The sequence below is a fragment of the Podarcis cretensis genome (assembly GCF_951804945.1).
Source record: "Podarcis cretensis genome assembly, chromosome: 6".
NCBI lineage: Eukaryota > Metazoa > Chordata > Lepidosauria > Squamata > Lacertidae > Podarcis > Podarcis cretensis.
In genome coordinates, this window is record NC_137175.1 from 35,000,144 (window position 1) to 35,144,322 (window position 144,179).

General features: G+C 42.4%; 1 protein-coding gene across 6 annotated transcripts; it reads left to right on the top strand.

Moving 5' to 3' along the window:
* Positions 1-46,273: 46,273 nt before the first annotated feature.
* Positions 46,274-107,580, top strand: NGF (nerve growth factor). 6 transcript variants are annotated; one of them, XM_079979965.1, is made up of 3 exons: positions 46,274-46,742; positions 78,585-78,672; positions 106,682-107,580. In XM_079979965.1, exon 3 carries the CDS (start codon positions 106,694-106,696, stop codon positions 107,423-107,425), a length of 732 nt encoding a protein of 243 aa, XP_079836091.1. In that variant the 5' UTR covers positions 46,274-46,742; positions 78,585-78,672; positions 106,682-106,693; the 3' UTR covers positions 107,426-107,580. The 6 variants fall into 6 exon arrangements, with proteins under 6 accessions (XP_079836091.1, XP_079836090.1, XP_079836088.1 ...); XM_079979962.1 differs by lacking the exons at positions 46,274-46,742; positions 78,585-78,672 and adding exons at positions 47,122-47,263; positions 103,875-104,000; XM_079979964.1 differs by lacking the exon at positions 78,585-78,672.
* The last annotated feature ends 36,599 nt before the right edge of the window (positions 107,581-144,179 follow it).

The window sequence follows — 144,179 nt, forward strand, 5'->3', positions numbered from 1 at the left end:
CCGTGATGAGCACTCCAGCATCAAATACCTGACGGAAGGGAATAATGTTTGAACCCACAACTGGATGAAATTTCAAACTGAGATTTTTTCACTCCACAAAAGAATATAACATCTTCAGAGCCCTGAAGCTTAATTCCGGGACAATTTCTAATTACTCTTGAGACATCTTTTGACTTCTCAAAAAGGAAAGTGATGTAAGAAAGTAATCAGGGTTGATGTTTGAAGGCTAGATTTTTCTTTATGACAGCATGCCGTACTTAGACATAAAAAAGAGGACATTTATTAACCAAGGATGAATGGGATTTTCTACATTCATATTTAACACAGGTCAGCATTCTGAGAGATTTCAGTCAGACACAGCTAATTAGCCACGGTACTTTCAAACAAGTATAACAAACAAGAATCCATTGTGGACTTTTATGCTATCATCCTATATACTAATAGTGAACTCATTCTCCATGTGGATCTTTATGTAGTCAAAATGGCATCATCCATTCACAACAGGGGAGTATGAGCAGGCTTAGGAGACCCTCGAGCTTTGCAGAAGTACAAAAACTAATTTGGAGTGGGGACCCTCATGAGGTAACCTCCCTCCAAAGCATCTCAGTGGGCACAGAGTGCTGACTGACTGTTGAATGGAGGAGGGGAATCAAGGCACCAGTTGGTGGGGAGAAAGGTGCAATGTAATGGAGTGTTCTGAAAAAGGGCACAGCTGGTTGGCTGGAATCCTGAAAAGGAGCATATTGTGTTGCACATGCCACTTCTGATGTTCAGGTATAAGTGTCATTGCTTATGAAGCCAAAATCAGCTACACACAGCTAATTCAGGTTGCATCTCTCTCTATTTTTTCCACCCTCCCTCTTTAGGAAAATCTGTAAGGGAGCAACAGGGACCTCAAATACAGTGCAATGAGGACTGAGTGTGCTCATGGAATGCTGACTGGTGTGGGGGGGGGCTGGAAAACAAGAGGAAGATGGGAGATGGAAAGGAATATAATGAGATGGCGTACTGGAATTCACTGTATTCCACACTGCAACATTTTGTTGCAGGCCCCACTTGTTAATATTCTGTGGACATTTATTACAACTTTGAAACTAGTAAGTGCATCTGAAGTTAAATATAAACCATTCCAGATGTAATTTGATTAATTTATTTCTTTGTTCTTCCTATTAGATTTCTCCATAACTCCATGGTTTGGGGGTGGGGAGAGGGAGTGTGGAAATAACTTTAAAAAAATTCTTTCCAATAACAAACTTAGTTGGTCTCTAAGGTGCTACTGGAAGGATTTTTTTTATTTTGTTTCGACTATGGCAGACCAACACGGCTACCTACCTGTAACTGGAAATAACTTGTCACTGAAATCACTGGCAAATTCATCGTTTTGAGCATAAGCCTTATAAAATGCTGGGCTGGTAATGACATAATCAAGACTGACATCTTAACTAGCATCTTATTACAATTGACCATCATTTTGATAAATTGGGTATAAATATTTTTTTGAAAATATGGAGCAAATCTTCTAGATTTGCTCATTGGTTTTCTCCTTAATTGCCCCTTACTATATTTTTTTTGTTGTTGATTCATGTATGAATCATTTTCTATGAAGCAACTCTCAGCAATTCCACAATATAAGAAAAACATATGTAAAATAATTGCACGTGTAAGAAAACTGAAACAATTGCATATAGAAAAACAATATTTATACCAGTTCAATTCATTCTGTTTGATTCACTTAGAACACTTGCTGCCTGAAGCTTTCTATAGATCCTCTTCCAAATGTTAAGATCTGGAGTGTTAACAAACTCTCTTTGAGTAGCTGGGAGTTTTGCAATTGCCTTATTCAGAATAGTGCATGAGACGTACATAATGGCACATTTAGTACAGCCAACATCTTGGAGACATATGATGACCACTGATGTCTCTGCACTAGTAACCTCCAGGCAGGTTAGTGCAATGCATTCTGTGTGGGGCTGCCCTTGAGACTGTCCTGGAAAAGCAGCTATTGCAACTGCTAGGGTTGCCATACAGTCATTCCTCGGGTTACAGACGCTTTGGGCTGCACGATTTCGGGTCGCGCACCGCGCCAAACCCGGAAGTACTGGAATGGGTTACTTCCAGGTTTTGGCGCTTGCGCATGCGCCAAAACGCAACCTGCGCATGCACAGATGCAGCGCTGCAGGTTGCGGCTGCTGCGGGTTGCAAATGTGCTTGTAGAGCTTTTTGCAAAGTTCTGGAGCTTTTCTTTTTTCTTTTCTTTCTTTTCTTTCTTTTCTTTTTTTTTGCAAAATCAGATGTTTTGAGCTATTTTTCAGGAAAAATGGCAAAATTGACACTGCCGACACAGGTTGCCATATGGCCAGATTTTCCCAGACTTTTTCTGCCCTGACACTGCTTCCGACTGCAGTATTCCAGGTATATCCGGGAATACTTGATGTATGGCAACCTGACAACCCTACCCCACTGCTCACTGGGATGGAATACCACCATCACATCAAGCTACTGCTGAAAGAATTGCACTGGCTGCCAATTACCTACCAGGCTCTGCTCAAGGTATAGCTACTGCTGTATAAAAATCTCATCTCACTGCCTCACCCCCTGCATTCTGCATGAGAGGGTATGCTGCAGGAGATTAGTTCTGCCCCATGTTCCTCATTCAAAAAGCCCTCTAAATGGATATCTTTATCCCAGTTGGAATGCATATTGGATTTGAATTGGTTTCATGTCTATGTTGCTGTTACTTGAAGCTGTTTTTATGACCATTTTTTGCCAATAGTTTATATTTATGTAACTATTTTAGATATGTTTTTATTATATTGTAAATCACAGCAGGATGCCTTAGGGGAAGTGATTCATAAATGAAATAAATCATCATCTACTTTGAGTTTTGGCTGTTGGCTTCATATTCTTATGTATATGTACTTGTTGGCTGAAGAGCTTGCTAACAAAACGTCACTTCATTTTTCTTCGTATCCAGCGATATCCAGTGCACAATATCCCCCTCCCCACTTGGAGAGAAGGATGGTATGGCAAACAGACATCTGGTTGTAATCTGGGAGGAAACACACTGTCACAAACCTGTTAGAATACTTGTAAGTCAGCAAATGTGAAACTAGCATTTTTTTAAAGGATATATATGTTCTGGTCAATTTCCCCAGTCCAGCAGTAGTGGAGGCAGCTTTCCACATTCATGGTCAATGCTGATTTAGATGTTGCTCTTGAGGTCCATCTCCATCCACATCAGTGGTCATCCAAGCCCAGGTGGTCCTTTGATGTAGATGGGGCTTTGGATCATACTTTGATGTAGATGGGGCTTTGGATCATTCTCTGAGGCTACTAGGTGCAGGCAACTAGTGGTGGGTTGAGACGACATAAGATTATTGTTGATTGCAACCAGTACTTTGTTTCTTTTTGTGAGAAAAAGCTTGCTCTCATTTTCATGTGCGGGTTTTGGAAAGGGATGCAGTCAAAAGTGCTAATTAGGCTTATAGAGTATATTGGCCTTGATAGCTAAGCAATGATACTGTTGAAAGGCAAACCTGGTGACCCAATACTATGAAGATCCACCACTGGGATTTCTCTAAGAGGAGAGGGGGCACAGGGGAAAGTACTGTTTCATGAGAGGAAAAGATGCTGGGGTTAGGAGACAGCTTCAGCTAAGTCAATTTATAAGTACGGTCTGCCTGGTTTTACAATAATTCTCGAACAAATGGAAGTGGCGAACCTTCTAGGCAAAGTATTGGTGATAAAGAATTTTCCAGATATAGCAACTGCCTTTTTGAATGGAAAATAGTTTAATCTAATCAGCATTTTCCATAGTGAATTTCTGTAATCATCAATGAATGGTCTCTCATCTGCTTTTGGCTGCTTGGTTTCCAGAATTTGTATATGCCAGAATGATTCACTCTAGATCAAAGCTTTTGGTTGATAATTTTCCCTAAAATGCTTCATTTAGACCTGGAAAACTACAATATGACGTAGGGGAGCTGTTTCTGTTTGTGATTCTTCCCTCTTAAGGATCTGTGCATGAGTGGTTCTGGGAAACTTGCGACCTCATTGTATTTTAATTAGAAGATTTAATTTTTCCATGGCAACTTGTTTTCATGTAAAAAAAACAAAACTACAGAAGCTGTTAAATCACATGTCTATGTAGAGAGAACCTGGCTTGACTTAACAGAAAGACAAACATGGCAGAATGGCATTACAAATAAGTTTGGCGTAACTTCAAAGAACTAGCAAGCCAATTGCCTGCTAATCGAATTCACTGTCCATTCACTCAAAGTACAACTTAGTGCCAGATCATATGCTCAATTTAATCCCAACATGATATTCCTTAAGTGTCTCTGAACGTCAGGAATGAGCCAGGGTCTCCATGGACACAGCCAACACTTCACAGAGTTGATTCCCATGAAATAGAGCAGCACATTTTTCAGCCAATGAAGTCACAGAGATTGCACCTGAGTTGTGAGAGATGTATCTGTAGAGATGCTGGTTCATTCACAACATTCTCCTTTCAAATGCCTGCTCAGGGAGTAATGAAAAGCAAGGGGAGAATGGTTATGATAACTGGAGCTTCATTCAAACAATACATTCACCAGAGGGTTTTCTCAAGGGAGAAATCCTGGGATGGTGGATGCCAATTTGTGTGTGTGTATTTAGCTTCTGGGATGCTCATGACAAGTAGTTCACCAGACTTGCATTGCATGGGTACCCACAACTGGGAAATTTAACTCAGGCAAACAAGTCTTATGATCTGTTTGTTGTGAACAGGGAGTTGCCATAGTCTAAAGGGGATAGAGAGAAGTCTGTGATGAGCTGAATGCCAAAACAGCCAAACCAGGGCTGCTGTAAAGCATACCTGACTCTACCCCCAGAAGGTGTGTTTTCCAGCTCAGCATCCCTAAGGCCAGTTTTACTTATCTCTAGTAAGGATAGCACACATACATGAAGTAGATTTGAAACAATGTCAAGAAACACTCCTCTTTTCCTTTTCTACAATGGAAATTGCTGCTGTCTGCATGTTCCTCTGTGGCTGGTAACAGAAATTATTCAAGCAAATAAAACTGGTATTTGTTCACATCCTTGTTGTTGCTTTCAAAGTCTAAAAATGATATGTAATTAATGGCTTGTTTTACAGTGTTTTGATGCTTTCTTTGCTGTTAAATGAATGTAAGTTACATAAATGGTTGCATAAGTTATATAATTTATGTCAAACAGCAGACAGTGAGGACAGTGAAGTAGTTTTTGGTAGAAACGGAACTGCAGCAGAAAGGAAACAGTGCTGATCATGAAATGGATATCACTTCCCTCTTACATTCCTATTGGTGTTTGTGGTGGGGCAGAGCTGACCTCCTGACACTGGCATCAATGCAGCTGAACTGGATAGCCATGGAATGAGGCAGGGCATCATCAAGGTCAGGGCTGGCGGAGCCAATCTGCCACTGCCATTGGTACATCCATGCAGCCCTGACCTCATCACTCCTCTGCCTGCCCTAGCCCTGTACCAGTGGTGGACCTCCATTTTAGGGGCCCTGAAGCTTGAACTGTCATGGGGGTCCCCTCGCAACCAGCAATGAGGTCTGGGCAACCACTGTTACCTTCTTCAATGGCATTCTTCCATGGCAAATTGCCACACCTTTACAAGATCTGTTCTGTGACTCTCAAACTATAGGACTGTTGAAATATACACAACAAAAAATTAATCAATTTGAGTGGTGTAACTCAAATTGGGTCTACTAGACCCCAAAATTTAAAGTAATGTGGACTAAATTTACTTCTGGGGCCCCTCCAGGATTAGGGGCCAAAAAGCTTGAGCTTCATCAGTTTCATAGTAGATCTGCTCCTGCTCTGTCCAAGTAAGTTGTGGTGGAGTCGGTTTCAGGGCAGCTTGGCTGCTGTCCTCTACCACATGGACCACTACATTGTGAAAAGTAACCTTGCTATTATCAGTATGGTTTCAAAAAGACTGGCTTGTTTAGATGAGGAAAGAGTAGCGATTCAATCATTTTCTATAAACAGGCAATAAATAGAGTATTCTATGGTAATTGACTCTTCCCCACATTTTCACAGTCCCACTGCTGAACACATCAAACTGAAAGGGAAATAGATACAATTCCATTGGTGGAGAAAAATATTTTAACTCAACTGAGGATCAAACTGTATTCTCCAATATATTCTATATTTTGCTTATGGTAGGAAACACTTACCTTTTGACTCTATGTACTGTTTACATTTATGTCACAGAAAAAAATTTAGGAGCAATGTAGCATGCATGTCCATAACATAAATCAGCTACGTTTATGCCTATTGTAATTCATTACTTTGCTGGGAACACAACCAATAGTGATTAAAAGAGTGAGTGCAAACTGTTCTGCTCTTATTCGTTCCTGATTTTAGGATTAAAAGTCAGATACTGCCATGAACTGACAGGACAATGGAGAGAAGGAAGAGGATCCTGGCAAGGGATGCAGTTGGGAATGGGACACATCAGGGCAAGCGGGGAATGGGGAAGAAGAGGTTGTTGTAGGAAGTACTCACAGGATGATGGAGGGTGGCAAGGGGATAGGGGGTCAATGCACAGGAACCAGGGCAGCAGGACCCATCACCAGAGCCAGAGGGCCTCTGTATCCACAATCATGGTAGGCTCTGAGGTATAGGGAACAGCAGGAGGTACACTCTAGGAGGCTGAGGCAGGCAAGGGCCCACAGCCCAGCTCAGTAGTTGGCAAGTGAGGTTCACTAGCTTTAGGAAGAGGTGTGTGATTCCTCAGCTGGAGTAGGCTTGGAACAGGTGAAGGTCACCTGCCTCATCAAGCCCAGATGCTGCAATCAGCATGCAAAGTATAAAAGGGCAGCAGAGCCAAGGTGCTGTGTCTACTCAACTGCCCATGTTGATGGACCTCGGCTTGGATGTGCCAGGATCTCTATGCAACTGTGCTTTGGTTTCGACTTTGGACACTTGGATTGACTCCAGACTGGGGACTTGACATACTGACATGCTGCCAGGTAGCCTGGGGGTTCAGAACACACCACCACTCTCTCCCACTATTGTATTTCACATGCCAAATTTTAAAGCTTATTGTGTTCTCTCCTTCTCTCTCTCTCTGGACTGACCACAGTGCACTGATAGAAATAGCTAAGTCTTTCATGGTGTATGTTTTCTATTATTGTTCAGTTTTCAATAAAGGCTGATTCTGCGACTTTAAAACTCTAGGGAAAGAGGGGTCAAGTATCTGGCATCTGTTACTCATGCACTATTATGCAGATTAAAATGTTATTTTGGTGTTTAGATTTATTTGGTATAAACACATTTGGGTGATTGTTCCAGCATGAATTTGTTGAAAGCCCACATCTCTATGTTATCACCTCATTATGTTATCTTTTAGTTCAGGGGATTATTATTTTTGGCACTTTCATTAATGGCCATCCCCACTCTGCTAAAAGGTCAGATCTTTGAAACAATCCTCAGCATGTGCTTAACATTTAGGTTAGGATGTGAGCGGATTAGCTCTGTAGCAAAACACACTGGAGGAAAAACTCTTAGGGTGTTTTGCAAACACCTTTGGTCAGGTAGACCCTACTAATCTCATGCTTCTCCAATTTAAAGTCCAGGATCTGTGCTTCTCAGCATCACCTCACATATTTTATTTTTTTCTTTTACGCAGTTGTGTTGCAGTGATCCTCATGCTACTCACACCAGCCAAAATAGCTGTGGCAGCAAAAAAGCAAAAAGCTCAAGTGGATTTGGCACACTGGCAATGCCCAGATGGTTTACATGTGCAACCTCTGCTGCCTGAGTCAGAGACTCAGTAGAAGCATCCATATTATGCTATCATTCTTACTCTTCCAGGCTATAGCTTGCACTATAATTTTAACAGAATCGTTAACAAGAGCAAGTGACCCATCTCCAGGTGGAGTTCACAGCCCCTGTAGCAGGGCCAGCCCAAGACATTTTGTCACCTGAGGCAAACCACAAAATGGCAACCCCTTCCCACTGGGGAAAAGTGGATGAGTAACTATCTAAATCAGGAACGGGAACGGGAGTGGGGGTGGGATAAAGATCTACATTGAGATCCCTGTGGATCCCTGTAGGATAAAGAACTACATTGCTGCCTGTGTAGATCTTGCCACCTGAGGCAGTTTCTTCACCTTGTCTCATGAGTGGGCTGGCCCTGCACTGTAGAAAGTAGAACAAAACTTGGGGATCTGTGGCCATCCAGATGTTGCTGGACTACAACTCCCATCATTCCTGACCATTGGCTATGCTGGCTGAGGCTGATGGAATTTGGAGTACAACAGCGTTTGGAGGGCCACAAGCTCTGCACCTCTGAAGTAGAAGCATTTGCGACACTTCTTTGGCACATCAAGGGAAATGCACCATCAGGTACCACTTCACACATTATTAAGGCTTCAATTTAATATTCATTTACCTGGGGGCAAGTCCAACAGAACCAAATAGGGCTTGCTTTTGAATAGACATGTATAGGATTGCACTTCACATCTTATAACTGCACAGTTAGCTTGTCTTCTTGATAGATACTAATGGTTGTGAAGTCAATGGATAAGAAACGGTCGGCACAGCTAAGAGTACAAATAGCCCCTTAGGGCCTGACATTGCAGCATTCTAAACTGTTGCAGCATCCTACACTTACAGACCACATTTTGTACCTCCCAGCTTGTAAGATCTAGGTAGCACACAAGTTCCTGGCACTTCTGTAAAACAGAGTAGCCAGATGCAAAAGAGGGCTTCTGTTTTGTTGGTTGTGCCAGCTACACCTGCTGAAATTCCTTCTGCTCAAATTTTACAGATGCAGGAGTCCTGCTACCCTCCTTTTCATCTGGCCACCCTCTTGCAAAATCATTGCTATTTATATAATCTCTTTGCCGTATGAAACCACTAGCTGATTGACTACTAATCTTAACATGCAACAGATGAACATAGCGGGAATTCCAACAAACTCTTGCTAAAGCTGTGCCCTTTCTGACATCTGTGTGTGAGGGGACCATATAATCCACATCTGCCATTGAGCAAAGTCATTTCCATAGTAGCTGTTGCTGCAAAACTGGCTTATGCCAATATATATACTGAAGTGCCATAAAAATAAAATGGCAATGACAGCAGCCCACACCAATCCACCATGATTTCTATTTTATGAAGGGTCTAATTTGTATCTAAATTCTCAACAGTGCCTGTAAATACGTTTAATTCAATACTGAATCCTGTTCCATTAGAAATGCTGAGGAAGAATCAGGAAATTAGAGGCAAGAGTCCTGTGTTTCTTCCTCCCCGATGTATTGTCTTCTGCTGTTTACTTTACTTTTACCTTACAAACTCACTACAAACTGAGTTAATGACAAATCAAACTTTATTCTGAATGAGGCCTGGGAGCCTGCACAGACTATACTCTCCCAACCACCTCTGAGTAAGCCCCCTAGGAACTGGTTTCCTGGGTCCCAGCTGTTACTCTTAAAGAAGCTGTATGTTTAGTTGACAGTCCATCTACTCTGCAATATCTCCTTCAAATTACCCCATATCCTGACTTCATTGTTTGCCGACTTCTTGATTGGCTACCACTGGTAGATTCGGCAGAGGGATCTTCTATCTCCCATCTTAATTCTAAGCGCCACAGTGGTAAGATGGGAAATAAAGCCCTCTGCTTGCTCTGAGAAGGAAAAGATAGCATTTCCAGACACTGGGGTGGGGAGGGCCAGAAATGCTGGCCATTGATTGTGTGTGGAAGTGTATGTATGGGTGTGTGTGTGTGTGAGGGAGAGAGTGCTATGTGCCAGCATATCTTGTATGTGAGTGTGCTGCATGTGCTTTTTTTCTCTGCAAACAACCAGCATGGGTGAACTTGGAGGCGATGAATTTGGGACCTTCTTCTGGATGGTGGGCAACAAGAGGAAGGGCTATTTCCACCTGGAGTTTCAGTGGCTAAGGAGGCATAGTGTTTAATGTCTCCTCTGTTATAATTTGTAACATACATTGCTGCTAAATTAGCTCTGTAGGGTAACAAGGCTTTGAAAATAGTAAGGCAGACATTTTTGTGGAAGAAGTGGACTGTTTGTGGTTGCATTTATTTAGCCATTGAATGCATTTATTTGCTGTTTTTTTATTAAAAAAAAATACTGGTCTTTGTTTGTTTGATGGAGCCATGTGAAAAAGCTGAAGCTCAAACTCTTTGAGCCTGAATTCAACTAGTGCATTCTCCCCCAAATTGTGAGTGCCCCTTGGCGCATAGTGGCATCATTGCCATTTTGGGACCGTTAGCATTGTTGTTTTACAGCACTGTAACATGAAAAGCTATCCAGAGGAACTGCTAAATGCAGGGGTTCCATGGGGGGATGCTTTTATTGGACACAGCCTTTTCTCTGTCAGAGTTAACATTTCTATCAACAAGATGTAAGAGCCAGTGGATTTATGGAGTCCAACATAAACATCTCACAACAGTTCAGGAAAACTACACCATACGTCCAAGCTGAATTAAAAAGTAATGTCAAGCTGAAGAGCAGACAAAGAGACCTTGAGGCACAGAGATTGTTGCTTAGAGAATGTGGAGAAGTTCAACACTGTTATTCAGTCTTCCTGTGAAGTTTCAGGGCAACTGTGCATGCTTAAAGCTTGCTGTAAAACTGAGTATTTCAATAGGACAGTATTTACAATAAAATACACTGTCCTCCAGGGGAATATCATTCTGCAGCTGCTGGGCAGAGGAGATAGAAGCTGTGAATTGTGAGTTGTGTTTTGTTTTGTATTAATCTAGGAACACTAGTAAAAAGCAAAACTGATAGCTAATTGCACCAAAGCCAGAGAACTTTATGAATCCCACAACAAGCTTAACTCCACCTTACTATACATGTTAGGTATCGGCACAATCTTTTATTCAGAAGTTCATGTCTAGAACTGCAATATATAGTCTAGAATTATGCGATGAAGAAATCTTGTGCAATGCATCATGCACATGTAAGGGCAAGACTGGACTCTTGCCTCCAATTTCCTGGTTTTTAAGGGCTCAGTACTGAGATTTTAAAATAACTGCATCCTTCTAAATACTTTCTGGATCTGTCACATACTTACACAATGAAGATGACACAGGCAGAATGTATTTCTTATCATTTGAACATACCATTCCACATGAGCTATCTCTTTCAGGGTGTTTTAAGTTTGATTATGGGTTCCATTTTGAAAAGAACAAAGTTGGGGGGTTGATAACAGTCATATTAACAGAACATGCACAGTGGATCGATCAACCCCAGAGTTTCTTCATGTCTTGGAAACTCGGATTACAAATTAATCAAATCAGCAGATCTGCTGCTGGCTTTGAGACCGCCACCCTTCGCCCTCTCTGCCGCCACTGCCTGCTTCTTCCTTTCTTCTCTTACCTTTTGTAGTCTCATGGGTGACAGCGATCTTTTCCTTTCTAGCTAGGTGGCAAAGGCAAGACTGCTAGCCAACTTCCACGGCAAAATGAAGCGATGCACGGGCCAATTTCTCTGGGGCTCCAGCCGCCCCCTATTTTAATTTAAAACATTTTAGAACAACATAAGACAATCCTGCTGCATCAAGCCAGTGCCCCATCTGGTCCAGCGTCCTGTACTTGCAGTGGCCAGCCAGATGCCCGAGGGTAACAGGACATGCAGGCAACAGCACTCTCTCATCCTGAGGTTTCCATCACTGGTTTTAGAGATCCAGAGCCTCGGACAGTGGATGTAGAACATAACCATCATGGCTAGCAGTCTTGGAGAGCTTTAACCTTCATGAATTTGTCATAGTTCACCTGTTATTTTTCCCTACCTTACTCCTAAATTGATGATCTTGGACTCTTCCCTGTCTTAATGGGGCACAGCAATTGCTGGGGCTACTTATGTCTTCATTCACATAGGGCAAAATACTCTATCATCTAGCCAGGGCTATGCAGACTGGTTCCTTATTGGTGAGTAGGCTAATTCCTACCAGATTTTTAACAGAGATTTTCATATGTGCATCTAATTCTTGGTAGATTATGCAAGGGTTGGATTACCATAACTTCTCCTGATTTCCACACATACACACCCAGCTCAGAAAGATGCAGTAATTGTTTTAGAATCATTAGACAGAAACTCCTACCTCTGGCTTAAAAGGGGGGGGGGGGTAAACAGTTAATCCTGCCTGCAGAACCAGCTCAGATTAAAAACAAAATGAGCATGTGAGGAGAATGTTTACATGGCATTAGAAGCAATTAGAAAGCTAGCTTCTAAAAAAAGTAAAAAACAAAAACCCATAAATGAATAGAAAAGTCTTCTCTGCACTGCTACCACAGCGTTAACACTCGCAGCAGCATTATTATTATTATTATTGTTGTTGCTGTTGTTGTTGTTGTTGTTATTATTATTATTATTATTATTTTATTAATAGTGCATATGCTTTTGACATTTAAACACCAGGTCAAGGCATGGCTTTTTAATGCTGATTTTGCTAAGCTGCTGCTGAGAGGTGATGCTTATACTGAAGTGTTTAAGTGCTTCTGATTATCTTGCACTGATGTATAGGGTAAAACAAAAAAGCAGTCTGCTGGATCAGGCCAATGGCCTATCTAGTCCAGCATCCTGTTCTCACGATGTGCAACCAGATGCTGCTGGGAAGCATGCAGGCAGGACCTGAGGGCAACTGAACTCTGTCCCCTTGTGATTCCCAGCAACTGATATCCAAAGGCATCCAGGATAGCTTTATCCCCCATGAATTTGTCTAAACCTCTTTGAAAGCCATCACTGTTCCTTGTAGGAGTGGATTCCATAGTTTGAACTATGTGCTGTGTGAAGAAGCCCTTCTTTTTGTCTGACCTGAATCTTCTGGCCCCAAGCTGAGTGTGTCAGTGAAGGCCGCCAATCGGATACCACGTGTGGGTTTATGGGGACATCAATAATGCCACGGCTGTGAAGGTTGGACCTCGGCCATTCCCTCACTGCTCTCAATGGCTCTCTTACCTCAAGGGGGGGGGGGCACATTGGCTAAGCTCATTGCTATTCTTGCCCTGGGATCAAAAATGTTTAAATAAAAATGGTAGGAAGCTTAAATATTCATTCCAGATTTCTTCATATTTATCCATTCTTAATTTGCGTCGACATGCAATTCGTTCATATGTAGCTAATCTGTCCATATGATCAATCCATGTGCTCAATGGAATCTTTTTGCAGCTCTTCCAATTCATCATAACAAGTTTTTTTGTTTTGTAACCCAACCCTACCAGTGCCAACTGCACATCAGTGAACTGAATTCAAGCTCTTTCCTCCATACTTCAGACAAATCGTTGGTCCTCCTTTTTGTTGTTGTTAAAATCAGTATTTACCAATTGTCATATTAACGAAAAACAAACTTCTTTTTTAAAAAAGCATTAAAATTTCCCCAACTTCCTTTTACATCCAATTGGAATGAAGTCCAGAAGCCACTGCAGAGTCCTCTCCGACCCCGTAACCCAGCCTCCTGCCCGTTCAATCTTCTAGTTGGGCCCTAGAGCCACTTATTGAATGTAGCTCTCATTACTGTGACATTCATACTTCAGATAAGTATAAGATCATTGGTCTGTCTAGCCCAGTACTGTCTGTTGCAGGGGTAAGGAATCTTTTTAGGCCTGCGGCCACATTCCCTCTTGGCTGACCCTCTGGGAGGGCCACATGTCAGTGGTGGACATGGCCAAGAAAAGCAGACTCTACTGTGACTGACAGCAGCTCTCTCTGTGCCAAGCAGAAGCCTTTCACAGCTGTGCTTAAGAACCTGGGACCTTCATCACAGAAGGTAGGCTCTCCAATGATGAGCTTTGCTTCTCCTCGAACACTTTTCATTGGCTAACCTTTCAAAACAAAATGGTGACGCCTTGCTAATCTGTTCTCCCAAGTGCCTTGTCTATGAATGTTTCCCATCCCAGTTCCACATGTTTTTGCAGCTGGCAGCAACTGACATTACCTGCCAACCTTTATGGGTAGTGCATTCCCATCAGCATACTATTTTTATTGTTCCTTTCTGTTTCTTCTTGCATACAGAATTCACATAGTGATTTGCATTTCTCCATAAGGAGCGCTGTAAAAATAAGGAACTGGTGGGTAAAGGAATTCAGATTCTCTGCATCAAGGGGCCTGTAATGCCACATTGATACATCTGTAAGGTCTGCAGCAAAACATTGTGATTTTGCTTTGTGTCTGTGGACTTATTAGTCAGTCTCTGACTGACCCAAGTTGTTTGTGGGAGAGGTTTGTATGTCACCTGCTGAAATCCCCTCTTTTACACAACTTTCAAAGGTGCACAAGCCATGTTCGCTTTTTCGCCTAGCTGTGCTATAGCAACTGCTACATACATAGTCCATATTCATCATCTCAAGTCAGTAGTCTAATGATTATCCCACAATCCTTTGCTTGAGTGACAGATGGATAAAAATGGAAGGAAAAGTTAAGGACCTTCAAGTGCTACTCTGTGCTCATACTGGGGGATATAAATTAAACAACAGTGATGGGTAATCTGACAGTGACTAAACATAAACTGATAAGTAATTACTGTGGGGAAATGAGGACATAATACTGATAATTATATTATACATACAGTGGTGAAATTGTAGCACAGATACACCCTGTCTTACTTTAACCAAGTGTATAATTAACTAATTAAAATAAATAATAGAGTATCTCACCGCAGGTGATGTTTTGACACCATTTTATGAAGACAATCATCTGCCTTATTAAATAACACAAGCAACGCATATAATATCATCATGAATGTATTGTGTGGCCAAGACACACACACACACAAACACCAACTTATTCAATGTGAGTCCCATTACCACTAACACTCTATCACAGGAGGTACTGCAGGTTTGAAGATAACTTTTAAAATTACATTTCACCTGTACAAGTAATGAACGCATCAGAAAATTCCATTAATAAATTGACGTATGTCATCAGTCCTAAAATAAAGGGTCTGAATAGGATTTCTTATTTGCAAACCAGAAGGAATTTCACAGGCTGTGGACTCTGCGTTACATAAAGGGTCACTGTGAGACTCTGGGAAGCATGACAATTTCAGGTTTGAGGGGGGGGGTAGGTTGTGAAGACGAGCCTCTTGTCTTAGTGACGGCATCAACAGCTCTGAGCAAGCTTCACATAGTTTAGCTTGTTACCACAAGACTTAATGAAGTATTTTAAAATCCTTGTGATAAAATTGTTGTTCAGAAATGTCAGAACACCTGCACCCTAGCATTGTGTATTCCTTAGATTTTTTTAAATGAACTAAATAAATCCTATAAGCAAGCCTACTATTTGGGGGTTAGGGAAGAGTTTTTGACACCCCCCCCAAAAAAAAAATGACAATATATTTTCGTGGCATAAACATTTCCTTGAGACCAGGAAGCTTTCACCTTTAATTCTCTTTGACAGATATTTGTATAACAATTAAACAAAGAAGCTGAGGCCTATTGGTAAATCATAGAGCCGAAACCACTCCCTCCCCCCCAAGCTTATAGCTAGCATCAAATCTCTGATCACATCTGCCTCCATTGCCTGAGTAAAACAAAAAATAAAAAAGTCAGTGCTTTCCAGTGCTACCATGATGCAAACCATGGATCTGAGATTTTATAAGCGATCCCTTCAAAACCACCATTTACCTCTGTATCCACTGACATGTTCTGTGATTTGTTGGTTGTTGTTTTCTCATCCTGTCTAAAAACCATGAAGTTCCATGAGGAACTCTGCCTTGAATTAATTCTTTCTGTGGCACTGACAAGCACCGGATCTGTGATTTCCACTGTGTAGTCTATCAGTGTAGGCTTTAACATGATGATGGGTTTGTGTGCGGGTTTGGGAACCTCATTTAAAATCATGACAGGACTATAGACAAAATGAGCAGAAGGAACCTTGGCTGCCTTCTCTTCTACATGCCAGGATACTTAAAGGGCTCTTTCCAGTGTCCAGGATGTAAGGTAGGAAATCCTGTTAATAGAAAGCAGGAGATGTCCTGGGGCAGGAGATGTTTGGGGGAGGGCCATAGCTCAGGGGCAGATCATCTGCTTTGAATGCAGAAGGACCCAGGTTCAATCCCCAGCATTTCCACGTAGGGCTGAGAGAGACACCTGCCCCAAACCCTGGAGAGCTGCTACCAATCAATGTTGACAATCTGGACTAGATGAACCAGTGATCTCACCCAGTATAAGACATCTTCCCATGTTCCTAATGCAATCAAATAAGCATGCTATTCATCAATATCCACCTTAGCCCTGTAGCGCACCATCTCCTGCCTCTTAAGAATGGTGTTGTGGCAAACTGAAAGGGTGTGTTGAGTGAAGGATGAAGTGTCACATGGGAAACTTTCATGTTAAACAAAGAAACAAAAGGCAGGAAATGAAACGCTTGTGCCTCATTATCCTCTCTCTATGTCATTTCTTTGATGTATCCTCAGGATGGCATAAGGAAGCCTGGACATTGTGGCATGACAAATCATCCTGGAGCACAGGTTCCTCGGATAAAAGGAGAGCACACCAAGAAAGCTCAGAATTTCTTAGAGCACTTTTATTTACTGAACTAGCCCTATAGATTTGAAAGCTAGCAGAAATATGTACTTTGTTGCTGCTGAGTCTCGGATTCATCCAACAGCCTCCTGCCAACTTCATTACAACTGATTTAGGGGGATAACACTCTAACAGAGAAATGCAACACTCAGCAGACTTTGAGGGCAGAGATGTCATGAAAAGTGAGAGTGCTTCAACCTTCCACAATCTGCAGTTTCCCCGCTCTATATCCCCACCTTCTACAACCTCCTACATTTTTAGCATTCATCAGTAACTGTACAACCAAGGTACCTGCCTAAACTTAATAAACACGAAGATCCAGATAATAGGGGCTGCCACAGCAAAGGATCCAATCCTAGGAAGAAATCTGACTTTCTGGACAATATGAAAGGTTAGAAATAAAGCCGGTGAAGGGGCTGAGTATGGCATCAGGTGCTCAAAAGGCAGAAGATTTGCATCTCCTGCATTAACTACCCGTCCATTTCCATATCTTCCCAGCTGCTACATCCTTTTTGCACTCCTCTTATATTATATAACACTAACCAAGTTATTGCAAAATACTCCCAGCATATGCGGCTTTGTTAAAGACCCAAAAAGTTCCTACCTGAAGATCAGATGGGTTTTGGTTTTTTCATAGTGTGGATCACATTTCTCTTTCCATTCCCACTTTTCTATTCAAAGACATGCAAAATGGCCAACACGATGAAGAATGCTGTCATTCTAAAGCCACCTGAAGGCTGACTGATGGGAGCTTGATGTGGCATCAGTGCCACTTCAATGACAGGGAGGAGCTGTTTGTTAGGATATTGATGTTCCGTTCCACCTTAAGAGGAACAGACACGTGGATTGTTGTATGTCGCATGTCTGTTTACTTCCAGCACAGCCAGCTGGGAACTTCCATTGTGTATAGCTTTTGCTTGGACACGAAGAGGAGCAGACATGTTTTTCCTTTGTCCTGATGCTGAATAAAATACTTGTAAATACGCTTTACACAGCCTCTCTCTGACCTTCTGTTACAAAGAGTTCTTATCTCTGCTGGCTTGCTTGCCCAACTTATGACAGCTTCTAAAGCTTGAGTTGCAGTTACATGCTGATCCAAGGACCGGAGTTCGCCTGGCTGCCGGCTGGTGGGCTGGAGCCACCTGGGGGCCTTCCAATTGCTCCTGTTCCCTTGGAAGCATCCCAACACTGTTCTGGTAGATCAGCACTTACTCCCCCAGACAAGTTATTGGTACCACCGGCAGTGTATCACTGGCAGTAGAGGCCAAGAACACAAGAGCCATGCTGGATCAGACCAAAGGCCCATCTAGTCCTGCATGCTGTTCTCACAAGAGCCAGCCAGATGCTCGTGAGGAGCCCACAAGCAGCACCAGAGTGCAACAGCACTCTCCCCAGCTATGATTTTACAACGACTAGTATTTAGCGGCATACAGCAACACAGAACCAATCTCCATGCTGACTCAGCTTTCTCCCTTTATAAAGTGGTGGTTCCTCAACTATGGGATCTTTATAACTATTGCTCAGCCACTCACAAAAACAACCATTAAGAAATAAACATATACACAATAGCTACAGCAGTAAAGATAAACACAAATTGTACAGTCCACTATAATAATAATTTATTATTTATACCCCGCCCATATGGCTGGGTTTCCCCAGCCACTCTGGGCAGCTTCCAACAAAATATTAAAATACTAGTCCTTCAGATATTAAAAGCTTCCCTAAACAGGACTGCCTTCAGATGTCTTCTAAAAGTTTGGTAGTTGTTTTTTCCTTTGACTTCTGAGGGCGTTCCACAGGGCGGGTGCCACTACCGAGAAGGCCCTTTGCAACTTTGCTTCTCGCAGTGAGAGAACCGCCAGAAGGCCCTCAGCACTGGACCTCAGTGCCCGATTTACTTTAAAGTACACTACATCATTGCTTCTTTAGAGGAATCACTGTGAAGAATTATAAATATGTCAACCTGCAATTAAACTGGAACAGTGGAGTAAAAGACACTTGTTACAGCATTTACTCACAAGCAATGTAACTGAAATTCTATCACTTGAAATCAAACTATAGATTTGCAGTCTGCCATCCTCAAAAATGTTCCTCCCTGTTCTGGGACTGGATAATCATTTATTCACGTACGATCAATTTATGAATAATGTGACCTCTGTAGCTCTCCATAAGCCAAAACTTTTTGCTGAATTGGAAAATTCATCTGATGTGGCCTAGAAGTTATGTTTTGGGGTTTTATCTGTGTCGCTCCTGCCAAAGTGTGGATTATCTGTTTTCACATCCATTTACCATACTGGGGTTGTGACAGCACAGACAGCAATCTGGATTTCATTGGCTGGGAAAGCTGCCCTCATAAACCTGACTTGATACATCTGTCCTCTTGGCTGCCTGCACTTGTGCCCATGTGCTTTCTTGGACTTCTGCCTGCTCGGTGGTGGATCAGCTTCTGTGGTGACAGCTCGGAAGATTTTCTGCATTCCCTTCCTCTTGTACAAAAACAAACTTACCCCAAGACGTAAAGAGAGGGCGATGTGTTTATGAGCAATTCTGGATGACAGCCACAGGCAAGATTTATTCTCAGAAATCTCAGGGGGAAAAGAAAGATTACTTGATGTGTCGAATTTACTTGATGCCTCCCTGTCCAGGCATTCCTATACTTGTCATTTGTTCTGCCATAATGAGTGAGGAAGAAGTAAATGTGGCATGTTCAGAGCAAGGTTCTAGAAGGCTTGCTGCCTTTTTTATTATGCCTATCGCATGTGCTGGTCCTCTGTGGCATTGGTCTTCAGCTGGTGGGTTGGGACATGACTTAAGGTGGATCACAACAGCAACCTCCATGTACCGGTAAATATATAGTAAAAAGAAAGAAAGAAAGAAGTAGTGAGTCCCCAGTGTTTGGACCAAAAGATAGGTCTAAGGATGGGCAGATGAACCACTGGATTAACTTCTCTCTACCTGCTTTGAAATTTTGCATGATGCTAAAATGTTCTCCTGCATTTTCCCAACCACTGTCCTTCAATCAATGAGGGAAAAATGCATTTGAAAATTAACATGGGGAAAGGCATTGCTCATCAGTAATTTGTGGAGCTTTTTCTTGTGCTTCCCTTCATTTTGAGGGGACTGAGAGGTGTTTGTGTGTGTGTCCTTTCTTTCATTCTACAAATCATCTCTCTGAAGGTCTGTGCTCTGCAGCCTTCCTGGGTGCCCATGCTTAGAGGGAAGCCCAACCATGGATGTCATGAGTTTGTGAGAACATGCAGGATGGGAAGGCTGCAGGCTGACAACAGATTGTTGTACTCACTCGCACATACCCCTCAGCCACTTTGTAAGTAAGGTAAGTGCAGACCAGGAATGGCTGGTGGGAGGTGGTGGTATGCACCTGCCTTCCAGGCAACAGTGTCACCACTGCTGACCAAGAGGAAGAGGGGTCAGGCAGCAGGGAGGTTGACACCAGAGTGCTAGATTGGCTCCATTGGTGCATCTCCATAGCACTGATCTTCCTGCCACCTTGCCCTCCTCAGCAAGCTGTAGTTATGCAACTGCCAGAGGTGCACTCCCCCCCCCCCTTTGCTGGCTGCTCATGGTGCAAGCTCTGATAAAACAACATTATAATACTCTATATCTAGCTATATTCCTACACGCAAAAGAGGTAGAGTAGGTGGGTGGGGACAGCCTCTTTTGCATGGGAAGAAAATTATCTAGAAATGTTGAGGGCAGAATTGGCATGGCACTAATTTGAGGCGAATGCTTCACAAAAATGAATGAGGCGCTCCTTTGCAATGCTGCATGGGTTACTCCCCATTTCAGGAGTCTTACAGGGCATGCGTACAGATGGGAACTTGCTCCCCACCACCCAACACATTCCTCCCTGGGCACTGGCACCTGCTCTGAGCCCACAGTTGCCAGGATCTGTGTTGTGTGCTCAGACATATGAAAGGTCATGCAAGAGCATTAGAAATACATGCAATTAATTGTGTCAAACACATACACACACATGTGCACCCCAAATTTAAAGACAAATTCAAAGACACTTTCCTTGTAGAAAGGAGGTTACACATATAATGTTAACTTAATACCACTTAAAAAGCAGAGATGTGAACTTGCCGACAAAGGTACGTATAGTTAAAGCTATGGTTTTCCCAGTAGTAATGTATGGAAGTGAGAGATGAACCATAAAGGCTGATTGCCGAAGAATTGATGCTTTTGAATTATGGTGCTGGAGGAGACTCTTGAGAGTCCCATGGATCACAAGAAGATCAAACCTATCCATTTTGAAGGAAATCAGCCCTGAGTGCTCACTAGAAGGACAGATTGTGAAGCTGAGGCTCCAATACTTTGGCCACCTCATGAGAAGAGAAGACTCCCTGGAAAAGACCCTGATGCTGGGAAAGATTGAGGGCAAAAGGAGAAGGGGATGACAGACGACAAGATGGTTGGACAGTGTTCTCGAAGCTACGAACATGAGTTTGACCAAGCTGCGGGAGGCAGTGGAAGACAGCAGTGCCTGGCGTGCTCTGGTCCATGGGGTCACAAAGAGTCTGAGACGACTAAACGACTAAACAACAAACCACCATTGTATTGTTGGTTTGCTGTTTTAATTGTTATACAGATGTAGTTAGGGAAGCAGGAGTTAATCATTGGAAATTAGCACATGATCACTTTTTATTATTGTCAGGGGCTCAGGAGCAGAAGCACAGGGAAGAGGGGAGATGGAGAGCGAAGGGGAAGAATCTGAGGGCAGCGTAGGGGAAGATGACAGTGGCCCGAGAGATTCCATGAGCCTCTCCAGCGAATCGGAAGATTCACAGAAGGGGGCTCCGATGGCCAGGGCAAGGGGGGTCCCGGGAGGGACGCACCAGAAGCTAGGGGCCAGCAGCGACTCCCAAAGCAGCAGCTGGAGATCGGGACCAGTTTCCCCACCAGAGCGTAGCGGGGGGGGGAAGAGTCCCATGAGTCAGGGCTGACCATGCCCCTATCGCTGAGTGAGGGAACGGAGGGGAAGTCAGATCCAGCTAGCCCCCCCCCCCGAAGGGGGAAGCAGTGACAGGAGCAGTGTAACGGTCAGGAGGAAGGTGGCCGGGTGGGCGCGCGCGCCAAGTTCAAATGTACAGGCGCGCGGGACAGCAGGGAGCTCGGATTGGGAGCCAGGTCCTAAAGCACGCCGGAGGCAGAGGGAAGAATCCGGGGACTCTTCAGCATCAGAAGAGTCCAGAAAGGGCAACACCCCGGCGGGCAGACGGACCCAGAGGAGGAAAGAACAACGGAAGAGGTGGAGTAAGGCTAGAGTCTTAAACTGGTGTCTAGGGGGAGGAGACTCAGACGGAACTTCGGCGGTCTAGGGTTTAAGACGTAGAGCTGCGCGCTACGGCTTTGGAATGGAAACTAAACTTCAATAAAGACTTTTGTATATAACCACGACCTGGCGTTGGTCCTCTGTGAGCTGGGACCTTGGGCAGCTCTGACAATTACATTTATTTATGTAATTTTTCTATCTTCTTTGTATTTGTTGTATGTTGCCCTGAGACCTTTGTGGTAATAGGCAACCAATAAACAAACAATAATATTAAAATTAAGAACTTAAGACGACCCTGCTTTATCAGGCCCATGACCCATCTTGTCCAGCATCCTGTTCTGACCATTGCTGATCAAATACCTGTGGGAAAAGCCTGCAAGCTATACATGAGTTTAACAGCACTTTACCCTCCTGCGATTCCCAGCAACAGGCATTCAGAGGCAAAAATGCAAAGTACCACAATTATACAGATTCTAGTGAGAAAGGTGTATTTACAGCAAGATATGGCTAGTTCCACAATTACCAATAAATGAAAAGTAGCTACAGTAGGACCATTTTTTGAGATGGCGGGGGAAGATGACAAGATGAATGAAACTGCATTTGCCCTGTTCCTGGTTTAAAGCATCCATGCCTTTGTCATTTGTATCTGCCTGATGCTACCAAATATGGCTTATGAGGGGGTGGGGGTGGGAACTTGTGGAGAACAGGGCATTGATAGAATATAACCCCTAGGCAAAACTATATCCTCTATTCCTCCTGCTTTAATTGAATTTGTGGCTCTACCTTTTAGAATCTTTGCTCTCACAGAGTCAGCTAAAGTACGAAGAACAAAAAAAAAAGTTAAAGTAGTGGGAAATATCAGATTCTTGAGTAGTGTCCAGCTGGAATTGGACAAAAATAGACAGAAAGATTCTCACTGCAAATTTGCCACTGGAATGAAGGACTTGTTTTTTCATGTCTTCACTAAAGTCCTCTCGGTAGAAAGGGGGATGTGGAAGAGTAACTACTGGGAAAGAGAGATTTTCTTGTTCCCAGCCATGAGGTTAGGGCCTAAAAGTGAGTGGTTGGTATAGAACAACACACAGCAGTTGACTCTTTACAGAACCCCATAATAACTTGGCAGGATGGGTCAAATTGCCATCAACAATATCCATCAAGCTATCAGTCAAAAAACCAATAACTTCCTGTCAATCAAGGACTTGTTACCGGATCTCAGTATATTACTGGTATCCAGCTTCTGATAATGGTAACTCCCAGTATCCAGTCTCTGAGAACAGCCAGGACATCACAGTTCAAATATATAGAAAGGCACCAATATTGTTCACTCCAAATAATCAGCAATTAACATTAGTCTTTAACCTCTGTGTGGATGTGTTCAGCTTCTTTGGGAATCTTCTATATCATTTTTATTTTACCTTGAGGATCCTTTGTTTACTGTAGCTCAGGGGCTGAGAAAATGTAAGGGGAGATCTTTTTATCACCCCGATTGAAAACTAAGGTGGTAAAATCTGAAAGTTCTCTAGAGAATTAGCTCCTACTTTACTAACTCCTATAAATGCCACAAATCCATAGGTTGCTGTGTTGTTCCTAATCAATAACAGACCTTGTGGTGTAATATTTAAATTAGGGCTGATTAAAATTTTCTGACTTCAAACAAATCCCCCTCACACACACACACACACGCCACCAATTTTGTTGCCCACAAATAGAATGGAGAATTTTGGAAGTCCATTTTAGCTCAGCCCTAATTTATATGATAACTTTGCTTTTGTTATTTCTTGAAGACAAAAAATTTCCCCAAATGCCTGTGGGAATCATCCTCAACCCCAAGAACAGACCACCACAAATGTATTTTACAAGGTGACAAAACCTGCTTTCACTTTGAAAGCCAAGCACCTGAAAATGAGAGCAACCAGGACCCATGAATGTAGTGAAACTGTGACACCAAGATAAGGATCAAAGAACAAGGTGTGGTGCAGCTTGTCGTCTTGTGCTCGTCTCTATACTGATGCTAGCCATTTTTCATAATCCAGTCCTCAGCATTGTTGGACTTCATCCAGAACTGGTGATAAGATTTAAAAAAAACCAACCCATTAAGCAATCATACACCTTAGTCTTTGACTCTCCACCTGGAATTGATTTTCATCACTTAATGTATATGTATGATTCCCAGAAGATATTCCCATGCAATTTAAAAAACAACATTATTCAGTACTACAAAAGCACTTATTACAAAACATCCAGTATACCACAAGAGATACTCATCTCAGTAAGTTCTTCCCATTGCCAATTCCATTATATAAATATATCAGTTCTGTTGTTATCTGTTTCAGTGACAAATAATCCAGAGTACACAAAGGATCTCTAGATTTCCTGATTAGTACAATTATAATCTTAACCACAACTAATAGATATGCAGCCAATTTGTTTTTGATTATACACTTAAATCACTGGAGCAATGTTGTAAGAGGGTTCCAGTTCAACAGCCCCTGCTATGAAATTTCTTCAAAAATTCCTAACATAAGGGCAAACTCAAGACATAATTAAGATGGTATTTCCACCACTGAATCAAATATACATGTGTGTGTGTGTGTGTGTGTGTGTGTGTGTCTGTATACACATTATATATATATAATCTTGCTAACAAATCTTTGGGATATGATAAAATCAACACATAACTTTATTCTATGCTTCTGTCTTTTAAGGATAAGGGCAATTATCTAAATGTCATGTAACATCTTCCAACCTTCTTTCATTACTTGAATGTATAAGATCCATTTGTGGTCAGGTAGTGTGTGTGCACCTTGTCAAATGAAAGTGCATAAACTGGAGGGGCATGATGCCAGTGTTGCTACAACTTCTCCATATGGCACAGACCTGGGAACAGCTGCCTAGAGGCTAGAAGCATGTGTATACATGGGGCACATGTTGTAGGTACACACTTTTAGCTGTGGGTGCTTTGGAAGCATATATGCATATTACAGTGAAACGCACATACTAGTTCACAGACAGAACAATCATGGATGGTTGGTGAGATGAAAATTAGCATATAGGTCAAAAGTAGACTTTTCTCACTTCTGGAAAGCATAAGACCCAGAACATACTCCTGATCAATAGCTGTAATGGATGTGTGTATACACAACATGGATACCATGTATACACAACATGGATAATGATTTTGGTGGTGTCTGAAATGCGTTTGAATGTCAACATTCATGCACAAATGTTAACAATCCAAGATGAATTTTCTGAATGCCATTCCCTAGGTTTATATCTATATCTATTCATGCATAAGATAATTCTGACAATCAAAAATGCAAAGTACCACAGTGAGAAAAGTGTCTTTACAGCAAGGTATGGCATGATTGACACTCACAAAAAGCTGCTTGGGATTTTCAAAGCGTGAGTGCTGACACTAACCATATTTTCAACATTCACTTCAACAGAACATGTTGGCTTGTGGAATCCCAGGGCCCATTTAAATAGTATACACTGGGGCTCTGCACGCATGCCCTGATATATTTTTCTTGGGGTGGGGGCCTAATCTGGGAATCTGGAATGGTCCCGATTTGACCTGGATCTGGGCCTTGAACCCAATCATGGGACTTGCAGTGTTTAATTAAATTAAATTACTCATTAATCTGGGAATCTGGAATGGTCCCGATTTGACCTGGATCTGGGCCCTGAACCCAATCATGGGACCCTGCAATGTTTAATTTAATTAAATTACTCATTAAACTAAAATATTAGTTAAACACTGCAAGGTCCCATGATTTTAAAACATAACTGAGCATGTCCTGGGAGGTGAGGAGCTGCAGGCTGCATGTTCAGTTAGGGTTTAAAACAGGGGACAGCAAACTTTTTCAGTGGGGGGTGGTCCACTGTCCCTCAGACCTTGTGGGGGACTGGACTATATTTTTTTTTGGGGGGGATGAACAAATTCCTATGCCCCACAAATAACCCAGAGATGCATTTTAAATAAAAGGATACATTCTACTCATGTAAAAACACGCTGATTCTTGGACCATCCACGGGCCACATTTAGAAGGCAGTTGGGCCGGATCCAGCCCCTGGGCCTTAGTTTGTCTACCCATGGTTTAAAACACCGTTCAAGGCTCCCAGTTAGGTTTATTGCCTGAAAGCCCCCCTTTTGACAGCCCCAGATATCTCCGGGTGGACCTGAATTTGGGCAATTTGGGGCTGCATCAACCTGCTCCAGCCAAATCTCAGATTGGCCCAGATCAGCCCAATTTGGCTGGAGTGGTTGCACATCCATGGCTCTTTTCTTTTAAAGAAGACTTTCAGAAGGATGATTCTGTCCAGCAGGCAGGCAAGCCTGGCCTTCCTTCCACACTTTATTGCACCCTGTAAAAGTCTTGCTTCTGGCGGCATCCTCCGTCCTCCTATAAACCATTCGCACTGTACAAATTATCAAAGCTACATGTGTGGCTGTCACATCACAACAACGTGTCCCATAGATCAGAACAAGAGCCTAATGTTTTATGTGTGTAGAGGCGGCATTCTAGTAAGGCATTTCCACCCCACCCCAAACTAGTAATATGGCAACGTCACCCTGTGCTATGTAGAGTGGGAGTCTCAGTATGCTATCCATTCCTGGTTTACTTCAAAGTCACAGACTATGGGGGGGGGACTTTCCCTTTTCCTATTAAAAGAGATAATAGTACATTTCTCAGAAATCTAAGCACACTAAAACTTCATAACTCTGTTTGGTGAAACAAACTATAGCTGATTTAATTGTGTTTTTTTTTAAAAAGTAGACAACTGTTGCCACATTTATAGCAGAACCGAAAGTCTTGTGTGTGCCCTTTATAGGGAAAACTGAAGCCTGTTTACAGGATGTGCGATTTATAAGCCTGAACTCTTCTCTTAATATAGCCACTATCGTAACTCTCAGGTTAAGTGCCATGCTGGATGGCTACCCATCTGACAGCTTGAATGCGAAGTCCAGACTAAATTATAACACCAAAAATGCAATGAAAATATCCTCATAAAATTCTGTGTGTATGAAAAGAAAAAGAAGTACATGAAGGAGATATCACTACTTGGAGAGGCCTGATGTACTAACTGAGCACAGAGTAGTCACATATCCTTACTGCATGCTTGAGGACACCCAGTAGGGGAGCTGGACAGTGCAGAGAAGCATGCACTGCCCATGCTCTGGGTACCTCCAGCGTAGAATACTGTAAGGTGTGACACAAGGCGCTGCCCTGAAGACTGATGTGAAACTGCAGAATAAGACTGTTAACTGAGACATGGCTTTTACAGCCCTTCATGGTTTAGTTTTGGAGTACATGAAGGATCTCTTGTTCCATGTGTATTTTCCCATGCACCCAGTCGCTGCAGCTACCACCAGAGGTGAGGTGGGTTGTTACCAGAGACGGGTGTGTCAAGAGTGGTCCCACAATTGGGGAATGACCTCCCCAAAAAGATTCACCAGGCATCTTTGTCTTCTGGGAACCAGTGGCCTTAATGTTACCCTCACCCCTTGATTTTTAGATGCAGGCTGGATCTAGACATATTTTTTAAAAAAAGTGTTTCAGGAAAACTTCATCAAGGGAAATCAACTTGGCGAAAGATGGGACTGCACAACACCATCTGGTTTTATAACACATATAAAGTGGTTTTTCTTTACCAAAGTAGCTGAGTCCACAGTGTTAAACTTGCTGATTTTTGTGTTGCTTTTGTGATCTTAGGGCCTTGGCTGGAGCAATCCAAACTTCCAAATTCTGTGCTGGAGAGGGTTTCTCTGCCAGCACTGTTTGTCTTTGCCAGCCTCTGCTGATAGTGGAGACCACCAAGGAGTGATTTGGTGTCCTTGCCTAGACTGTGGTCAGGTGCAGGCTGCAAGCCAATGGTATCCATACTGGCAGTAAACCGTATGAACCCCCAATATGGGGTGGTCAAGGGATGGAGTGGGTTAGAGGTACATGAGCAAAGGATTAGCTGGATACTGAGACAGTCCTGCTACTGTCACATGACAGCCCCCAATCCAGGCATCTTCACTACTGCACCCTGGGAGGCAACATAGCTGAAATGTACCCCATACCCTCCAGCTGGTTGCTGTGAGCATCAGGGTTGTAGATGCTGTAGTGGCTAAGCCACTCCATGGAACCTTGCTGCTGTTAGCCAGGGGATTGGATTGGAGTTTAATTTTATGTAGTCCCAAGGCAGGAGATCTCACAAGGACCTCTTCCTCTCTCCCTCCTTGGCAGTAAAAATACAACAATAATAAATTAAATAATTTATCCCTTCCAAGGTTGCAGCTGAAACTTCATCTAAAGTGAAATGCGAAGGAATCTCAAGAGAAGCTCAAAGGGTTCTGATGACTACCCAAATTGTTTTACTGCTTGCTAGCAAAACAGCTATGTGAATAGTGTATGGAGCATTCATGTCTGTGCAGAAGTAGGCATTTCAATACAGACATTCCAGACCTTGTTTTTCTGGAGAATTTCTCCCCATCCCATGGCCTGTTGCAATTATTTGAACCACACCGGCAGAGGTGTGCACAGAATGAACTCAGGCTTGCTAGAGAGGTTAAAAGCAACAAAAAAGGCTTTTATGGGTATGTTCGTAGCAAAAGGAAGAACAAAGAAACAGTGGGGTCACTCAGAAGACAAGATGGTGAAATGCAAACAGGGGGCACAGAAAGGGCTGAACTCCTCAATGCCTTCTTTGCCTCAGTCTTCTCCGATAAAGAAAACAATGCCCGACCTGAAGAATTTGGAGCAAATGATTCAGCAGAGGAAACACAGCCCAGAATAACTAAGGAGATAGTACAAGAATACTTGGCTAGTTTAGATGTATTCAAGTCTCCACGGCCAGATGAACTGCATCCAAGAGTATTAAAAGAACTGGCAGATGTGATCTCAGAACCACTGGCAGTCATCTTTGAGAATTCCTGGAGAACAGGCAAAGTCCCGGCAGACTGGAGGAGGGCAAATGTTGTCCCTATTTTCAAAAAGGGGGAAAGAGAGGACCCAAATAATTACCACCCAGTCAGTCTGACATCAATACCAGGGAAGATTCTGGAGCAGATCATTAAGCAAACAGTCTGTGAGCACCTAGAAAGGAATGCTGTGATCACCAATAGTCAGCATGGATTTCTGAAAAATAAGTCATGCCAGACTAACCTGATCTCGTTTTTTGACCTAATTACAAGCCTGGTAGATGAAGGGAACGCAGTGGATGTAGCCTACCTTGATTTCAGCAAGGCATTTGACAAGGTGCCCCATGATATTCTTGTAAAGAAGCTGGTAAAATGCGGTCTTGACTATGCTACCACTCAGTGGATTTGTAACTGGCTGACTGACCGAACCCAAAGGGTGCTCATCAATGGTTCCTCTTCATCCTGGAGAAGAGTGACTAGTGGGGTGCCACAGGGTTCTGTCTTGGGCCCGGTCTTATTCAACATCTTTATCAATGACTTGGATGATGGACTCAAGGGCATCCTGATCAAATTTGCAGATGACACCAAACTGGGAGGGGTGACTAACACCCCAGAGGACAGGATCACACTTCAAAACGACCTTGACAGATTAGAGAACTGGGCCAAAAGAAACAAGATGAATTTTAAGAGGGAGAAATGTAAAGTATTGCACTTGGGCAAAAAAAATGAGAGGCACAAATACAAGATGGGTGACACCTGGCTTGAGAGCAGTACATGTGAAAAGGATCTAGGAGTCTTGGTTGACCACAAACTTGACATGAGCCAACAGTGTGACGCGGCAGCTAAAAAAGCCAATGCAATTCTGGGCTGCATCAATAGGAGTATAGCATCTAGATCAAGGGAAGTAATAGTGCCACTGTATTCTGCTCTGGTCAGACCTCACCTGGAGTACTGTGTCCAGTTCTGGGCACCACAGTTCAAGAAGGACACTGACAAACTGGAACGTGTCCAGAGGAGGGCAACCAAAATGGTCAAAGGCCTGGAAACGATGCCTTATGAGGAACGGCTAAGGGAGCTGGGCATGTTTAGCCTGGAGAAGAGGAGGTTAAGGGGTGATATGATAGCCATGTTCAAATATATAAAAGGATGTCACATAGAGGAGGGAGAAAGGTTGTTTTCTGCTGCTCTAGAGAAGCGGACACGGAGCAATGGTTCCAAACTACAAGAAAGAAGATTCCACCTAAACATTAGGAAGAACTTCCTGACAGTAAGAGCTGTTCGACAGTGGAATTTGCTGCCAAGGAGTGTGGTGGCGTCTCCTTCTTTGGAGGTCTTTAAGCAGAGCCTTGACAACCATATGTCAGGAATGCTCTGATGGTGTTTCCTGCTTGGCAGGGGGTTGGACTCGATGGCCCTTGTGGTCTCTTCAAACTCTATGATTCTATGATTCTAGGTGGAGCTAGCTGCTCTGGCACCTGGAGCGGTGCACATGCATGCAGCTCAGGCAAGTGTCCCGGGGGTAGGGCGATGATGTCAACCCCCCCCCCCCAGATGACACCCGGGGCGGGCTGTACCCACCACATACCCCTCCCTCCACCAATGCCCACAGGTACCCATTGAACCACATGACCACACTGCAAGTGGTCACCAAGTTTGCCCCATGTGCAAATCAGACTTTAGCCACATAGCTCTTTGGAGGCAATGCTGATGTAGAAGCACCATGGATGGGTCATTTTTTCCCACAAACACCATGGAATAGTGGATCAGGCTGATATTCAATTTACTAAGACAGAAACAATTATGAACTGATTCTTTGGTAACAAAGTTATTTCACTTCACAAGCCAAAGTGATGTCTCAATAATAGATCAGAGAGTTGGAAAAGATATTTTCAGTCATTCTGTCCAAGCACAACACATTTTGGGTCAATTCAAAAGGGCACTACACAAGGTCCAGACTTCCAATCTGCAAGCGACTCCATTTGGCTGGAATATGTGCAGTATCAGATTTCATTAAGCCCAATGCTTGACTTATTGTCACCACACTAAGTGCATCCTGTGTTCTGTGGCTGACCTGTGCAGAATATTATGTGCCCCTGTTGCTCTGATTCTAGCTTATCAATGAAGGACACAGATGTTCACACATTTATGTCTATTTCTTATTCCCTCTGCCCAGCTTCCTTTGCTCTCCTGACAGCAAATGCCATAAACGAGGTCACAGTATAAAACAAGTACTCTGCTTGGATTAATTTCCCAGATATCTCCTTGCCAATTTAAACAAACTGTCTAGTACAGTTTCTGATCTAAGCTAGCTCCATCTAGGGCTCTGCCCACTTGGGAGCTTACTGAGCAGGCAATTCTTTGCTAAACTCTAATTTTGGGAAACAGTACCATAAATAGGAGATACTAGACTGTTTGTACAATATACTTCCATGAGAACAGTGGTACCTTAGTGAACCCCAAATTGCCCAGGCATACTCTGCAGGTTAGCAACAATGAGCATGGAGATCAGCATAATTGGCATGAAGTTTGCAAGAAGTAGGCATTGGCAGATGCAATAAAATGCAGCGGGGAGCACCTGAGATGTGATGAGACACAGGTTCAATTCCCAGCATCTGCCAGTTGGGCTGGGAAATTACAAGATACATATATTTAATAAAATTTGGTTTGCACAGTTCTTAAACAACTTGTAATGAAGCATGAGCCTATTGTAGGGTCCCTGTTTATCTTTCATGGAATATACCTTCCTAACACTAAAACACTGGGGGCATGCTGGAGTTCCTGTTTGTGTCTGAAAACCACTTAAGAAATAGCTTAAGTTAATCTTGAAGATTCTGTTGATTCTGATGCCTCCCAAATTTACTGTAGCTTCAATATACATGATGAAGTCAGTTTGTCAGGACTAGCTTGATAGACCATCTCTTATGACAAGAAAGGACTTATCCCAGAAAATAACTGGCCTGATAGGCTGCAAGCCACACATTAAATATCATATGTTACTCATTCACAAACCCAGTTGGATTACAGATTTCCTTGGAGATGGGACTGACAGCTTGTCCCATTGATGCTCTTGTTGAAAGGTGGAATTGCATGGCCATCAGCAAGTTGTTTCTAAGTTGTCTCTAGCATTCTCCTCTCAATTTTCAGCAGCAGAAATTTCATCCAAAGATATCTGATTGACCGCTTCATACTCTTAAACCTCAGTTTGCCACCATTTAGTGTGAATTTGCAGGGCTTCCACTTCCAGCTGGCTTTTGGCAAAAGCTGTAAATAAATTAAGAAAGGACATTTCACTGCGGAGGGTCTAACCTCAAGTTGGAGTTGCAATGTTATGACGCAGTTGTAGCTCTTGAGTTGTTTGTCTATGGAAAAAAGAGCAGAAATTGAACCCTATTGCCCAGAGATCCCATTCACATATTCTAGAAAGAAAAGTACAAATGTACTTGCAAAAATAGTCTGTTGAAATATTCATATAACTGAATTATCTTACTCATAACAAAGAAGAACTGAAAACATTGAAAAGCATTTAAAAAACAAAACTGTATCTGGATTTGTGGTAAAAAAAGATGGTGTCTCAGAATTCATTTGCCTGCAGCGACAGTTACTCAGAGTAGACTGATTAAAATGAATAAAAATGGAAGATGGAGCAAGCTTGTTTTCTGCTGCTCCAAAGGGTAGGACCTGAACCAATGGATTCAAATTATAAGAAAAGAGATTCCGACAAAACAGTAGGAAGAACTTTCTGGTGGTAAGAGCAGTTCCACAGTGTAATGGACTACTGCAGAAGTTGGTGGGCTGTCATTAATTGGAGGTTATTAAGCAGAGGTTGGATGACCATTCTGTCAGGGATGATTCCTGCATTGCAGGGGGTTGTAGATGGCCCTTTGAGTCACTTCCAACTATGACTTCATGACTAAGTAAAGTCTATTCATTGCAATGTGTCTACTCTTGAGTAAATCTTAGTTGCATACCACCTATTCTATGCCTTCTGATGATTGACGGTGGTCACTTATGCATCATCAAAAAGGGGGGAAGTTGCATAAAATTTGCACACGATCATTTATCTATAGATGCACATTTAAAAATAATTGCAACAATTTAAATAGAAATACAATACATCTCACCATAGTGGGGAATAGCATGGCCAGGTAACCTCTATGCCTCATCAGTCTGCTGTTCAGGTGCTAGTTGTTGTTGGGCAACTTCAAGCTTCCTGCTTCCCCTTCATAGACTTATTTATCTTCATTCAGAACTTGGATGGGACAGCCTTCCCAACAATGGACTATCCCTTTGACAGTCTTCACTCTCCTCTAGAGGAAGTAATGTTGTTCTCAGTGGATACTTTTCTCTGCTACTTAATTTCTGCAGCCTGAAAGAACAACATAGAAAAAGTCCGAAAGGCAAGTAAGCTCCTTTAGCAATAAGAGCAGGTAATCACTTGCAAGATTCTTTTTAAGTTCAGCATCCTGATCTGTGTTTGCTTCTACCTCCATCCTTGCTGTGGACTTGACAGCGCATTCCTTAAGCTGCCCCAGAGTAATAAAGCAATAATAATAATATTAATTATGGTACTGCTCCTTCTAAGGTCATGCTTATGTTCCATGACCTTTTCTTTCCCACTGCTCCTAAATTCAATAGCAACCTGACTGGAACAGCCATCTTTTCTTCACCTTCTGAACCACTCCTCTATTTTCAATGGAGTTTAGCCAAAGCCAGCCACACACATGGAGGAGAGGAATGTGAGGAAGTTTTCCCTGTCCACCTCTAGGTAGTGAAATGAACTTTGCAGTTCTAGTCGGGGGGGGGGGGGCTTCAAGTTTGTCACCAAGCCTGGTAAGGCAGAAAACAAACCAAAGGGTCTAAATGAACAAAGGATTTAAATGAATGAGAGGTTAGCAGAATGAACCTAATGGAGAACCCAAATCAATGTTCCTTGGTGTTAATATTAATTTTTTTTATTGGTTTGCAGTGGTTTTGCTGTTTACATTAGCAAGCCATACTTAAAATATTGAGGGAGTTTCCATGGTCCAGTCACAAGCTGGGCCAAGCTTACTAGGATTGTGATACCACACAAGACTCTGTGGAAAGGGCTCCATGATGCAGCTCTCCTCAGAACATCAGGCCCATTTGATTTCAGCTATGTGTGTGCCATGTTTATATATCTCATTTCTTTCATGCCCCCCCACATAATAGAGTACATGTTTGTACTATATGAACCTGTTCTGAGCCTAAATAAGAGCAAAGAGCTTTGAACACCCTAGCTATATAAGTATTCAGCTATCCAGGAGAGGGCAGATTGACATGAAATTGTGCTTGGGTTGAATCCAGAACTCATCATGCTTAGAGTAGATCCTATTGAAATCAATGGGACTTGTTAGTCCCCTTGACTGAGTTAGTCATGACTCATTAAAGTTCAATAGATTTCAGTGTGTCTGCACTAAAAACATCTAAGCCTGGATTCAGCCCATTGAATTTTGCACAACACAGCCGCAAAGCCTCACAACTGGACTACTGTAGTGCTCTTTGTGTCTTTTTCCTGAGGCTTTCCTTGACCCATAAGATTAGACTCTGATTTATTAGAATGAACTCCCTGAATTTGTTCTATTTGCTTCTAGATACATCTATATGGTTTCTTTTATTTAGGCTATAATTTTGTTTTACTGAATATTGTTTTTATACTGTACATAGCGTACACCACATAGAGATTTCTACACTATCAAGCAGTTTAGAAAATGCTTTGAAATAGATAAATAAATAAATAAATGGATAATACCACAACAAAGTGATTTCTCCTTAACTAAGTGTACAAAGGAAGTCTCAGACAGCCCCAGATTTTTGTAAGAAGACACAATGAGATATACACTGAAAAGGCATTATTCAGACGTTTGAATTTATTTCCCTGGTTATGAACATTATTTATAAAATTGTGTCCACTCAGTGCTTTCATAAACCAGCCAAGGCAGCCGTGCTTGAAAGAACTCACAGTATGTTCTAGTAAGCAAACCACAGCAGCAGCAGACATGTATAGCTCCATCTTTTATGAATCAAATAATCTTTTAATTCAATCTACCTTGATTAACCTTAGAAATATAGTGCCATGCCTAGTTATCCATACAGAGCACAGATGCATAGAGAATTCATTACTGCTGGCTTCCTATGACATGGCTGTATTATGTAAAGTTGTGCCTTCTAGAAATCTCAAAGCACGTTAAAACCTTTAACTAAGACAATGTGTTTCAAAGGAATTTGTTTTCTTTGGAATATGAATGTCCCCATAAAAAGGCATGATCTGTATTACGCAGCAGTGCCCAATGATTTGCAAGCCCTGCAAAACATGTCCTGGAGTAAACCCTGCTCCCCACTAAACCAAATTGGTTTGTATTTGTCCAGAGCATGCAGAGAACATTTTGGAAAGATTACTACAGCTACGTGCAGTTAACCTAGGCTTTTATTTGTATTGTTCTTTAAATGTCTGCCTTACGACCACCTAGTAGGTATGGCACAGTGTACATGGAATGTTTACCACAGCCTGTTTCTGCCAATTTGCTCCTCTTGATGCCTCCAGTATTATGCATAGTAATGGAAAGGCAGGGCAGACAATACTGCACAAGATGGACCAATGGTTTGACTCAGTGTAAGGCAGCTTACTGTGTTCATATGAGTACACTACAACTGACAACTTCTAGAAGAGTAGCCATCTTAGTCTGTTACAAAAACTGAAGTGAAAACAACAACACACAAGTCCTATGCTGTGGTGACTTAGAGTCCCATTTTTTTTATGACATAAGCTTTCATGGACTCTCCATGAAAGCTTATTCCAAAATACAAGCTGAACAAATGAATTAGGATGGGACTGGGAATGAAGATGGGACTGAGAATGAGGTTTGGACTGGAAGTGGTTGTGAAATGATGGTGTGTGTGTGTGTGTGTGTGTGTGTGAGAGAGAGAGAGAGAGAGAGAGAGAGAGAGAGAGAAGAATGGTTAGGTTAAACAAAACTGAAGGTTAAACAAACGACAAGCTGGAAAAAATGTCACGCAACTCATGAAATGCTTTCTAATGTTCAGAGAACTTACAAAAGAGTAAAAGGCAATGGAGGTGAGGAGCTAGTTTTGGTTTTTTACCACCCACCACCCCATTTACTAAGTACTGTGATTGGAGAGTGTTGCATGAGATTGGGTTGGATTGGATTGGAAGCTAGAGTTGAATTGCCTTAAATTTTCACAACCTCCAAATCCCTGCTGGCCAGCATTAAGTCTGAGCTGAAACATATTCTTCCACTGTCATATTAAAGAAAATCCTCGATTTCATTGGCCACAACTATTCCTCTCACCTGAACTTCTAAGTTTTAAATAAATATGTGTTGCTTACGCCAAACATATATCTACCTATTCCTATAAATACAGTAATCAGAAACTGTTTGAGATCTTGGATTAAATATAAAAGTCAATTTATGTTTGGCACTGGGTTCCTTAAGTTGTTGTTTCCTGATGGTGTTAAATCATTAGGCTCACTATGCCAGAATCCAGCTGCAAAATCAGCCGGGAATTATAAATTATTAATGATGGGATATGGGTAGTGTTCTAGATATCAGACTTCAACAATACTCTTTTGGACGTAGATAGTAACATAATAATGAAAGTGTGGAACAAGTTACTGAACATACAGTAATGACAATATGTTAACCAATAGAGCATCTTTGAACTAATAATACAAAAACTCCTTCAGGTGACCTATTGAACTTTCATTCTGATTTGCCTGCACAAAGCTTACACAGAGGTTCTCTGAAATCACATAATTGCCCAAATGTGTTGGAACTGCTTTAGATGAACAGTTTGATATTGGGGGCAGCCTCCCCATGGTTGCTTTTCATACATCCACACACCTATTGTTGACCTGTGGGAATCAGGCACATTCAGTCGCTCCCTCTTGTACCAAGCTCAACTGATGAGGGCTGACAGGGTTGAAGCCAAAGTGTGGCCACAGAGCAATCTGAGGATGGCATCAGCATGACTGAGCAAACCTCAGTGTTAGCAAAAGTACGAAAAACACATTTAGAAAGAAAGCTAGAGGGGTTTTTTGTGGGAGGGAACATGCCAGAGGCAGCCAAAGTGAGACTGAACAAACTCACTAGATACTGCATGTTGAGTGTAGTAGGAAAAGAAAAACAGAAGATGGAGGGAGTGGAAATGTAATGCCGTGTTCCTGTATCATTCTAGCAGGGAGGGTAATCCCATTGCCTTCCATAGGTTTGTTGAATTCCAGGTCTCATCAACCTAGCATGGCCAATGATAGGGGATATCTGGAAGAAGACAAGGCTGACTGGCTGTCTGGAATCCTGAACCTTGAACTTCCTGTTAGGGGTATGATATGTTGCAACATTTTGTTGCAGGTCCCACTTGTAACATTGTGATAACAAACTCACTAAGAGTTGTCATAAAGAAAATTATTTAGCATCTTTAATGTACTGTAGTAGGAACGGTGAACCTACTTTCCTATGAATTTAATCTCTGAGCTGAGCCCACCTCCCTGGCTTGGAAGAATAGTCCTCACTCCTCCTTCTTGTGGATTTCCTACTTTAATTAAAATAACAAGTTGATAATGAAATTGCTGTGCACTGAGAATAAACAGCCGAACAACAGCTGTCATGATTAGCCTGCCAGAGGCTTGCATAATGGAATGCTAATCAGATGAACTAAACTCTTGGTTCAATTTCCAGAAGGGTAGCTGTGTTAGTCTGTTGTAGCAAAAACAACAAAGTCTTGTGACTAGCAAATTTATTATAGCATATAAGCTTTCATGAACCATAGTCCATTTCATCAGATGCATGAAGTATATTCCTGAACTGGAAAATGGACAGAGCACTGCAGAGAAGTGAGTTCAGAGGGAAACAAAATGCAGAAAGGATAATGATTATTACCTGAAAGTAAAATAACTACAGTGACCAATCAACAAGGCAACATTGGTGATTGCACAAACATCCTCATATTGGTAAAGTATGTTTTTTTAAGCTGTAATCTCTATTCAAGGCACAGGTAACAGAATGGAGTTGCCTGATAAACTGTAATTCAGAGGTTTTCTGCTGGAGTTGCCCTTTGATATCCCTTTGATCAGGTATGGCCACCTTAAAATCAGGTAGAGAACTGTCCTTAAGGTGGCCAGCCTCAAAATAAGGAACATTATTAACATTTCAAAAAAGTATTTGTGTTAATTAGCTGGCCAATGTCTTATCACCAATTCTGCCTTGTTAAATTGGTCACTGTAGCTATTTTGCTTTCAAATAATCATCATTCAGGGCCCGGGACCCCTACAACCTACACCAATGCCTGAAGTGAGAAAATAGGTTATGGGATAGGTGATGAATAGTGGTCTAAATCATGGACAGGAAGTTTTAAAATGCTCAATTTTTAGCTCAGATGATCCTATCTTCATATGGTTACATGCCCTGTATTTAAACACCTTGACTGCCCCTGGGATGTAACAGCCACTTTGAAATATAATCAAACAGTGAAATCACGGGGTCATCTGTCTCTCCTTGCCAGCATCACGCTGCTTTGTTTCCAGTTTCACAGCAGGGCTCATGTTTTAAATAGATTATGTACTCTACTCTGAGCTGGCAACAACTTGCTAATAGCCAGCAGCTGAGTGATAAACTATTGTTGCTGACAAGGACCTATAGGGCTCCAGGCCTTTTGTATGTTTCGGAAGTACAATTACCTTACCTCCGGGTCAGTGGATACTTTGCCTGCTAATTATTTCGAGACATTCCAATTAAGAGCAGCCAAGCCCACCCCTGACACAATTCATCTTGAATACTATTAATATCTGTCGCTTTTCTTTATGATCCCCATAAATACAAATGACACCCGTTATAACATTGATTCAATTGAAGTCCTTTATGGGAGATATATTATCCTATGGGCAGTAACAACTGGTACATCTGTACTCTACACTTCATTACAGTCCAAATCGAGGTGTCTGGTTCATCCATACTGGGTATTCCTACAATGACCTTTGGGTATTCCCACCATGGCTATGTCTGGATTACAATCTATTATAGAGGAAATCAAGTGGGGAATCGATTTTCTGATTGTGCCCCAGATCAACATGCACATACTGATTACAGTGTAGATTCATATGGCAGAAACAGGAGACTGCATTATATAGCAATCTAATTAGGTGGACTCTATGACCCATTTATCTGCAATGTGAAAGTTAATACTCACTGTTAACTAGGTCCTCTTTGGACTTATTTTCTGGGTTCTTGGTGTGGAGGGTTGCACAGAAGGAGCAGATCCACAGATTGTATGAACCATAGTTTGCTTTTGGAAGTCATGATGATTATACGCCAAGGCTGGAGGAGCAGAAAAGATAGCAGCTAATCATCCCTGAATACACAGATCATTTTTCCCCACCATACAAATTTTGAGATAAACACAGTGATGAGTCCTTTGAAGATGAGTGCTTGGATGGTTGACAGTTCACCAAAGGGATTCGTGGATGAGATAATTATTTGCGAAAGTGATGTATGATCTCAGCTAGAAACCAGGTGATTTCAAAGTTCTTCCAGGTTTAGGAATTTATGGCTTACATTTGATAAGGAAAACTGAGTTGCAATGAAAAGGAGAACAACGAAGGCACAGAATCTTGGTGCAAGCCATAAATTAAAGAAAGCTTAATTTTAATAGGGAGTAACATGGGTGGCGCTGTGGGTAAAACCTCAGTGCCTAGGACTTGCTGATCGAAAGGTTGGCGGTTCGAATCCCCTTGGCGGGGTGAGCTACCGTCTTTCGGTCCCAGCTCTTGCCCACCTAGCAGGGACCGCTTAATAGCGGGAAGGTAAACGGCGTTTCCGTGTGCTGCGCTGGTGCCGGTTCACCAGAGCAGCTTCGTCACGCTGGCCATGTGACCCGGAAGTGTCTCTGGACAGCGCTGGCCCCCGGCCTCTTAAGTGAGATGGGCGCACAACCCTAGAGTCTGTCAAGACTGGCCCGTACGGGCAGGGGTACCTTTACCTTTACCTTTTTAAATTTATTCAGAGGTGTTACCAAAAAGAATCAATCATAGTGTGGGGAAAGATAATAAATGAAATGGTTTTATATTAGGGAAACACAAGGAACTAAAACTGTTTTGTTTTGTTTTGTTTTTGTGGAGGAGAGCTTTTCCTTTTCCATTCTATTCTTTTTGTCCCAATCTTCATGAATTATTTTCACTCAGGAGTCTTCCACTGGAAACCTCACCATAGCAAGTCTGGTACATATGAGCCTTTGACTCGTCATTCCAGAAAGCCCCTGTCTACCTCTTCTTTTAAAATGTGAAGTGACTTTTCTTATAGGGCACAAGGAGAAGGGGGCGACAGAGGACGAGATGGTTGGATAGTGTTTTCGAGGTTACCAGCATGAGTCTGACCAAGCTGCGGGAGGCAGTGGAGGACAGGAGTGCCTGGCGTTCTCTGGTCCATGGGGTCACGAAGAGTCGGACACGACTAAACGACTAAACAACAACAAATAATACATTTTCCTATAGTAGTCTGGTTGCAATTGTTTCATTTATCAATGCAATATTTTAAATATAATTTACTGTTTTATCACTTCTATATCACATACTGATTAATTTTAAAAAAATGAATGTTTGCAACTTTTCACCATTTGTCACTTCTTTTAAGTACATTTTAAATTTACATTCCTCTTGGTGTGTTTCACCAAACGCATGCTCACTGGAGCAAATTTATATAGACTATTTTAGAGCCTGTTTTTCACTCAGCTGTTCAGTTATCTGTCTTAACCATGGAACAGAACAAATGGAAACAAATTCAATGCATAATAAACAAATTAAGGCTGCAATTCTATATACACTTACCTTGGAAAACCTCTCATTGAACTCCCAGTATTTACTCCCATGTTTGTTTGGTTTTTTTTGTGTGTGTGTACCAGCACAGAATGGCTGCAATGGGCAACAAAAAATATGTGACAGTACTTTGTACTAGTGACAAATGTCAGAGAAAAAGCATTGCTTACTCCTAAGTAGATGTGCACAGGTTTGCACTGTCAATGTAACACAGCCCTTTTATTCGAGCAGATGCAATGCTGTAAATTATCAGGGTCGATTAAAGTTAAGTCTCAGTAGTATTTCAGTATTGGGGAGTATGTTATGTACATTGCAGCCATGAACAAATTGATACAAGATGTTAATCAGAAGATTATATTAGCATTTTTCTACTTAGCAGCAGTATTGAGTACAGCCTTGCTCAGCTGCACAAAGCTGGCAAAACAGGCAAATACCAGTACTCCATTCCTCTCATTAATTTACAAGCTAGTAGATACCTAAAGCTGAATTGCTTAGAAGATCACTGAGGTACGCTATCGTAGGGTCATTTAATTTGTTACATTTGGGAAGTGTCCATCTTAAAATGTAGAATGCAGAAGAGGCAAACACATGTTTGGAAAGGAAACACTCATTATCTGCAGACTCTGACATTGGAGAGCCAGCTTTGACTTGAGCTCTGTCTCAAGTATACTCACGGTGGCAAACTTGGGTTTTCTGCTTTGCAATGTGTGCAACAGCCTTAACAATCCTGTGATCAATGTGTATTTTCTGCCATCCCATTCAAGTGGGATATAAATTTAATAACGAAATAAATCACTGTTGCAAGTTTTGTTTTTGTTTTTCTTAAATGTGATGAATGTTTGAATTTGGTATCTACTAAAATAGGAAATGATGGGGCGCTGAATGTTACTAAACATAGGGCTAATCAACCCCTGCCAAACTCCCAACTCTGTTGCCAACTGCCCTCCCTTTGCAACTGGCCAAACTCCCTCCCCCTCCCTTTACTGATCCCCCCCCAACCCCTTCCCCTCACAGCTCACTCATCCCCCGGGCTTCCTTCTCTCAGTCAAAGCAGTGGGGGGGGGGGGACACAAAGGGAAGAAAGTCATCCTCCCCCCCTCCAGCCACAGCAGCAGCAACAACAACAGGAGAAGTGTGGGAAGGCCTGGCTTTGCTTGTGAATGTAAACTTGGTTTTCAGTGTAATGGCAGACAAGTGCTGATATAGTAAAGAGTGGCATACCGACATATTGAAATATTTATATCCCTCCTTTCAGTCCCCAGAGAGACCCTGAGGTAAAGACTTCTCAGAAGTTAGTGCCCAGTATAAAAGGCATGCTTGTAGGTTGAACATTGGATATATTGTGTGAACTCACAGCAGAATGGCAACAGTAGTTGGGCACTGTAACAGTAGTAATCAAAAATAGTAAAAACAGGGGGGCTACAACACATAAAATAAATAAAAATGTAGTTATTTACATTTAATATTCAGTTCTATTTATGCAGCTGAATAAAAAGCATCTCGGAATGAGCATAATATAGGCTTGGATGATTTGTCAAGTTAACAAGAGCAAACACAAGCATCAAATAATTACTTTCCCAATCAGAATTTTAGACCATCTTAAATCAAAATTAGGCAAAGAGGAAATCAACATAATATTAGAGGAAATCAATGTAAAGTGAAGAACTTGCTGGGTGTGCTTGAAGAATCAGTGATCAGGCTTTTAGAACAAACTTCCTTCTTACATTTCTCTGCAAGTCCCCTTAGCGGTCCTGCATGGTGGAGTTCCTATTAACTCTAGTGAATGGTAATAAATGTCAAGATGTAGTTATGAATGCTGGATAATTGATTTGTTGTTTTAATTTGAACTCTGTTGAGTTGGTTAAGTTTTTTGCCTAGCCACAGGACCTGGCCTATTCACATTGCCTACCCAATTCAACTGCACTAAGTCCACACTAAGAAAAGATGAAAGGAAAGTGCAGATTGGGTCCCTGTCTTGCTCTGTTGGGGCTAAGAGTACTACTCCCCCCTCCACAACTCCAGGCACCTCCTGGTCTGGGAGCAAGAAGGAGAAATGGGAGGTGAAAGATATAAAACATCTCCCAAGTGGTTCTTCGCCCTGTGGGATGCCCTCCCACCAGATGTCAAAGAGAAAAATAACTACCAAACTTTTAGAAGACATCTAAAGGCAGCCCTGTTTAGGGAAGCTTTTAATGTTTAATAGGTTATTGTATTTTAGTGTTTTGTTGGAAGCCACCCAGAGTGGCTGGGGAAACCCAGCCAGATGGGCGGGGTATAAATATATTATTATTATTATTATTATTATTATTATTATTATTATTATTATTTGAAAAGGCAGGTGGATTGCGTGCACTGTTTGTCTCACAGTAAGAACAATAAGGCAATTAAAACATAAACCACAATAATCAGGAGCACAAAGCGATCAGAATTACTGCTTCACAGAGTGTTCAGCATAACATGGTCTAGAATGGATCCCAGTGTGTCATAAAGCATATTTCCAAAATAATTTCTTTCTATATAACATTTGAGTCCCATTGATTTCAGCACTGCAGTTAGGCAGGTGCTTTGCTCTTTTCCAAAGAAACTGAAGTGCATGTGCTGAAATTTGCACCGTACCAGTGAATAGACAGTAAAAAGAAAAAGAAAAAATACAGTCAAAATGTAAGCCAAGTCTGGAATGTTGACCATTTAATCGGTTTACATGTGTGTTTAAAATTAGAATATAAAAAGCAGAACTGGGTGGCGCTTTCTAGTCATGACATATATAGTACACAAGCATTCCAGGTGCAGGAGTTTAAAATAAAACTCACTGCCCCACAAATGCTGCCTACCTGCTTACCCAAATCATAACTGTAGAGGATTGCTAGATTTTGGATACTACACCCCTAATTTCCAAGGATTCTGATACATTTTCAGCACACCAAACTTTCCCCCCATCAATCTTCAGTCTTCCTAGAGTTAAAAGATATGGTACTCATCTCACCACACTTCCCTCTGCTGGATGGAATGTATGTTGCATCATTTTACACATTTGAACTTGGCATCAGAAGCTGAGGCCAGTCTATTCTGAAGTAAGAGGGCCCAAGTATGTTGTGTTTCTGAACAGGACTTTCTCATGGTTAGTTTAAGTGTTGCCTGTTATCATTTATCTTTCTTATTTTTTAAAATTATAGACAATTCCCACAGCACTTTGGAATTATTCTTTTATTTTCAGTAAGGTTGCCATTGAAGGATATTGTAAAATTGAGTATTTTGGAGCTGTGTCTTGAGAAAGAAGAGCCAGTTCAATGTTTCTATTACACAGTCTGCAGCACGATTGGTACAGCCATGCATTTCAGGTTCCATGCAACTCTCATACCACCTGAATTTGACTTCCCATGTGTTTCAGACTAGCAGCAGTGTTTTGTCATACTGGGAGCCAAATGCGCTGGAATGGTGCTTACAATGAAATCATTCGAGAAGCCAAATGAAGACATCACCACAGCCACATGCATCCCTGGCCATATGGAAGTGGCAAATACTGCAGCTATGCTGGAATAGCCATTGTGTTCTATGGAAGTGTGAAGCAGACAGCCATCTCTGCACAAGGTATGTTGTTAGTTTCAGGCTTACATCCATAGCTGTCAACGTTTCCCTTTTTTAAAGAGAAATTCCCTTATTCCAAATAGGATTCCTCACAAGAAAAGGGAAAATTTGACAGCTATAAGCTTTTAGAGACCTTATCCATCTTTGTTGCCAGCAAAGAGATGAAACAAATATGAGTTGTATAATGTGGCTAAACTGCGTATTTGTATTCAGAGTCTGAAGGAATGATTTATTGCTTTGTTATTGATAAATTATGCAAGTTGCTATTACGCAAACATGTGTGTTATTTGGGAGCACCAAGTATGAGGCGACACCTTGGGAACTAATTAGTTTATTGTGGCATGAGCTCTGCTTATTCTGGTGCAAAAGCAGTGGATTGAATTTCTTACTCAACATTTTGAAAGTTGTACATATACAGAAGAAGAACCTTGCCAGATCAAATCAAAGGTCCATTTAGCCCAGCATCCTGTTCAGAATTTGCAGTTTGCATATGGCAAATTAAAGTGCAATTAGCAATTTGTGAACAGTTAATTGGCTATGTATTCACTTTTTAAACTTAAAACCATGGAGAGACCTGGTCTGAACAAAGACATTGGATTCTTATCTCATTATACATGACAAAACCATTTTTCACCTTCTCACCCCTTGCTTTTTCCTGTAAGACCTATTGCAGTCGTTAAGAGTCGTCAACAGGCTCATCACAGCTATCTGCCAATCACCCAATCCCACCACCCTTCTGAGTAATACCCCTCCCCACCTTCTCACTATATAGAAGGGTCTGGTGACTTCTGTTTCAGTGTATCTGAAGAAGTGTGCATGCACACGAAAGCTCATACCAAGAACTAACTTAGTTGGTCTTTAAGGTGCTACTGGAAGGAATTTTTTATTTTGTTTTGACTATGGCAGACCAACACGGCTACCTATCTGTAACTTTTTAATATAAGATTCCCAATTTTATTTTAGCAAACTTATTATTCTGTTCAGTTATGGTTGCTTCACCTTAAAAAAGGATGTTGTACATTCAGAGAGAAAAAAGGCAACCAAAATGATCCAGGGGATTGAGGAGCTCCCCTGTGAGGAGAGGTTAAAACCTTGGTTGGCCTTTTAATACAGAGAAAATGGGAGCGGTGACATGAAAGGGATGTAGAAAATGATGTATGGTAGGAGAAAGCAGATAGAGGCAAGTTTTTCTCTCGCTCTCTCCTAACACTAGAACTTGTAGAAGCTGAATGTTGGAAGATTCGGGGCACACAAAAGAAAGCAATTCTTCACACAGTGTGTTGCCAGACTATGGATCTCACCCACCCAGGAGGCAGGGATAGCCAGCAACTTGGATGGCTTTAAGAGAAGAACAGGCAAGTTCTTGGAGGAGAAGGCTATTTGCCTTGATGGCTATGCTCTGTCTCCACTGTTGGGGGCAGCCTGCTTCAGAACACCAGTTGCTGGAAATCACAACGGGAGAGAGTCTGCTCCGGCTTGCAGGCTCCCTCTTGGGATTTGGTTGGCCACTGTGAGGACAGGATGCCCGATTAGATGGGCCACTGGGCTGATCCTGTTCTTATATTCTTATGGGCTATTGGCTGATGTTGGTGGCTGAAAATGGAATTCCTTCATTCCAAAAGTTGACACCTTTCTGTTTGCAGTTTGGTGGTCTTCTTTGATTGGGAGAGGATTCATCATTCTTGAACCAAGAATGCGGAGTTTTCACTCAGTTAATCTGCAGCGGGGTTTGTTTTCTTTTCATCTACCTGTGAATCGGGTTGACTCTGCAAACCTTGCTTTTTATGAATCTACTTTACTGCTCTTTCAAAGCTCAATTCGACAGGAACTGGGATGATTTCTTGTTTACGGAGCAGGTATTTTATAGTGGACCTCCAGGAAGAGCTTAAAAAAAAAAAAAGCTGCCAAATTTAATTATTCCAGATAATTCCGGCGCGAAACTGGATAATCGCCCCCAAACAGATGACTCAAGGGGGCTTGGAACGTTCGCCTTCCTTGGCGCGGAGTGGCCCGGCGCAGCTGTGGGAGGTTCCTCGCGGGGCGCTCCGCCCGCCCTCCCGAGGCGCTCGCCTGCATTTCCATTCATCTCCCGCAGGAGACAGGAGCCGCGCACGTGCCGGCGAGTCCCTCTCGAGAGCCCAGCAAAGGCGGACGAGCGCGAGGGCGGGAAAAAGCTCGCGGGCGGCCTGGGCGAGCGACGTCTTTCCCGGGAGTCGCTCCGCGCCCCCTCAGGGGACTTTCCCGCCCGGCGTCTCTGGGCTAAGCGCGGCGCGTCTGTGCAGCTCCCGCGCCTTTTTTTTTTTTATTTATGGCGCTAGGACCCAGGCGAGTCTGCCTCTCGTGAGTCAGTTGCCGCAACAGCAGCGGCGGCTCGGTCGGAGTTGAGCGAGAGCGCCGTGGATGAGGCTGCGGCGCGCGCGCGAAGTGAATGGCTCGCGTGCGTTGGGAAAGTGGCCAGGGAGCGAGGCGCTCGAGGATCCCGTGCGTGAGCCTGCGCGACGGCGCCTATAGCGGCGGCAGCAGCAGCAGCAGCGGCAGCAGCAGCAGCTCCTAGGGGGGCCTCTCTCCACCTGCCCGCGGTCGCAGCGCTGAGGTGAGTCGCCAGCCCGCCTTGGGCCAATGGACGCAGCAGGCGCGTGAGGAGAAGTTGCTGCTGGGCTGCCCTGGCGTGGAGCCGCCGGCCGCAGGGGACGCCAGCCAACTCCCAAGCCCGCAAGCTGCGTTCCCGGGGCTGTCACTGGAAATGGCACCTTGGGAGGAAGGTCCCCTCGTGGGGTTGGACCAAGCAAGCCCAGCAGCCTCTGGGATGAGCGAAGATTAGTGGCGCGTCTTTCTCTGGGGAGCAGCAGCCCCGTCCGAAAGTCGTGGCTTAGAGGGCGCAGTGGTCCCTCAGCAAATAAATAAATCCATAAACGGCGGGAATAGCCCGTTTTCGCCTAGTTCCGCGTATGGTCGCACAGGGGGAAAAAATGCCTATGGCATTCTGCTGTAAATCAGGGCCAAGGCTGTGGTTCTCTCGCGGTGTTTTTACACTTTTTAAAGCCCCCAGACACGTCTAGGGTTGAGTTCCCCTCCAGCTACAAACTCCCTGCTGGGACAGGATGGAAACTGACGGTGCTCATTGATTTATGGTTTGTGATTAAGCTTTTTCCCCTACCCCTGAAAGCGAATGCCAGGCAGAAGGGGAAGAGGCGAGCAGATGAGCGGGAGGGGGTTGTTTTGTTTTTGTAGCTCCTTGGGACAGTTTGTGGATCTGTTTCTTCCACCCCTTAACTTTTGAGCATAGCCTTGTCCGGTGGGAAACCTGCAGGAAAAAAATGGATATATGAATAGTGTGCTTGTCCGGCTGTTTTTTCCAAATTGTCACAAGCTTGCAAATTTGTGAGCATCAAAGTGTATTACTGTAAATCCTTTGTATAAGCTAGGTGTGGGTTTTCTCTTGTACAGCATAATGTAGCCTTGTACCTTAGCTTAACTGAAAATATGCATCAGAACTTTGTTGTTAAGTTGTAGGAAGAGATTCTGTCTAAAACACCTCATGTTAGCTTTACTTTATCTTACCTGGTTTCAGTGATGCTCTCATTGTTTGATCGACATTCAATCATTAAATAATTCCATGGCACTGTACTGCTATAAAATGAGGAACGTCATTATGGTCCATGAAATTGTATTATTGGGGGTGGGGGTGGGGGTGGGGAGTCAGGCATTCGCCTACAGTACAAAAAAAGATAATAAGGACTAACGGCCAAATGGGTTGGATGAGTCATATATTGAGCCAAAGATGATCAGGACCTTAACATCAAGTATCTGAATCATTGCTTAACAATCTTTGAAACATCTGGAGACATTGTTCAGTGATACAGTCACTTTCAAAGGAGTATGTGGAATTGGGATAACGATAATTCACCAACTTGAGAAATGCAGAGAACTCACCCTTAAGGGACAAAATCTGTTTCACAAGATGCTAGGAGAGGAAGTCATGAAGTTTCTGTTGCTCATTACTTTCTCCTAGTATTAGGTAAGCACAACTTTGCTCAGAAGCAACCTTGCTCTTCTTCTTTTAGTTGTTCTCTGTTTTCTCATTTTAAAAATGGGCAGAAAGCTAAAGAGTTGTGAGATTGTGTCTGTTCAACTTGCTTCAAAGTGTCAAAGTTTCAATTCAAGAAAACTAACTTGTTTCTGAATGGAAAGTACAACATACAAAAATAAATTCAGCTGGTATATTATGAAGTCTGAAGTTGTGTTGGTGAGATAGATCCCACTTGTTGATGCAGATTTGTTTTGCTTATGTACACATTAAAATTCTGTGTCACTTGCATGTATTTCAAAGGGGGGGGGAGTCTGTTTCAAGACTCATGTACAGATTGCTGTAGTTTGTTTTCTAAGCATCAGTTTAAAGAAGAGGTGTATTTATTATTTGCACTAAACAATTTAATTCTGCTTGTACTGTGGTTGTGTTCAACTGTTGAAAATGAAACTGTTTCATTTTTGCTTAAACACCATAAAGTGTAACATGCATGGAAATACAGTAGTACAAAATTCAGTTCTGTCACATAATGTCAGTCCAGGCCAGGCTGATGGAGCTCTCCCAGACCATCCATTACAGTTTTTGAAAATGTCACTGTTTATCATGGCCATTTAAAGCAATGGTGACCTCTGCTGGCAATTCCCATCTAAAAAATATGTGCTGAATTCAGCCATCTGATAAACATGAATTGTTCCTGATTGATTTAATAACATGCATTAAAGTAGGTTGGCTAATAAAACCATGAAGTTCACTTACACAGTTGTAATGACATTATTGGAGTTTGCTTCTAAGTAAGCGTACATAGGATAAAGTTGTAAAAAAAATCCTTATTCTACCACCTCTCCACATGTGTTCTTCAGTTTTGTACTGTTTTGTGAGCTAGATTACACATATAGATTCCATTTTGTTGGTTTACGTTGCTTGCCAGAAACCCTGTCTGTTTTCGAGGTGAAGGAGTAGTTTTAATAATATAACAAAATTTCAGGGGGAAGACTGTTCCACATGAATATCTGGCATTTCAGATGGAAATAGTTTACTTTGTTATTGGTTAAACATTAAGCAATCCATGGTCTGGAATTAATTCACCTATAGAAGCAGGGGGGAGATTCTCTGCTTTTTGGGTTTTTTTCTTTCTTTCTCTTGGCCTTTGTATGATTACCAGAAGACAAAAGAGATACATATACAGTTGAGTTACAGGTAGATGAGAGAGAACTTACTCGTGCGTACACATGCAGCTGTCGGAGTTAATGGTGCTTGCCTAATTTAACCCTGCTTTGGTCTTCTAGCATTAACATTAGTGGAAATAGTAGACCACCCATAAGACTGTAAATGATAGCAAAAACTTTGTAGTAAAGAACATGAGAATTCAGAGGTCTTTATATAAAACAACAACTGCAATATGCACACACATCTATACATCAAAATTAGTTTTTGTCTACCAAGGCAATAATTCAATGTTGGCTCAGAATCTTGAGATCTGGACTTGATAATAGCTACTGTGCTTGGAAAATCAGCTTCTGGATAACAGAAAATAGCCAAATGGTGCTGTTTTAAATATTGAAAGCACTCAGAGAGTTTGTTCAAATGGCAGATTCCCCAATACTGAAGTGTTAAACTAGAAGTAGATGATAAAAATGTAGAGAGGTGTAAATGAATGTAAAAGTACCTAAGGAAAGATTTTATCTGCTTTATCTTGTTAAGTCAGTTGGATACATTTGAAGTAGACTAATAGATGCAATAATGATAATTCAGTGAGTTCCCATTTGCTATAATTGTGTCTTCCAGTTGGAATCAGCAAAGAGATCAAAATGCAGCCCCTTTGAGACAAAGGGGGAAAGCAAAATAACAACACAAATGTCAGTAAATCCCATGGCAATCTCTAAAACATGCTGTCCTGTATAAGTCAGTTCAAAATTAATTCCCATTGAGTTTCCAGGTCAGAGTGAATAAGACTGCAGCCTAAAAAAGTAAAAAGGCAGTAGCAGTTTGTTGTTGGCATCTGCCCGTCTTGAGAGAGAACGGAGTGGGCATTAGCAGCCTCTTCAGGCCTCAGTAGTGTGTATGGAGGTCCTGGGCTTGGCTGCAGGAGTTGCCGCTAGGAGGTGTACGAGGCCCTATCTTAGAGACTGCACTCCAAGTTTGTGTAGGGTTTATTTTTAAGCCTTTCCTTCTCTTAAATATACCCCACAAGGCAGCGGAGGCTTAGGATCAGAGTTTTCATTCTCCTAGGTAAGTTACCTTCCCAGGTTGACGAGCCCCATCTGCCCCAGTATAGCAGAATAGAATGATAATCTGCAAAAAGACTGCTAAAATTATGCATTCTTCACTCCCCATTTAAAAGTGTGGTACAAACCTCTCATGAGAGAGGGTGCCAGTTCTTGGCTGCTGAACTAAATGTCTCAGAAATGTCGGGGAGACTGTAGGGATTCTTGAGAAATACTGGCCCCAGGCCATTTGGGGTTTCAGAGGTCAAAACCAGCTCCTTGCATTAAGCCTGGAAACAAGATCAGTTAAGCTGGTACAAGATCTGTGTAATATGAACTGATTGACTGGCTCCTGTCCAAGCTTCTGGTTGCTGAAATCTGAAACTTCCAGATTGTCTTCAAGTGCAGCCCCACATAGTGAACATTAAAGTGGTCTGATCTGAAGGTGAGTGACTGAGACCAGGTCTGGTTTATCAAAGGGAAAGAGAAAGGGACAGTTATCATGTAAGATGAAGCTGGAAGGACGTATTTCCTGCAACCACTGCCACCAGAATATTGAACCATCACAACTCTATCTAGAGTTAACAGCCCTAGTCCAGATTTGTTCACTCTTCTGTGGTATCTTCTAAAGTGCATTCATACACCTCAGGTGGGGGGATAGAATAATAGAATTGTAGAGTTGGAAGGTATCCCAACAGCCATCTGGTCCAACCCTGTGCAATGCAGGAATTAATATAACTTCAAGAAGAACCAGCAATATTTCCTCCTGGACCAAATTGGAGAGGCATCTTTTACAATTGCGATATTCCCTTTGCTTCATCATCATCAAACCTTTTATTGGTGTCACATACAAACATCCATAACATAACACATATAGCTCTGGTGGCAGTGACCCAGTAGTTCTTTATTCAGCTAAGCAGAATCCCTTTGCTTAATGCAAACAAACTTCTATTAACTTCTCGTTATGGATTCAATTCAACTGAGCCGCAGTGTCCTAAAAATGTTCTTTGCCTTTGCAGTTATCCTCATTACCGAAAATTACAGATGTAATTAATTTAAAGGCAGCTAATATTAATAGAACAGCTTCTTTTTCTTGTTATTACAATCTTTGGTTTATGCTTCATACAGAGACATTTAAAAGATTTGTATGCAATTAAAGCTAGAGTAGAACTGAAGTACATATTCAACAGCTCAAAGCTCAATGGATTATGCAAGAGTTTGTGGCTCCTATGAGTTACTTAAAATGTGGAGCAAAGCTATATTCCATGTACTTTTAAAAGAGTGGAGCAAATCAGAGGGTTTCTTTCTGTTACCAGAGCACCAACTACTTGTTCAGCACCATTGCTGTTGCCTATTTTACCAATCGTAAGGCCAGCAGAAGAATGAGAGTTGGGCTAAGTAGATGGGATTTTCTTCTCCACTGAAACCCTGGGCGTTTCATCTCTGTCCAGCCCAGCAGCACAGTAGTAATATAATAGCCCTTTTTGAGATGGATCTGTAAAAAGCAATCTTCCTTCCATCATAGCGTTGGGCTTGGTGGAAAGGTTTCTCTCTGCCCTCCAGTGCCCAACCCAGCACCATGATGGGGAGAAAATTCCCTCCACACATCAGCAAAGGAATGGGGAGAGTATTGTGTATACAGTGGTACCTCTGGTTATGTACTTAATTCATTCCAGAGGTCTGTTCTTAACCTGAAACTGTTCTTAACCTGAAGCACCGCTTTAGCTAATGGGGCCTCCTGCTGCCGCCGTGCCACCGCTGCACAATTTCTGTTCTCATCCTGAAGCAAAGTTCTTAACTCGAGGTACTATTTCTGGGTTAGTGGAGTCTGTAACCTGAAGCGTATGTAACTTGAAGTGTGTGTAACCCGAGGTACCACTGTATATCTCTTCCTCTGTGTGTCTTTGTTCCTTGGGCTGAAAAGGCTGAGCCAGCCCTATTTTAAGCACTCCGCTTTTGTTTATTATGAGAATAAGTATTTCATTATTAAGACTTCATGCATTTCTCTGCAGATATCCATAACTGAGATGATTATGACTGCCTAGAACCTCCATAACTAAGGAAGATGAAATACATCTGTCGCTCTAATTCAGTGATCTAAGTGCTTGTGCTTGGGATTCAATTTGTAATTCTAGTTCTGATCTAGTAATAATGTTGTTTTAGAAGAGAACCTTTTATGTTTGTAACCTTTCCCACAGATCTGGATTGGTTTGATCATGGTATATGAGATTTACAGTAGATTAGGTAATGAAGTGCAGAGTCAGTTCCTGTACCCTTTTCAGGCAGGTATTTCTACCTGTTAGGTAAAGAATGATGCTGGCTCCCAGGAATTTTAAACATTTAAACTGTCCTGCATAGCGTAATTTGTTATTTATATCAAATTATTGGAAAACAGTTTAAGCACATAAAAAACCAGCAGAACAAAAATGGAGGTACAATAGATTATTTCACTCTTTAAATTAATCTGACATATGCGAATTCTTGGATCCTAGTAATTGTAATTCATACTGGGGCAGGGGAGCCTCATGGTCAAATGTAACAAGCCAATGGAAAACTTAATTTTTTTCCTTGTAAATCTTCCAGTAGGTCCAGCCAGAAAGGCTCTTAAGAACTATATGCAAAACTGTCCCCTTTTTACTCCTTCTTGTGCCTTTCACAACAGGTTGACATGCAGATATCAAACAGGAGAGAAAAAGCTTTACCAGTTCAACTACTGCTTCTGCATTTGCTGTTAAGGACACAGGAGCAGGTTAAAAGTCAGGCACCCCTAACTTTATGGAGCATTTGATCTAAAACTTGCAAAGGGAAAATAACCTGTGTTTCCTCTCATCTCGTGTGTTAAATGGTGAGCGTACCTAACAAACAAAACCTACTAGATCAAGTCAGCTCCGGTGTGACACGCAGAATACTGTGGGTGGCATTTTGATAAATTGAGAGAAGTCTTAGTAGCAGGGTTTCTAAAATTCAGGCAGAATCTGTGTTCAAACTGACCTTTTTTCAGCGTTGTTTATCAGCTTGTGTGTCAGTGTTCACTCTAAGGAACACTTTGGAATCTTGAAGAGGAGAGAAATATTTGCTTCCCAGGAAACATCTTTTTCTTCTCTTTCCAAGGGTTTTGGGTTTATGGTATTACAGGCTTTAAAGAAAAGTAGGTCTATTGGCAAGTAGCCATATCAAAATCCAATTTTCCATTACTGGAAACAGTAACAACATATGATTATACTTTCCAAGTTACTCTGATGAATCTACCTTGAGCAGTGGTGAGGAAGATGAGAGGGATTGGGTTAAATGGGTGCAGAGGGAAGAATGTATTCTAGCTAATGACAGGCAGAAATGGGCAATCATAAACCACTTTCTGTAGCACTAAATGATAACAGTCATTTTGTGTAGCAAACCTACGTTGGTCCCAAACCTGAAGCCCAAGTAATTTGCAATAAAGCTTTAGAGAAGTTTCTACTGCTGGAAACTCTTGAGCATGAACCTTCAAAAGCATCCTGATGGGCTCTTTAAAAAGATATATAATGAAGATCCAAAATAGCTCTCCTTTTACATGTCGTGCTTTCATTAACAATGCCCTATTGAAAGATCACTTCATTTAAAAAGAGGGAATTTAAAGCAAATCTATGAGCATAAACCTGCTTATAAAAAATGCTCAGATTCACAGGAATTTGCTTGAGGTAACGATTGGATACTGTGTTGGAAGCCAAATTATCACACTGTGGCCACTGCAGCAAATTATTGGCCATGTCTATTCAAGTTATACTCAGGAGAAGGGAATGGGGTAAAAGAGAGGCTGTTCCTCCTGTTTCAACACCTATTGTTTTTCTTTTGAAACAAACGTTGCAGGTGTAAAGCAGGCCAAAGCATTGCGTGTATGGTGGTATGTTTTAACACACATGCCACAGTCTGCATTGTAAGGGCACTTTTACTACTATGAGGCAATGTGAAAGATTCCTGTTATAATTGCTTCTCAGCATGGAAAACAGTGTTGTTATTATGTTAATGAAGCAACAGACATCCAACAGAAACTACTGTTGGGGTCTTTATTACCCCTGTGTTCAGCTATACAGCTTTGCTACCCCTACAATTGTAGAATTGTATCTGAAAACCTAACATGCTTGGTATGTATGATGCATGCTTGGTATGTGTGTTTAGTACCAGAAGGGGGCAGAGAAGAGAGATGTGCTCAGGAAACCCAGATTAACCACATACATGTAATTTAATCTAAAATGTATGTGTACAGTTACTTTAAATTACCCATTGTGCCTCCCAAAAATTTTTTTCACTGAATTTAGTTATTTTTGGCTTAAGACCTGACTCATGGGTAGTAAATATGAAAGAGACCTAAACACACTGGCTTGACAGACAAGGCAACACATTATTGAGGTGTGATGAGTAGGTATCCATACCAGCTTGGTTTACTAGGTGCTACTTCAGATGTAATGCCTGTTGCTTTAACAGATCCATTCTCCTACTTCCTCTCATTTTCCTCCACAACAATAGCAGCCTGTACTGTAGCTGTGGTTCACCACTGATGGAGAAGAAGACAAGCCCTGCTGCTATGGAGCTCTAAAAGCAAGCAACAAGTTGGTTGGAGTCAGGGCAGAGCTAAGAAGCCCACAGTGGGATGCCTGGATTTCTCATATGGGTGCCATAAGTTGGATCTCGGGTGTTGGTTTTTTTTTAGTTTTCTTAATAGGTTTAGACCACTTAAAATGTGGGGTTGCCAAATCCAGACCCTTTTTCCAATGAGCTCGTGGTGGTGTACAAGGTTCTCCCCCTCTTCCAGGTCCCAGTCCAACTGTCACACCACACTGTTTCTCAGACTTCCTGGGTTTTTGTCCTACAGCTTCAGTGTAGTTATACACATAGAATTTATTCAACTAGTCTGCAATCTCTTCGTACTTATTTAGCACATCTTTAGTTCACTTGTCATCTGACTTCCTCCCAGCTGGATTTTCTACTTCTGGGGAACTTAAAGATTTTTTTAAAATCCTTGTTCTTAATTTTCTTAGTGACAAGAGCCTCAAATTCTTTATTTCGTTTCCCACCCCTCTTCATCCACTTCTGTTTTGTGTTTGTGTGCACGCACGTGCCTGTTTGTGTCTCTTTTTGTTCTGATTTGTATCAGAAGGAACCCTTCTTGCTTGTAGTAGTTTCCTTGCTTTAATATAAATATGCCCAGATTGTGTCAGAAGTAGGAGTTTGTGGATGTATATCACATTGAAACCAGTAGTATTAAGCTATCAGCAAATTCCCCTTTGCTATATTGTTTTGTTGAAAGATGCATATTTAAGCAGCAGAGACTGCACTGATTTTCAGCTGAGCAGGTTCAGGCATAGTTACAGGAATTCACCCAATAGCAGGTATGGTGATTTATTTGGCTGTGCTTTGGGGGATTTTCCTCTGTCTTGGTTAAATGTGACAACTGTTGTCAAAAATATAATCACAGGTCTTGCCTCTAACACTGAGCTGCAATAAACATGACTGTAAAATTTTTAGCCTGGCAGTGGGTCATTTATTTTATTTTTGAATAGCTATGCAAGTTCCAGTTTCAAAGCTGCTATGCTTAAGGCTTATTTAGCTCCTCTGTGGGGTGGTGACTGTTTGGGAAACTAATAAAAGATTAGGCTCCATTTGACAGCTTTGAACCACACAGAGGAAATTAGTGGAATTCGTATTCCAACGAGAGATGGATTATTGCTTTGCCAGTTTCATGTTACGTGAAATGTACCTCTGCTTTTCTTACCACCTAAGACCTTTTGTTTTGTATTCTAAACAGTATTAAGGCTTAGAGTTTTGTTTTTATGGCTCTCATTAATTTAACAGTTTTTCTAAAGACTGTGAAATCATGGGTCTCAAGGGGCATTTTTTAAATAGATGTCAACTCCACTCATTTTTATAGTGTGGCTTATTTCCTATACAGCACAGTCCTGCTTCTCTTCTCCCCTGCACCCAAGAGTGTGTGCAGATGAATGTGGCCTTGGAAGAAAATTGCATGTTTCAAAGCAGGAAAGTGGACTAACAATGGCAATATGCTTGTATATTTGCACTCAAGTAAACAGACATTCAAGAGAATTCCATTTAGATTTAGGCATCAAATTAGGGGCATCTATCATCCCCCCCCAAAAAAAAATACTGTAGGCTCTATCAGCCATATAATCACTTAGGTGATCAGAGACAGATAATGATAGAATTGTAGAGTTGGAAGGGACCCCAAGGGTCATCTAGTCCAACCCCTGCAATACAGGAATCCCAGCTAAAGCATCCATGACAGATGGCCAGCCAACCTCTGCTTAAAAACCTCCAATGAAGGAGATGTAGAAATAAAAGTCAAATATTTTCAAAATTCCAGGTACTGCAGTTAATATAAAGTTCTGAAAATCTGCAATTATGTTCCCTGTGAGACGTCTGGATAAATTCCACCCCCCCCCCCAATGATGAAGGCATTCTCAATTATCTACTGTTATGGAATGAGCTATAACATGTGTACTACTGTACCGTAACTTAAGTGCAAGTCTGTTTTTTAACAGAGCAGCAGAATCTTGAGGCTTCCCTCTTAACCCTGCTTTTTTAAAGGGGTGAGGGATATGTGACTCTCCACATGTTTTTGGGACTTTCTTTCCCATTAACTCCAGCCACCTTGGGCAATAGTCATGGATGATGGGAGTTGAAGTCCAGCAACATATAGGGCCCCAGATTCCCCACCCCTGCTTTATTACAAAAGGTTTTGTAAACCCATGCCTCCACCATCCTAGGAATGGCACTGACAACTCTGAATGTCATGCAAGGCTCTTCTTCTCCACAGTCCTCTCCATTCTGCGTCACCCTCTAAAAGCCATTTTTATTGAATATTTAATGGGGCTTTGCATGAGTGCTTTGGGTAGCTGTATCTACATTGGGTCTCAGATTGTTCTCCTGCATCAACACTGGGTCCCCTGTGCTGGTTTATGTGCACTATTACTTCAGAGCAGGATGGCATACTTGGACTCTAAAGTAAGGTTACCATTTGTCATTGAAGGATATGCATTTGAGGACTTTAAAGTGGATGGAGTCCCATTCCAGTTCCTTTCCATCAAAAGCTTATTTTCATACAAAGGCTAATGTAGCTTGGTTTGATACCTTATTCATTTTCTGCTTGGGTCCAGAAGTGCCAAACTCAGTTTCTGTTATTTTACTTTCAATAAACCCCAGACCAAATCCAAATAAATATAAAGTAAAACTAAAAAAAATATTTACAGTAGTACCCCGGGTTACGAACTTAATTCTTTCTAGAGGTCCATTCTTAACCCAAAACTGTTCTTAACCTGAGGCGTGCTTTTGCTAATGGGGCCTCCCGCTGCCGCTACACCACCGCCATGCAATTTCCATTCTCATCCTGGGGCAAAGTTCTCAACCCGAGGTACTACTTCCGGGTTAGCGGAGTTTGTAACCCGAAGCACTTGTAACCCAAGGTACCTCTGTACTGGTAATTTTCAAGGAGTCAAATGCTGAGAAAAGCAGAAGAAAGCAGAACGTGAAAACTGGTCCTTTCCCATTATTACCTGATGCAGAAAACAAACAAAACAAAGACAACAAACACATAGTATTCAACCATGGAAGAAAAAATAGAACATAGACTGTAATTCTGTGCACATTGGGCTGCTTAGATTCCTTTGACGTAGGCAAGATGTAAACCAGGGGTCAGCAAACTTTTTCAGTAGGGGGCCGGTCAGACCTTGTGGGGGGCCAGACTATATTTTGAAGGGGAAAAATGAACAAATTCCTATGCCCCACAAATAACCCAGAGATGCATTTTAAATAAAAGCACACATTCTATTAATGTAAAAACACCAAGCAGGCCCCACAAATAACCCAGAGATGCACTTTAAATAAAAGCACACATTCTACTCATGTAAAAACACGCTGATTCCCAGACTGTCCGTGGGCCGGATTTAGAAGGCGATTGGGCCAGCCCTGGACCCTGGGCCTTAGTTTGCCTACCCATGATGTAAACATTCCCACTGTGCATGAATGCAGTCATAGAAAGTTTTTTTAAAAAAAAAAAAACATTCACATTCAATTTGCACTGTAGGTTCCCCAATCCTACTCAATATCACTGCATTTCCGGTTGAACCTACTTGTAATAGGGTTTTCATATCAATAGACAGTTAACTTATTAAAAGCTATTGTAATCCCAGTTGCAAAGTCTTGAGCTTCGCAATGCCATGTGCAAGTTTTCAAGATTGGACATAGTGATAAAAAGGTGTAGCTTTAGAAGAGGAAGGCTGGCCAGCATGTGTGGAACAATATCTTCTAGGAGTCAGAGGCTCCTACTTCAAAACAAGAGATAATGCAGCACATATTTGGGAACTAAAGTTACAACTTGTCAGAAATGATTTAAAAAAGTTTCACATATGAGTACAGGACAGAAAATATTTTTCAGTTACTTGGGAAACTTCTCCTTCAGCTAGATTTGGTAAATATTGGACAAGCAAAATCCAAGCCGAGAAATTTCAAGCTACATGTCTTATAGATTATAGACTTTAAGCAAATTATAAAAGTGTAAATTAGGTCATGGTTGGCTCAGACAGTTTATTTTAGTACACTAGTCCATAGTAATTGAATCCATTTAAAATAAATCTGCCTTGAAATATGATACTGTGAATGACAAAGCCATTTTAATAAATATAAAAAGTCAGGATCACTCTCTATTCAGGTCAGTGGGGCAGAATGCCTTGCATCAGGACTGCCTGTGAACCAGAGGGTTTGGTAACTACTAGCCAAATTATTTCCATATGTGTGGTCTCAGTACCGTAAGGCAAAAATGTGACTTTAGACAATTAAAATGTTAAGTAACATGTATAACTGCTTGGCAGCATTGCCAAAGTATATCGCTAGTTGAATCTCTAATTGTTCACATTTAGGCAGAATATACATTACACCAGTAAAATGTTTTAGCAAGGAGACAAATCAAGATAATGTTATCTATTTGAGAGGAACCCCGCTGTCTGTTCCATCTGGAAAGCTTATCTCCCCTTTGATTTTTGTTCTACTTGTATATATTGCCTCCCATATTCATCCCTGTCATTCTTGCAGTCCTAATTTAACATTTGGGAATTCGTCGTTTACCAAAGTCCTAACCCAAGCAAATCTTCTAACTTTCAGTATCTTTCCTATAATGTACCTCTTGCCTTGACACTCTTTAAGCGATGTAATTAAGTAACTTTTGTGCAGAGAAAGTCATACAGCATGATCTTCTTACAGTGATATAAATTACAGAGATGGTGATTCTCAGCCCCTATTTATGCTGTTGCAGTCCCATTGAATTAATGGCATTCCATCAATGCAAGTTATCTTAGGGCATAACTAGACATAGTAATGCAGTTTGGTTGTGCACAGCTGTTTTTTCTTCAACTAGTAGCCAGCACTGCGAAATAGCATGGTACACTTAGGTTCTCTGCTCTTGTTGTAGTTCTGATTGGAATTGACTGCTTTACCTCCTATTTGTAATGGAAGAAAAGTTCCAATTGATTCCCATTGTGAGTAGCAGGCATGGGATGGGGGTTGCATGGGGACTGTGGTGAAGGCAAAGGGTTAAAGCCTTCACACACACACACACACACACACACACCCCACAATCTTGATCTGTCTTGAGGGTCCCATGTAGCATCTACTAGTTAAAGGGGGGGGTGGTGAAACAGCTGCACAGAACTAAAGTATATTACAAACTTCACATCAGTTTGGCTTGTTTATCCCATTTTAGCAATAAGGTTATTCTTCCATTGATGGGAAGGCAGGTCATAATATTATGTTGCTCCAATCATCCTGTTTGCCTCATATCATTGCTGTTTAATTTATGAGCTATTGCTCCAACAAGTTAGAAGTTAACATGTCAGGAAATGCACAGCCCTGAAAATTTATTGTGCTCCAACCAGACAAAAGCTACTTTCCAAAGCAAACTGAATTAAGACTCAGTGGCTCATTTATAACATTTTTGGGCGCTGTTCTCTTCCGTTGTGGGGTCGGGGGGGGGCGGAGTATGTTTGTATTGGATTTTCAACAAATGCAAAATTATTGCCCAGCAGGGAGAAGCTAGTTGAAAAATACAAACAACTCAGAAGAAAGAGGTTCTTCAGGGTTAATAAAGAAACCAGTGCACTAAAACACATTCAAAGAAGGAACTGGCTTCCTGTAAACTCCAGGAGTGTGCCACATTGGATAAAAATATTCAGTTTGGATATGACTGGATAGATTGCTCGTGTTTCTCCTGAAGTGTCAGTGGCACGTAAGGCTGGCACTTAAAGGCACAGTTGTAGTTTTTGTTTTAGCAGCCACATGATACCTAGAAATGTACCTGGTGAAGCTTTTGCTGGCATGGAGTTAAGAGGTGGGAAAAGCATCACTTAGCAAATTAAAGGCATTGACATGGGGCCAGAAAAAAAATATGATGGCAGCTCTAATAAAAAGAAATAATGCAGTCCTTACTGACATCATGTCTAATTTACAACATTTGATAGCAGGATGTAGAGATGATGTGTGCTAAAGTTATGTGAGTAGTATTGCGTGTAAGCCAGTATAGTGCCAAAAGAGCCAAATTCACAAATAGACCATGACCAGTCACATTCCCATGATGGCTATTATAAAGCTGATTTTATAATATTTACACACATTCTTCATTCCTAAGTACTTGGCTTCTTGCAGCTGTGACACTGCTTCCTTCGATCATACTGTAGGTGTAGACATCTTGTACTATTACTGCATCTCACTTAACGTTGGGGGAAACACAAGTGCTTTTACTAGCTCCACCTGAAACAGTAAGGAATTGGGACTTTCAGGCCCTAATCTCAACTGCAGTGCTATTGATAACTGTGTAACAGCACTTCTCATCAGATGCTATAAGCCAGGGCTGGGAAACCTTTCAGCCTGCAGAAGTTGTTGGACTTCAATTCTTATCAGCTCTAGTCAGCATAGTCAGGGATGATGGGAGTTATATTGCTGCAGTATCGGTGGAGGGTGGACAGAGGTTTCCCAGCTCTGCTCTCAACTTTTGCCACCATTCCCACTCATTGGATTGCATTTTACTGGGGGCTGCTATTAATAATATGTCTGGTGATGCTTGTTTTTTGTGGGTTTTTTTGTCATATTTGCCATGCTTTGATTAGCAATCCAAAGAAATGAAACATTACCCAAAGAGACACACCTCTTCCAATCAAGCGGTCAGCTCTTCTGGCAAACAGAGAGGCAACTTATGTGATTCCAAGCCTCTTCTCCTATGTTATTTCATTTTATTTATTTCTCTAAATATTTGCACCCTGCCTTTTTTCTCAGATGGGCCCCTAAGGCAATTTGTAATCCATTAAAAGCAAACAATAAAATGCAAAAGTACAATAACTAATAAAAAGTAGTAACTTCTAAAATTGGAACCAATGAAACACATCCTTGCAGGGGAACAGAAACTCAGCCCAGACTAAAGGTCTGGCAAAACAGAAGAATGATTTTGCAGCTTGCAAGGTACAGTCATTAAATAATGGACCAATCTGGCCTCCTGGAGAGGGAGTTCCCTTAACAGGGTACTGTGGATTAGCTTAAATACAGTGGGCCACAGAACAAGGCCTCTGGTGAAATATACAGTTTGTGAGCATGTTAATGTGGAAGAAGACAGTCCATCAAAAAATCTGCCCCCAAATGGTTTAAAGACTTTGTATGTAATAATCAGCACTTCAAACTGGAGTCTAGAAATGACTTGGCAGACAGATTGAACAATGTTGCAGCCTTTAGTATTTTACTCTGGGATAAAGAATGACATTTATTGACGTGAATGTTCAGGAGAATACTTTTAGCTAATATAAAGAACTGTTGACATGTTTCCCTTGAAGAATAAGAAGTAATTACTCTTGAATGAGCTGAGTGATAAATTGCAGTTACCTTTCACACAGGTATGTGCCATGCTAAAGGCACAGAAGTGTGCCTGTTTTTAAAAAGTTGGCAACTGGTGGTGTGAACTGTATTCCATAACAATATCACACCTAAGTTACAACAGTTAATATAGCTTGGGGCTGAGATAAAGTGTGCTAATGCTGTGTTTCTGACAACAATGCAAAGCTGCATAGGCAAATCCACAAATATCTCACAGCCAGCATGTAGACCAGATTATGATAGTAGACTTCAATGAATAGCAGTAGGGGATTTAAACAAAAAAACCCACACCCCACCCTTACCCATCCAAAGCACATGTGTTGGGGGTGCACGGGCTTGCCCCATTCCCCTTCCATTGAAGCATCCTGTGTATACATTATCTGAGTGGCATGGAACTGCATGGAAGTAGCTCCCTTGCATAAGTGTGCATCAGTTCATGGTCCCCTCCCAAGAAGTGGTACAAGTGAAACCCAAAGGCACAATCACCTGGGAGGATTGCACAATAAAGTTCTCCTGTGGAGGACCTAGTACGTAAGCAGAAGACCTACCCTAGGTTGGGCTGTGAGGTGCATTTATTGTGTTGCTTCCATTCCTGTACTTCATTGCAAAATTAACCTGTTAGCCGTACATTGTTGATCAATCAGTTAAGGAAGGCATGCCATGCAGAGAGTGCATGAATGTGATTTTGCTTTAGGGGAAGTGCTTCTCAGATCTCCTCTTCCAATTTTCCTCCACAAAACAGCAGCCCAGACATGTAGTCATTTTCCTGAGGCCTGATCCAAAAGCCATCAAAATTAAGATTTCCCCTCTGTGTATTGTTTGAAGTTACTGGCTTAGGAAGGGGGTGGGCCTGTGTACTGTTACCAAGATGAAACAGTAAAATTTTCCAGAAGTGTATGTCTAACAAGTTTGTATCGCTAAGCTAGTCCAAAACAGAGATACTCCCTTCCCATGTTGCTTTTCCTTTCTCCATTAGCTGCTTCCTTCCAGTTTTCCATTCCATTCTATGGCAATCTTCTTCTTGACCTATGCCCATACACCCTTGTTTCTCTTACTGTTTTCTCATTCCAGAAATCGATTGAGAATAAATCATGAGTCACAAGAGAGAAAAGTACTCTTTCAGTAGTCTTTGTGGCAAGCAAGTGTGAGGCTTAAGGTTATTTTACTTGCTTTTTTGTTGCTATGTTACTCCTAAAGTATTTTAACTTTTTTCTACTCAATACTGCAGAGATGTATAACTCTGCAGAGGACAATGAAAGCTGCCACGTTTTGCACTAGGTTTCAGTGCTGGGCTATTATTATTATTATTATTATTATTATTATTATTAATTTATTTATATCCGCCCATTGCTGGGTTTCCCCAGCCACTCTGGGCGGCTCCTAACCAAATATTAAAAACACAATACAGCATTAAACATTAAAAACTTCCCTATACAAGGCTGCCTTCAGATGTCTTTTAAAAGTAAGATAGTTGCTTATTTCCTTGACATCTGATGGGAGGGTGTTCTACAGGGCAGGTGCCACTACCGAGAAGGCCCTCTGCCTGGTTCCCTGTAACCTCATTTATTGCAGTGAGGGAAGTGCCAGAAGGCCCTCGGCACTGGACCTCAGTGTCCAGGCTGAACAATGGGGGTGGAGACGCTCCTTTAGGTATACAGGACTGAGGCCGTTTAGGGCTTTAAAGGTCAGCACCAACACTTTGAATTGTGCTCGGAAATGTATAAGATGTCCATGTATATTGCATTAGTTACTGGACAAATACATATTGGGACTAGCTCTTCCCAAGCTGTTGCTGAGGTGTTCTGCCTACCTGTGATCCTAAACATACTCCTTAGCACTTTGACTTCCAATACAAATACTTCTTTCCATGCATGGCTGTGCCAGTCAAGAGGTTGGAACTCCCTCCTTAGCAATGCTTAACCTGGTATTAAGCAGGATATCTTTCAGGCAGGCAGCAAATACAATCTTACTCACCTTTGTACCTGTATATTGGAACCCAAACAGAAAAAGGTTTAGGAAGGTATGACCCAAAGAGAATAGCCAAAAGTATTACAAGAATAAACATTGTAGTTCTTGGTATACATGATAAAAGAATGGACAGATATCATTGGTTTATGAAGGTGGTTTTCACAGCAATATTTAAAGGCCACTGTTGGATAGATCTAGGACTTACTGCACAGTCCTATGTATATCTAGGGGTGTGGGAGAAATTCAGTTTGCTAAGAATTTTAAAGGAAAATTAACCTAATTTGCAGGTTCAGAAACAAAATGCCAACTGAAACATAACTATCCTTTGAAATTTACACTTCTCCAAATTTTGCAGTGCAGTCAGTTTATGGGAGGGTTATACACTCATAACTGTTCTGTTGAAATAAGAGTGATGTGCAGTGCAATCCTATACATTGTGACTCAGGAGCCCCATTGAGTTCAGTGGGACTTACCTCCAGTATTTTACCATATTTTTCTCTGTATAAGTTGCCCCCATGTATAAGACGATCCCTATTTATTTTAACCCAAAATTAAGAAATTAAGTTGTTTAGCTTTGGGGGGGTGGGAGGTCACTTCCTCCAATCGCCCACCTGCCTGCCCGCCACTGCCGATCGCTTGCCACAGCCACTGCTGATCGCACACCTTGCAGTGGCCACCAATTGTCTGCTTGCTCACCACCACCAACAGCCCACCCGCCCACTTGCTGCAGCCGCCAATCATCTACCTGCCTCACCACAGCCACCAATTGCCTGCCCAATTGCCACAGCCACAGCCAATTGTCAGCAGGCCTTACTGCAGCCACCAATCACCCACCAATCGCCGCTGACAATCTCCTGCTTGCTGCTGCCATTAATTGCACATCCCCCCTCTGCATTCACTATCCATGTGTAAGACGACACCCAATTTTTGCCTAATTTTTTTTTAGCAAAAAGCATTGTCTTATATACAGAAAAATACAGTATGTTCTATAAATACTCAACAAAAGTATCTTACTGCTTCCCAAATCCAACTCCCTCCAACTTTGGCTGCACTTGACAATGCTTTCCTTCTTTTTCATCTCAGGCATTAGTATTAGTATTTTGAGTCCTGTAAAATATAGGCAGATTTTACTAAAACATATGAAAATTTAAGCCACAAAAGTATGTAAGGAAAGAGTATTCCGTTTACAAGCTGCTGATCTAGCCTGTATTATCAGAGCTGTATCTCAGTAGGACCTTAGTTTCTTCCAAAAATAGAAGTCAGCTTGTGATAGGAGTTAAGTGATGCCATTGTGCTCCTTCCTTTAGGGCTGTCAAAATTATTTCAAGCTGGTTATAATGTCTGTGTGTTTATAAACTCCAGCCCCCTCCATATCAACTGCTTCCTAATTTCTCACTGGTTTACAAAAGTACACAAGTTTAAATGGCAAAACACATGTAATGGCCAAGCTTTTCTATTATAAACAAGGCAATCTGGAAAATATTAATTTAAAAAATAAAGTAAAAATCAGTTGTCAGGTATCATCAACCTGTCCTTTACCCTTCAGCAGTGAATGTCTAATCACTCGCTCTAGGACACTGATAATAGTGTGAGCAGGATTTCTTCCCTGCCTCAGTTGGAACGTGCATCTTATCTTGTGCTATCGCAAGTCTTGTGTCAATAATACAATGCCTTGGAACATATTTTGTTTTTCCTGAACTAATTACAGGAACTGAGGAGTCTAAAAAAGAAACAATTTTCACTCTCCCACCCCACCCAAGACATATCATAATTGGAATGGAAATTGCCCTCCCCAGTGTAACTAAGGACCTTAGAAAAAAGTCCTGTTGGTGCCAATGGGACTTGTCCCTATCAAAGCTCTTAGTCACATAGGGGTGGGGTTGGGGGCAGAGGGCAACTCCATTTTGATAGCTGTTGGAAAGCGAAGTGCTGACATCAGGCGGATAAGATCTGGAATCAAATCCCTGATCAGCCCTTAAACTGACCACATGGCATTGAATATGGCATATTATCTGTCTATCTCATTCCAGAAGTCTTAACAAGAGGGAATCAAAGTGCCATTTTGTACCCGTGTTGACTTACTCTCTTTGCATTCTCCCTCACACACCCTTCAGCCTAATTTACCACATGAAGTCTTTGAGGGGGGAAATGGAATACATGCTGCCCTGAGCTCCTTAAAGGTGCCCTACATACAGTACAAATAATGTGTAATCTGAAACCTTTAAATGCTAATATTGTGCTTTTGCAGAATTAATTTGGGGATCGTGTGTGTGCCTGTGTGTGTATTCACACAGCATGAACCACTTTTAGTGTTTTTTTTTAATTCTGACAAGTCCATATATAATGGAGGAATTGGCATAAGATCATGACTGTTCAGTTATATATCTTGAACCAATTATTCCAGATTAGTGAGGGAGGTTTGTTTTAATGCCTTATTAAATATTCCTTAAAGTGCATATAAAATGACCAGACAAGAGGAAATATGTTTATGAAGCTTTTACAGTGAATAGCCATGGCAATATAATGATACCAGACTGTAACCATGACCATCTGTTTTGCTGTCTAATTAATACTGACTTGCAGTAGATTGGAATATGGATTTTCCATCAGGCTTTGCCTAATTGCTGCTCTGCAGCTACATCACTGCGCATTGTGCTGACATTCTATGTTTGTGCACATCCTCACTGTAAACATGGCCTGCAGGTTCCGAGTCCTGATCTTTCCCCTACACATTCACCTATATTTAGTGGAAGGTATAACAGTACACCCATGGGATGCGGGTGGCGCTGTGGTCTAAACCACTGAGCCTCTTGGGCTTGCTAATCAGAAGGTCAGCGGTTCAAATCCCCACAACGGGGTATGCTCCCGTTGCTTGGTCCCAACTCCTGCCAACCTAGCAGTTAGAAAGAACACCAAAAGTGCAAGTAGATAAATAGGTACCGCTCCGGCAGGAAGGTAAACGACAATTCCGTGCTCTGCTCTGGTTGTGCCAGAAGCAGCTTAAGTCATGCTGGCCACACGACCCGGAAAAACTCTCTGCGGACAAACGCCGGCTCCCTCGGCCTGTAAAGCGAGATGAGCGCTGCAACCCCAGAGTCGTTCGCGACTGGACTTAACTGCCAGGGGTCCTTTACCTTTACCTTTTTATAACAGTGCAAGGATTACATGTAGTGCTGGCCGAAGACATTTTGCTGCCTGAAGTGGAGCAAAAATCTCCTTAATCCTATTAGGGCCAAACACTTTAGTATCACAGCAGGGCAGGGCAGGATCAGTGCTGGCTTTTGTTTGTTTCAGAATTTATCAGAATTCAGAAAATATCTGAATATAAAACATAGATAATAAAATAGTATTAAAACACATAAATCAACAAGAATTAAAAACTATCTGATTTGAGAAGGCTTCTGAGAAAAGAAAAGTTTTCAACAGACATTGAAAACACTAACCAATATTGGGGTTCACTTTTGAAGAAAGGGAATTACAGAGAGCAGGTGCCACAGTGCTAAGGTCACATCATGCCTTACTGCAAAGGTGTATGTCACCATCAACAGATGCTCCTCCGCAAATGTAAATGACTGGGGCAGTTTCTCAGATTCTGTTGTTCAGAATTGCATAGAGCTTTATGCACCGGTAGTATAACATTGAACCTAGCTTAGTAGCAGATTGGCAGCCAGTGCATCACTATCAACAGAAGGGTCACATGTTCCTGATAAGATGCCCCAGAGAGCAACCATGCAGCAGTATTTTGTACTATCTGCAGCTTCCCAATCGAATGCAAGTGCAGACAAAAGATGGTATTTCTTCACACAGTGCATTGTTAAACTGTGGAATTAGCTCCCACAGGAGACAGTGAGAGCCACCAACTTGGATGATTTCTAGCCATGAGGACTATGCTGCCTTCACAGTCATAGGTAGTGTGCTTCTGAATGCCACTGGCTGGAGACCGCAGGAGGGGAACATGCTATTGTACTCTAGTCCTGCTTGCAGGCTTCCCATTGGCCACTGTGAGAAGAAGATACTGGACTAGATGGGCCATTGGCCTGACCCAAGAAGCTCTTATTTTCTTAAGGGCAGCCTGATGTAAAGTGCATTAAAGTAATCCAGTCTAGAGGTCACCACTACATGGATCACTGTTGCCTAGCTATCCCTGTCCAGGAACAGTTGTAGCTAGCATACCAGCTAGTGTCCTAGTGACTAAAGACACTTGAGCCTTCAGTGACAATGCTGGATCTAGGAGTCCCCCCAAGTTACACACCTATTCTTTCGGGGGGAGTGCAATCCCATTCAGAGCAAGCAACTGACCAATTTCCCAGACCTGGAAACTACTTGGCCTTTTGTCTTACTTGGATTTAATTTCAGTTTATTGGCTCTCATCCAGACAATTATTATTGAGATTAGGGATTAATTTGTGATTTACATGGCACCTCCTGATTCAGATGCTACAGACAAAGATCTATGTGTCATCCATGTACTAATGAAACTGTGCTCCAAATAACTCCTCATGACCAACCCCAGTGGCCTCTTATAGATGTAGCATAGGGGACAAAGTAGTGTCCTGTGGCACCCTACAAAACAACTCCCAGCAGCCCAAAGGGCAATTGCCCATGCCCTGGAATTAGTCCTGTAGGTAGGAGCAGCAGAGCCAGTGTAACACAGTATTCTGCACTCCCATCTCACAGAGCCAATCCAGTAGAATACTGTGGTCAATGGTATCAAAGGTCACTGAGAGATCAACAGGGTCACACACCCCATCTCTCTCCCTGTATATATGTACAGGCCTGAATTCAGATTGAAATGTATCTAGAAAATCAGTTTCATCCAAGAGTGCCTGCAGCTATGCCCTGACCACCCTCTATGATACCTTTCCCCAGAAAAGGTGTATCAGCAACAGGGTGTCAATTGTGAAGAACCCCAAAAGGGCATTTCACCATAGATATTGTTGTTGTTGTTTAGTCGTTTAGTCGTGTCCGACTCTTCGTGACCCCATGGACCAGAGAACGCCAGGCACTCCTGTCCTCCACTGCCCCCCGCAGCTTGGTCAGACTCATGCTGGTAACCTCGAAAACACTATCCAACCATCTCGTCCTCTGTCGCCCCCTTCTCCTTGTGCCCTCCATCTTTCCCAACATCAGGGTCTTCTCCAGGGAGTCTTCTCTTCTCATGAGGTGGCCAAAGTACTGGAGCCTCAGCTTCACAATCTGTCCTTCCAGTGAGCACTCAGGGCTGATTTCCTTCAGAATGGAGAGGTTTGATCTTCTTGCAGTCCATGGGACTCTCAAGAGTCTCCTCCAGCACCATAATTCAAAAGCATCAATTCTTCGGCGATCAGCCTTCTTTATGGTCCAGCTCTCACTTCCATACATCACTACTGGGAAAACCATAGCTTTAACTATACGGACCTTTGTTGGCAAGGTGATGTCTCTACTTCTCAAGATGCTGTCTAGGCCTGTCATTGCCCTTCTCCCAAGAAGCAGGCGTCTTTTAATTTCGTGGCTGCTGTCACCATCTGCAGTGATCATGGAGCCCAAGAAAGTAAAATCTCTCACTGCCTCCATTTCTTCCCCTTCTATTTGCCAGGAGGTGATGGGACCCGTAGCCATGATCTTCGTTTTTTTGATGTTGAGCTTCAGACCATATTTTGCACTCTCCTCTTTCACCCTCAATAAAAGGTTCTTTAATTCCTCCTCACTTTCTGCCATCAAGGTTGTGTCATCTGCATATCTGAGGTTGTTGATATTTCTTCCGGCAATCTTAATTCCGGCTAGGGATTCATCCAGCCCAGCCTTTCGCATGATGAATTCTGCATATAAGTTAAATAAGCAGGGAGACAAAATGCAGCCTTGTCGTACTCCTTTCCCAATTTTGAACCAGTCAGTTGTTCCATATCCAGTTCTAACTGTAGCTTCTTGTCCCACATAGAGATTTCTCAGGAGACAGATGAGGTGATCAGGCACTCCCATTTCTTTAAGAACTTGCCATAGTTTGCCATGGTCGACACAGTCAAAGGCTTTTGCATAGTCAATGAAGCAGAAGTAAATGTCTTTCTGGAACTCTCTAGCTTTCTCCATAATCCAGCGCATGTTTGCAATTTGGTCTCTGGTTCCTCTGCCTCTTCTAAATCCAGCTTGCACTTCTGGGAGTTCTCGGTCCACATACTGCTTGAGCCTTCCTTGTAGAATTTTAAGCATAACCTTGCTAGCGTGAGAAATTAGTGCAATTGTGCGATAGTTGGAGCATTCTTTGGCACTGCCCTTCTTTAGGATTGGGATGTAGAGTGATCTTCTCCAATCTTCTGGCCACTGCTGAGTTTTCCAAACTTGCTGGCATATTGAGTGTAGCACCTTAACAGCATCATCTTTTAAAATTTTAAATAGTTCAGCTGGAATACCATCACTTCCACTGGCCTTGTTATTTGCAGTGCTTTCTAAGGCCCATTTGACTTCACTCTCCAGGATGTCTGGCTCAAGGTCAGCAACCACACTACCTGGGGTATATGAGACATCCGTTTCTTTCTGATATAATTCCTCTGTGTATTCTTGCCACCTCTTCTTGATGTCTTCTGCTTCTGTTAGGTCCTTTCCACTTTTGTCCTTTATTATGGAAATCTTTGTACGAAATGTTCCTTTCATATCTCCAATTTTCTTGAACAGATCTCTGGTTCTTCCCATTCTATTGCTTTCCTCTATTTTTTTGCATTGCTTGTTTAAGAAGGTCTTCTTGTCTCTCCTTGCTATTCTTTGGAAATCTGCATTCAATTTCCTGTATGTTTCACGATCTCCCTTGCATTTTGCTTGCCTTCTCTCCCCCGCTATTTGTAAGGCCTCATTGGACAGCCACTTTGCTTTCTTGCATTTCCTTTTCATTGGGATGGTTTTCGTTGCTGCCTCCTGTATAATGTTACGAGCCTCCATCCATAGTTCTTCAGGCACTCTGTCCACCAAATCTAAATCCTTAAACCTGTTCCTCACTTCCACTGTGTATTCATAAGGGATTTGACTTAGATTGTATCTTACCGGCCCAGTGGTTTTTCCTACTTTCTTCAGTTTAAGCTTGAATTTTGCTATAAGAAGCTGATGATCTGAGCTACAGTCAGCTCCAGGTCTTGTTTTTGCTGACTGTATAGAGCTTCTCCATCTTTGGCTGCAGAGAATATAATCAATCTGATTTCGATGCTGCCCATCTGGTGATGTCCATGTGTAGAGTCGTCTCTTGTGTTGTTGGAAAAGCGTGTTTGTGATGACCAGCTTGTTCTCTTGACAGAACTCTATTAGCCTTTGCCCTGCTTCGTTTTGATCTCCAAGGCCAAACTTGCCAGTTGTTCCTTTTATCTCTTGACTCCCTACTTTAGCATTCCAATCCCCTATAATGAGAAGAACATCCTTCTTTGGTGTCACTTCTATAAGGTGTTGTAAGTCTTCATAGAATTGGTCAATTTCAGTTTCTTCAGCACCAGTAGTTGGTGCATAAACTTGGATTACTGTGATGTTAAAAGGTCTGCCTTGGATTCGTATCGAGATCATTCTATCATTTTTGAGATTGCATCCCAGTACAGCTTTTGCCACTCTTTTGTTGACTATGAGGGCCACTCCATTTCTTTTACGGGTTTCTTGCCCACAATAGTAGATATGATGGTCATCCGAACTGAATTCACCCATTCCCGTCCATTTTAGTTCACTGATGCCCAGGATGTCAATATTTATTCTTGCCATCTCATTTTTGACCACCTCCAACTTACCCATGTTCATGGTTCTTACATTCCAGGTTCCTATGCAATATTTTTCTTTACAGCATTGGACTTTCCTTTCGCTTCCAGGCATATCCGCAACTGAGCGTCCTTTCGGCTTTGGCCCAGCCGCTTCATCAGCTCTGGATCTACTTGTACTTGCCCTCCGCTCTTCCCCAGTAGCATGTTGGACGCCTTCTGACCTGAGGGGCTCATCTTCCAGCGTCATAACTTTTATATGCCTGTTGTCTTTGTCCATGGAGTTTTCTTGGCAGGGATACTGGAGTGGCTTGCCGGTTCCTCCTCCAGGTGGATCACGTTTGGTCAAAACTCTCCACTATGACCTGTTCATCTTGGGTGCCCTGCTCGGCATAGTTCATAGCTTCTCTGAGTTCTTCAAGCCCCTTCGCCACGGCAAGGCAGTGATCCATGAAGGGGACCATAGATATTATGAATGGTTAAAGAGGAAAACCACTCAAAGAGGAATGAAATTAATGCTGTATTTATGTTTGACAATAAAATGTTTGAAATCTGGCCCATACTTCTAGAAAAGGTAGATTTTCACTTGCTGTGCAGGCGAATACCTGTAGATGCTTTGTTTTCATTATCAAATCCACTCAAATATCTCTTGCATCAAATTTCTAGTTATTCCCATCCTCCCCCACAATTTACCCCAGGACAATAAGATTATCATCATAATTAAATATTTGCATATTACTATTTGCCTGGCTCAGGAAGCAGGATCGGTTTCCAGCTCATGCTCTTAGTCAGAAAATAAGCAACTTAATTTGTTTTGTTTAACTATCACAGCTCCTTTAATAAGAAAAATACCACCATGGTTCCCTCCACAACCCCTTTGAGGTTCTGATCCAACTAAAACGAGTCACTTCTAAAATCCAATGAGAACATTTAAACTAAGTTTTTCCCAACTAAATTTTCCCATTGTTTCGAATGGGACATGCAGCACAATCCTGCCTATGTTTACTCAGAAGTAAGTTCCATTGTGTTTAGTGGGCCTTACTCCTAGGTAAGTATGTATAGGATTGCAGTCTTAGTCACATGCAGACTTACTCAGAAGCCCCACGATGCTCAGTTTCATCAAATATGAGTTAATCGTACTCATATTTGTATAAAACTTTCAAGTGCAACCCAAAATGGTGCATACCCTCTCCCTACCTGTCCTTTGTTCTCTGCCATGTCGGTTATTTATATTTAGCTCCTGATCCAGTATGAAACTCAGCACCTCTCAGAAATGGCAAGAACTTGCTAAATTCCTCCATCACCAATCTCTGATGATAGATTTGGGTTTTCTTTACAATATAAGATACTTCAGCTCATACAGAGTAAGAACAGAAGAGCCCTCCTGGATCATTGTGAATAGAAAGGTTTTTGTTGTGCCCAGTTAATTGATGAATCAGCAGGTATATTGCCATCCATCTGTCTGCAGATTGCCAGCAAGTGATCTACAAACAGTTTGTTGAGTTGTGAAACACATTTGCTCATCACAAGCATTGGCAGACAAGCTTGACATCACTGATTATCAGAATGACACTTAAATGCTTTTTTAAAAAAAATTAAAACTACTATAGAAACATGAGTACTACAGCACACTATATTTTAGCTGCCTTTGAAAAGTGATTGAAAACTGCAACTTTTCCTAGAATGTGGCCGCCAAGTTAATAAATGAACCTGGCCACTTACCAGCAATACTAGCTGAAGGTTAGTTTCCAGTAGGAGTGTGCATCAGACCCAGACAAGCCCTGAATCCCAAATTGAAGTGGGACATTTTAGGCAGATTTGAGGCTTGGCCAAAGCAGGGTCTCTCTGAAGTGCCCCAACTGAAGCAGAGCTCTACACAGTAGTTCAGGACCATTTGACTTTAGGGACCTTTAAAAAACTGTGAAGTTAGGCTTAACTTTTTGCAGACACACTTTCATCCTGTGAAAGTAGGGGTGACTTTTATGCCAGGCTGGAGGGACGGGAGTTGGATAACTCTTTTGTGATTGACAGCTTCTAATCAGAGGGAATGGTTGTACCAAGTCTCTTCCACCAGTATTTTGGCACAGTAATATATCACCATGTTCTTTTTCCCAGGCTGATGAGGAACCATTAATGAGTACTTTTTGGGTTTGGTCAGTCAACCAGCTACAAAGCCACCTAAGAGTTACTTTGTTCAGCCCACATTTTACTAACTTCCTCACAATAATATGCTGGGGGACTTTGTCAAGAGGCTTACTGAAATCAAGAGGCTTACTGAAATCAAGAGGCTTACTGAAATCCACAGCATTTCCCTGATCCACCAAGTTTGTAATTCCATCAGAATATAACTCAGAGTGGACTGACCTTGAACAGTAGCCACAGAATGTTGACTATCGGTTAGGAAACAGAAGTGGAGGACAGGGATAGGAGTAGCCCATATGTAAGTGGGTGACTGACTAGAATCCTGAAAAGGAGTTCTCAGTACTGCATTGATTTGTTACAGGGTTCTATTTGTGTAGTTGTGATACTCTTTCTTGCATTACATATGGCATCATATCAGCATGTGAGGTATTTCCTACATGTTTAATTGTGGTCTGTCTAGATAAACTGCATACTTTACATCAAAGCACGAAACCATGTAAAAGTAAAGCTGTTACTATACAGAGGGAAGCAAAAAAAAAAAAAAGATTATTTAATTATGCATCAGCTTCCTTCAGCCTAAATGCCTGGAGCAAAGTAAGTGAATCATACATATCACTTTTGCTCTGCTGGCAGCACATTTGATGTGATATCTTAGAGTCACTTTGCATTGAGCAAAAGTGGGAGTTCCCTCTGCTCAGCAGAAAGTGTTAGCTATAAAACTTTGGAGTAATATAATTTGGAGTCTATTGCTTTTATTTATTTCATTCCTGGTTACGCCAAATAGCAACTTGTCCTTGCTATGATATTATTGATAGGAATGTGAGCATGTATCTGCCTTAAAATAGAGTAAGTAAATTGTGTAATATGTAAACCTGGCTACCATGATCAAAGACAACAAGGGATAGTACACAACTGTATCCACAAATAAAGTGGACTTTTATTTATGCATCTCCCAGATATTTGCCAGAAAGTTGGCGGACCCTCTGGTGTAGATTGGAGGGCACGAGGATTCCATGGAGGAATGAATGGGGAAGTCTGCTCACATGACATTGGATATCACCTATGGGTTTCCAAGAAGCATACCAGCATGTTTTGAGAAATCAGAAAGCAGAGCTATATCATATTGTTTCTACCTGTGGTCATAGGTTTGTCACAGTAACCCTAAGTGGTCTCTTGACATAGAACTGAAAACCTTTCCTTAGCTTATTTCAATTTCGGTCTGTGACTTTTGTAGTTATTTATGTTCTCAGGGACATAAGATGGACACAGGAAATGATGGACAGATACGGATTGGAGATATAGTTATTCTTGATTCTCTGGAATATGTGGGTGGCTTTTGTTACCATTCACCATGGCATCCTTCTGAGCTATCTTGTCTGCATTGGACTGTGAAGTCCTGTGTTTCAGTGGCTCTGGTCCTTTTTGTCTGGTTGGTCTCAGAAAGGGATGCTGTTTCCCATAAACATTGGCATGTGGACCCCCACAGTGATCCATCTTCTCCCCCGTGCTATTCAACATGTACATGTAATTGCTGCATGAAGTTAGAGCTTTGGGAGGTTGATGATACATGTCTCCAGCGGCGTAGCGTGGGTTGTCAGCACCCGGGGCAAGGCAAGTAATTTGCGCCCCCTAACCCGGGGCAAGGCAAGTAATTTGCGCCCCATGCCGTGGCGCCCCCCCCCCTCACCAAGCCTCTATATTCTGCGTTTGTCAGGCTCGGCTGCTGGCCCTCCGTGGCCTGGCAACGGACTCAAGAGACCGGCCATGGCGGCGCTGGAGGGCTGGTCTGGGGCCCAAGAGAAGCCTCGGAGAGTTCTCGCTGGGTTGATCTCGCAGCCTGGGCTACCCTGCGGGGCTGTTGTGAAAGGCGAAGGCGAGCGGCAGCGTGGCTCGCAGCGGAGCAAAGGGCACGACCACGGTGCCGGGATGTGCCCTTTGCTTGTGCCCCTTTGCTGGGGAGGCTGAGAAGGGCGCCCCTTTGCTGCGCTCCCCGGGAGGTCCCCCGGGAGCAGAGCCCGCCGCCTGCGCTGGCAAGGAGGATGAGCCCAGCTGGCAGGCCGGCCAGAGAGGAGCCTCGCGGGCAGCGAGTGGCTGGCTCCTTGCGGGCGGCGGCGGCGGCAGCGCAACTCCCTCCCGCCACGAGAGGCGGGCAGCATCCGGGCCTCAGACCTGTGGCCAGGAGCGCTGCCTCTTCCCGCGCCCCGAGGGCTCCCCGCGCCCAGCAACCCGGGGAAAGTGCTGCACCACCTGTGGGTCCGCCGCCTCGCATCCGCTCACCTTAGTGGCCGGGCGAGGCAAGTGCTCCTGCCTCGCATCCGCAGGGGGTTTGTGGCCAGGCCGGCCGGCCTGCGACTGGCCAGGCCCTGGGGTGGGGGCCGCTCCCTGCTTCCACCACTGGCCCCTGAACCCCAAGGCTGAGGCTCATGCCACGCACCCCGGCTTGCAGCTCCTCGCCGCCCTTCCAATGGGGCAGCGGCGCGCAGGGAAGAGCAGGCGAGCTCTCTGTCCCCAGCTGAAGCCGAGGGGGGCTTCTGGTAGCCCCGGGGCGGGCGGCGGAGGGGGGTCGCTGGCTGCAGCCGCCTCGCCTCGCCCCCGTTCTCCTCTTGAATCAGACACAGACGGCTGCTGACAGCGAGGAGAAGGGGCGGGGGTGAAGAAGCGCGGCGTGGGCAGCGGGAGGCGGCTGGGGGGGCTCGCAAGAGAAGCGCGCCCTGTGGGACTGAACCAGGTGCCTCTCCTCGGCTCCCGCAAGGCGACGTGCCCGTCTTGTGCTCTCCGCAAAAGGCGCCAGATCAAAGCGGCGAACGGTACAGATCCATGCCACACACCCCGCGGAACAGTCGTGCCCCCCACATCACAGGCAGCTCAGAGTTAAACTCTGCGCCCGAGGCTCTTCGGCGACTCCGGAGGCGGCGAGCACCCCCCCCCAGATGTTGCGCCCGGTGTGGCCGGCCCCCCCTGCACCCCCCACGCTACGCCACTGCATGTCTCTATCTCTCTTCTCCATTTGATCAGAGGGCGTGGGCAGGTTAGGTCCTAAAGCAGAGCTGGAACACAGTGATGGGCTAGCTGAATCTGAATCCAGAGAAGATGGAAGAACTGTTGCTTAGAGTTTCTGTTGATCCAGGGATAATTGCACAGACGGTGGCTATGTACACACAACATTTTGTTCCAGAATTGATGGAGACTGAATACTTTTTTTTTTCTTTGTAGTCCACAATCTAAATCTATTGCATATGTTCCCATTGAAATGTGCTTATTGAGAAACTGGTTTCATTTAGAAAATAAAAGCTCATTGCAGATTCATTCTGTATTACCCTACAGTGTGCCCATTTGAAAACAGATAGAGACACTCATATCTAATGATGTTGTGGGTAGCCTTTTACCAAGATCACAATCACCACTTCCTACTTCATTCACTTGGGGCATATGCAGGGAGGAAAAGATGTGGATAACCTAATCAAAGAGAGGGTTTTCAAACACATATCAAATAACCACTCCCATCCTTATAGATGGTAGGGTCTAGAATCAGTATAGATTGAAAGCAGTACGTTGAGAACAAACCATAGTCTGTCATGTTTTGATTTGCCTTGATTGCATTTGAGACAGCTAATATTTTTCTGATTTGGAGAGTATGTCATAACAAAAGTTGTTGAATTTTTAAAACATTGCATTTTGTTACTTAGAAATTTCCACTATTCATAGGAGTTCTTTTTTATGCTAGCTGGATATTAGGACTATTGCCATTGACAACACTGTTGTTTCAATATAAGTAAGTAGGTAGTTTTCCCCAGAGTTAATGATATCACATTGAGGGATGTGATATCATTAACTCTGGGCACACAATGAATTACAAGTAGTACGCTGTAATATTAAAGCTCTGCATTTGAGCAATGCTATTAATGATGTCAAATCCTGCAGTATTTCCTGCCCATCATGTGGACCTTAACCCTCAGTAGGAAGAGTTCCAGGCTTCCCTGTAGATTAGTATGAGCATATCTCAGGCTCTGATTTCTGGCCAGAGCCTAGTTCAGTTTGGAAGTATACAAGTCCTTCTTTCCAAACAAAGTAAATGGTAACATCAGCTACCATCTGGCCAGCCTGCGCTCTGAATTCAAAGAGTGTGTTCTATGAGGTGGAGCTTGGTTGTGTTCAGAGCCTCTTGTTGCAGTGCAGCTGTGTGACATAACAGTATCTCGGGACATGTCTGCAAAGTAATTTCACCGCAAAGTGATTTGGAAAGAGGACAAAGCTGAGACTGGGAAGAGGCAGGTAGCTTCTTTCTCATTCCATAAGCATGAATGCTGCCTTGCAAACTTCTTGACCTTATCCTATGATCCACCCAAATCTCCTATCTTTGATATGTACAGACAAGAACAAGCTGAAGTCTTCTGTGATTGTGGACCATGGTATCTGATGCACATTGGATAACCTTCAGAACTATTGTGCAGATGCATCTTTAGTCAGATTGTTGTTTTTTTCTATTCTCTTTCATAGAACCATAATCAAAGATGGAAGAGACCTCAAAGATCATGTAATCCAATCCCCCCACTGATGCAAGACACTCACTACTACAGCATTGCTGGTAGGTGGTCATCCAGGCTCTGCTTAAAAAAAACCAACTATAACAAAGGAGAGTCTACCACCTTCTGAGGCAGCCTGTTCCACTGTCAATCAGCTTGTGCCACCAGGAAGTTTTTCCTAATATTTACTCTAAATACTTTTGCTTGTCATTTGAATCCATTGGTTCATGTCCCACCATCTGAAGCAACTGAAAACAAATTAGCTCCATCATCGGTGGAAGTTTCTGCAGGTCATGAAGGGCAGAGAGGAAAACACTAGTTACACAATTTGATTTCAGGACAGACTAGCACTTACTAACTGGAAAATATTTGTTTAGGTTCTGGAGAATGTGACTGCTTTTTCAGTTCTGTGTTAAAAGACTATTTAGGTAGATACATCCTGTGTTAGTATTTGTAACACACAAATAACACTACATATTAGCAGCAACCTTAATGTGACCTCTGCTCTCAAATGATTCTTTGCAAGTTCATTTGCAAACTATATTCTGTCAAATCCCTTTCCATTTTGAAAGGCCTGAACATAGGCCAGATAAAGCCAGAACTAAAAAGATCCCTGTCTTGTGGGAAGTGTTCGGCTTTATTTGCCCCTTCTCAGGCCTAAGACTACAACCCATAGCTACTTTCCCTCCCTCTGATTAGTACAGCATGCTAAACAACTGAATATCAGAGATAAAAACCTCTGCTGAGCAGTGCACAAGATTCCAGGGGTCTTGGTACTTAACTAGGGTTTGTGTTTCCTTCAGAAATGAGGCACAATGGACACTATAGTGGTTTATTTACACTATATGGTTTATTTACACATCTCTATAACCTGAGCCTACTTATGGAAGAAGGTCAGTGCATCAATATTCCAAGAAGTTTCTGTCCCTCTCATAAGATATCAACATCTCTCTCTCCAGCATGCTGCTTATTACCATCAACCTACCTTTTCTAAAACTCTGGTATTGTCTTTTGAACTAACTCTCAGTTGAAGGAGGTAGGCTTCCTAAAGGATCATTAGGAAATTAGTTTTTACATGTGTTGATGGCCTAGGATTAAATGGGGTAGCTGATACACCATTTAGGAAGGTGTTCTAGGTTAACATATGCCATTTCCATGGGATTAACATTGACTAATGCAAATCTAGAATATGCATTTTAGCACCTATAAATCTATTATTATTATTATTATTATTATTATTATTATTATTATCATTAATATACCACCCTTCATCCAAGGACCACAGGGCAGTTTACACCATATAAATCTATAACTATACTGTAGCTAAAATGGGGTATATGACTGAGAGAAGGAGAATAAGGGACTATTTTGTAATAATCTGAAAACCCTTTTAGAAGACATCTGAAGGCAGCCCTGTTTAGGGAAGCTTTTAATGTTTAACAGACCACTGTATTTTAATATTTTGTTGGAAGCCGCCCAGAGTGGCTGGGGAAACCCAGCCAGATGGGCGGGGTATAAATAAATAATAGTAGTAATAATAATTAGATAAAAAGAATACCTTTGTTCTAGTACAAGATGGTGAGGGAAGGTGTCGGCCAAAAACTAGGAAAAAGCCACTCCATAGCTTCCTTTTTAATTGTTATCCATCCATCCCCTTTTCATTAGTGTATTTCCATAGGCAAGAAAACTGACTGTGTTGTGAGGTCTATAACAGCTGCCTTCCCTCCAGAAAATGAGAACACCCACTCTCCCCTGTTCTTCATTTTCTCTCCCAGGAACTGAGAAGGTCCTGTCAAAACTTGGATTATATTCAAGCCTTTCTCTCCTTAGCTTCCTTCCTTGCTTCACCCCTCTTTGGGAGTCATGAACCAGGCAACAGCGGATGGCCTGTTCTGGGCTTGTCACCTTCACACTGAATCCAGTGTAGAAGGAAAGGTATTTCTGGCTTGATTGGGCTCCCTCTTGGTTTCTGATTAGACTTTAGCTAACACATCTGGAAGCCTTTGTGAATGAACTAACTGTGTTGAAGAAACAAAGAGGTTCTCGTGGGCTATGTCATGACCTCACAATAGAGTAGTTAGCACTTACATAATGCCATCTTTTTGCAGCAGAGAAGGGTACACATTTGTGCTTGGCTGTTTCACAGAGAAAGTAATAAGCATGGTATGCGTAAAATAAAGGTACTCCAAAGTAACTAGGAGGATGCAGGAAATGGTCTAGAGTGGGGACCTTAGGTGATGGAGGTAATCCACTCATAACATGTTTTGTTTGTTTTCACTTTGTTTTCCATTTTAAAATTGCTGCAGGTTTAGATTGGGTTGTATATGTATAGGTAGAAATCCAGCATTTGACTTTTCCTTGTCTTGTGGAACATTTCAGAAGTGGAAACCAGCCAAGCCCCACAATGAATGCACTGTGTGCTGATGGGTCTCAAACACTCACTGAGTTAGGGACTCCCCCTGCATGTGAAGATAGGCTGTGACAGATTGAGCAGATGAGAGCAATAGTGGATCCAACAGTCAAGATGGCAGTTTTTGCACATGCTGTGGAAGAAAATGAGGGGCAGATGGGACTCATTGACCTGGGAAGTAGCCCACCTAGGAGAAGGAAAACTCTGATCCTAAACCTCAGGATCTAAACATTTTCTTTCAGGAGAAGAAAAGGCTACACAAATCCAGAGTGGAATCCCTAAGACAGTTGGATGATGCCATGTATGCCTCTTTCAGGCAGTTTCTGCAGCTAAGCTGGTGCCAAATGTATTGCTCTGCTTTCATATGAACTGCATCAGGGTGGCTGAGAGGGGGTGCGTCTACATACACATTGCTCAGGCTTGCACCTCAGGGAGGTCACTTCAGTGCTCCTAATGCAGCAATGTGACTTCACCCCTGGAGGTGTACTCCAGTGTACTCGAGATAGACAGATGCCAGAAACAACATGTACTTTTAGTTGAGATTCCTGCATTTTATGGGGTTGGAGTAGATGACCCTTGGGGTCCCTTCCAGCTCTACAATTATATGATTCTGTGATTCCTAGACTGAACACAACTAGTTCTAAACTTCTGTGCCAAGCTTAGAAAGTGAATGAAATGTTTTGGACTTGTGAATATCTTCTTCTTCTTCTACTACTACTACAGCATCTCACTTCCATTTTTGGATATACACCACTTCAAGTTCTCTCCAGCATTCTCTTTTGTTTGCTTCCTGTGAGTAAATTAGCACCTGCATATGGCTTAAGTATTCTTAAGTATTAAGTATTCTAAAAGAAAATACCGTATGCAATTAAAAGTTGAACATATAGACAAATAAAGAGGGTTGTTTGAGGTCATTATTTATCATCTTATATTTGGAGGAATGTATTGACTAAAATATGTGGCTGCAGGTTATACAACAGGGTGAAGTCAGGACCTGCTTAATTAATCCTTCAGCAATTATAATTTACAATAAAATAGCTACCCTTGATTGCACACTCTTAAAACTGGTGCACCATTTTAAAATTTGTGACAAAGGCCTAACCCAAAGTATTCATTGCACAGAGTAAATGCTACAGAGATTTGGATCTCTTCATCTGTTTGATGTACACAGTGAGTAAAATGTAAAGTAACATGTAATTCAAGCTTTCATTAGATTTTCCCTGTTACCTTTTTTCCAACACAGCAAGTGTATTTCAGAGTTGTAACATGAGGCAACAAAGGAAGAATTCATTTAGTAGAAAAAGCAACCCCCTCATATGGGTAACAGACCTCTCTCATTTAAAAACAGGAAAGAATCTCCTTGAAGTAACCAAACAAAAGAGGGAATGCCCCTACCATGAAGGAGACATACTGTTTGTCATGAAGTTTTGGAGTTAGGTTTTGGAGTTTTCTTCTTGATCACCATGATTCATTGTCACTATATGGTGCATGCTGGGTTGAGTGAGTTTGTACATACCTCTTAACTAATGTGAGTCTTTGAAATGAAAATTAGTGTCAAAGCAGTAATATTTTTCCAATGAACTTTCCACCCCCAAAAATATTGCAAAGTGTGTGTGTGTGTGTGCATGCCCCAGGAACACGGGGTTGAGGATGAAAGTTGGGGTGCAAAAGGGGTTGCAGAATAGGAGGTGGTTGTGACTTTTGGCCAGAAGGTAAAAAGGGTGCTTAGTAGTCACGTTGTTTAAGAGAAAGAAAGTGGGCATTATAAAACTTGCCATGCCTGAGCCTACAGCTACTCAACTCATTGCCTCCAGTTTTCTTGTAAGAAAAAGCTGGCAACAAGGAAGGAAAAGCCTTCTATGTGGAAAGGGGTGGTTTGTGTGCAAGAGAATACTTTAAAAGGAAAAAATAGACCTCTTCAGACAATTTCAATTATAGGCAGTTCCTGTCTGTAGCCTGCAGGCTTTTATAACCATGTGATTAAATATTTTAATTTAATTTAATAATAATAATAATAATAATAATAATAATAATAATAATAATAAAAAATTTATTATTTATACGCCGCCCATCTGGCTGGGCCTCCCCAGCCACTCTGGGCGGCTTCCATAGAAACCAAAAATACAGTAAAATATCACACGTTAAAAACTTCCCTGAACAGGGCTGCCTTAAGATGTCTTCTGAATGTCAGGTAGTTGTTTATCGCTTTGACATCTGCTGGAAGGGCATTCCACAGGGCGGGCGCCACTACCGAGAAGGCCCTCTGCCTGGTTCCCTGTAGCTTTGCTTCTCGCAATGAAGGAACCGCCAGAAGGCCCTCGGCGCTGGACCTCAGCGTCCGGGCAGAATGATGGAGGTGGAGACGCTCCTTCAGGTATACTGGACTGAGGCCGTTTAGGGCTTTAAAGGTCAGCACCAACACTTTGAATTGTGCTCGGAAACGTACTGGGAGCCAATGTAGGTCTTTCAAGACTGGTGTTATATGGTCTCGGCGGCCGCCCCCAGTCACCAGTCTAGCTGCCGGGTTCTGGATTAGTTGTAGTTTCCAAGTCACCTTCAAAGGTAGCCCCACATAGAGTGCATTGCAGTAGTCCAAGCGGGAGATAACCAGAGCATGCACCACTCTGGCGAGACAGTCCGCAGGCAGATAGGGTCTCAGCCTACGTACCAGATGGAGCTGGTAAACAGCTACCCTGGACACAGATTTGACCTGTGCCTCCATGGACAGCTGTGAGTCCAAAATGACTCCCAGCTGTGGTCCTTCAGGGGCACAGTTACCCCATTCAGGACCAGGGAATCCTCCACACCTGCCCACCTCCTGTCCCCCCAAAACAGTACTTCTGTCTTGTCAGGATTCAACCTCAATCTGTTAGTCGCCATCCATCCTCCAACCACCTCCAGACACTCACACAGGACCTTCACCGCCTTCACTGGTTCTGATTTAAAAGAGAGGTAGAGCTGGGTATCATCCGCATACTGATGAACACCCAGCCCAAACCTCCTGATGATCTCTCCCAGCGGCTGCATGTAAATGTTGAAAAGCATGGGGGAGAGGACAGAACCCTGAGGCACCCCACAAGTGAGAGCCCAGGGGTCTAAACACTCATTCCCCACCACCACTTTCTGAACACGGCCCAGGAGGAAGAAGCGGAACCACTGTATGACAGTGCCCCCAGCTCCCAGCCCCTCAAGACGGTCCAGAAGGATGTTATGGTCGATGGTATCAAACGCCGCTGAGAGATCCAGCAGAACTAGGAAAGAGCTCTCACCTTTGTCCCTAGCCCACCGGAGATTATCAACCAGTGCGACCAAGGCAGTTTCAGTCCCATGATGAGGCCTGAATCCCGACTGGAAGGGATCCAAATGGTCCGCTTCTTCCAGGCATGCCTGGAGTTGTTCAGCAACCGCTCGCTCAATCACCTTGCCCAAGAATGGAAGATTTGAGACTGGGCGATAGTTGCCCATTGTGGCTGCATCTAAAGATGGTTTTTTAAGAAGCGGTTTAATAACCGCCTCTTTCAGCGGGTCTGGGAAGGCTCCCTCACAGAAGCATTCACCACCCCACGAAGCCCATCGCCCAGTCCTTCCCGGCTAGCTTTTATAAGCCAGGATGGGCAAGGATCCAGGAGACAGGTGGTTGGTTTCACTCGTCCAAGCAACCTGTCCACATCCTCGGAGGTAACAGATTGGAATTGATCCCACTCAACTTGACTAGACAAAACTCTAGCACTCTCCTGCCCTGGCCCTGCTCCCATGGTGGAGTCTACTTCTTCCCGAATCTGAGCGATTTTATCTGCAAAAAACTTTGCAAAATCATTGCAGGAGAACATGTGGCCCGTACTGGGCCCCGATGTTGCAGGTGGTTCCGCTAAATTGTGAACCACCTGAAAAAGTCTCCTGCTGCTGTTTTCTGCAGATGCAAAAGAGGTGGTGAAGAAATTCTTCTTCGCCGTAGCTATCACCACTTGGTAGGCTCGATGTTGAGCTCTAACCTGTGTCCGGTCAGATTCGGAATGAGTTATCCACCACCGGCGCTCTAGCCGTCTCAACAATTGTTTCATTGCCCTCAGATCCGTGGAAAACCACGGGGCTGTCCGGGCTCCATGCAATTGGAGAGGGCGCTTCGGAGCCAAACAGTCAATAGCCCTGGTTAACTCCACATTCCAGCGGGCCACCAGGGAATCAGCTGAAAGGCCATCAACATGGGATAAAGCATCCCCTACCACTCTCTGGAAACCATTTGGATCCATTAAGTGGCGGGGGCAGACCATCCAAATTGGTCCCACCTCCCTGCAGAGGGGATGGGTCGCAGAGAAGTCCAGTTGCACCAGGTAGTGATCTGACCATGGCGCTTCTTTCGTTTCGCTTTTACTTAGTGTCAGATCACCAACATCCATAGAGGTAAACACCAGGTCCAAGGCATGTCCGCGGCTATGGGTTGGGCCAGACTTATTCAGGGACCGCCCCATGGAGGCCATGCTTTCCACGAAGTCCCGAGCGGCCCCTTGTAAGGTCGTGTCGGCATGGATGTTAAAATCCCCTAGGACGACCAAGCTAGGTGTCTCCAGGAGAACATACGCCACAACCTGAATCAGCTCGGGCAGGGAATCCTTGGTGCAGCGGGGAGGTCGGTACACCAAAAGGAATCCTGTACTGCCCCTATTGCCCAACTTCCAGAACATGCACTCGGAAAACTGGGCCTTCCCAATAGGACGCCTGGTGCAAACTAATGACTTCCTAAAAATCACCGCAACCCCCCCTCCCCGCCCACACGACCTGGGTTGCTGTGCATAAGAGAAACCTGGGGGACAAGCAGCAGCAAGGACAGGCCCATCTGCTTCATCCAACCAAGTCTCTATTACACATGCCAGGTCAAGTCCTCCATCCATGATCAAGTCATGGATGGCAGTGGTCTTATGAATCATTGACCTGGCATTGCATAGCAGCACCTTCAGGTCATGTGGGTATCCCTTGTGGGTAACTCATTCCCTGCAAGTTTTATAATTGTATAATTATTATTTTTTTATATGGTCATAGAAGGAGCCTGGTTAGAAACAATACCCATGTTACCACAACCTCAGCTCCACCCTGATGATTCATGGGATTTGCCCTCACCTTTTTGAACTGAGTGGCTTTTGTCCATGTGCGATAATAGTTCAGTGACTCCTTGGCCTCAGTACATGTTCCAGGGTATCCAGCTGCTCAAGTCCTTGCTAACTAGTATTGCCAGTTTCCACATGGATGCAAACTCCTGTTTAAAATGCTCCATAATATATTGTGATATATTTCATAATTTTGGAGTTGTCCATCAGTATTTATTCTATTGTGGGCACATTCTCATGCAAAGGCAGGATGTAAATTTAAGAAATAAATGAGGACAAGGCATGTTATCAGATTTGACGTTCCTCACCACAGTTGCAAGTTATCCAGGCAGTTTAAAAATGGGATATAGTTAGAAGTATTCTTTTTAGCCCTGCACAGATATGGGTGAATACAGAAACATAATGATTTAATGCACAGGTGGGGAACCTGTGGCTACAACTCCCATTATACCTCTCTCTTGGCCATGCTAGCTGGGGCTGGTGGAAGCTGGAGTTCAGCAACATGTCTAAGAACATGCATGCTTGTCTGAATAAGACCTTGTAGAGCAGCCTGAAGCTCCTTCATCCCTGGATCTGATTTGATCACTCTTCCCATGTTTTCTCTAGATGACCTATCGCTCCTTTGGGATGCTGTAGTATAATGCTGCAGCTTTTGCTTACACAGTTTGACCTTAAGTGACCTCCTTATATTCAGAGCTCAGGCCGCACACATTTTGATGACCCTCACTTTCAGGCCAGCCCACATGGTTCTTGACCTAAGCTGACTTTTGACCATGTGTCCTGCAGTGCCTTGTCTGTGCTGGGGTCAGAATGGCTGATAAACCTCTCAATTCAACCTACTGCTCAGGCGATCATAAAATCCATGCGTTTTCCACTAGTATATTATGGCACCGAGTGATTTATTTTCCATATTCGAGGAGAGACTTACACAGGGCAGATCGCAACAATTCTTGCAGTCACAGAGAGAACAACTCTCATTACAAGAGATACAGACTTAATCTGGCCTGAGGATACATTGGTATAGTTGAATCATGTCTTTTTAATTCGCTTTAAAAAAAATCAAGGTATTTTTGAACTTTTACCAAAGCTTAAATGCTCCCAGCAATGCAAAATACTAGTTATCTAGACTGAATCATCTTCCGAACTAGTTTTGCTAGCAGATTGTTTGTGTTTGTTTTCATGCCTTTCATATGCTTACTCCATGTGCTTGTGACCATATAGCTATCTGGAATCCAGAATAGAAGAATTGTTTCTCTCACTGCTATGTGGTTGCCAAAACTACCTGGCTCCATGCCCAGCTCCTTAGATGTACCCTATCCCTCCAGTACTGCAGGTGCATTTCTCGTCTTGCCTGAAGAATTGTACACAAGCCCTCTGCTCTTAGTGTAAGGAGGCATTTTCTGCAGGTCTGGAATGTGGCCATTAACTCATTCCCTTTCACTGTTTTGATAGGCCCCCTGGCATGCTGGGCCTTAACAGTGCTAATTTTAGAACTGTTTGTTCTGCGGAGGTCATTTTTGTCTTGGGTATCAAATTTGGATTGCACTATCTCTTCTGTCAGAGTAGCTCAGCAGTGGCTGTGTCACCCTGTTAGCACTTGGGATTGTCAAAGACAACTGCTTGGCCCTGTGGCAGACCATTAGCAGAATCGTAGTGCCCTAGAGGTGATGGGGTGCCAAATACAGTTGCTGGTCATTAGAAATGTGTATACTCTTTTTATCTATCTAGCGCTGTGTGTGCGCATGTGCGTGTTGTGTGACCATAAAATTTAGAAACATTATTAATGGGTATTGGAAGCCTGTCTTTGTTTCTTAGCAGCACTGTTTCACAGCGCCGGGGTTTCCAGAATCAACATTCTCCTTTTTTACTGCTCACTTTTATGAGAGTCCCCTTAAGGCTGATTCTCTTTACCATCATTTTCTCACCAGATGAACTTGGCTTCCAATGCCACCAAAGTCCCAGCAATGCTTGGAGCCTGATTTTCAATATGATTCTCAGAAACAGAGCATACTGTCTGCCAATCAGGTCACCCGCTATTCTTGCTATAGAGTCTGTCTGGGCTGGGTGCTGGAAATGTAGAGGCGGAATGCTTAATATCTTAATTATCCACACCCAGCAATCTGTAAAGCAGAAAAATGCACCCGCCCTTGTTGCTGTGCTTTGTTGTTCTAAATAAATAACACATTCTTGTAGAAACACTTTACAGCAGTGGCACTGGGACCACCTTGGTAAAAGAGCAGTGTGCTGCATAGCTCAGCACATATATAGCTATGTGCATCTTTAGCTGTACAGCTAAGCACAAGAGGGACTACAGAATATATGCCCATAAATTTAAATTCATTGTTGCCCTATAAACCTTAGAAGGAAGGAATGTGGTTTTATCTCATCTCAGAGCAAAGATAAAGTAGATATTAAGACAGAGTCACGTGATGCTGTTTACTAGATGAACAGAGATACAACTGCCAACTAAGGCTGCAATCCTTATCTCACTTACCTGGGAGTAAGCCCTGTTGAAATCAGTAAGACTTACTTCTGAGTAAGCATGGTTAGGATTGTGCTGTAAGTGACTCAGTCACACCTTTGATGTTTACCCCTATAATTTATGCACCCTGTCCAAATGCTTTGATTTTGGCCTATATATTTGCAACAGTCCAGCTACTATGCATAGAAGAGATATTTCCGGAGAGGTGACCTTGCTAGTCCATTGCAGCCAGCAAAAATTGCAAGAGTCAGTATTTTCACATTTAAACTTTAAACTATTGGCCCAGTTTGCATGTTACACTAAGGCAAGCCGTGGTCTAGACTAGAGCAAACGGTGAGGGGAGATCCCAGAAAAGAAATCACAGCCACTTTGTTTCTCTCTGATCAGCTTGCTGCTGGGCTCGGCTGAGCTGGAGTTAGGCCATGGTCTGGCTTACCATGTTCAAATCCAGACTTGTGCTTTTGTACTCTCCAGACAAACCATAACTTATAGCTCACAGTTCAGTTTGCCCAGACTGAGCTAAATCATAAGCCCAGATCCAGATATATAGCATTCTAAGCCAAACAGTGGCTTAGCTCAGTGCTGAACTAAGTGTCCTCACGGTTTAAGTTTTACCTGGAAAGTAGTGATGTCCTAATAAAAATGGATTAAAAAAAGAAAATAGTGATGTCTGGGAATCTGAAATCCATCCGCAAACTCTTTTAGTCCTATCATTTCTTATGTCTGTTCTTGCCACAGCCACCACCTTTATTGCTACATCAAGTGCCTTTTTCCTCTTGTATTTCATTCCTTCTAAAGTGATCCTGGGCAATCGCACCACCACATAGCCCTTCATATTTAGCTGTATGCTGGTATTATTTCTAAGGGTATAACGTAGACCATTATGGTGGCAGCAGTGTTTCTTGTACTGGTCACATTGGTTAGAATGGTCCATCTGTTGTTAACACATAGGAAGGGAAACGCATTGGATTTGTTTTTCATGGAGTGCTTATGTTCAGTGTGGTGTAGTGGTTAACAGTGGTAGACACGTAATCTGGTGAACCGGATTTGCTGCCCCACTCCTCCACATTCAGCTGCTGGGTGACCTTGGGCTAGTCACACTTCTCTGAAGTCTCTCAGCCTCACTCACCTCACAGAGTGTTTGTTGTGGGGGAGGAAGGGAAAAGGAGATTGTTAGCCGCTTTGAGACTCCTTTGGGTAGTGATAAAGTGGGATATCAAATCCAAACTCTTCTTCTTCTTTTTTCAATTGTACATACCATACTTTTCTGTCTATAAGATGCCCCAGTGTATAAGACTACCCCTATTTTGGGGACTCAAATTTAAAAGCTGTGGAGCTTTTTTGCAGAGGATTACCCAGGGTTGTGGAGCTTTTTTAGGGGTGATTGCCAAAAATCGCTCACCCGCACGTGTCAGTCAATCTGCTTCCCGTCTGTCCATCACCTCCCGTCTGTCCCAGGAGCTGCAAATTGCCTGCCCAACTGCTGGAGCATCAGCCACTCAACACCACCTATTGACGCAGCAACCAGTAACATGCACAATAGCTGCTGACAGCCGTGGCAGTAACCAATCAAATGTCCACCCTATGCACTACCCATGTATAAGACGACCCCCACTTTTTAGCATGATTTTAAAAGAAACAAACATAGTCTTATACACGGGAAAGTAGGGTACATTTGTGGAATAATGTTGCCTAAACCAGAATTGCTATCTTGTCTGTACATACACATGGACATACTTACATAATAGTACTCATCAATATTCTGTACACCCCTCCCCTCAGTTACTCTAACCACACACCATAAGCAATGGCAGAAATAATGTAGGACCTTCTACACCTGTGCAAGCACAGTTCCTCAATTTATTTAAAAAAAAAATGTGTGTATTTATCTCCGTATCCCTGATCCATATACTTGGCTGAACCTTTACTGAGCACCAGAATCTCAGGGAGTTCATAATGTAGTCCTTTGGGTTCATTAAAGAGGAAGCAAGCAGCCTTTTTCCAACACCCATGCAAGAGAATTGTAAGCAGATGCTTTAACACACATTTCATTGTTAAATAGGCATTGTTCTCAAGTTTGTTACTATGGTGTTGGCTCCGGTCTGTTTATAATCTGACTCCATTTCATTGTGCTTGGTGATAAAATCTCTGAAGTCTATAGACTCTGGCAGGGCTTGTTGTCTCAACTCTCATTGAGGGAGCATTAATTGTGGAAACACTCAACGCCATCTGTGTAATTTATACCTAAGGAAGTGCACTTACTACTTCATAAGCCCAATGTATTTTGTGAATTTTTAAAATAAATAAGCAACTTCAGTAACATATAATTTAGCTCCATGCATTTTGTTTGCTGACATACGTTCCAAAAACTCTGATCCTTCAGTGATGTGCTTTGTAATGTGTTTTACAGCACAATCCTACATGTTTAACCTGAAGTTACTTCCATTATGTTCAGTGGAACTTAATGATTAGTCAACAGTGCAATCCTCAGAAGTAAGTCCCGTTGAGTTCAATGGGAATACAAAAATGAAGAGTTGAGTAACAGAAGTGCTCCAACCTTAAGATACTTGAGTCTACTCTTAAAAGTGTCTTCCTGGAGATTTTAAATACTGCAACCAGCATATTCAGCATGGGTGGGAGGAAATGGCACATCACTGAATTTAAAAAAATGAAAAGGCTCTCTTTCAACAGAGGAAACCGTATAAATACACATGCTATGTGGCTATCTCTGTTAATTGGAAGCAAGGGAGAATTGCTGGTATAATATACAATGTAGGAGAAAGGAGATACAGATGCTGTTGGAAGATTCCCCTTCATTTGTTTCCAATAAATATTTGCCAGATTCCCATGGGTGATGCTTATGCAAACTAGGGGCTGTATCATTAATTACATTTGCGATTTCAGGAGCGTCCTTATATAAACTCAAGACCTTAGCTTTCATTTTGTGCTGAGAACTGTGCAACCCCAACAGTGTGGCTGCAATTACTGGTGATACAACTCAGGTTTTAATATAGTTTCCTAGTCTTTTATGTTTCAAATTATGAGCAATGACAAAGCAATGAAATCACCTTTTTAACAGAGCTGCAAAATGAAAGGAGTAAGACCTCAAAAGGGAAACAGAGTATGCAGCTCACAAGGGAAATGTGGATAAGTGTGAAAACATTCCAGCCAGGCACAGTGAGAATTATGAGTTGTTAATAGTTGGAGCACATTTTGGCTCTTTCAGCTTATTAACGGGAACATTTTAGAACTCATGTTTGCATAGGAAATAGCAGTTTATCAGCATTCATATCACATAATCAGAACCCCGCAAAAAGTCAACTGTGCTACATTTTGAATGCATATGCATGAATCTAAATGCAGATATCTATGATTTTTCAGCTAGAAGCAAAAAGGAGAGGGAAGAAAGTGGGAGATATTCTTTCACTCGAAAGGTCAGCCATCAGAGCAATGCTGAATTTTCATTCTTTAACATTTACAAGGAGTAAAAAAGTATTCTCCAAAGCTTTGCTTTCAACTTTTTCATGTGGTTTTTCATGTCTGTTCAAAACCATTGCTCTCATTCTGCTTCTGTTCTGGTGTCACCTTTACAAAAAAATTAACTGTGCTGGTTCTTTCTCCCCCAGTGCATGATTTTAGCTGGTCATGGTGAATATGATTACATATAGTGAGTATGATCACATCATGTAGTCATGTATCTGCTGACACTAAAGGTAAAGGTAAAGGTACCCCTGCCCGTACGGGCCAGTCTTGACAGACTCTGGGGTTGTGCGCCCATCTCACTTAAGAGGCCAGGGGCCAGCGCTGTCCGGAGACACTTCCGGGTCACGTGGCCAGTGTGACATCGCTGCTCTGGCCAGAGCCAGAGCCAGAGCCAGAGCCAGAGCCGCACACGGAAACGCCGTTTACCTTCCCGCTGGTAAGCGGTCCCTATTTATCTACTTGCACCCGGAGGTGCTTTCGAACTGCTAGGTTGGCAGGCGCTGGGACCGAGCAGCAGGAGCGCACCCCGCCGCAGGGATTCGAACCGCCGACCTTTCGATCGGCAAGCCCTAGGCGCTGAGGCTTTAACCCACAGCGCCACCTGCGTCTGCTGACACTAGTGAGTGCAAAAGAGAAGCTATTGTCATTGAATGTGCATTGGAATGCACATTCAAGTACACATCCTACTTATTGCACTAATTGTCAGAATCCATTCTCAGCTCTAGGGACGCGGGTGGTGCTGTGGATTAAACCTCAGCGCCTAGGACTTGCCGATCGCATGGTCAGCGGTTCGAATCCCCGCGGCGGGGAGAGCTCCCGTCGTTCGGTCCCAGCTCCTGCCCACCTAGCAGTTCGAAAGCACCCTTAAGTGCAAGTAGATAAATAGGTACCACTTTATAGCGGGAAGGTAAATGGTGTTTCTGTGTGCTGCTCTGGTGCCGGTTCGCCGGAGCAGCTTCAACACACTGGCCACATGACCCGGAAGTGTCTGCGCTGGCTCCCGGCCTCTAGAGTGAGATGAGCGCACAACCCTAGAGTCTGTCAAGACTGGCCTGTACGGGCAGGGGTACCTTTACCTTTACTATTCTCAGCTCTACATATCAGTGTTCATTCAACTGCATTCCATAGCCAATGTTCTGTTTGGTAGATTCATTGCCACACCACAAGCTTGGCAAAACAGAGATCATCGTTGCAGTTGCTGAGGCAATAGAGATGCCCCTGTAAATACATTTTGTTTCCCTTTCAAATGCCCCCAGTATCTCTCTGAAAATAATAACACTTTTGAAAGGGTATACAAGACTTGGTCCCTTTGTTCAGCTCATCTCTCCTATACACAACTTCAGTAAAGTGGTTCCTCGGGTTAAGTACTTAATTTGTTCCGGAGGTCCATTCTTAACCGGAAACTGTTCTTAACCTGAAGCACCACTTTAGCTAATGAGGCCTCCCACTGCCGCTGCGCCGCCGGAGCACGATTTCTGTTCTCATCCTGAAGCAAAGTTCTTAACCCGAGGCACTACTTCTGGGTTAGCGGAGTCTAACCTGAAGCATATGTAACCTGAAGTGTATGTAACCCAAGGTACCACTGTACATTTGGAGCCTAAATCTAGTCTCCTACCAACAATCTGAAAGCAACATTAGAAAAGTAAAACAGGTTATCTAATTCAAACTGATCATAAAGATGATAACAGTATGTTTTGTGTAACATATTTTACTGAGTGGGAGATGTTACATAGTAGTAAACACATAATTTGAGATATAGTTTTTCATTTCCACTATATATTTTCTACAGCATCAATAGGCATATCTACCTTGGAAAATTGAAGATCGACAAAGGGAAGTATCTAGGGATGGACAAACAAACCCATTTCAATTCTACGTCAGTTTCATTGGTGCTCAATCATAGGTTTGTTCTGGCCTGCTGTTTTGCAGATATTTTGAAAGAGTACATTAATTTATATTTAAATTGTAAACATTTTATACACATTCTTCTCTTAAGATGCATGTTCTTGTTTGTACTCTTTACAAAAAAAAATGCACAAGTTTGTGCATTTTTCATACTGAATGCATCACAAAATCTGGAAAAAAATAGTAATTTGGCTGATAGTTGTTTTATAATGTGCAAGCAAGTTGAAGGCTTAAAAACTGGGCTGGTCCACTGCAAAAAGCAGACCAAACTTCTCCTTCACCTTTAGAAATAACTAACCCAGGAAGAGGCAGAAACCTGAACTGTGTTCACTTCAACAGTATTAAGCCTGAGATCATAACATGGAAGTCAAAAGCTAGATTTTTCAACATAGTTGAATTGGAGTTCTTTCAGCACTTGAATTCTGCATGATATGACTAGTTTGGGGGTGCCAGCACACTCTTTATTAAGAAGTTACACTGATTTTTCTTTCCCCAAAATGGGTGACTAAGCTCTGGGCATTGGCTATAATTGAAACAAGAAAGTCAGTACAGAGAGGGAGGGCGTCTGCAGTTTCTGCTGGGAATTGTATGAATTCATGTTCCTTTGAGTCTTAAATATCTAAATTGCATGGGGTTAGTGGTGAGGGAGAGAGCGCCTGGTTTCCTTCATTCTATAGGTGTGGGAAAAAAAGAAATCTGCTCTTAATCTCAAGGATTCTCTTACTCAAATAAACGTAGTCTCTTGAGGCAGATGGGTTCTATGGAGCTCTTGTTAACCCCAGAGCCAATTCCCTGGGTGGAGAGCTGTCCTTTGTTCATGATGTCATGGTCAAATGGAACCAGAAACACGAAACACTAGAAGATTGTGAGCTTTTTTTGTTTTTGAAATGTAATTATATGTGTATCGAGGAAATTTAGGATAGCAGGTTTTCATCTCCCCCCTGACCTTTGCTACTGAGTTAATGAAAGGGTAGATGGATCCACTTTGAATATGAGCTTCAAACAACCCTTGATAGCTCAGTCTTTATTACAGCTAACCATGTTGTTGACATTTTGTCAGATACCAAAGGGTGGGTTGGGGTGTGTGTGTGTGTGTGTGTGTGTAAATAAATAAATAAATAAATAAAAACATTTGTATGCTGTTTCTTCACAGCTTGAGGCAATATCACATTTGTATGCTGTCTCTTCAGGGCTTGAGGCAATATCTAGCAAATAAACCATCAACTGTAATAAAAAAGGAACATTTAAAATAACAGTGCACTTTCTAGCAGCAGTACGATAGGACCAAAACACCCTTTCCACAGCTGTAGGACTCCTGGATGAGATAGACTTTGTGTCCATTTGCAAAAGCCACCAGAAAAGTACAATTTTCTGTCTCATTCAGCAGGTTGTGCCATAACGCCAGAGCAATTGCAGTAAGAGTCCTGCTCCTCTTCACCAATTATTCTTTTTTCATGCACTACAGCCAGTCAGAGCCATGACAGAGGTTATTTTGTTATATCCTTCAATAGCTATTTACATTTTATTGAATGATCTAAAAGCAAAACTGGGATTCTGAAAACCAAAAAGAAGAAAGAAAATGTAGACTGGATGCCAGCAAAGCTCCGGCCTCAACCTATAAAAGTGAACAACTAAAAGGGGGGGGACATAGGGAGGTTAATAATGGAATTATAATAAAGGATCACCACTGCATAGGGACTGACAAATACATGTGAAGCACTTGGATGTAAAGAAATACTCATATTATAAAGTGTAAACAGGCATTGCAAGGACAAATACAATTTATACAATAGTCAATTAGCACAGTGTTTATGGGGAAGTTGGAGGTGTTGCAATGAGCTACACAGGTAATTATAGTAAATAAAACACATTCCATTTTATGATAGAGTCAACCTATTAATCCATGTTGAACTCTGCACTGAATGATGAATTATTATGAATGTAGCAAGTAGCTAAAGTAGAGGCAAAAGCCAAAAATTCTTGGCTTACAAACTGGTGGGTTACCAATTTAGTGACTTGATATGGGGCCTCAGTTTTCTTCTTGAGCTGTGCATAGTTTAGCAAGCATGCCTAGAAATTGTGTTCTGGCATAGTAAAAACTTCTCTCTCAAAAGTGAAAATCAGTGTAACAATTTCAATCCACTCACAAATTTTGCATCGTGTGTATGTCTGAGGGGGGAAGCAAGTAAGGGAAATCTAAGAGCCTACTACTGCGAGATACTAGACAAACCTACTTTCATTGGCATGGATATAAGAGAATTATCATTCTATTTACTTTATTTTTTGGCAGAATTTAACAGCATAGGACTATAATGTGTAATTACAGAACCACTCAAGATACCACTCTTAGTTAAGTTTACCATCACTGAGGTCCACTGAGGCTGATTATCCTTAACAACTACCATCTAATGCTCAGAGAAATAGAGAATTCAAAGGATTTGACATAAATGTTATGTACTGGCATTCATCTTGGAGAAAAAACATACTGTGATCACGTGTACAGTGCAGCATAAAATATGGAATAGTATTCCATAAAGGCAGTTGGGTTTTATTTTTAGTGGTCTTCCAGTTTTGGTTTTCCCTGCCCTAATTTTTGTGACCCGTTTCTGGTTGTGTTCTCTGCATGAGCAAAGAGAGCAAACCTTTTGGAGGTGGAAGCATATAGCTGTTTGCTATTAAACTAAATGGATTTCAACTAGTTCAAATAGCAAGCAGGGGAAATCATATCTTGATTGACAACTTGCAAAGAAAGATTTCATTTCAGCGAATGATGTTAATCCCTGAGAATTGGACTGACAATGGAAACACTGACAGATTTTATCCTTAGCATCGTTTGCTTGACACTGCTTCATTTACTGGATTTAGCCTTCATGGTGAATCCAGAAAATATAGACGACAAGAACATTGAAAAAAACTGCTGAAACTGGAACTTTTTTCTTGTGGTTATAACAAGCCTCCAGTTGAAATAGAGGCTCTGTTTTCTTAGGGTGGCAGTGCTTGGAAATCCAATGAAATTATTTTTGGCATAAACCCGTAATAGTAGCTCTGTGGTTATCATTGCTTAAAGTGGTGGACCTAGAGCAAAACCATTGTTTTAATAGGATAGTCCTACAAAGAATGTAATTTTGTACTTTCTGTGTGGCATGAGCTTTTTCTGTTTTGTGGGAAGAGAACAGCAGCCAGCTTTTGTTCTGAAACAATTCTCATTGATGAAAATTGAATTCCAGAACATTGGGTACAACAACCTATCTATTTATCTACTTTATTTCAGAAATTTGTAAACTGCACCTTCATCCAAAAATGGATTTTAGGGCAGTATACGATCTATAGATATAATATGAAACATAAACAATACAATAAGATTTAGAGGAACACAACTATTTAAATAAATTTTGAAAATACTATAGCATAAAATGGCTAGTCAAATGAAAAGCATGGCTTTCCCAGCATCTTCAGACTGAGGAAGACTCCCCTACAGCTTCTCCTCTTCCACAGCCACACAGGAGTATGTGGCTGCAACATTTGCTATGGTGTCTTTTAAAGATTGCATACAGCACGCCCAAGGAGATAAAAATACTCAAAAGAAAATGTTAAGATGACAGCCTGAAGATGACTCTGGTGGCCAGTTTCCATAACTGAGGTAGCAGGGCCCACTGGGAGTTGCGCACAGCCCTGATCAGCTTTGCATAGCCCCACACCTGATATAGGCTGGGAAAGTTTTTGGTAATCACCACCACTTCCAAATCATGGCAGAGCAAGATGTCTGTCTGTCTGTCTATTATACTATTTTATTAATTTTTACAATAACAAACAAAGATCACATAACAACTCCCAAACATAGGATTTCCAAAATCCCTTGACTTCCCTCCACTCCCCCTTCTTGGTTCTTTTGTTTTACATTTGTTCATGCACTCCCATAATATCTTCAACTCATAATAATTCCCAATTTTATACCTTATCATATTACAAGTGTTCTTCGAAATCCTGCTAACATATAATATTATACACAATGCTTTGAAAATATGCAATAAATATTTTTCATTTTTCAAATTATTGTCCTTTTATTTTCTTGAATTTCTATTTGATTAATCATTGCTGCATAGTCCATTAATTTATTTTACCGATCTTCTTTATCTTCTTTAGCGGGGGGCTTCTTCTTTTTCATATTCTGGGATGATTGTGGCCAAGCAACTGCTATCAGATACAGGAGGAGATTCTTTGCGAGAGCAAGATATTTAGGACATTACATTAAGAGCCAGTACATTGAGTTTGGCTTGTTAGCAAACAAGGTGCCAATATAATTCTGTCAGGACTGATGTAACATGGCTGTATCTAGGAAAACCAGTAAATGCTAGCAGCTGAATTCTGTACTAGTTGAAGCTTCCAAATCAATTTCAAGGGCAGTGCCACATATAACGCACCACAGTAGTCTAACCTAGATCATGGATCATTGAAGCCAGGCTCTCCCTATCCAGCAAAGGCTGCAGCTGGTTATACAACCAAAGTTGGTGAAAGGTGCTTTGGGCCACTGAAGTCACTTGAGTCACAAGCAACAGAGCACCTCAAGGCTGTGCACCTGCTCCTTCAAGGTGAATGCATGTCTCTGGAGACGATGGAGGAGTGCACCTTTGGGGGGGGGGAGGTGAAGTCAAACTAATCCTATCCAAAATAAGAAATAGACTTTAGAGACTCGAGAACCACCAACCCACATTGCCCCTGTCTTGTCGGTCTCAGTCTCTTCTTACTGCACAGGCAATTGTGACTGATACAGAACTAAGATTGGGTGCAGTATGCCAGCTGGTTCCAGTAAAGATCTTGCTGGTGGAGCAACTTTCTGGCCAACACCCAGTTAGATATAAGGGACTACTCACATCCTCCTAAGCTTAGTTTCCCAAGGGAGGAGGAGGAAGAACATAGTAGTCAGAAGAATGTACAGGTTAGTGCTGTACTGAAACCTATCCTCTTGCCTACTTAAAAGTTTGCTTCGCCTGTGTGAAGGAGGCTTCCATTTTTCTGCTTCATTCACATGGCACTTTATAGCTTTAGTGGGCAAAGAACTGGACCTACTTTTTAATTGCAAGGTAGCCATGGGTGGTTTGTGGTTTTTCTTCCAGTTAAAGGTTTCTCCAACATTCTGCTCCCCTGCCATTCCTGATCCGATCTGAAAAGCCCCATGTGACAAGTTATCTCACAATTTCTTCCCCTGGGCGTTAATTGAAAGCAGGTCAGGAGTAGAAGCAACTTGTTGGATGAGGCGGAACCACTATGCCAGCTTCCTTGGAAGTAAGTTGGTTATTGCTTACTGAGAGGAGGGGGGGCAAGGCTATGAAGAGGTCGTCATGGTGCAAACACACTGGCAGGAGCACTGGGTTGGCTCCACAGGTGCATTTGCACCACTGCAATGTCCCCACCATCTCACTCTCATCTCTCTCCTGCCTGGTAAGCAGCAATGATCCACCTGCTAGGAAACTAGTTTAGTGGCTGCAGCTCCATGAAGCAACCCACTTCTGCTGGGGAGGTTGACTACTCAGCACATGAGATCAGCAAGCTCAGCACATTTGTTTTTAAGCAGATTCCTTCCTTTTACTCTTAAATTTTCAGCACCAGTTTCTTTAAAAATAAAATGACCTTACAAAACAAAACAAAAAAGCCCCAAACCAGTAAACAGTTGTCAGGCACATGGTAGGAAGCCTTCTTGAACTTAAAGGAAGGCCCAGCTGAGGTGTAAAGACATGGCTTATTCCTGTCTTCATTTGTTAATTGGGCTCTTTTGGTTCAGTACCTATATTTTCTTAGTGTGAGCTCAGTACCTCATACAGAGAAGTAAGACCTGACAACCCCCTGCAGTGTAACTGTTGGCTGTTTTCAATAGGAAAAGCTAAGCAGTCTACTGTTAACATTTACCCTGAGCAACTTGCTTCAAGAATTTCCTGCTGTGTAATTGGCTCCACAGATTCAGTAAGCCTCGTGAATGATGTGTCTGCCATTACTTGCCTTTTTTCACTACACCTAATACACTGCTGCTCCTTATTCTGGATATCATGCCTGTTCCAACCTTGCTATAAAAGAGTGATGCAGGCGACTTAAGTCACACATTTTGGGAAGTGACAGCTCTTACATTGTCAATCATCCTGGGAAAGTTCCACTTTGCCATGATGAGGAGTCAGCTAGACTCTGAACAGCAGGGAGAAGCCTGAGGCATCCCCTCAAACTTGAAGCTGCAGGGCATTTTTTAGGATGGGGAAATGCCCTACCAGAACTCAAAATTCCCCATCAATAAAGTGCCCTTTTGTGTTCACTCAGCTTCTTTCTCAATATAAAGACATGGATCCCTATGCCTCTTTGCCCATCTGACCAGTCTTGTGCCCCTTCTCAGTAAACTCAAACCCACCCACCACTGCTCAAGTGCCTTTTTCACAGTGTCCCTTCCAAAATATTGTTTATAGCACCACACAGTCAGAGGGCGTATTAAAACAAATGGCAAAAATGCATATTGAAAACAATGGGACATTCCCCAAAAGTTTGTTGGAGATAATTCAGCTGTGAATGTCAGTTGAAATAAATACAAACTTAAATATTAAATGTGATGAAAGCTTGTGCACTTGAATAATTTGCTATTTTAACAACAGGAAGAGGACAGAAAATAGTCTGGAAAAATTCCTTATGTCCAGTCTTTTATATTGCTGCTGATGCTAGAGAGGATGGCAGGGAGAGAATTTAACCCTGCTTTGCTAAATACATAATAGAGTAGGCTGGGGTCAAGAGGAAGAGAAAAAGAGCTTGCTTGCCTCTATGCTGAGAATTCTCATACTTGACATTCATTCTTTGATTTAATTTGTAACTCTTTGACCTGCTGCATACTGGTCTTGCCTCACCTTAATAAACATGCAGCCCTAAATGCCAATGTAGATATTTTACTGAAATGCAAGAGCCAATCAGAGTGTAAGGAAGCACCTCTAAGCACTCTTACTGTATTGGAGTAAAGCCTAGATTGGAGTCTGGGGTCTGGGTTCCGGCTGAGCATTCATCCTGATTTGTTTGCAGTGTGCTTAGATGACATTATCCTACACTTTCCAGTCATTTTCCCCGTGTACATTTCCCATGCAAGTGGTCCAATATTTGGGGGGAAGAAAGTTTGTTACATAAGACCTCTAAATAAATTTTTATTGCACAAACTGAGTTTGCCAGTATGTGACTGAATCCCACCCAAAAATAGCAACACTCTGGAAGTGTCCTGCATTGTGAGATTAAGTTGGTAGTCAATCAACATAAGAGACTTGGATGGGTTGTTGGTATTATGGCAAATGCTGAAAGAAATGCTAAAAGAAGCATACAAACGTGCAAGAGGCTGCTGAAAAATGTCTTAAATTGGCATGCCTTTTTGCCAAGTGCTCATCAGCTGCTACTATTTCTACCAAAACTTGAGAGAAAGCTATTTTGGAATTAGGCACCCACTAGCTGTACTTCGGGACGCAGGTGGCGCTGTGGGTTAAAGCCTCAGCGCCTAGGGCTTGCCGATCGAAAGGTCGGTGGTTCGAATCCCTGCGGCGGGGTGCGCTCCCGCTGCTCGGTCCCAGCCCCTGCCAACCTAGCAGTTCGAAAGCACCTCCGGGTGCAAGTAGATAAATAGGGACCGCTTACCAGCGGGAAGGTAAACGGCGTTTCCGTGTGCGACTCTGGCTCGCCAGAGCAGCGATGTCATGCTGGCCACGTGACCCGGAAGTGTCTCCGGACAGCGCTGGCCCCTGGCCTCTTAAGTGAGATGGGCGCACAACCCCAGAGTCTGTCAAGACTGGCCCGTACGGGCAGGGGTACCTTTACCTTTACCTTCTTAGCTGTACTTCTGGAAACAATTCCAGATGTGAATGTCTCTGCCTAGGTATTGTTTGTAAGCCTATATTTGGTTGTAGGGATGCAGTTGGCGCTGTGGTCTAAACCACTGAGCCTCTTGGTCTTGCCGATCAGAAGGTTGGTGGTTCAAATCCGCACAATGGGGTGAGCTCCTGTTGCTCTGTCCCAGCTCCTGCCAACCTAGCAGTTTGAAAGCATGCCAGTGCAAGTAGATAAATAGGCACCGCTGTGACGTGAAGGTAAATAGTGTTTCCGTGCACTCTGGTTTCCGTCACGGTGCTCCCTTGCACCAGAAGCGGTTTAGTCATGCTGGCCACATGGTCCGGAAAGCTGTCTTTGTCTGTAAATCCCTTTGGGTATGAGAAGATAACCCAAAAACTGGCCCACAATGCTGCATAAAAGAGACAACCAGTGGAAAGGGAGATGGTTATTATCAAGTCATAAGATCTGATGTGAAGTTTATTGGCAGAATTGAAATTATTACTTGAAGCTGTTAAAGAATGAGGGGGGAGGTATTTGTTGCTTGTAAACTGCGGCAAGACTATAGAGGAAAGGGGGGAAGCACTCAGAGAATAGGACTTTTCTAACTGCTAGTGGTGTAAGAGCTGAATGGAGAAGATTGTTGTATGTAAGGACTAAATTTATCACAGTACAGTATAGCTTTATTATATAATTTGTATTTTTATGAAAGCTTAGCCGTGCTCCTTTTCATGGTTAAAAGTTCCCCACTGGAAATTGGAAGATCCTTTGCTTGCCACTTTAAAGAAGATTTAAAGTTCTCAAAAATCTGGTGTCCAAGCTGGCTTGCCTGGCCTGATCTTGGGCTCAGCTGAAATTATGGTTAATGGAGGTGCTGGAACCCAGCCAGAAAGGCTGTTGATGGGCAGTAGTGGTGGGAGTGCAGCAGCAGTGGAAGGAATTCTGTATCGGGGGAACACTGGGTGTAGTTTGCAATGGTACTGGTCAAACCTAGGGCTCCTTCTTGTGCTTTTGTGAGAGAAAGAGGATGCCTGTGTCCCATCTTATTTGTTTGGGGAAGGGCCATTGCTCCATGGTAGAACATCTGCTTTGCACGCAGAAGGTCCCAGATTCCATAATTTGCATCTCTAAATAGGGCTGGATAATATTCATGTCTGAAAGCTGGAGAGCTTGCTGCCAGTCATTATGGGCAATACTGATTTAGGTCCAATGGTCTGATTTGGTTTAAGACAACGTCTTACATTCCTATGTTGGGGGGGGGGAGGGAATGGCAGTGCAAACACACTGGCAGCAGCACCATATTGGCTCCTCTAGTGCGTTTACACCACAGCAGCTTCCTCACTGCCTTGCCCCACCCCTCTCCCTCCCAGCTGGTCGCTTCTCTTTGTGAATGTGTGAAAGTGAAAGGGTGTCGGTGTGTGTCCTGTATACATATGTAGGAAAGAGAGATTAATAAATAGAGTGGATTGTATTTGTATTTGCCAAGGATTCAGTGCCTGACTTTCAGATTTGCTGCTCAGACACAGTCTTCTCCATCAGTTGTTCTGGATACAAGTTTTCTAGAATGTCTCCTGTACGTTTTAATTATTTTCTGCTGTAGCTTGGCTTATCCTCTTGAACTTTGTGTACATTTCACTAGTTGCTGATTCTGACCTAATTGTAGTGTGGATTGTGTTAAGTTGATGGTTTTTAAAGTCCCTTGTTAACAAATGTGTGTGGAGAGTTGGACAGACCAGTTACTTATCTTATTATTGTTGTGCTGATTGAATACATTTAAATGAGCTTTCAGAGATAGATAGATATAGATATATAAAACACAAGCTTAATGTGCATTTATAGATAAGCAATATTAAAATATTAAAGACTAACAGACTGATCCTATGCATGTTTATGTGGAAATAAGTCTTGATACATTCAGTGGGGCTTCTGAGTAAACAGAAATAGGATCAGGGTGCAATTTGCAGAGATCTTTCAAGCTGGTACCTTATAACAATTTCAGTCTTTCTCAATGAAACGTTCTTTCTTTCAATAATTTTGTGTTTAAGATCTAAGGGGGAAAGAGCTTTGCTATTGGTATGAGGAAACTGATTACTATTTCATCAACAATTCAAAACTTTACTACTGGGAAAGGAAAGACCCACGTTTTACTAGAAAAGCTCTAGCAGTATGGAGAGTTCAGTAAGTTTATACTTCAATATTCTGTATAGCAACATGTTAAAGGCTTTTTATGGGGAGGGGGATGCACATTGAAATATGCTCTTACGTTTATTCATCTCAAATAAATACTCTCCCCTATTCCATATTCACAATTATTTTTTCTTAACAGAATTCCCAATTTACCCATTAAGGATATATTATAGAAATGGTATACAGGGTCAACATCACTCTGGTTTTGAGTGCAACAGAGACATTAAATTAGAAGCAGGGGTGTGTAGAAGTCATTAAATGATTTTTAATCATTTGATCAATTTTGAAATAACTAAAAGAGTATCAAACACGATAGCGAGACCATTTCAGTGAATTGTGTGTCCTTGAATTTTATAAAAGGGAGGATACATGAGTCCACCAATTTCAAGCTAATTATTCTTTCCAAGGATCTTTTAAAGGCTTTTGGTATTTAATCTGATTTTTGCCATGGAAAAGTGATAAAGGGGAGGGGAGGTTGCAAAAAACAGGATTCCAGTTGTGGCAAAGCACCACTGGGAGGGGACCAAGGTTTTCCTCGGAAATGGGTGGAGAGAGACAAAACTTGTTCTTCTGCTTGTTCTTCAGACAACAAAATGCTTTGGGACAGCCATGATTACATTGCAGTACATGCAATTAGTTAATTACGGCAATGGAAGCTTATCCAGTTGGCATTACCATATGCCAGACTATATTTTCTCCTTGTTGATAAAACTGTGAAATTTTTCATGCTGAAGCCATTGTGAAATCCTACTTGATAAAACTTACAATGAGATATGCTTGCAAGCTATGCCTGCCGTTGGCATTATTGCTCTCCTTGAAGATAGATGCATCTGTGAACAGCATGCTCTGTGAATATTAATAAAATTTCTTACCAAGAAACAATAGTGCTATAGGGCCTATGAATGGAAGAACAGAAATGACCTTTGATGTGGTCCCCATACTGAAGTGTACTCATTGCAGATGATGCACAGAACTGTGCCAGCTTGAAACTCCATGTGACAATCATACCTGACCTGTGTCCTTGCTTTTTAATTCTTCCTCTTTCCTTTGTCAATCTATTTTATCAACAAGAATATCCAATCTGATTTTTTTAATGTTAGGAATCTGACGTGGAAGCAAATACCCTAATACTATTTAGCTATGCAATAAAAAAAACCCAAAGGAAGGGAGATAAATCCTTTCTTGAATGTTGCTACAGTTCAAAGCAGCAAATCTGCCCATGTATTTAACCCCAAACAGTGTTTTATGGCCATCCCTAACCTCCGCACAGCACAGGGCTTCACTCTGGGTCTAAACATGATTTGAGGTGTGCCAGAGAGGTCTGGCTAATGAGTGCCCTTTGTATAGGAGGGCTTTGCAACTGATGCCTCGTATCAGAGTCTGAACCATTTCCTTATGAGAGCTTGAGACTTTTGTCCACTCAGTATATTCAGCCAAAACACGACAAAAAAAGGGGAAATCAATCTTGACAACATTTACTCAGTTTACATTTGTGACCGCAAGTTACATGCATTTCAACTCCCTGAAATCAATGCCCTTAAGCAGCCTAAATTGTGGGTTAAATTGTTTATTACTCTTTTCTCTGGCTTTCAACATTTGAGGTGTATATTTTTAGGACCCTCCATTCTTTTGTGACTGCAGGTTGTTCCAAACAGTTTTTAATATTGTGTTTTCATGTTGTAACCTGCCCTGGGAATTTAAAGCAAAGTGTTGGTAATAAATTAATAATAACGCCATAATATATTAATGCTTCACTACTGACAAAACTGACAAATGTAGATGGGTTAATGGTCAGGTCAGGGATTTTATATTGGTTTTTAATTCAGTATATCAGTTTTTGCAAGTTTCTTACATGTTATTTGGATATATTTTTAGGAAGCTGATTATGTCCATACTGCGTGTCTAGTATCTTGTTTGGAGATATACCAGTTCTGGCCTCCCTGTGGAAATATTTAATTTAATTTAATTTAATTTGTATACCACCCTTCATCTGAAGATCTCAGGGCAGTTCACAGCATAAAAATGCAAAATAAAAACACAAAATACATAATGAAAATGAAAACAAAACCATAAGCCCCTCTCCCACAAATTTAAACACATTTAAAAGGACATGGAATGTTAATCAGCCCTTCAAGGCCTGGTTGAAGAGAAACATTTTCACCTGGCATCTAAAGATGTATAACAAAGGCGCCAAGCAAGCCTCCTTTAGCCATGTTTGCTATCTTTGTGGCTCATTCCAATCTAGGAGAAAAAAATAATTCTTGTGAGATAGATAAATATCTTTCTCCAAAGGTTCCCATGTAACCAGTGGAGAGTCTTGCCAGGAGCAGCACTCCGCATTAAAGCCCCCAAACAATGGCTCTGTAAGTCATCTCCTAATAACAAAAACCACAGGAATTAACAATAACCCAGTTATGATTTCCTAGTGTTCCCACTTTATGAAGCACATCACTGCTATGTGAGTTAGTCTTTCTGAAAGGGGTGGGGAGGAAAGCCACATCTGGCATCCACATGCAAGGCCTTCGCGAAGAAGATGAAATATTTTAACAGTGCACTTTCATTGGGACTGCCTTATCAGCACATATCTATTGACTAGGCTTGAAATGGAACCTTTTGCATGTCGCCCTTTTTTTTTTTGCTCACAGTAATGTTCCTGGTCTGTTCTCTCCTAGGTGCATAGCGTAATGTCCATGCTGTGCTACACTCTGATTATAGCATTTCTGATCGGCATACGGGCAGCACCAAAAACTGAAGATAATGCACCACTGGGGTCTCCTGCAACATCTGGCATTTCTGAAAGCAGACGGACTAAAACACACCACATTATGAAAACGTCTCAGCACAGAGACCACAGCCAGCCTGTTACTGGGAAGGTAGTGAACAGGAAATCCGGGCAAGCTGCAAGCATCATAGTGGATCCAAAGCTTTTTCAGAAGAGGAGGTTCCAGTCACCTCGGGTTTTGTTCAGCACTCAGCCTCCCCCTTTGTCAAGGGATGGACCGAGTGTGGAGTTCCTAGACAGCACAGACTCTACGAACAGGACGATCCGAGCCAAGCGCGCAGCTCACCCTGTGCACAACCGAGGAGAGTACTCTGTGTGTGACAGTGTTAGTGTGTGGGTTGCCAACAAAACCACAGCGACAGACATTAAAGGCAAAGAGGTGACTGTGGTGGTGGACGTCAACTATAACAACTACCCTTACAAACAGTACTTTTTTGAGACCAAGTGCAGAGACCCTAAGCCGGTGTCCAGTGGGTGCAGAGGCATTGATGCCAGGCATTGGAATTCCTACTGCACCACCACACACACCTTTGTCAAGGCACTGACAATGGATGGCAAGCAGGCAGCTTGGCGCTTCATTCGGATTGACACTGCCTGTGTATGCGTAATCAGTAGGAAAACAGAGAACCTCTGAGATAGACCAACCCTCCATCTTATACCCACCTCCTCCCAGCCCCCTACCTCAGCCTGTAAATTATTTTAAGTTATGAGGACTCTATGGTATATTTATAGTTTATACAGTAAAGAAATGAATCCTCATTATTTATTAAAATCTTTTGAAACTGCTGATGTGTTGTATATTTTAATGGCATCTCTTTCCTTTTAAAATGGGAGCTTTTTTCCCTTTCTTTTTTTACAATTTTGTTAGCCGCAACTTTCTCTTTTAACATGATTGCCATAGCAAGATTTTGAAAATGGAATACTTTGCCGTTTTGCCTTCCACATCCTGATTTACCACGAAACAGCAGTTTTTGTGTGTGACATTCTATAGTCTTGAAATAGACAAAAGCAAAAGCTGTCATATTAGCCCATTGGAAGAATTCCAGATATCCTTCAGCTCCTCATCCAAGCCAAAATTAAACCCAAGTAAGCTAACCCAGATATTTTAATATTTGCATTCATTCAGGCCACATATCAGAAGATACATAATTCTGCACCTTCAGTCATTCCGTAGTGGTCTTCATGTTTATACATCCTCATAGATTTCAGCTGACATCTTACAAAGCTTATTTAAAATCATCAGTTTTCACCATCTTTCATTGTGCCTGTTTACCTATTAGAACAGGCATCCCCAACCTTCGGCCCTCCAGATGTTTTGTCCTACAACTCCCATGATCCCTAGCTAACAGGACCAGTGGTCAGGGATGATGGGAATTGTAGTCCAAAACATCTGGAGGGCCGAAGGTTGGGGATGTCTGTATTAGAAGGTAAAAAACCTTTTTATTTAAGTTGGTTGGTGATGTGCCCTTTTAAAGGAAACAATTGAGCAAATATTTTGTAATAGGAGAAATTATCTAGTTTGCAATATGGAATGAAACCACCAGTCTTTTCTACATTTCATTTGGGTCAACTGCAGCTAAAATTAAGACAGGTCCTAATCAAGCTCGATTTAGTTCTAATGAAGTCCCATTCAAACTAACATGAGTGATAAATTGTTTGTCTGTTGCATTCAATGGGACATGCAGTCAAATCTATTTTTACTCCAAAGTAGGCCTTACTGATTTTATTCATTTATTTTAATAAATTTGTATACCGCCTTTATCCAAAGATCCTGGGGCGGTTCACAGCATAATGGGATATGCACAATATTTTCTGCAACATCATTTTAATGTGATATGCTCCCAAATAAGTGTACATAGCATTACTGTCTGACATCACATGCCTAATGATGTGCATTGGCAAAGGGCAACAGCTCAGTGGTAGAACATTTATCTGCCTTGCATGCCGAAGATCCCAGGTCTAATCCACAGCAACTTCGGGCAGGGCTAGGAGAGAATCCTGCCTGAAACTCTGGAGAACCACTGCCAGTCGGTGCAGACAGTAGTGAGCTAGATGGACCAATGTTCTGCTTCATTGTAAGGTGGCTTCCTATGTTCTTAGTCCCAAGTCAGTGAGACAAAGTCAAATTTGTATGTTGCAACCTGCTCTGAGATCCTCTTTATAATGTAAGGTGGAATATCCATTTTGCTTAATAAGTAGCTAAAATGGCTTAGCTGGATTGGGACAAATGTAGATAGGAATTGATTGGCAGTTCTGTTGGATTAACCTGAATACAGTTTATCATGCAAAGCTTTTAGGGCTGGAAGGTGGGAAGATCTGAAACAATCTTCCTCTGATCATGACCAATTCTTTAAAAAATAAAAAGTTCTAGTGGATGCTTTAGACACCCACTTTTTTCTGCAGTCACAATAGCAAAAAAAGAGCACACAATCTTAATGGCATTTAGGAATGCATCTATGTATGTAGCATCCTGGTGCTTCTGAATAAAATGATACTCAAGCTGCCCAGCAGTTTTTACTAAATGAGACACTATTCTTGCAATTAGCAGGCGTCAGGTTCCGGGGGTGGAGGGATTTGGATCAGACCCTAACCTTCAGGGTTACAAGGCTCCCTTTTGTGGTCCCAACCCAGACACTATTTGCATCAGAGGGGAGAAGCTCCCATTTGTACATTCTGGTGTGTGCGGTAGGGGATAGAGAGGAAGAGGAAGAGGAAAAATTCAGATTGGGACCATAACAGGGAGTATAGGGTTAATCTTTATGCCAGGACCCTGATCTAGACCACCACCAGTTTGCATCTGTAATTTGCTTTTTAAAAGCAACACACACAATTACTAATTGCTTGAATGGTCCTCAGAGACTAAATGAACTTCAGTGCTTCAGCGAGAGCAGCCAAAAACTGTAACATTGTCTGGAGAAGTTAAGAACCTTATTCTGTTTGTACAAGAGCATTTATGGATTGGGTGACAAAAATGTTACTATGATTGATAATCTTCTTTTATTTAAAAGGATGGGCCTTCAAGCATTTTTCTTCCTACCATAGCTGTAAAAACGCAGATGGCTTCCTTTTGCCAGCTAATAATGGGGATGGAAATGAGTATGTTTACACAGGTTTTTTGTTTTTTTAAGAGTATTTTGGCCATTTTTAAGGTAATATAATCCAAGAGAAACCCTTCTTTTCCTGGTGCCTTTGCTCCCACGCTGGAGAGACAGCTTGTTCAGCTTGAAGACCTCCACAGTGTAGCCTTTGGGCTTAGACCTATAATGTGTGTTCCAGCCCATAGGGGCTGCAAAGAATAAAAATCTTCATAGTTCTCTTGTTTTCTTTGAAAAAGCAACTGCTGTCTGTTCAACAAACCAGTTCAAGATAAATATCACACAAACTCTTTAAGTTATAAAGTCTTTCAGAACTCAGGAGAGCAACTAGTTCAGCTCCCTTTTTATACTTGCACACTTATTTCCCATCTTATTGTTCCCACCCACAGCCAAGACAAAGGATCTCTGCAGGACAGTGTTTCTGTTCTAAGAATAGTTGTGTTTTAGAGGGGAGGAAACAGCAATCCAGCTTTTACAACCACATTGGTATTTTCAGCAAGTCACAATCTTATCCTTGGCTCTTATGCGTGTACTGTAAGCAAGAACTGTCCAAAATCAGACAAAAATGTGCTTTGCCAGATATTTCCACTTGCTGCGTTGCTAGTCTGGTGGATGGGTCCTGGGCAGTAGCTAGTTTGGTTTGAAAGTCTGTTTCAAAAGAGAAATGGAGGGTAGATGGGATAAGTCCCAGCGTATGGTCTGAAGCCACGTGAAGCCATCACCTTTCTGATAGTAGTGGCCAGTGTGGTGAAGCAGATCTGCCTTTCTGACACCACTACTGCTTACCTGAATAGGGCTGGGGCTGGGACAGGGCAGTGGCTGAGGCTACTTGAACGCCCTGGTGGAGCCAATCTCATGCTTGTGCCAGTGCACCTGAGCATCCTGACCGCCAGTCCCATCCAAGTAATCTACAGCAATGCTTATGTTGGGAGAGGGGTTCTGCAGCTGTGCCCCACAACACTGGGTGCTACTGCCAGTCTGGTTAGTGGCTGGAAAGGTGGCCGCCTAGGAACCACAAATATACTATATTGGGTTCCATGCTGGAAGAAAAATGGCAAATAATTGTAAGAAAATTAAGTCCATAACTCCTGCCCCTCCAAATATACTTTCAGCATGTCCCATTTATATACAGTGGTGCCTCGCAAGACGAAAAGAATCCGTTCCGCGATTCTCTTTGTCTAGCTGTTTTTTTCGCCTTGTGGATTAGCGCTATTAGCGGCTTAGCGGCTTTTAGCGGCTTATCAGCTTAGCGGATAAGCAGACAAGCGGCTTAGAAAAAGGGGGGGGAAAGGGGGGGAAAGTCGGAAAAACTCGCAAGACATTTCGTCTTGCGAAGCAAGCCCATAGGGAAATTCGTTTTGCGAAGGCCTCCAAAACGGAAAACCCTTTCGTCTAGCGGGTTTTTCGTCTTGCAAGGCATTCGTCTTGCGGGGCACCACTGTAGTTGCTGCTCCCATTCATGACCCTCTTTTATCCAGCATCATGCCTCCAAGGGCCAGATTTGGCTTAGGAGCTTCTAGTTACTAATTCCTAAGCTGTACAGTGCACAAAGTCATAGAATCATAGATTCTTAGAGTTGGAAGGGACCCAAGCGTCATCTAGTCCAACCCCCTGCAATGCAGAAATCTCAGCTAAAGCAGCCATGGCAGATGGCCATCCAACCTCTGCTTAAAAACTTCCAAGGAAGGAGAGTCCACCACCTCTCGTGGGAATCTGTTCCACTGCCAAACAGCTCTTACTGTCAGAAAGCTTTTCCTAATGTTTAGTTGGAATCTCCTTTCTTGTAATTTCAAGTCCTACCCTCCAGAGCAGGAGAAAACAAGCATGCTCCCTCTTTCCATGTGACAGCCCTTAAGATATTTGAAGATGGCTATTATATCTCCTCTCAGTCTCCCCTTTTCCAGCCTAAACATACCCAGCTCCTTCAACTGCTCCCCATAAGGCTTAGTTTCCAGACCCTTGACCATCCTGGTCACCCTCCTCTGCACACGCTCCAGCTTGTCAACATCCTTCTTAAATTGTGGTGCCCAGAATTGGACACAGTATTCCAGGTGTGGTCTGACCAAGGCAGAATAGAGTGATACTATTACTTCCCTTGATCTGAACACTAGACTTCTGTTGAGCCAGCCTAGAATAGCATTACTTTTTTTTTTTTTTTTTTTTTTTTTTTTTTTTGCTACTGCTGCATCACACTGTTGACTCATGGTCCACCAAGACCCCTAGATCCTTTTCACAAGTACAGCTAGTGAGCCAGGTGTCCCCCATCCTATATTTGTGCAGCTGGTTCTTCCTGCCTAAGTGCAGAACCTTACATTTGTCCCTTTTGAAATTCATTTTGTTAGCTTACACCCAGTTCTCAAATCTGTTAAATTCATTTTGAATTCTGATTCTGTCTTGTGCAGCATTAGCTTCCCCTCCCAGTTTGGTGTCATCTGCGAATTTGATGAGCATCCCCTCAATTCCTTCATCCAAGTCATTTATAAAGATGTTGAACGACAACAGGCCCAGGATCAGAACCCTGTTGCAGGTGCCTTGTGCAGCTGCTGCTGCTATCTATTCTATTCTATTCTATTCTATTCTATTCTATTCTATTCTATTCTATTCTATTCTATTCTATTCTTTATCAAGATGATTTTGTTTCTCAAAGAAACACTCAGGCTGAAGTTTCAAAAGGCTGTAATTTTAGCCCTGATTCGGGTGTGACAGTGGAGTAAAACCACTGCTCATATTTTGCATGTTGGCTAGACCTTTCTGGTGGGACAGCTCATTGGAGTGCTTGAAAGCTCCATCAGGCTTGTGGTGGTTTTAAATTTACCAGATTGCCCCATTCTGAACAGCAAAGGTGTGGTGGGGGGGTGTCACAAAATGGCAGCCTCCACTAGTGGCATTTTGGGAAATCTGAAATGGCTGTAATTTAACAACTAATGTAAAAGTAAGGGTTTTGGCTGAGTGATGAACCTTAATCTCCCTGGCCCGATATGACATTCTGCTTGCTCACTTGTGTGCATTCTTGGCTGTGCTACCTGTTCCAGCTCTGCACGAGTTCTCTCTCTCTCTCTCTCTCTCTCTCTCTCTCTCTCTCTCTCTCTCTGCTTGTGTTTCTTTCCAGTACAAGGTGGATAAATCTATTGCTCCTAGCTCATTTGTACTCATGGGCTGCTTTTTGGGTATTTGTAGTTTATACATGCAAAGAGCAGACTGGAATTATTTTGTCAGTAAGCATCTCTCAGCCTGCCATAATAAGCAACATGCTTAGACATTTACTCAAGAGTAACTGCCCTTAGGTAGGCACTCCAGTTGGCGCCCTTCCTCACCAGCAAATCCTAGCAACAATATCACTTTATTCCATTTATGGCTTTGTTAGTCTCATTCCCAAAGTATAAAGAAAATTTAGTACAGCAGACTGCAATATCCCTTGCCAGTGAATCTGTTGACATGCTTACTTGCTCATGTAATGGGTTGCTTGTCAGCTTCCAGACTGAAATCACAGGCTAGGATGCTTAACTGCAAAGGCAGTTCATTTCAAGCAGCAAACTGGTAAGCTTAGCATGTCTGCCTGTAGTCTAAACAGGTACTGGAAGGAAGAGAAATACCTGCCCAAGGAAATAATTCACTGGCTGTCACAAAACCCCTGAAGCTGAATCTGGGACATGACCCTGGACATGGCTGAAAAAGTAAAATGGTTGAAATTTTAAGGCTTAGCCTTCGACAGGATTAAGCATACAATTTGGGTGGTGCATGTAGTGGGTGGTGCTTTTCAAACATTAGGCTTCCTGTGTGGAGCACAGTCTTGTGAAAGAGCTTCTCAGGAGCTCCCACACTAGGGTTGTAACAACATTTAATTTGGCCCTCTGAGACAGCTTCTGACTTGGGGAGCTGAGACAAAGCAATCACTGCTTCTCTGCACCCTCTAGTGGCAGGTAATGAATGCCAAGAAAGAGTATCTGAGGGTGGGCTGGAGCAGCCACTGTCTCTACAGCTAAGTAAAATGAATATATGCATGGCTCCTTGTTACGTTGTTGAAGGGTTGGTAGCTTCTTACTTAATGAAGGCTGCCTTTTGCAGAAGGGGAAGTTGTGCACAAAGTGTGATATGAAAAGGAAACATTAGGGGGAGAGGCGAGGGCAGCCATAATAGGAAGAGATGCTACCAATGTAGGAAATTCATATATTCAAGGATAGAGGCATTTTCACTTGCAGATACCATGAAAACATGCCCTAAAATACTTAGGAGCATTAAATTGATCTTCCAAATTGATGGAAGGTATGCAAACCAGCTTCCAAGTCTGAAGCTTTAATGCATTGGAGTTAGGAAAGAAATGGGGTCCTAGCATGGCTTGAGATTTTTATTTTATTTTTTGTTTACCAAGCCTCAGGTTGACATGAGAAAACTACAGCTCCAGTGCTGTCTTCAGATTGTATTAATCGGAAACATGTGCAAGACCTGGCAGCTCTTCAAAGAGCTTGGGAACCCTGACACAGGCTTGTTCTCCAGATTGTTGCACTAAGCGGAGGACCCACATGTGTAGGGCACACAGCCTATTCAGACTGCTTCCAGTTCCACCTACTCTTCATATTCTTTCCAGGGAGAAAGATAGCTGCCAATCAAGTTCATCTGCAGAAGTTGTGTGTTAAAATCACCAGCCATCCTTTCTTGCCCAGCTGAACTCTTAACCAAATATTTCCAACATTATAAAATCCCACTTTAAAAAGAAATGAGATGTACTCTTGTGCCTGCACCCATGGCAGTGAGATAGAGACTGTTTCTGCGGTACATCTGCATTAAATCATGAACTTCAGAGGAAGCTGAAAATATAAAACAGTTGCATCTTTTTAGACATCCTCGCATTCCCTGTTGGAATCCCAAATCCCAAATTTAACTCTTTGGTATGAACCTCGTCACCATCTTGCTCTCAGCCAATGAGAAAGACAACATAAATAAATGTAACAGTACAGCGATACCTTGTACTGGGCCAGCCTCTTTCGATGATACAAATGTTTGGGTTGCAGAGGATTATCCTTTGAGAAGAATTAAAAGGTAGCAAGTGTTGTTTGCAAATAGTGTGCTCTTAACTAGGTAGAAAGTTTGGCCTGAACACAAAAATTTCACACAATAGTAGCAGGTAATGGGTAGATTGTTGCAGACTTGTCATAATAAGTCTGAAAGTCAAGACTTACATTCAACCCAATGTTCTTTGCATTTAAGAAAGTCATAAATTTTAATTTCCAGACAGGTGAATTAGTACTTACAGATAAGCCCTGGGGTCACAGGTGAATTAGCTAGCAAGGGGAAAGAATAAGAAGTGATACAGTTTTGTACTAAATTTCCAAACTTCTGGCACAAGCTAGACCATATTCTGTGTTTGGAATGATTCTCATGGACAGATTTTGCATAAAATCACTCCACTCACACATTTTAGCCTATTTGCCACAAGGCAAAAGTTAAATGGATACAAAGTGAGTAGTGCTGCAGATCTGACACTTCTTAGCTGCCATTTAGTCACTTTAAGCCACATTCGTGTGTGGACAGGGTGTAGCACACATGCGCAGCAAAGTTGTGAATGACTCCTGTGGTGTGTTGGCCATGTGGAACAGCATCTGTCCATGCCAAAAGGAAAAGTGGGGAAACTCAGAATGAGAAATGTGTGGGGAGGATTCATGCTATGTCATCTGGGTTGTTGTTTTCCAGACTGGAGATTATGTAACTCAGCAGTTGCAAAAACTACTGAGATTCCCCTGCAAGTATGTGTGGGGAAAGCTAGATGCAAGACAGGACTGCAGATGAGTAAAAAAAAAAAGGGGGGGAAGGATTTTCTGACCTCAGGAAGCGAATGTGGAGCTGTGCGGTCCCCAAAGCATGCCTGAGAAAATTTACTTACAGATTCCTCCAGTGAAATCAATTGGAGGAAAGTTCAGGACAGCCCAAAGGAAATACTTTGTGACACAAGGCACAATTAATTTATAGCACTCACTGCCACCAGGTGAGGTAGTGGCCACTCCTTCAGATGGCTTCGGAAGGGGGGTTACATAAATTAATAGAGGATAATGGTTTTTGCTGATGGTTTAATTCTTTTATTCTGTTCATAACGTGCTTTTAGGTTTAACTTTGTTTTGTTTTTACAAACACATGTGTCAGAGCTGCCCCTAGGTCCCAGCTCACAGAGGACCAACGCCAGGCTGTCGTTATGTACAAAAGTCTTTATTGGAGTTCAGTTTCCATTTTAAAGCCGCAGCGCGCAGCTCCACGTCTTAAACCCTAGACCGGCGAAGTCCCGTCTGAATCTCCTCCCCTCTGACACCAGTTTAAGATCCTAGCCCTGCTCCACCTTTTCCGCTGCTCTCTTCTCCTCTGGGTCCTCCTGCCCTCTGGGGCATTCCCCTTTCTGGACTCTTCTGACGCTGAGTCGCTTAACTCCTCCCCCTGCCTCCGGCGGGCTTTAGGACCCAGTTCCCAATCCTCATTCTCTGCTGTCCCGCGCTCCTGTACATTTGAACTTGCCTCTCGCGCCAACCCAGTGACCTTCCTCCTGACCGTTACACTACTTCTGTCACTGCTTCCCTCTTCCGGGATACTGGCCGGATCTGACCTCCCCTCCGTTGTCTGACTCTCCAATGGAGGCGTGGTCAGCCCTGACTCCTCTTCTCTCCCTGCTGGGGGAGACGCTACTCCCGATACCTGGGACTCTTCCCCCCCACTATGCTCTGGTGGGGAAGCTGGTCCTGATTTCCAACTGCTGCTCTGGGACTCCCCGCTGGCCCCTTGCTTCTGGGGTGTCCCCCTTGGGACCCCCCTTGCCCTGGCCACCGGCGCCCCCTTCTGCGAATCTTCCGATTCACTGGAGAGGCTCATGGAATCTCTCGGGCCACTGTCATCTTCTCCTACGCTGCCCTCAGATTCTTCCCCTTCGCTCTCCATCTCCCCTCTTCCCTGTGCTTCTGCTCCTGAGCCCCTGACAACATGGTATATGAATTTTGTGAAATAAATAAAATGAGACTATGGCTAAAAAACCCTCTAAGTACAAGTTGCAGGGGAGCAACAACAGGAGTGAGCAATTGTCTTTTGCCCTGCTTATGGGCTTCGAGAACACATCTCATTGGCCACTGTAGGAATCAGGGTGCTAAACTATATGGATTTTCAGTCTGTTCCAGGAGCTCTTGTGTTCTCTATAGAAACTTGCACTGAATTTCATAAATAGCCCAGAGTTGGAATACCTGAATAATTATTTTGATTTTGATTTATGTAAATCCATATGTTGCTTCAGAATGCTCACATGGTGTGTGTGTGTGTGTTTGTTTGTTTGTTTAATTTTTACCTTTTTATGTTACCTATTTATTTTATAAAGGGCTAAAACAGCAATCAGGAATTTTAACCAAAACCTGCTTAAGAAAATCAAGTCACACTAGTTGTGTCCTTTAAACCACTCAAAGTGTTATTTTTTTTATGGTGGTTGTGTGTTTTACTCTTCTGATAATGATGAGAGACAGGACTGAGAAGTAATGACTTTCTCAGTGCTGCCCAGCAAGCTTCATAGCTGAGGAGGTCTGAACCTGAACTTCCCATACCCAAGCCTAACACAACACTGCAGATGCCAAGATTATCTATAAGGGGGGGGGGACTTTTAAAATCAACTTAAAGTTCTTTGGAAATGACAAAAATGGAAATGTAAGCACATGAGTGAGGGGTGTCAGGAGTCACCTCATGAGAAGAGAAGACTCCCTGGGAAAGACCCTGATGTTGGGAAAGATGGAGGGCACAAGGAGAAGGGGACGACAGAGGACGAGATGGTTGGATAGTGTCTTCGAAGCTACCAGCATGAGTTTGACCAAACTGCGGGAGGCAGTGGAAGACAGGAGTGCCTGGCATGCTCTGGTCCATGGGGTCACGAAGAGTCGGACACGACTAAACAACTAAACAACAACAACATAAATTAACTGGCTGTTGGGTTTGAGATACTGGATCCATCTGGATATGGATTGCTCAACAAAGTGTTTCCATCAGAACATTTGGTTCACCAGTGAACTTTGCTACTGAACAAGGGCACTTGGGTTTATAAGATCTCAACCACAGCCTTCCTTCTCCCCATTGCAGACCACATCCTCCCTATTCTGGGCTCAGTCATAAAATAATTAGTCCTTTTTGAAGCCACATTTAAGAGAATTTCCTAGGATGTGTTTGTTTTGAGGAGAGAAGCAGCAGCAGCCAAAGGGGTGATTATCTAGAGCAATTTGTTGTGTAAGATTCTCTTTCATGACATCTGCACACTGGTTATTGCAAACCTTTGTGAGAATCAGTTGTTTCGATCTTTACTAAAGAAGACCAACTTTCAAGTAAAGTTTTGAGAAGGTTCTGGGAGGAGTAAAAGGAAAAGAAATGAGTCTAACCAGGCATCATAAAGGGAGAAGGAAATGTAGTTATTAAAGGGATGGAGCTAAAGCAAGTCCCACAAAAACCTCAAATGACCCCAGGCAAAAAATAAATAAAAAATGGCTACATTTATGCAGAGAGGGGCAAATATCAGCTCCATTGCAGCGAAGCATAGGCAAAATCATTCTACATTTGAGTAGTTATCTGTGTACTTGTTTCTTCACATGTCTGCTAACTGCAAATAGTTTATTTTGCTTAGCAAAGAAAATAGACCTAAACCTACAGTCCAAGCCTTGAATTGAATTGTGTAGAGGTAAGTCGAGACATATGTCTTTCTAAAATTTGGCATAAGTGATCAGTGTTTCCTACACACAAATACCCCCAATATTTGTAGCTTCAATTTTTACACACCGTTTACCTTTGCATGTAATATTTGTACAATTGCATTTGTTGTATTATTTCTGATTTAAATCACTGCAATGCCTGTCTAAGGTTGGAACTAGATGTTCTCTTGGCAAATGTGTTCCAAAACAAACATTTGCCAAGATAACATGAATGCGAAGGAGGCACTTTGAAGGAAAGATCTATGCACTAGCTGTGCACAGGGTGAGAGGCACTTAACCTAAGCAATTACCTCTCCATGGGCACTTCCTTCCTCTCTCTACCACCTATCCCACCCCACCAGCAGACTTGCTTCTGGTTTCAGAGGCTGGCTGTGGAAGAAACATATTTAACATTGGGGGGCAGAACTGAGGAATAGAGGTTAAGCACCACCTCCAGCACACTAATTTTCTACAAATGCACCCCAACCCCTGCATTAGCATTATGAAGGTAAAACAGGCTTGGGGACACAGATTTTAGTTCTGCCCTGAGCGGGTTCTCTGAAGAATGTGGGATTTAGTTCTCACTATCAGGGTATTGTTAGCAAAGTTCAATGCAGGACCCCATGCAGAGTCTGAAAATGAATATTTAGTGGGTGGGGAATCCAGTACAGTAGACATCCTATCCTAAGCTCTTCTCCAATGGCACATGTATTGCATTAGGGAAGTGTTTGTTTGAAATGTTCAGATCTCAAGTTCGGATAGTGGGTTTAACTAAATACAAAACCAGGAACATTGTGCAGGCTTGTGAGACTTTCGGCAGAGCTTCAGGCCCAAGAACAAACAATTAATGGATTGAGAGGAGGCACAATTATAATAGTTTAATCAGCCACGGATTAACATCTTGCTCCTGAAACGCTGAGTGAGGTGTGCTGCTCCAGGTGAGTTCAAATGAAATACCAAAAAATTGAGCATGTTTTAAATAGCTATTACGCAACTTGCTTCTCCTTACTTAAGCTCCTAACAATAGCTGTTTTAATGATAGGCATTTGTGCATTTTAGTTAGTGTGTTTTTACTAATTTTTAGTTTCTTATTCAGATAGTTACTCTCCCATCTACCTATCCAGCTTTCACAATAAAGCAGGTTTCAAAACCGCTACCTGGATTCTTGTGGCCAATGAAGATTTGCCCATCTTGTGCTTTGCTACCTCCAGATGCCAAAGTCCTCCTTATGAATACACAAACAATGTATGTGCCCTCTGGTACAGAGTGTTGCAACTCCTGAATCGCTGTCATTCGTGACTCCCCAACTTCTCCCTGTCAGGGCTGAATGTTGCAACACACTTTTGAGGGTTGAATCTTTCAGTTCCTCATTGGCCTATACCTCAGTGGCTCCCACAAAGGTTGTGTCAAAATTGCAGAGAAGAGGCAACTGAACTTAAAATTTCAGACGATTTGGATTCCAGCCACAAAGGGTGCAACCTCATCCTTTGTGGTGGTGATGATTTGCTGATATGTCCTGTTTTTGTTATGAGTGATGCTTATTCTTGAACCAGTTTGGGATTTTGATGATTGGCAAAGCAGAGGCAGGAAACTTTGCTCCAGATTTTTATTTCACAATATCAGAGGGTGATGCTGGAGATGCAACAGTTTACACTGTAATTCAACAAGGGGGTAAACTTCTAAATTTGAAAAACACATAATATTGCTGATTTCTCCATCTTTTCTCTCCATCTTTTCTCTGTACACAGAACAGAGCAAGCTATGTGGTAGTGATAGCTTTCTTTTTTCTCCTTGCTGTTTAAGATGCACAAAACAAGTATTAGTACTACTAAGCCATATTATTGGAAGCACTCCTAAAATAAATAGCAGCAACAAGTTGGTTGATTTGAGCTTCTATTGACCCTAGAGTGCCACATGTTCCATGTTCCCATCAAACTGTTTTTCTAGTACCAAAAATTCATGATACAACAGCCAGATGCTAATACCCCACCAGCGGACCAAAATGGAAACTTTTCATCCTAAATTTGTCCCCCTCCCAATACAAGCTGAGTTTGCTTTAACAGACTTCTTTATTTTATTTTTGTGTGCTGAGCGATGCCGCTGTTGGCAAATATCATCTCCAGTCCTTTTTCCCCTTTCGTTTTTGTTTAACAGCAACAGCTTAAAGTTCAAAAGCCGTCTCCCTGACTCGTTGCTGCCAAAGACAAATACAGTTTTGTTAGAAATGAAAATACCTGAAGGAGGAGACTTGTTTGCTTCTGAGGCAAGAGTCCAAAGGCAAAAAGAAGCATCTTTACATGCAATGGCCTTCTGGAAAAAGCAAGCCCAGTGTTTAGATCATAGGTGTTCATAGAACACTCAACTATAGGTCACACCATATGTTTAAAGCCCTATGTCAGAAACCGGGCTGAGGAGTACCCTATGATACCACTTTAAACAGTCATGGCTTCTGGAGACTGAGTCTATAGTTTGAGTCTATAGTCTGGAGACTGAGTCTATAGGCATCCTGAAGAACTATGTTTCTAAGGTTCCTTGTGGCTGGGACACTATCACTGTCCCACCCATGGTAGAGGTTGAAATGGGGTGATCGGTGGGGGAAGGGAATCAGGGGAGACTGTGGACCCAGAGAATCCTAAGCCCCCTTGTTCCACAAGTTTCTACAAAACTATGCTAGCCCTAGAGCTGTCCAAGTTTAATTTCCTTCCTACTGCAGTCAAATGAAGATTTAAAATAATAACAGCAACAACACCATAAGAAAAAAGAAGAAGCTGCTCCTGTTCTTCTGCTCTGGCCAACACAAGCTACCAGGGCTTGGAAGTGGCAGCTTCTCCACCATGGAATCTCCCACCCTTTGGATTGTTATGGCCCTTATTTATAATGTTTTGACTTCACCTTATCACTTTATGGCTTTCAATGTGTTAAGCAATAACAAAATTTAGAAAAAAATAAGAAAGCTGTGAAGGCAACAGATAGAACACTGAAGCAGGGCTCAGGAACCTGTGGCCCTTCAGATGTTGGACTATATATCCCATCATCCTTAATTGCTGACCCTGCTGCCTGTGGATGATGAGGTTTGGAGTCCAACAACATCCAAAGAACAACAGGTCTCCCAGCCCTCCAATAAAGTCAACAACTAACCCAAGTAAACTATCAATCAGCTGCAAAAAAGTGAAGTTAAAAGGTTCCCTGACAATACGAAAAGCCTTCATTATTCCAAGCTTACAGAAAGGTCAGGAAAGCAGAATAACTCTACATCACTGATAGTGAAGAGAAGGCATGTGCGAATCATGGCCAATGGCCAGATGATAAGATTATTCCAAAAAGTATCACAATGTGTACTTAAGACAGTTTCAGAGTAGTATTTCAATGTAGCTCCTCCTAGACCCAAAGCAAATGACTTTCTCCCAGCACTTGGGGTTAACAGAGAAAGCGGAAGTAACAATCAAAGCCTCTTCAAAATAGGTCAGGCATAGCCAAGGCAAGTCTAGGCAACGTCAAAACATGTCTCTCTAAGCAGGTCAGGACCTTGGGCAGCTCCTAGTGGGCCCTGCTGGCTGAGCTATAGAGGATGTCTCAGCCAAGAGAGCTGAGGCTTTACGTAGGCTGGCAAGGCCTCTACTGCTGTTGGCACAGACTCCTTGAAGAGCTAAGCTCTTATCCAATTGTGCCAGTGCTGACTTCTATTCTTTGGAAGCACTTGTTGTTCTCCAAGTCTGGGGAAAGCAGGAAAGCTATGCCCTTAGGGCACAGGGAGAGGCACTGAGCCTTCCACCCCAATAAGTGGATCTGCCAGTATTTCATCCATGAGAGGCCAGGTTCTGGGTGGCAATTATGTCATCCTGGCTCTCTGGGATCTCTCCTGGAGGCATTTCAGAAGACTGGCCTCCAGTGGAGTGGAGCTTCAAGAACAGGAATAAGGGGAGGGGGGCGGACTCACTTGCAGCAGCATGATATAGCTGTGTGGATAACAGATGTCAAAACAAAGGGTACCTCCTCCATCTAGCCTAGCCCAGTTCTCTGTGAATAGATGTTACAGCTGGGACCAGGTGGCTCTGCTGCCCTCCATAAACACAAATTATGGAGAAGAGGGGGGAGGACTCACCTGGAGGCAACATGCCTGACAGCACTCAGGGTAATAGCTGGTGGTAAAGCTAACAAGGCAAAAATGTTTTACATATGTATGGTCAGGACCAGATTAGAAGTCTGAGGGGATTATGGCAGAGAGGATGGAAGGTCTAAATCAGGCTTCCTGAACCTCGGCCCTCCAGATGTTTTTGGCCTACAACTCCCATGATCCCTAGCTAGCAGGACCAGTGGTCAGGGATGGTAGGAATTGTAGTCTCAAAACATCTGGAGGGCCAAGTTTGAGGAAGCCTGGTCTAAATTGCATGCACTTCATATTACAATAAAGAATTGAATAAATAGAAGTAATCAAACAAATTATAAAAAGAACACCACATGCCCCAAACCTTCAAATATCATTCACTACATGCATTTCTTCAAACCACTTTTTTCTTTTCCTGGCTTCAGCAAAGTCAGAAATGATGTCATTCCTCCAGCATCTATTTTTTTTTTTCTGAGTTCCTCACGACAACCTCCTGGGGAAGATAAGGCTGAGAGAGCTGGACTGGCGCAAGGTCACTCAGAGAGCTTTGTGGCTGAGCTGGGAAGTTTAAAGGCCTAAAAAATGGGAAACTAATTTTTAATCCAGCCCTTCATAACATGTGTGTTCAGATAGAGGCCACATTTACACAAAACATTTAAAGCACTTCTTATTTATTACATGCACTATTTCTAACCCGCCAGGGATGCCAACTTAAATAAAATATTGTGGGGGGCCTAGGTAAGCGCCACCCCACATAATCAATCATATGATACAGTGCACAATATTTTATGAGTTGGCTCCTATGTAACCCATTCTTTGTTGTTTACACTATCCCAGTGAGAGGAACATTAAAATACAACTAAACAGTATTTAATTTAAATACAATATATGTAAAACTGAACAAAAAGGTACACTAACATCATAAAAGTATACTAACTAAAAAGTAAACATCAAAACTATGTCAGGCAAGTGAGGAGCACCACTTGAGCATCATAGTGCTATGCAAATCTGTGACTTCTTTTATCCTTTCTGTGTGTGTGTTGTATTTTGTCTTTGGGATGGCAATGTATAGGTGGCTATCCTAAACAAAAGGCAAGTGGAAGGACCAGTCCCTGAGGGGAAATTCCACAGATGAGCAACTGGACATACAACAGAGTGAGTTGTGCACACGTACAGTGAGCTTGAGCAGTCGGGCAGATATAGTCAAGAAAAAGCTGCTTGTCACTCAAGCGAAGTACAGGCTTGAGCTGAAAGCCTTCAGAACTGAAAGCAGTGGAGTGCCTGGGCCTTTCTGAGTCAGGCTGTGTCACTGCATCATAATCCATGGAACCTTCGGAGCTGTTTAGCCCTGGGCAGCTCACCACATGGGGTGCAGAAAGCAAGGATCTGAAGTCTCCGAACTCTAGCCCTGTTGGCTCCTGACATCAATGGCCTGGTAAAGTTGAAAAAAGAGACACTTAAAATTCTAATATCTTGGGATTACTTTTATATGACCAACATTAAGAAGGAAAACAGACTTAATCCCTCTCTTTGGTTTGCTTGCATCACTGGGGTGAGCTGCCTCTGCAGCAACAAGTGTTTGTTTTTGATTAAGGCAGAAACAAAGAAAAAAGACAGTTTCCAAGGGAAACAGCTTACTTTCTTCCATTTCAAAATAATTTAATTAGTGGTCTGATTTCCTCCACTAAGCATTGCATTTTTTGAAGAAAGAGGGAAAAAACTTCATTCTGACTGGTATAGCTCAAAGGCATAAAGTGCTATATAATGTTTAACAAGTTCTTTGTAAAAATCCACTGCCATTCCCACCTATCAACAGGATGCTGTTTATATATAAATCATCCCTCCTTGTGGGCTCTTGCTAGATAATTTTCAACAGCAGAAATGCAAGTGAACACAGGCCTGCACTTCATTAATCACACACAACTTTCCTCAAGGTACAGCACAAGGGCTCAACTGATTGTATCTACTTAAGAAGCAGACATTAGCTCAAGACTGCCCTACCATTGGACAGAGTGAGGCATTCACCTCAGGTGGTAGATGTTGCAGCCTCGCACCGTTCCTTCTGAAACATCTAACTTGGTCTGCCCTGCAGCCCATAAGCTGGCCTGCTGCCCCCAGGCGTGGTATGCTGGTCCTGTCACCAGCATTGAATTAAAACCCAAATGCCAGTCTGTAGAATGTGAGGGTGGCATCATGTCATTTGCCTCAGGCAGCAAAATGCCATGGATCACCCCTGCAGCAGCTTCCTAGTAGCATCATTTGTGAGCAAAACTATAAAAAGTAAGCAATGTCTTAACAAAAGGTGGCATATTTTGCAGGTACTATGTTTCTTGCACACAACCCTAGGCACTGAAGACAAAGGATTGTTGTGCAAATTATTGTTATTTTCATTCTTTTTCATGGTTAGGAAGTCTTTGTTGGCAATATGATTAAAGCTAGCTGGTTGTAACTGGGTTTATATTAGAAGAAATATTTCACTAGTTGTTATTTTTGGATGTGTATAATATTCGAAGACTTTGAATGATTTCTTCTTGCTGTTGTTCAGTAGCACAACCGGACACATTCATCTGTTCCAGATGCAACAAAACATGTCTCTCCCACATCAGTCTCTACAGCCACAGCAGGTACTGCAATCTTCCAACAGCTAGACCTCGTCCCCAAAGGCACCTCTTCCATTGTCTGCTGAGACATGCCAGCTTTGTTGTTGTTCCTTACGCTGAATTGACCATTCTTCATAGGACTTTTATTTCTAGCAGGGCCAGCTCCAGGTATTGGAGGGTCATTGTACAAGACCCTCTCCATGGGCCTCCCTCTCTCTAAGTACATGATTGGCAGAGAACCAAAGAGCATTCAGGCAGAGTCATCTACTGCTTTTCCTTGTCAACACCACTATTGCCAGGACGAGTGCAACAGGAGAGTGAACAATGCATTCGCAGGCAGGAATGCTGCTGAATACCATTCGCTGAAAATCGCAGGAAGGTAGAGTGCTTTTGAGCTCAGGGTCCTGCTTGCAAGTTTTCCACAGGCATCTGGTTGGCCACTGTGAGAACAGGACACTGTACTAGATGAGCTGTTGACCTGATGTTCAGCAAGCCAGCTGAACAGAAGCAAGTCCAAAGAGTTCTTTTCACTGGGCCCTTTGCTGGGCTGTAGAACTTCAGGAGATGCTCAGAAGTCAAGAACTTTCACAATGGTTGTGAGGGACCAGCACTGCTTAATCTGTCCTGTGTGAGACAATTCTCCCCTGTAAATGCCCCCTTGTGGTAATTTCCCTGAGTTTATATTAATTAAAAAAAGAGTCAGAGGAAACCAGCACAAACCCTTTAAAGACCTATGAACATCAAGCTGTTTAGCTAAAAGGCCTGTTGCACAAAGGAGAAATTCCTCACCTACTTCTTCCTACTAGAGAATTATTTGCATTCATCACAGAAGGTCTAAGTAAAAGACCTACATGAGAACAGAGAGAATGGGGCTCCCTGTGATAAAAGCAGGCCATTTTCTTTTTTGTAGGAAGAAGCGGGTAGGGATTAGGGGTGCATCCTATCTCTAACCAGGGGAATCACCTTCTCGTCAGTTCTCTTTGTAATGAGTTTTTGGAGCCTTTGCAACATCAAAGAATTAATGCATGGATAGTAATTACCCAGCTGACAGTATTCCTTTGCCCTGAAGTAAAGAAGCAGATTACCAGGCCCTGGACAGTGCTTCAAAATTTATTGCCCTTTAAAGAAAGCCAAATGCCGTCTCTGGGTGAAAACCCCATGCAGTGAACATGCTGCCTTTTCACCCTGCAGTTACCTGCCTAACCAGGAGATTAAAGGGAAGGGAACACCCTGCCCTGTCTACTCATTTGCCAACTGCACCTGACACATTGTGTAACATGCCTAATAGCTTCCTGGAACTACATCTGAAATTAGACTTCACTTGGTGCTTCTCCCTCAATTTGCATCTTTTAGCTGCCAGGGGACTTTCCTCATGATTTGCTTTTTTTTAAAGCCTCCAGAAATGCTGGCCAGGATTTGTTAATGAAAATGACTGATCAGATCCAGGTGCTTTGTGGAGCAAAACAGCAATTAACCTGGATCAGGAAAGTCATGGAAGCTTCTAAGGTGTGAGATTCCACCTTGCAGGAGGACTGTAGTCTCCTTGGTTACTTGATACTGGCCACTGAGCATTTCCCCCCCCCCCCCCACTGGAAATGGGCACTTCAAATGAGCACTGCTGTTTGTGGCACACATCACCCTGCATATCAAAGGCTGTGGACGTTTGGTATGGTAAGAACATCTCTTAAGGAATTTTGAGGAAGAGATCTTCCATGAGAACTGTAACAAGTTACTTGGACAAGCTTCAGGCCAAACACCTGCAGACTAGAGAACAGTGACGATCTGCTAAAATGTTATTTGGCTTTGGCTGAAAACCGCCCAGCAGATGTAAGAGGGATGGCTTGTATAAGCAACAGAAAGGTCTTGTTCACTTGCTATACTCAACGAGCTCAAAATCAGACAACTTCTCAGCGATAGATATTATGAAAGCTTCAGCATGTCATTGACTGAAGTCTTAATGGCTCAATGTGTCCCAGCGGGACCTCTGCGCAAGACTGTGTTTCACAAGATGTTTACAGCAGTGTTGACTTTGCATGATGCAGAGTTATGTATCTAGTGCTTGAGCTCTTATCAACAAAGTTTAGCAAACTGAAATTAATCAAGTAAACTGGGGCCTTGAACTTTCAAAGATAAGTTTCTGGTTTTGCAGCTTTTTTCAGTTTTGTATTAATGCTTTCTAATTTCATTTTTTTTCCATTAAAAAAGCCAAGAAAAGTATTTCTGAGGTAGCAAAGGGATGGATACTGATATAGTTTGAATGAGGCAGAGTATTATCCCTACACAGTAATAACAGCAAGGAAAGTGCAACCTTATACATGTCAGAAACAAGTCCCGTTGAACTCAGGTTGATATGTCTAGGGTGGAATGTGCACACATTTAAAAATGCTGTGAAAATGCTTTTTAAAAAAGTTTTGAAAAATACATTGAATTTGGCATAGCTCATTTTCACCATCTAGGATCACATTTGTATATTGCACTTTACAACACATTTAAAATGTTTTATTTGCAGCTGTATAGCTGAGTCCCAGGTTTTCAGTCTAGTTACTTTTAAATAATTAAATAATTGTCATTGTTGTTGCACTATTTCAGTCATTATTTCTGTTACAGGGAACTTCTAGGACCATTATACTGTAAAAGAAATCCCACAAATCTGATTTATTTGCAATGCAGGGCCAGGATCCTGAAAACTATTCAATTTGGTGTTATAGCATGCTCCATCATATTCCTCTCCTACAAACAATAGAGCCATCCTAGCCCTGTGCATCTTTTCCCCTCAACTTGAAGATTCCCCAGTTTCTTTTGGGGAAAGGGATGGATAGTATTTGCTGCACACTGGAACAGTATAATAGCTATGATCACTAGTATCCCAGGACTACTAGTCATGATGAACATATATAACCTGCAGTGTCAGAGACAGTATGCCTTTAAATGTTATTTTCTGGGGAACAATAGCTACTGCCCACATATTATTATGCCATAATATTACTATGGGCTTCCCGTAGGCATCTGGTTGACTACTATGGGAACAGAATACTGAACTGAATAGGCCCAACAGGGCCTTTCTCTGTTCTCAGAGAGTAGCCTCAGAGAGGGGACTTGACAAGTCAGGTTGTGCATCCACAACAGTGACCAGAGTAGGAATGACCACTGGGAGGAACACAGAGTGAAGAAATTCCAGAGTGCATGTGCACAACTGGATACCTTCAACTGCCTCAGCTGCAACATTCAGAAATTCTTTAAATCTACTTTTAAAATGATGATTTCCCCACACAGACACTGTTGTGTCTCTCTGATGATATCCTAGCTGTTCAAAGATGTGGAACATTGGAAAAGGTGGTCAAAGCTGCCTACATGTTTTGCCATGTCTAGGCTCCTGTGGGCGGGGGAAAGTTTAGCTTTGCTTTTTAAACATGGTTCACATGAACACTCCCATTAGTTGTGACCCCCCCCCCCAAAAAAAGACAATTTCATTACCCAGTAGTATCCATGTTGTGTAGATGCTGCATTTACCACATGGCAAGAGCAGCAGAATGAAAGACTCATGTGTGAATTGGAAAGACTGGCTTTCTTTTAAAAAGAATTTTTTTTAAAAAAAAAAACCAGAACTAAACGGTGGTGTTATTATTGCTTTAAACACAAACAGCTTTTTTGCTTCCCAAATGTTACATTTGACAGCCTGTTTAAATTTCCAAAACATCTGTGCCGTTAACTCTTGGAAAACACTCCCTTCCAGATCCTGGCTAATTCTGTTGGCCTGCTCAACACTGGCAGCAGCAACAGAAAGGGAAAAAAATGTTTGTAATGAGTGTTCCATTTCCACAGCATTGTACACATTGAGAGCTTGATTATCCTGTTATAGTTGTTCTCATCATCTTACCGTGCCTCGGATGCATCTATTGTGAGAACCCAACATGTTTGCTTCCCTCAAACCGATAGCTGTTGCTTATTGTGAAGCTATCCAGAGGCCTTCATACTCTGGAGTTTCCAACACCCATTGCCTTTCACCATCAATAAACTGGCTTTCACGAAATACAACTGAGGAGTCTGCTACCTAAAAGGCAGCAACTGAGAACAAATCAAGCTGACATAATCTAAACTATTTCTGACCCCAGGTCCCCCAAATCCACACTTTGCACTTTGCAGGAGGCCTGGGACAAACAACAACACACCCAGGAGTAAATAATATGTGATTTCTGACACATTTGTCACAGCGGGTGTTTTAGGGATGATAAAAATGTCAAAAAATAAATAAAATGGAAGTATTCTGCAGCTGAAGCATCCACATACTAAAATGGCTGGAGCTGGGCTTCTTAGAAATAAAAATTTTAAAGGTTTTACTTCTGAGACTGTCAAAAGCCTTGAATTATGTGTTGTCTTCCAGGGAAATCTTTTTTTAAAAAATTGTCAACAATACACAGGGCAATAAATAATTTCACAAGTGGAACAACAACCGCTTGTTCCACAATATAAAGTGATGGAGAAAGTGTGGCTTGGATTTGATGGATATACCTGGTATCTTCAAGTTAGCCTTTAATTCCAGTGTACAGGTAACAGTCATATATATCCATGAAGAGGTTAAAAGAACTGCTCATTTTCACTCACTCCCTATTCGAATCTTGAATCACTGCAAGTAGCCCATTGCAACAAACTCTCTTTTCTACCTGTTGACTCCTCAAGTCTTTTCCTTTTCAGGAAAAGACATTCCGCAGAGAAGGATAATCTCTGGCTGTTTTGCCTGCCAAGGGGAAATCCTCTGAAAATAAGTCCATAGGCAAACCCTGGTGGCATTTTCTGTGACAAAAGAGCAGAACGAATTTGGTGTGCGGCAGGGGGAACCTTTCCAGGCTTCTGGGCTCTGAGAATACCAGCTCTTTGGTTATTACATTGTGGGCCACATTCAGCCATCTCCTGCTGTACTAATTACACGAACCTTTGGCCAAGCAGAGATCAAGGCACCCTGCAGAGAGCTAGAAGCTGATACTTCGTTAAAATTCCTCTCTCCGTCCTACACGCCTCTCTGTTCTATGCTGCTCATAAAAGACAATTAGGTGACCAGGAGGTGACTTCAATAGGTTTACAGATCTCCCAGGAGGCAACTTCAATGGTTTTACAGATCTCCCAAGAGTCCCTTTTCACTCTGCACAAACACCACTTGTTCTCATCTGGGAATCCTTGCTCACACTAAGCTCTTAGCTACTGATCCTCATGCTCATTTACCAGTAGCTTAAGCTTCCCTTTGCTGTGCAAATAAAAGAAAAATATATCTATGGACAACCTTGGCTGTTTTCCACCCTTGCAAGCATGTTAAGTTTTAAGAATAAAGCAGAAATTCACATTGGGCATTTAATAGTTCCCTCCCTCTCGTCTCCTTGCCTGCTACATAGATTGGAGCCTTGTCCAGGCCTGCCTAGAGCTGGGAACAATTTGCTTGTAATTTCACATATCAAAGGGGCTCCACATGAAGTTAGTCACTGCAGTGCCTTTTTGCAATATATATATTTCATTCATGAATATCTTCCTAATGATTCATCCCAAAGCAATTTCACAAAACAATAAAGACATAGATAAAACAATTGCATATATAAAAACTATATATATTTATGAGTTAGTTCTCAAAACGATGTACCATCTATCATCTCTGCCCTTGAAGCAACCCTGTCATATAAGCAACCATAAGTCCCATTTATAGATGACACACTGAGGCCAGGAGGTTCAAGACTTAACCATTATAGGGTCCTTTCCTTTGGAAGCAGAAAGCAGTATAGATGCATTTGAGGTTGTTTTTTAATTCACATTTACATAAGTTGAGCAGAGGGTCAATCAGTTATTCAGCCATACAGTGCTGCTCTTTAAAGCAGCACCAGTTTCTGACACGCAAAATGAGTGGTATTCCCCCAACTCCCAAACCTGCTTGCAAAACTCAGGCATCTGCCTCTGTTGGTTGCATTCAAACTGCCAGACAATTTCCTCTCAGTCCTCATGCAATCATATGGGGTTTGTGGTGTCACTGGTAGTTTTACCTGCCATCACTGCTTATTTAAGTGAGCATTTGACAACCAACAGTGTCCTTTGCAGCAATGTCATCAACACAATAAATATAGCATCCCCACAGCACTGGACTAATAAGGCACTAGAGACACCGAGGTAGGTTCAGCAAGTTTTCAGCAATCCACAAACTTTATGAACTCTTCATATAGCTGGTGTTTGCTCCTGGCCACATGCATGAAGATGAGGGTTTTCCTTCCCTTGTTGACGCAAGATTTCACATAGCCAGGACAAACAACTGGAATGTTTCAAAGTCTATGGAGATGATTTAAACAGCTGAAGAAAGGAAAGAATGCATCCGATCCCTCAAACCCAAAGCCCTTGTAAGGGAAGACCCACTAGCCAATAAATATAAGGATGTTCATTATTGGCTCTGATTGTGACAGGAGAAGTATTAAATAGGAATTTAGAGGACCTCAAATTTAGAGGACCTCAAAAGAAAGCAATTATTCACCACCACATTCTAATCACGTTTAACTCAGACAATCTTGAAAGGAACCCCCAATTTAGAATCCAGAAAAGGGGCAGCGCAATTCAAGAATGCCAGGCATGTGCTTGAGAGGGTACCCCCCATCCCAACCATAGCTGGAGCTACATAGTGAATTGAGATGCCCATTTGCCAAGGGTTTGCTAATTCAGCAACGCTGTGGTGTACCTGCAGCAGCACAACCAGACACCATCATCTCCAACAAGTCTCGCCCTCATTGGTCTCTACAGCCACAGCAGGCACTGTAACTCCCCAACACCTCCAGAGGTTCACTCCTCCATTGTCTCCTGAGACAGACAGATACTAACAACCAGCTCAGGGTGCACGTAACCATGCAGCGAACCAGTTGCCTATAATATTCTGCTAAGTAGTGAGGGAAATTGTTCAACTTGTTTTCCTGGATTTCTCATCTGGTGCCAACTCCTAGGGGTGGAGGTCCTTTTGGGGGCCCCATAAAATATTTGAGGGAGCCCCCAAGTTCATATGACCAATAGCCAGAGATTATAGTTCAGCAACATCTGGAGGGTTACAGGCTCCTCAGCCCTGCATTATATTTTTGTGGTAAACCATTCAGACTAGTACACCACCCCAGGAATATCACATGGAAGTTTCTCTACCCTTACTAGGCAACGATCGAACCAAAGATATGCTTTGTGGTTATGCTCTGCTACGTGTGATGTTCACTTCAAAGGGAGATGCCCCCCAAAGGAAGCTGCCTTGTGTCAAATCAGGCAATTGTTTCATCTAGTTCTGTACTGACTTCACTTACATAAAGCAACTCTTCAGGGACTGAACCTGGGACCTTCTGCAAGAAAATCATGGAGCTTTGGCCCTTCTCCTGGTTTTCATATAGATCTGAGCTGGACCAGGCAATTGAGGTACACAATGCAAAATGTTCTTGTGTCAGAGGAGCAGTGGGACTGAATAAATGTATTCACCTTACTACTTTCAATTTTCAGAAATGTGAAAGATGTGAAAGTGCCAGTGAATCAGCCCAGCTGCAATTATGTTGTGCGTTCAACTCATTGCCTATTCTTTCTTTTTTTAAAGAATAATCTTTATTTCCCACATAAACATATATACATAGATAACAAGTCATACAAAGCAAAAACAAAGAAAGAAAGGGGAAAAAAAAGGAAAGGAAAATACAGTATATTACAATTAAATAAAAAACTGTGAATGTAAAACTTCCAATCATTCTCGTTATACTGCATATATTGCCTATGTTTTCTCGCACATATTTATATTATTTCATATTATTTTTATATAATCCGATAAAATATCTAACACACTTTTTGCTTACAAGTATCAATCTAGTTCAGCAAGTATATTGTTGTTTGTACAATACAATTTTAGATATTCCTTAAATATTTTCCATTCTCTTTAGAAGGTTTCGACAATAGATTTGGGTGGCATGCTTATTTATGGTATGACAAAAAGCGAGTACATAAAGGTTTTGAAAACCACATCATAAGAAGGTCTTTGATAGAAGTTTGGGGAAAGTATAAAAATCTGTTGGAAGCAAAAACTCCGTATTGGTTGTCACCACTAGAGGCGCTGAGTGTGAAGAAAATCAATATGAAAGGGGGATGGGCAACATATCAGAATCTAATAACAAAAACAGAAGGTAAATGGAGGCTGAAGTCGTTTGAGGTAGTTAAGGAATATGTTAATGATTGGCTGCATTATTTTCAAATCAATGAAATGTTTAAAAAAGATCTAAGATTAAGAGGCTTTGAGGATAAAGAGTCGAAATTTCAGAAAGAAATAATAAATAGTGATTTTAAAGTTTTGGCTAAAATGTATAAGGTATTATTAGAATGGCATACAAAGGATGAAGAGGTAAAATCGGTTATGATTGACTGGGCCAAAGATTTTGGATATAATATACAAATGGAGGATTGGGAGAAATTATGGAAAGAAGTTTAAAATTCACTGAATGTACAACAATAAAAGAAAATGTGATGAAAATGATGTATCGATGGTATGTAACACCAGTGAAGTTAGCAAGGATGTATAAAGGATGTAACAAATGTTGGAAATGTAAAGAAAAAGAGGGTACATTCTATCATATGTGGTGGGAGTGTAAGAAAGTAAAAAACTTTTGGGAAATGATATATAATAAATTGAAGAAAATGTTTAAGTACACTTTTGTTAAGAAACCAGAAGCGTTCTTACTTGGTATTACAGGGAACGAGATAAATAAGAAAGAAAGGAAGCTATTTTTATATGCAGTGACTGCAGCAAGAATATTGATGGCTCAGAAATGGAAGCAAGAGGAGCTACCTACACTAGACGAATGGAGAATGAAGATGATGGACTATGCAGAACTTGATAGACTGACGGGAAGGATCCGAAACCGACGAGACCAGAGATTTATAGAAGATTGGGAAAAGTTTACAGAGTATATGCATAAATTAAGTGATAATCAAATAACGCTTGTAAGTTTTAATGAATCTCTGTAAGAAGAAATGTTAGAATGTGAGTAAAATAAGACTTAATCTATAAAAAATAATGGAAGTAAGGTTTTAGAAATGTGTAAGAAATTAAGAAGGGAAGGAGTATCAGTCAAGTTGAGGGAAGTAAAAAAGAGAATGGATATAAAAAAGATGTATGATTTGTATAAATTTGGTATTGGAAAAATTGAATAAAAATAATTTTTAAAAATATATTTTCCATTCTCCATATACTTTCTGGTTTGAAACTCCTCTGACTCTTCCCGTCAGTTTTGCTAGTTGCAGGTACTCTATCATAAGGGTCTGCCATTCTGTTATCGTTGGTAGTGTTTCATTTTTCCAGTTTCTTGCCACTATTATTCTAGCTGCCATGATTGCATACATAAACAATGGCCTTATACCTTTTTAAAATTCTATTGGTAGTATACCTAATAGGAAGATCTCTGGTCTTTTCTTAAATGTAAATTTAAATAATTTTTGGAGTTCACTGTAGATGTTGTTCCAAAATTCACGGATAACTACACTGTTCCACCACATATGAAAGTATGACCCTGTGTCCTTTTTGCATCTCCAGCATGTTGGCAAACTGCTTTTATACATTTCAGCAAGTTTTAAAGGGGTATGATGCCATCTGTATAACATCTTCATAGTGTTTTCCCTGAGGTTGTAGCATGCTGTGAATTTAATATTTCCTATTCTATAAGGTTTGGGCATGCCCCCTCAGGTAAGAGCTTAGATAGAATTCCTGAGGACCTGAGATTATAAGGAAATGTAAAGGAAACGCCTGCTTGTAATTCATTGCTCATGAGTGGCTTCCTTTAGTGTCTTCCCTGCCAAAGCAAAGGGCTCAGGCAACACTAATGAAAACTCTGGCACCCCTTGCCCTCATCCACAGCTATGTCTGAAAATAAAAAACACAATTGCTGAACAGTCTGTCTCAAACAACCATTGAATGTATTAAAAACACCATGGTTTCCTTTCCAGCTAGAATATACCGTATAGAGTCAGTTTGCCAGAATGTTTCTGCAACTCTTTCAGCTGGAGCAACTAGCCAGGAAATATTTTAACTAATTAGACATGAACGATCAATTAAGCAAAGTAGATCTTCATTAGAATCATTTTTTCAGTAAGTGGCAAGGTGTGTGTGTGTGTGATGGTTGGGGCTTCTAATCAAAGAAAGAAAATTGAAGGAAAGAAACCAAGATTCTCCAGACAGAAAGAAGAGAAGGTACCATCAACTTTAAATCAAACATTGTTGACTGGTGTTGTTGAACCATCAGTATGTGGGGAAGCCAGCAGAGTCCATGGAAAAACTTTCTTCTGGAGTGTGATGTTTATTGACTTTATGGCAACAAGCTTTCATTCTTTGAGCTGATGAAGACTGAAGTTTACCCCAGTTCACTCAAAGCAAAAAGTCTGGAGCCAAATACAACAAACCCCAGAGGGATTACTCTGTTTCTTTAAAGGTAGCAATCAAACAGCCAACTGTTCTTTGATAACTGATTGCACCAGTTCACAGAAATAGAAATCTAGAAGGAATCAAGAGCAGATTCACTTCCACTTTTGTAAATAAAACTCACCACACGCCCAGGAACGGATAAGTAGGTGCCAATAACCTTGGAAGAAGCCTTGTATCAGTTGAAGTACTGATGAGCTAAACACACAACCAAGCTCAATTCAATTGGCTCAAATCCAAAGTCCTGTCTGAACTTGTAATCACTGCAAGTATATTTATCATGAGCTGAACAAAATGTCTGCATATTACTATCACAGGTCAGTTCCATAACCATTTTGAGCTTACAAACAGCTTTTCCAGTTTGCTTCTGAGTTGCAACCAAACTAGCAGATTTCATGTGTTTGTTTCCATTTTACAGATGGAGAACTTAGCCTGGGAGAAAATGACTGGCCCAAGCCACCCCAGATACATTGAAGGCTACATTGACATTTGGCATTTGTGGCACCTTGATTCAGGATTAACTATTTATATTTTGCATCACAGCATCGTGAATCCAGGTGAAATGACTAAACCTTACCAAATGAAATATTAACATTTGAGAGAAAGCCCCACTGAGTCCTGTTGGATCAGACCAGTAGCTCATATGGTCCAGTATCCTGTTCTCACACTACTAACCCCACATCTGTTCCTCAGTAACTGGTGTTCAGAGCTATACACATAACCATCATACTGGCATGATTATTTGTCTTGGGGCATGTTGTCCACTGAAACAGCTTCTGGACCTAAAGTTAGTTAACCAACTGTAATCAAACAGAAGTTACTGGATGTTTCTGTAGTGAGAGGATAATTAACATTTCTGCTTTTACCTATTTTCTATATTTCTTGATATGATCCTCCTTTTCTTTTGGCTGCTTAGAATTGCATATCACATCAAGCTTTTTTTTAATGCAGGTTTGTCTAAATGTTTTAAATATCAGTCGGTGAATCAAAACTGGGGAAGAACTTAATGAATCACAGAGACATGCAATCCAAGCAAAACATTATATCGTAGGATTGCACACTACTCTGTGCAATCTTAGTGAAGGCAGCAATTGCACATAACTGGACGAAAGGTTAGATGATTCAGAGGATGGAGAAGTCAGCTTATTGGAGGGGAAAGGGAAAGGGAAAGGGAAAGGGAAAGAAGTCATTTTGCTTATTCAGATTCTCCAGGATGGCTGCATGAATGCAACGGATGAGCTGTGAGTCATTTCAACACACACACACACGCCTTAGCAGTTGTACATACAGAGCACACATGTCATCATTTTGCAAGTATGGGTGCTTATTGTCCTCAGTGTCCAGATGAAGAATGCATAAGAAGCAGAGCACACACTTTGTGGTTTCCAAACATCAGTTCAGTCACAGACCTGGGAACAAAACCCAAGGTTTCCAGATTCCACTCCAGCCGAAAAAACCACAAAGTTGTCTGTTTCAAAATGTCCTTTATTTTAAAAATAAAACCCATTTTGTCTTCAAAGTTCATTGAGGCTCAGCCTCTGGCTTTTAGTCTGTCCTTGTTTTCCCCGAGGCATTCAGCTTGCCTGCATCCAAGCTGTATGTCTGGAAGAAAGTGCTTCCATGCCCAGGTCACAGAGTATGTTGTCTCAGCAACCATCTGATTTTATTTATTATCACTTCTGTCTGTGAGTTCCAGGGCCAAGCTAGACAATGTATATGTGTGTGTGGTTGCATTTAATGTGTCTGTTTTTTCCTTTATTCTAAATAGCAACCACCAGGAGGAGGAGGACAGGACATGGGGTATGAGGGGGGTTAATTATTTCCTTTCCCCCACCTCCACCAGGGTGCTGTCAGAAATTGCCCCCTTCTCTTGAAGCTGTTCATCATGGGGGCAGGGCAGCTGCCTTTGATCACTTTGCCATTTGTTAGTCCATACTGAGGGAGAGGAGTAAGCCCTTTTCCATTTGCAGTGGTCCTCGTGCTCCCCCCGGCATATGGCTGATATTTAAAAGAAAATAACTGGACATGTTAAAGGCAATCTAGGATTTAATGTGTTCTCTTGTTGATTTCCTAATTAAAGAGAAGAAACTTTCACAAAAGCTGGTCTGTAGAAGGCCAGGATTTCCCTTTTCCTCCATCTTTCCACAAGTTTAGTGAACCTAATATAGCAGGAAGGCAGGAAGAGATGTAGAACTCTTCATACAGAATGAGTGGATGGTGCGTCCCATTCACTGCTTAGTCAACTAAAGCTACATATGTGACCCATGATGAATAAATGCATATGCTGCTAAAAACAACAACAGGAGACAGCCTTGCATTGGGTCAAACCCAAGACGAATCCTATCACCTTATCAAATGACATTGCAGCACAACTGACCATTGATCAAAGGTGGTGTTGGGTGCTTGAAGCAAAGTAGCACCCCAGCAGAAACGTTTAAAGTAAGCAATGCATCATCTTGGCAGAGAAGGAAAAGCTTCATTGGTTCTTCCACACCTCAGAAGATTTAAATAAAAACCAACAATTCTTGGGAGTTATGGTGAATAAAAGAGTGCTGAGCATGAATTATGGGTGGCTGCACATAACTCATTGTGAGGAATTCTTTTCCTTTATAAGACTCCCACAGTAAGAGAGACTTTGAATTGACTCTCACTCCAATTCTACTTGAAACTATCTCTTAATGGGAGACTTTTTTGCCCAGCCAGGCATCAGAGTTTAGTCCGAGTAAAAAGCTCATCTAATGCTAAGCCGAAACAAAAAACATGCAATGTTTCTCCTACATTATTTTTCTGAAAGGCTGAATTGGTCACAGTTCTAACAATTCCAGAACACAGTTCTTCTGTTTGCTACTCCATGTACTAAAGGTTATGGTGTGAAAAATGAGAGTGTCTTGTGTTCTTCTATAGACACCAGTAATTAGAAACTCACATTGAGCATTGCCTGAAATAATCAGGTAATTGCAAATCTGGCAACAAATATTCCTGCTCTCAATTTTCTTTTAGCAAACTGTATGAGAAACCAAGAATCTCAGTTTGGGGGGTTTCTAGATAGAGATTCTTCCAGCTGCTTTCTAGTGGCATTTGAAGCAGGGTTTGCTCAGCAAGCATATTAGTTTTGTGGTCTGCATAACAGCATATGGAATACAGAATCTCTCTGAATTTTTCACTCTGATTTTGTATCCTGTAACTGACTAAAGGAAGCAATAACCCAACATTGCCAGATCAGCTTTGTTTGCATGCAACCAGCCAATAGAGGAAGACACAGATTTCCCTGGAGTCTTCTGTTTGGTTCTCATGACAGAGCCAATCACAAATTGGATCTGCTCCAGTATCATAGCGGGAAGTTTTTAGACAATGACTTGTAGAAATGAGTACTTTTGGTTCCAGGACAAAGTTTTATTAGAGTAATGAAAGGATATACAGCCAAAGCACAGCATATATATTTAGGAGAGACACATGAGGCAATGCAGTAAAGAGACGTATCCAACACTCATCACGAACAGGTGATGTTGGGACACCATGTAGGATCCATGTAAGACCAAAAGACAAATGGAGGATATGAATTTCACTGAGCATTGAGTAGAAGAAGCAGTACTAGATAGGCAGGCAGGCAGGCAGACAGACAGACAAACAGATGATAGAGATAGATGATAGATGATAGATGATAGATGATAGATGATAGATAGATAGATAGATAGATAGATAGATAGATAGATAGATAGATATAGATAGATAGATGATAGATAGGTAGATAGATAGATGATAGATAGATGATAGATGATATAGATAGATAGATAGATAGATAGATAGATAGATAGATGATAGATAGATGATAGATAGATGATAGATGATTGATAGATGATAGATAGATAGATAGATAGATAGATAGATGATAGATAGATAGATAGATAGATAGATGATGATAGATAGATAGATAGATAGATAGATAGATAGATAGATAGATAGAGATAGATAGATGATAGATATAGATGATAGATAGATAGATGATAGATAGATGATAGATGATGATAGATAGATAGATAGATAGATAGATAGATAGATAGATAGATAGATAGATATAGATAGATAGATGATAGTGTGACGAAATCTGTGATAAGATCTTAATTGGCACTGGCTGGCTAATTACTTTATGGCCCCAATTAGCCCCAGTATAATGCGGTCCGGCACGCTTCCCAGCCAAGCTGCGCAGACCTTCTTCTCTCCGGTTTCGCCTTGCAGAGTAAAAACACAGCGGATCAAAACTGTTGCAGTCTGCTTCAGATCCAGACAAACACACAAGCACCTGTTTGTCCAAATTCATCAGTTCTTTATTGCAGCAAATATTTACAGCTCAGCATTTCTCAGAGTCTCCTGGACTGCTTGCATTCATGGCGTCCGTCTCCCTCAAAGACCAAGAGAGAACAACAAGTAGAGCTCCTCCCTCCTTTCTAACGTCAGAATGGGAGGCACAACTCAGAACAAATTAACCCAGTAAGTTCTGAATCCCAACACCCCCTCTTGCCGAGTATTCTGACAAGACCTGTGGATGTACCTTTGCAGACCTCTGTGAGATCAATCCCTTCCCCAATGCCTTGCGCCCTCTCCTGGCGTTCCTGTCAGGCATCTGTGGAACATCCTCACAACTCTCAGATTCGCACTGTGCGAAGCTTACCCACGCACCTGTGGCCTGATACCTCTCAGGTGGAATACCCTTCGTTGTGCGACTGGACCGCCTGGGCACAAACTCAGGCACTTCCTCTGACTCACTGTGGTCAGCAGGTGTGTCCCTTGCATCCCGGGATTCCCCCTCTGACTTAACACGTCTTCGAACCTTTGGAATTACCCTCACAGGAGAACTAGGCTCACTCTTGGGCTCTCTTTTTACAACTTGCGGAGATGCCCCATCCTGCTCCTGACTTTGGTCAGTGAGCTGATCGTCATCAGCAGACTCAGCCCCTGGCTCTCCTTCCTCCTCATCAGAACCTTCCTGCTCTGAATCAGAAAGACATTCTGAAAGAATATCGCGTCTGGCAGGGGTCTTTGACCTTTCCTCCTGCTTACAGAACTCAGCGTGTTTACTGATCAGCAGCTTACTCTGATCACCTGACGGGTACGCAAACCTCCATGCACGAGCCGTTGGCTCATACCCACAGAAGATCATTTTCTGGAACTTGGGTTCATCTGGCCCTCGCAAAGCTTCAGGTACTGGCACCGAGGCCGTTAATCCGAACTCACGGAGGAAGTGAACCTGAGGCTTCCTCCCGTGAAGCATGAAAAACGGTGTGTCTCCTACCACTGAATTGTAGGACCGATTCCAGGTGAAGCTCACATATTTGACTGCCTCCATCCAAAACCTTGGAGATAACCCAGAATCTGACAGCATCACCTGTGCAGCTTTAACCAGAGCCTCACTTCTGAGCTCTGCCACCCCCCTCTGTTGAGGAGAAGTCACTGTGTGACTTATCCCTTTCTTGTGAAAGAACTTCTGCAAAGCAGACCCAGTAAACTGTGAACCTCTGTCACTAGCAATTTCCCTGACTCTGGTGGAGAACCTTAGTTCCACCTCCTCAATCCAACGACTAATCAGCTGTGCTGCATCTTCCTTGGATTTGAGACCATGTGTCCAGGTGTTCTGCGAAAAATCATCCTGCAGCGTCAGCAGAAACCTGGCCCCTCCCAAACTTGGTTCCTTCATGGGACCCAACAGATCTATGTGCACAAGATCAAAAGGTTTTGTGGCTACCCTCTCCACCCTGGGGTAACTGCACCCTCTTACCTTTGCCTGTCTGCAAGCCTGACAATCTAGGACTCTTGCACATTCCTCAATTCTACAGCCTTTGCAAACCTCAGGTAGCACCTGTAATTCTTCAAGACAAGCATGCGCTGTCTTCTTATGCCACGCACAAGAACATGAAACATGAGTGGGAACTGTAGCACGCAGGGCTTGTGCTTTCTCAACCTTCCCCTCACCCTCCAGAGACGTTTTAAGAATGAAGAGATCATTCTGCCCCTTTGCAACTCTGACCAGTTGCTTCCCTCCTTTGGAGATTGTACAAAAATCATGTTCAAAGCAAACCTTAAACCCCTTTTTCAACAAATAAGGCACAGATAAAATACAGTGTTGCACTCCCGGCACAATGCAAACTTCCATCTGCTCCTGCAAAACAGAAAACAATACATTTGCAATGTTAGTCACATTTTTCTTTTCCCCACTTGCAAACTGAACAGTTTTTCCAGCCGGAATTGCCTAGCAATTCCACTTCTCGACTGCAGGGGTCTCTGGGATCAGGTTGCAGTTAGCTCCTGAGTCGATTAGAAAGCGAAAATCAGTGTGTCCCTCAGAGCTGTCCTCAAACAACGCCATACTGGCAACAAACGTCCCGCTGCCCCCTCTCTTTGGGCTTCTGCAGCAGTTCTGTCTGGTTGTCTCGGCAACCAACTCCCCCTTGCTCAGGACCTTGGCAGCTTCCGTAGAAGTAGCCTCCTCCGTTGCCTTGGAGACCGGCCTGGCCTCTGCGTTCCCACGCGACTCTTTAGGCCTTATCTTCACTTTGTCCAGGTGGCCGACCTTGAAGCGTCTAGCTCTCCGCAGCCTTCCAGACTTTGGCTGACGACAATCCCCAGTGGAAAAATACTGCCCAGGGCTCCTTTCAGCTGGCCTGGCCCCCCTTCTTCCGGAAGAGCACTCTGTGCCAGCCCTGCCCTCGCTGAAACTGCGTTTCACTTCAGCACTCACAGTGGAAAACTTTTGAAACTTGCCTTTGGAATTCTCAGCCCCCCCGACTTGCACCTCAGGGACTGGGGCTACAGCCATTTCCAGGCTCTCCATGACTTGCCCAGGGCCCTGGCCTCCTGCTGAAGTTTCACACAAACTTCTCAGCACCTCCCAGGCCGCCCTTGCTGACTTTACGCCCTCCAAACTGGGCAAAAGTGATGCGTGTACACATGCTTTTAGCATAGCAAGTTCTCTTTGCATTCTCTGCTGGCCATCTTCAGGCAACGCAGCCTCAAAGCCTGCAGTGTCTGTCAGGGGAAGTGGCTCTTTCTGGCTTACATCCCAAAGCCCAGTAACCAGAAACCAACCCCTTACTCTTCTGGACCAGGTTGCCCAACTTCTTAAAGTGAGCTTTTCAAGCGGAACGTCCTCAAGGACCTGGCTGTCTGCCATTCTCTCCTCTTTCCCGGGGCCCCAGCTGTACTCACGTATCACCAGCTCTCCGGAACCCGATTTCTCAGCTGCTTTCCCAGCTCTCTGCCTCTCAGCATCAGGCAAAACACAGAACGCAGACCTCTGCTCCGCTTAGCGTCCTCCCAGCTCTTCAAAGCTGACTTCAAAGGCACCGGCAGACTTTCAGCAACAGTTTTATTAGCGATAATTAGGTCCCCCATAACCTGTGACGAAATCTGTGATAAGATCTTAATTGGCACTGGCTGGCTAATTACTTTATGGCCCCAATTAGCCCCAGTATAATGCGGTCCGGCACGCTTCCCAGCCAAGCTGCGCAGACCTTCTTCTCTCCGGTTTCGCCTTGCAGAGTAAAAACACAGCGGATCAAAACTGTTGCAGTCTGCTTCAGATCCAGACAAACACACAAGCACCTGTTTGTCCAAATTCATCAGTTCTTTATTGCAGCAAATATTTACAGCTCAGCATTTCTCAGAGTCTCCTGGACTGCTTGCATTCATGGCGTCCGTCTCCCTCAAAGACCAAGAGAGAACAACAAGTAGAGCTCCTCCCTCCTTTCTAACGTCAGAATGGGAGGCACAACTCAGAACAAATTAACCCAGTAAGTTCTGAATCCCAACAGATAGATAGATGATAGATAGATCAGAATAATACACATGTAAAAACAGTTTGAGGATACAGTTTGTGAAATAACCCCCATGGTGGGTTGGGGATCCATAGCAAGCCCAGTTACATCCTATGCCCTTCCCTCAAAGCCAAGCCAAACTCTCAGTTTTGCAAGGACAATAGATGAACACAGGAAGTGATATTGCCAAGGCATACCTTGCTGACTTCTGATCATGAAATCCTTTCAGGCTATTATGTCCCCATTCTATCTGTGCATTTGCTGATTTGGAAAAGGCCTGGGGGCAATGAGGAAAAGTGCAGCTTGATCCTCTGTAGCATTTTTGCAAGTCTTTCATTACCTATCCATTTCCATCATTGGCTTTCCATACACAGGAAATGAAATAAATAGGATTCTGAGCTGCCGGCTTATTTTTGTTTTTTCTTTTAAACCAACACATCGGCGTCACTGAATGAGTGCACATATGTTGTGAACATGTAGAAGCGCTCCAAATTGTTTAAATCCACACATGGAAGGGATTGACTGTTCATTTCTATTGATACGTGTAATTGTACATTATGTATTTATTGCCCTTTGTTTGTATGTTCGAAGCCAGTCCTTGTATTGTTATTTAAAGGCACAGCAACGCTGAACAGTTCTTCGCTGATGT